This window comes from Pseudophryne corroboree, chromosome 2, assembly GCF_028390025.1.
Source record: "Pseudophryne corroboree isolate aPseCor3 chromosome 2, aPseCor3.hap2, whole genome shotgun sequence".
Taxonomy (NCBI): domain Eukaryota; kingdom Metazoa; phylum Chordata; class Amphibia; order Anura; family Myobatrachidae; genus Pseudophryne; species Pseudophryne corroboree.
In genome coordinates this window covers 76,589,201-76,691,811 of record NC_086445.1, presented here as the reverse complement: position 1 = coordinate 76,691,811, position 102,611 = coordinate 76,589,201, and the positions used below count along the sequence as shown (strand labels likewise).

The 102,611-nt window shown below is 46.9% G+C and overlaps 1 protein-coding gene and 3 non-coding genes across 4 annotated transcripts; all 4 read right to left on the bottom strand.

Annotated features, from left to right (window-relative positions):
• Positions 1-18,913: 18,913 nt before the first annotated feature.
• Positions 18,914-89,618, bottom strand: MED17 (mediator complex subunit 17). The gene is made up of 12 exons (XM_063951438.1): positions 89,248-89,618; positions 86,273-86,439; positions 84,083-84,302; positions 55,035-55,171; positions 51,353-51,437; positions 47,342-47,494; positions 35,555-35,685; positions 32,297-32,481; positions 32,027-32,164; positions 31,435-31,552; positions 26,265-26,424; positions 18,914-19,232 (listed from the first exon to the last, which is right to left on the bottom strand). Exons 1-12 carry the CDS (start codon positions 89,477-89,479, stop codon positions 19,027-19,029), a joined length of 1,932 nt encoding a protein of 643 aa, XP_063807508.1. The 5' UTR covers positions 89,480-89,618; the 3' UTR covers positions 18,914-19,026.
• On the bottom strand, positions 62,593-62,707 carry LOC135054088 (U5 spliceosomal RNA). The gene has a single exon (XR_010243342.1). It is a non-coding gene; the product is annotated as a U5 spliceosomal RNA (small nuclear RNA).
• Positions 76,943-77,058, bottom strand: LOC135054180 (U5 spliceosomal RNA). The gene has a single exon (XR_010243413.1). It is a non-coding gene; the product is annotated as a U5 spliceosomal RNA (small nuclear RNA).
• On the bottom strand, positions 77,520-77,631 carry LOC135054122 (U5 spliceosomal RNA). Its single transcript, XR_010243371.1, has one exon. It is a non-coding gene; the product is annotated as a U5 spliceosomal RNA (small nuclear RNA).
• Positions 89,619-102,611: the final 12,993 nt, after the last annotated feature.

The following is a 102,611-nucleotide window of genomic DNA, read 5'->3' as shown; positions in this document are numbered from 1 at the left end:
CTCCCCACATAAATCAATCACATTGGTCCCCACATAAATCCTATTGCTCCCCACATGAATTATTCACATTGTTCCCCCATAAATTCTTATTCTCCCCACAAAAATCCTATTGAAATCCTATTGCTCCCCACAGGAGAAATAACATAACAAATATTAACCCCTACCGGTTGGGCAGGTGTGGATGTGGGTTGGCAAGCAAAGCCGTGTATGCAGGCGGGAACTGGAAGATGTGTATGCAGGCGAGTGGGCTGGCTGGGTGGTTATACGCTCGGCCGTGACCTATGATATCACACGGCCGTGTCTTCAAGGCATAGGTCACGGCCAGAGCATGACTGATCCTCTAAGAAGAGCCCGGGCGTAGGCGTAGGCCCACATCCACTCCCGACTGCAGAAAAAGCAGGAGACGTCCCAGATGAAATTCCACCGCGGAATATTGTCTGCTCTCACACCAAGAGATATACTTCTTCCATATACGGTGGTAATGTTTAGATGTTACCCCTTTCCTGGCTTGGATCATAGTCGGGATGACCTTGTCAGGAATCCCTCTCCTGGCTAGAATCAGCCGGTCAACCTCCATTGTGTTAAACGTAGCCGCGGTAAGTCTTGACAGACGAACGGGCCCTGTTGCAGAAGATCCTCGCGAAGAGGCAGAGGCCACGAATCTTTGAGGAGCATCTCCAGATCGTCCGCGTACCAGGCCCTTCTTGGCCAGTCTGGAGCAATGAGGATTGCTTGAACCTTTTCCCTTCTTATTCTTTTTAGAATTCTTGGGATCAGGGGAAGTGGAGGAAACACGTACACCATCTGTTAGACCCATGGAGTCGTCAGAGTGTCTACCGCCACTGCCTGTGGGTCTCTCGACCTGGAACAATACTGCTTGAGCTTCTTGTGGAGACGAGAGGCCATCATGTCGATTTGTGGATATCCCTACCAACGTGTCAAGTACCTGAACACTTCCGGGTGAAGGCTCCACTCTCCCGATTGCAGGTTGTGTCTGCTGAGGAAGTCTGCTTCCCAGTTGTCTACCCCTGGAATGAAGACCGCCACAGCGTGTTTTTCCGCCCAGTCAGTTTATGTACGTCACCGCCGTTACATTGTCTGACTGGACCTAAATGGCCTGATTCTGAAGAAGAGATGAAGCTTGCAGAAGGGCGTTGTATATATCCCTGAGTTCCAGGATGTTGATAGGAAGGATGACCTCCTGACTTGATCATCTTCCATGAAGCTGCAACCCCTGGGTGACTGCTCCCCAACCTCTGAGGCTTGAGTCTGTGGTTAGCAGAATCCAATTCTGAATTCCGAACCGTCGACCCTCGACTAGGTGAGAAAACTGTAGCCACCACAGAAGGGAGATCCTGGCTTTTGGCGACAGACAGATCCTCTAGTGCATGTGAAGGTGTGATCCGGACCATTTGTCCTATAGATCTAGCTGGAAGGGCCTTGCATGAAATCTTCCATACTGAATTGCCTCATAAGAGGCCACCATTTTCCCCAGAAGACAAATGCACAGATACATCGATATCCGGATTGGCTTCAGGACAGCCCGAACCTTTGACTGGATTACCATTGCCTTCTCTAAGGGAAGGTACGCTCTCTGAGACTATGTGTCGAGTATCATTCCCAGGAACTGAAGCCTCTGCGTCGGTTCCCGGGGAGATTTTGGTAAGTTCAGAATCCACTCGTGATCCAGGAGTAGCCTGGTTGAGAGGCAAATACTGTCCATCAACCGCTCTCTGGACGGCACCTTTATCACAAGATCGTCCAGGTATGGAATTATGTTCACTCCCTGGTTGCGGAGTAGAAACATCATCTCTGCCATCACCTTGGTGAACACTCTCGTGCCATGGAGAGACCACCAAATGGCAGGGCCTGGAACTGGTAGTGGCAGTCCTGCAGTGCAAATTGCAGATAATCCTGATGAGGCGGCCAGATCGGAATGTGAAGGTACACATCCTTGATATCCAGAGACACTAGGAATTCCCCCTCCTCCAGACCTGAGATCACTGCTCCCAGAGACTCCATTTTGAATTTGAACACTCGAAAGTACGGGTTCAATGACTTGAGGTTCAAAATCGGTCTTACTGAACAGTCCGGTACTACAATCAAGTTGGAATAATATCCCTTGTTTTGCAGATGAGGTGGAACTAGAACAATGACCTGAGTCTGTACCAGTTTTTGAATGGTGTCCTGTAAGGTTATACTTGCTTCCTGTGAAACTGGTAAGCATGATTTGAAGAATCTGTGAGGTGGTAGCTCCTGAAACTCCAGTCTGTAGCCCTGGGAAATAAGATCTATGACCCAGGGATCCTGGCATGTTGTTGTCCAGATGTGACTGAAAATTTTAGTTGTGCTCCCACCTGCCAATCTTCCAGGCACCGCGGTCCACCGTCATGCTGAAGGCTTTGAGGAAGCGCTCTCTTCCTGTGAACCTGCAGTTGCTGGTTTTCGTGGTTTACCTCTAGTGCCTCTGGTGGCTGTAGAAGAACCTCTGGTTTTGCCCTTAAACTTGGCAGTCTGAAAGGACTGTAGATTAGGTCCTGAGTAGGCTTTCCTGGCCGGGGGAGCTGCAGAAGGAAGATATGTGGACTTACCCGCAGTAGCTTTGGAAATCCATTTGTCTAGTTCATCTCCAAACAAGGTCTCTTCTGTGAAGGGTAGGCTCTCCATGCCTTTCCTGGACTCCGCGTCTGCAGTCCACTGGTGTAGCCATAAGCCTCTGCGTGCTGACACTGCCATAGCAGTGGTGCATGCATTAAGCAAGCCTATTTCTTTTATGACTTACACCATAAAATTTGCAGAGTCCTGTATATATTGCAGGAGTAAAATAATATCCCCCTTGGGCAAGGTACCTAACCCCTCAATTAGGTTACCCAACCATTTTGCGATGGCTTTAGTAATCTACCCACATGCTGTAGTGGGTCTCTGTGTCACTGCAGCAGCTGTATACAAAGATTTGAGTGTATTCCCAATTCTACGATCAGCCGTGTCTTTTAGAGAGGCTGCATTAGGGACAGGCAATACAATTTTCCATGACAGCCTGGATACTGATGCATCCACTATCGGTGGATTTACCCATTTTTTCCTATCCTCAGTAGGAAAGGGAAAATAAGATTTTACTTACCGATAAATCTATTTCTCGTAGTCCGTAGTGGATGCTGGGGACTCCGTCAGGACCATGGGGATTAGCGGCTCCGCAGGAGACAGGGCACAAAAATTAAGCTTTAGGATCAGGTGGTGTGCACTGGCTCCTCCCCCTATGACCCTCCTCCAAGCCTCAGTTAGGATACTGTGCCCGGACGAGCGTACACAATAAGGAAGGATTTTGAATCCCGGGTAAGACTCATACCAGCCACACCAATTGCACCGTACGACTTGTGATCTGAACCCAGTTAACAGTATGACAACGTAGGAGCCTCTGAACAGACGGCTCACAACAAGAACAACCCGATTTTTTTTTTTTTTTTTAACAATAACTATGTACAAGTATTGCAGACAATCCGCACTTGGGATGGGCGCCCAGCATCCACTACGGACTACGAGAAATAGAATTATCGGTAAGTAAATTCTTATTTTCTCTGACGTCCTAGTGGATGCTGGGGACTCAGTCAGGACCATGGGGATTATACCAAAGCTCCCAAACGGGCGGGAGAGTGCGGATGACTCTGCAGCACCGAATGAGAGAACTCCAGGTCCTCTTTAGCCAGGGTATCAAATTTGTAGAATTTTACAAACGTGTTCTCCCCCGACCACGTAGCTGCTCGGCAGAGTTGTAATGCCGAGACCCCTCGGGCAGCCGCCCAGGATGAGCCCACCCACCTTCCTTGTGGAATGGGCCTTGACAGATTTAGGCTGTGGCAGGCCTGCCACAGAATGTGCAAGTTGAATTGTGCTACAAATCCAACGAGCAATCGTCTGCTTAGAAGCAGGAGCACCCAGCTTGTTGGGTGCATACAGTATAAACAGCGAGTCAGATTTTCTGACTCCAGCCGTCCTTGAAATATATATTTTCAATGCCCTGACAACGTCCAGCAACTTGGAATCCTCCAAATCGCTAGTAGCCGCAGGCACCACAATTGGCTGGTTCAGGTGAAACGCTGACACCACCTTAGGCAGAAAATGAGGACGCGTCCGCAGTTCTGCCCTGTCCGAATGGAAAATCAGATATGGGCTTTTATACGATAAAGCCGCCAATTCTGACACTCTCCTGGCTGAAGCCAGGGCCAGTAGCATGGTTACTTTCCATGTAAGATATTTCAAATCCGCCGATTTGAGTGGCTCAAACCAATGGGATTTGAGAAAATCCTAAACTACATTAAGGTCCCACGGAGCCACTGGGGGCACAACCGGGGGCTGTATATGTAGTACTCCTTTTACAAAAGTCTGGACTTCAGGAACTGAAGCCAATTCTTTCTGGAAGAAAATCGACAGGGCCGAAATTTGAACCTTAATGGACCCCAACTTGAGGACCATAGACAATCCTGTTTGCAGGAAATGTAGGAATCGACCCAATTGAAATTCCTCCGTGGGGGCCTTCCTGGCCTCGCACCACGCAACATATTTTCTCCAAATGCGGTGATAATGTTGTGCAGTCACCTCCTTCCTGGCTTTAACCAGTGTAGGGATGACCTCTTCCGGAATGCCTTTTTCCTTTAGAATTCGGCGTTCAACCGCCACGCCGTCAAACGCAGCCGCGGTAAGTCTTGGAATAGACACGGTCCCTGCTGAATCAGGTCCCGTCTTAGAGGTAGAGGCCACGGATTTTCCGTGAGCATCTCCTGAAGTTCCGGGTACCAAGTTCTTCTTGGCCAATCCGGAGCCACGAGTATCGTTCTTACTCCCCTTTGCCGTATAATTCTCAGTACTTTGGGTATGAGAGGCAGAGGAGGAAACACATACACTGACTGGAACACCCACGGTGTTACCAGAGCGTCCACAGCTATTGCCTGAGGGTCTCTTGACCTGGCGCAATACCTGTCCAGTTTTTTGTTGAGGCGAGACGCCATCATATCCACCTTTGGTTTTTCCCAACGGTTCACAATCATGTGGAAGACTTCTGGATGAAGTCCCCACTCTCCCGGGTGTAGATCGTGTCTGCTGAGGAAGTCTGCTTCCCAGTTGTCCACTCCCGGAATGAACACTGCTGACAGTGCTATCACATGATCTTCCGCCCAGCGAAGAATCCTTGCAGCTTCTGCCATTGCTCTCCTGCTTCTTGTGCCGCCCTGTCTGTTTACGTGGGCGACTGCCGTGATGTTGTCCGACTGGATCAACACCGGCTGACCCTGAAGCAGGGGTTTTGCCAGGCTTAGAGCATTGTAAATCGCTCTTAGCTCCAGTATATTTATGTGAAGAGACATCTCCAGGCTTGACCATACTCCCTGGAAGTTTCTTCCCTGTGTGACCGCTCCCCAGCCTCTCAGACTGGCATCCGTGGTCACCAGGACCCAGTCCTGTATGCCGAATCTGCGGCCTTCTAACAGATGAGCACTCTGTAACCACCACAGAAGAGACACCCTTGTCCGTGGCGATAAGGTTATCCGCTGATGCATCTGCAGATGCGATCCGGACCATTTGTCCAGCAGATCCCACTGAAAAGTTCGTGCGTGGAATCTGCCGAATGGGATTGCTTCGTAAGAAGCCACCATCTTTCCCAGGACTCTTGTGCATTGATGCACAGACACTTTTCCTGGTTTTAGGAGGTTCCTGACAAGTTCGGATAACTCCTTGGCTTTCTCCTCCGGAAGAAACACCTTTTTCTGGACCGTGTCCAGAATCATTCCCAGGAACAGCAGACGTGTTGTCGGGGTCAACTGAGATTTTGGGAAATTCAGAATCCACCCGTGTTGTTGCAGCACTACTTGGGTTAGTGCTACTCCGTCCTCCAGCTGTTCTCTGGACTTTGCCCTTATCAGGAGATCGTCCAAGTAAGGGATAATTAATACGCCTCTTCTTCGCAGAAGAATCATCATTTCGGCCATTACCTTGGTAAAGACCCGAGGTGCCGTGGACAATCCAAACGGCAGCGTCTGAAACTGATAATGACAGTTTTGCACCACGAACCTGAGGTACCCTTGATGTGAAGGGCAAATTGGGACATGCAGGTAAGCATCTTTTATGTCCAGGGACACCATAAAGTCCCCTTCTTCCAGATTCGCTATCACTGCTCTGAGTGATTCCATCTTGAACTTGAATTTTTTTATGTACAGGTTCAAAGATTTCAGATTTAGAATAGGTCTTACCGAGCCGTCCGGCTTCGGTACCACAAATAGCGTGGAGTAATACCCCTTTCCCTGTTGTAGGAGGGGTACCTTGACTATCACCTGCTGAGAAAACAGCTTGTGAATGGCTTCCAATACCGTCGCCCTGTCTGAGGGAGACGTTGGCAAAGCAGACTTTAGGAACCGGCGAGGGGGAGACTTCTCGAATTCCAACCTGTAACCCTGAGATACTACCTGCAGGATCCAGGGGTCCACCTGTGAGCAAGCCCACTGCGCGCTGAAATTCTTGAGTCGACCCCCCACCGCTCCTGAGTCCGCTTGTAAAGCCCCAGCGTCATGCTGAGGGCTTTGCAGAACCCGCGGAGGGCTTCTGTTCCTGGGAAGGAGCTGCTTGCTGCCCTCTCTTACCCTTTCCTCTGCCTCGGGGCAGATATGACTGTCCTTTTGCCCGCTTGTTCTTATAGGACCGAAAGGACTGCGGCTGAAAAGACGGTGTCTTTTTCTGTTGGGAGGGGGTCTGAGGTAAAAAGGTGGATTTCCCGGCAGTTGCCGTGGCCACCAAATCCGATAGACCGACGCCAAATAATTCCTCCCCTTTATACGGCAATACTTCCATATGCCGTTTGGAATCCGCATCACCTGACCACTGTCGTGTCCATAAACTTCTTCTGGCAGATATGGACATCGCACTTACTCTCGATGCCAGAGTGCAAATATCCCTCTGAGCATCTCGCATATAAAGAAAAGCATCCTTTAATTGCTCTAAAGTCTGTAAAATACTGTCCCTATCCAGGGTATCAATATTTTCAGTCAGGGAATCTGACCAGACCACTCCAGCACTGCACATCCAGGCTGAAGCGATGGCTGGTCGCAGTATAACACCAGTATGTGTGTATATACTTTTTAGAGTAGTTTCCAGCCTCCTATCAGCTGGATCCTTGAGGGCGGCCGTATCAGGAGACGGTAACGCCACTTGTTTTGATAAGCGTGTGAGCGCCTTATCCACCTTAGGGGGTGTTTCCCAGCGCGCCCTAACCTCTGGCGGGAAAGGGTATAATGCCAATAACTTTTTAGAAATTAGCCCTTTTCTATCTGGGTTAACCCACGCTTCATCACATACATCATTCAATTCCTCTGATTCAGGAAAAACTACAGGTAGTTTTTTCACCCCCCACATAATACCCCTTTTTGTGGTACTTGTAGTATCAGAGATATGCAAAGTCTCCTTCATTGCCGTGATCATATAACGTGTGGCCCTACTGGAAAATACGTTTGTTTCTTCACCGTCGACACTAGATTCAGTGTCCGTGTCTGGGTCTGTATCGACCGACTGAGGTAAAGGGCGTTTTACAGCCCCTGACGGTGTCTGAGACGCCTGGGCAGGTACCAACTGGTTTGACGGCCGTCTCATGTCGTCAACTGATTTTTGTAATGTGCTGACATTATCACATAATTCCATAAACAAAGCCATCCATTCCGGTGTCGACTCCCTAGGGGGTGACATCACCATTACCGGCAATTGCTCCGCCTCCACACCAACATCGTCCTCATACATGTCGACACACACGTACCGACACACAGCAGACACACCGGGAATGCTCTATTGAAGACAGGACCCCACTAGCCCTTTGGGGAGACAGAGGGAGAGTTTGCCAGCACACACCCAAGCGCTATAATATATATGGGAACAACCCTATATAAGTGTTGTATCCTTATAGCAGCTTAAATATATTAATATCGCCAAAAAAAGTGCCCCCCCTCTCTGTTTTACCCTGTTTCTGTAGTGCAGTGCAGGGGAGAGTCCTGGGAGCCTTCCTCACAGCGGAGCTGAGCAGGAAAATGGCGCTGTGTGCTGAGGAGAATAAGCCCCGCCCCCTATTTCGGCGGGCTCTTCTCCGGAATCTGTGAGATCTGGCAGGGGTTAAATACATCCATATAGCCTCAAAGGGCTATATGTGATGTATTTTTAGCCATAAAAAGGTATAATACATTGCTGCCCAGGGCGCCCCCCCAACGCCCTGCACCCTCCGTGACCGCTGTGTGAAGTGTGCTGACAACAATGGCGTACAGCTGCAGTGCTGTGCGCTACCTCAGGAAGACTGAAAAGTCTTCTGCCGCCTGCTTCTGGACCTCTTCCATCTTCGGCATCTGCAAGGGGGGTCGGCGGCGCGGCTCCGGGACGAACCCCAGGGTGAGACCTGTGTTCCGACTCCCTCTGGAGCTAATGGTGTCCAGTAGCCTAAGAAGCCAATCCATCCTGCACGCAGGTGAGTTCACTTCTCTCCCCTAAGTCCCTCGATGCAGTGAGCCTGTTGCCAGCAGGACTCACTGAAATTAAAAAACCTAAAAAACTTTTTCTAAGCAGCTCTTTAGGAGAGCCACCTAGATTGCACCCTGCTCGGACGGGCACAAAAACCTAACTGAGGCTTGGAGGAGGGTCATAGGGGGAGGAGCCAGTGCACACCACCTGATCCTAAAGCTTTATTTTTGTGCCCTGTCTCCTGCGGAGCCGCTAATCCCCATGGTCCTGACGGAGTCCCCAGCATCCACTAGGACGTTAGAGAAAAGATGATGTTAATCTTTTAGGGATTTTAAATTTCCTATCAGGATTAACCTACAGTTCTTCAAAAAGGGTATTTAGTTCCTTTGACACAGGAAAAGTGGCAGAGGATTTCTTTTTATATTAAAATAAGATTCCTCAGTCTCCTCTGTTACCTTATCAGGGATATGCAGAACCTCTCTGATAGCTTCTATGAGAGCCTCTATGCCCTGTGACAGAGTAGCCTCCCCCACCTCTGCGTCCACCTCCCATGTCTGACCCCTCATCATCAGTCAGACTGCACGATCCGGGCCAAAGGACGTTTTTGCAGACAAATGGTAGGGGACTGAGATGCTGGTTTGGGTACTGAGAGTCTGTTCATAAACTCAGTCATCGATTGTCTTAAGTATTGCGTCTCTTTCTCATTGCGGGACAATTTAGTAGAAATATTGGAGATCATTCCCCTAATGGAATCCAGCTAAGCTGGCTCTGCGCCGCTAACCTGGGAAGGTACACTGCACTGAGTACACTGTAGTGAACCCCCTGGAGAAGAGGAACACTGTGCCTTACATGAAACACACTCTTTGTCTGACATACTGTGACAGTGACAACACACACACACACACAGGAACAGGTTAAATGCACAATTAACCGACAAAGAGGCCTTCAAGAGAGACACAGAGATAGCCTGGAGCCAGCACACAGCGCCCTTACTGCTAATGCCAACCTTAGCCGGGTCGCAGACTAAGTAACCAGATTGGGGACTTAGTACACTAGTAAGCGCTCCCCCTCTGCTATGACCCCCTGGTACCACTGAGGCCGGCGACCCGCTAACCGGGACGCCGGCTTAGTACTCACCACTCTTCTCTCTTCTGGTGCTGCGGGAATGTACGCTCGTTGTGGTGGGGCTTGTGAATAGTTCCCTCAGGAGCTTAGTGTCCTGACAGCAGGTCCCCATTAGCCCTTCAATGTGTCCCGCCCCACCCATGTCCCACGAAGCAGGCAGTCTGGTGGCATCCAGTCCTGCTTGAAAATAACAAACAGAAAATAAATACAGAAAACTCTTCTGGAGCTTCCAGCGACGTGACTGGCTCCTCCGGGCATATTTTCTAAACTGAGTCTGGTAGGAGGGGCATAGAGGGAGGAGCCAGTGCACACTATCAAACTCTTAAAGTGCCCAAGGCTGCTAGTGGACCCGTCTATACCCCATGGTACTAAATAGATTCCCAGTATCCTCTAGGATGTAAGAGAAAATTGTAATCTATGCTCTCATTATATCCCACACTGATTATTGTAATAGTCTCCTGACTGGTCTTCCCAAAGAGCCTAATTCAGACCTTATCGCAGCAGCAAATTTGTTAGCAAATGGGCAAAACCATGTGCACTGCAGGGGGGGGGGGGGGGGGCAGATATAAGAGAGAGTTATATCTACCACACCTGCAGTGCACATGGTTTTGCCCAACTGCTAACAAATTTGCTGCTGCAATCAACTCTGAATTACCCCCTTTATGCAGGTTTCCCCCTCTCTGTGGAATGCTCTCCCACACACAATAAGACTCACCCCTAGTCTCCAAACCTTTAAACGTTCCCTGAAAACTCACTTCTTCAGACAAGCCTATCAAACTCCAGACCCACCCACATAACATTCAATGCTTCCCTATCTAATTACATCCTCTCTGTACAGTACACATAACCTCACAGATTTTGTCTCTCTTTGTTCTCACACCCTCTTGACCCTTGGCCAACATTGCTGGGTGATCATATCAAACTACCCATTAGGAGAACCTAGCAATGCGGTGGGCCATTATGCAATAGGTAGCATCTATCCTTGTGTATCAATACCTATTTTCCCTATAGATTGTAAGCAGGGCCCTTGTACTTCTACGTCAACGGAATATGCTGAGCTATATAAGAACCTGCTGATAAAAGGAGATTTATGGTAAGAACTTACCGTTGTTAAATCTCTTTCTGCGAGGTACACTGTCTTCCACAGGGAATTACATCGAGGTGTAGAGTTGGATCTTGATCCGAGGCACCAACAGTCTAAAAGCTTTGACTGTTTCCAGGATGCATAGCGCCGCCTCCTCTATATCCCCGCCTCCAGGCACTGGAGCTCAGTTTTTTAACCAGTCCAATGCAGTAGCAGGTAAGAGAGATGATAACAGTTAGTAGCCACAGCGAACCACATTCTCACGACAGGAGAAGCTACCAGCGGCTAATACCATACAAACCCAAAGAAGCTAAGTGTGTCAGGGTGGGCGCCCTGTGGAATCCAGTGTACCTCGCAGAAAGAGATTTAACAACGGTAAGTTCTTACCATAAATCTCCTTTTCTGCAGCAGGGTACACTAGTATTCCACAGGGAATTACATTGGGGATGTCCTAAAGCAGTTCCTCATGTGAAGGGGGGTGTAGTATGGTATGCCGGCGGCCGGGCTCCCGGCGACCAGCATACCGGCGCCGAGAGCCTGACCGCCGGCATACCGACCGCGCTTATCACGCTGCGGGCACCGTGACGCACGGGGGGCGTGGACCCCCACAAGGGAGAATATCTGTCGTATGCCGGGTGTCGGGGTTCAGGCGCCGGTATACTGTGCGCCGGGATCCCGACATTCGGCAACCTGAAGACCATCCTGGGAAGGGACGCACTGTAGCGGGCACAAGAACCCTGCATCCAAAGGAGGCATAAGTATCGAAGGCATAGAACCTTATGAACGTGTTCACCAAGGACCACGTAGCCACCTCGCACAATTGTTCAAGGGTCGCACCACGGCAGGCAGTCCAAGAAGGTCAACAGACTGAGTAGAATGGGCTTTGATGGTAGCAGGAGCTGGAAGGCCAGCCTGTACATAAGCTTGTGCAATCACCATTCTAATCCATCTGGCCAAGGTCTGCTTATTAGCAGGCCAGCCACGTTTATGAAAATCAAAAAGAACAAAGAGAGAATCAGATCTCCTAAGAGAAGCTGTTATCTTCACATAAACATGGAGATCCCGTACCACATCCAAAGACCGCTGTTTGAAGGATAAACCAGGGCGGTAAAGGCCGGAACTACAATCTCTTTGATAAGGTGGAAAGATAACACCACCTTAGGCAGTTAACCAGGGCGAGTTCTAAGAACCGCCCGGTCACGGTGAAAAATCAAAAAGAGTGACCGACAGGATAAGGCACCCAAGTCTGAAACCCGTCTAGCAGAAGCAATAGCCAGCAAAAACAAGACTTAAGAGTAAGCTACTTAAGGTCCACAGACTCAAGAGGTTCGAATGGAGACTATTGTAGGGCATCCAAGTCAACCGACAAATCCCAAGGAGCCACAGGAGGAACATAGGGGGTCATGCCGAGTTGATCGTAGCGCTGCAAAATTTTGCAGGGCTACGATCATGTCCATAGACATGCGGGGGATGCCCAGCACAGGGTTACCCCGTCCCGCATGTCAGTGCTGGCTCCCCCGTGGAAGTGCAAAAGTTTTTGCACTGTAGGAGTAGCTCCCAACCAGCGCACCTTTAGCGTGTTGGGCAGGAGCTACTCGTCGCAGCGGCCCGCACCCCCCCCCCCCCCCCCGCACAGTCCAACCACGCCTGCTTTGGCTGGTCCGCGCCCACGAAACGGCGGCCAATCGCCGACGTTCAACCCCCCCCCCCCCGACCAGCGACCACCCCTGCCTCAATCAGGCAGTTCTGACCCGATTGCGCCGCTGCGATAAACTGCAGCGTGCGATCGGATCAGAATGACCCCCATAGGGAGGTTGTATCCGTAAAACACCCTGAGTGAAAGTATGAACATCAAGCAGTCGCAATTTTTCTCTGAAACCACACCGACAAGGCCGAAATGTGAACCTTGAGGGAGGCCAGCCGAAGGCCTAAGTCCAGGCCCTGTTGCAGAAAAGCCAAAAGTTTGGCAGTACTGAACTTATTTATATGCATCATAATTCTTAGCCGTACACCAGGTGAAGTAAGAATTCCAGACCCTATAACAAATCCGAGCCGAAGCCGGTTTACGGGCTTTCAACATAGTTTGAATGACCGCCTCAGAGAATCCCTTGGCCCTCAGAACTGAAGCTTCAAGAATCACGCCGTCAAAGCCAGTCTGGCCAGATCCTGGTAGACACAAGGGCCCTGAACAAGGAGGTCTGGGCGTTGTAGAAGTAGAAGAGGACGCTCTGTCGAGAGACCCTGCAGGTCTGAGAACCAATGCAGTCTGGGCCACGCTGGAGCTATCAGAAGTAGAATTCCTCCTTCTTGCTTGAACTTCCTTATTACCCTGGGCAGGAGTGACACCGGAGGGAACACGTATGGCAGCCAAAAGTTCCATGGAATTGCCAGGGAATCCACGAACACTACTTGAGGATCCCTTGTCCTTGCTCTGAAGACTGCAACCTTGTGATTGTGTCAAGATGCCATCAGGTCTACATCTGGTAGGCCCCACTTGTCCACTAGGAGTTGAAATACTTCTGGATGAAGACTCCACTCTCCAGCGTGTACGTCCTGACGACTGAGGAAGTCTGCTTCCCAGTTGAGGACCCCCGGAATGAACACTGTCGATATGGCTGGCAGATGGCGTTCCGCCCATTGAAGAAACTTTGACACTTCCATCATTGCCATGCGGCTTCGAGTGCCGCTTTGATGATTTATGTACGCCACCGTGGTGGCATTGTCCGACTGTACTTGAATAGGCCTGTTCTGTACCAGAGGCAGGGCCAGTTTCAAAGCATTGAACACTGCTCGCAACTCCAGAATGTTTATCGGGAGGAGAGATTCCTCCCTGCTCCATCGACCCTGAAGAGAGTGTTGCGCCCCAACCCTGCAGACTGGCATCCATCGTTAGAAGGACCCAGTTGGAGATCCAGAAGGGACGACCCCTGCTCAATTGCTGGTCCTGTAGCCACCAGGTCAATGACATGCAAACCTCCGGAATCAAGGAGATCATGTAAGTCCTGATCAGGTGTGGCAGGCCGTCCCATTTGGAAAGGATTAACCTCTGCAGAGGGCGGGAATGAAATTGAGCGTACTCCACCATGTCGAAAGCCGACACCATGAGGCCTAGTACTTGCATCGCCGAGTGTATCGACACAAGTGGGCGAGATAGGAAGCATCTTATCTTTTCCTGAAGTTTTAGGACTTTCTATGGAGACAAGAACAACCGTTGTTTGTGGGTGTACAATAATGCCCCCAGGTGCACCATGCTCTGAGCAGGGACCAGTGAGGATTTCTGACAGATGATGAGCCACCCGTGGGCTTGCAGGAATTGGACTGTCAGTTCCAGATGACGGAGAAGTTCGCCAGGATCAACAAGTTGTCCAGATATGGCAAGATCCTGATACCCTGACGGCAGAGCATAGCCGTCATGACCTTGGTGAAGATTCTCGGAGCCGTGGTCAGACCAAAAGGTAAGGCCTGGAATTGAAGATGTAGGTTGCCAATAGCAAACCACAGGTGTTGTTGATGCGACATGGCAATAGGAATATGCAGGTAAGCATCCTGTATGTCCAGGGATACCATATAGTCCATGGGCTCCAAAGCCAGAACAATAGAGCAAAGAGTTTCCATCCGGAATTTGGAAACTTTCACAAAGTTGTTCAAAGACTTGAGGATTAAAAATGGGCCGGTAAGACCCATTCGGTTTCGGATCTAGGAACAACGTTGAATAGTACCCCCTGCCTCTCTGAGCCAGAGGCACCGGCACTATTACCTCTGCGTCTAGGAGGGATTGTTCCACCAAATAGAGAGTTTTTGCTTTTACCGGATCCGAAGGGATGTTTGTTGAGCAAAACTGGCGAGGGGGACGTTTCTTGAAAGAGATGGCGTATCCGTGATGACTTCCTGTACCCAGGCGTCCGAAGCGGTCTGTAACCATACCTGAGCAAACCGCAGAAGTTGGCCTCCCACCCCTGGGGTCCCCCAAGAGGAGACCCGCCCCGTCATGCGGCAGGCTTGTCTGTTTTGGAAGCAGGCTGACGGGCAGGCCGGGAACGTTTAGCTTTGGGCTTAGTGGATTTGGAAGTGCGAGCCTGTTTCGGGTACGCCTGACCCTTTGCTTTACTTGGAGGTCAAATGGAGTGAAAGGAAGTACTTTTAGCCTTTGGAGCCAAAGGATTAGTACTAGGCAGACAGGCAGTCTTAGGTGATGCTAAGTCAGCAACAATCTTGTGGAGATCCTCCCCAAAAAGGATGTTTCCCTTAAAGGGGATCACCTTCAAGGTCTTTTTAGAGTCCAGATCTACAGACCAGGACCGCCACAAGAGAATCCGGCGAGCCAGGACACCAGCATCAGATGCCGCCTCCTGAATCTAATGAGAGGCTTTAATAATATATGAAAGACACTGTCTAGCATTATCAGGAAAACCAGACGGTAGTTCCGCTTCAACTTCCTGAACCCAGGCTTCAATAGCTTTTGCAGCCCAAGAAGCCGCAATAGTGGGCCTATGCACAGCTCCTGCAAGAGTGTAAATAGACTTCAAGCAACCTCCACACTCTTATCCGTCGGTTCCTTCAGAAAGGTGACAGTAGTGACAGGCAGAGCAGATGACACCACCAGACGCGCGACCTTTGTGTCCACCGGCGGCGGTGTTTCCCAATTTTTACTTAACTCTGCAGCGAGGGGATAACGAGCTAACATCTTCTTAGACAGAGAGTATTTCTTTCCTGGATACTCCCAGGGTTTCTGACGTATGTCAACCAAATGGTCAGAATGGAGTAAAAATAATTTAGTAATCTTCTGACGCTTGAATTTATCAGGTTTCTTAGAGGTATCCGTAGGCTCTACTTCATCAATTTGAAGTATCAGCCTGATAGCCTCCAAGAGGTCAGGAACATCCACCTGTGTAATAGATTCCCCATCAAAAGCGTCTGCATCAGTGTCTAAGGGGTTCAGTATATGCGCCACCTTCTTCGGATGAAGTATCCGAAACGTGTAGATTGTGAGGAAGTAATGGCCCGCTTAGAGGAACCCTTGGTCTTAGGCGGGCGAGGGTTAGGTTTTTGTTTTGCCAAAGACTGATTTAATTGCTGTAACTGAGAGGACAGATTATCTGCCCATGGCGGAATAACTGCAGGGACAATATGTGGCTGTAATGGCACAGGAGGTCCCACAGGGGGCACAAGTCTCGTTACTAGCGTAGTCCGTAAATTAGAAAAGGCAGCCCAAGGTGGATCATGGTGTGCCCCCGGTGCTGCAGACTGACTGAGGGGTATAGAACTCCCAGTACCTGAACCCTCAGCTGCAATGTTTTCCTTTGAGCAATCCGTGGAGTCAGCACTGCACGGTGCAGGATCAGCCATGTATCTACCACCCTGTTTAGCAGACATTATTTGTAAGCGTAACGTTAGGGCGTAATAGTACAATAAAAGCATACAAAATACTGTATCTGACAAAAAAAACCCTGTATAGTGTGACTGCAAAGCAGAGCACATACAGAGAATCTAAGAGGTACTGTATATGGTGACTGAAAAACACAGAGAAAAATACCAAAGTAGTATATCCTGAGAGACACTATATAAATGAGAACCCTGATGCACTTAGTGGGTCATTCCGAGCCATTCGCATGCAGCGGTTCATGGCTGTGGTGCGAACGGGTCGTAAATATACATGCGCGGCGGACGCATTGCACGTGCACGTCATTGCCCCCGGCGCCGCCAGCGGAAAAAGTGATCGCAGCCGCGAACGCAAGAAGACTGACAGGCGGGAGGCGTTCCGGGGGCATCAACTTACCGTTTTCCAGGCGTGGTGAGGCGAACGCAGGCGCGTCCAGGCATTTGGGGGGGCGGATGTTTGACGTCAATACCAGGACCTTCGTCGCTGGATCCGTCGCACAGGGTATGCAAGTCTGACCCTGGTCTTGTTTTGCAGGAAACTTTTTTTAGCATAGCAGGGCTGCACAAGCGATCGCAGCCCTGCTATGCTAAAATACACTCCCCCATAGGCAGTGTCTAGTTGATCGCACGAGCAGCAAAAAGTTGCTACATGCGATCAACTCGGAATGACTCCCTTAGCCCCCTTCAGGGTACAGAATATAGGGATAGCAATATGTGTGAGATACACAGAAAATAGACCACACAGCAGCTATTGGCACACACAGTCACATGTACAATGCAGAACTTATTACAAACAATAAGACTGCACTGGACTAGCAATACTAAGTAACTGGACTACAAAGTAAAGCTATGTGTATATATACAGATATAACAATGCACAGTAAATATTGGATGTATATCACAGGGTACTTGTACTGAATATCCCTATAGTTATGCACTTGTTCTTAACTAACACTGTCTAAATGACATGTAGAATACTTAAGTGTCCTGTAAATGCACAGCGCTGACGAGACAGGCGGCTTTACAGAGGAGACAGTGCCCAGCAGTCCCAGAATCAGCGCAGCTCTGTGTAATGGCGCCCAAACGCTGACAGGGAGTGATGGAGAGAGAGATGCAGCTCTAGGGCGGGAACATTTGCAGTAAATGGCACCTGGGGCTGGGGGAGGGGCTACAGGTCAGAGCCTTATCCCCTTGCTGGACTTCACCACCGGGTACTGCGGGGCCTATTTGAAACGGATTTTAATAAATCCGACCTATGCCCCATGCCCTGGTGGTCTAGTGGGGTACCTGTACGGCCACAGTGTCCACGCCAGCGCACGTGGTCCGTCTCCTAAAGACCGCGCCGGATCGCTATTTTAGCGGGTCCCGCCTGGGGGACCCTCTTACCTTCTCCCTTGTCGATGCGCCACGCAATCCAGGAGAGCAGTGGTGAGTGTGTGACTGATGAGACTGGAGCCCTCCTGCTGTAAGTACCCGGCAACCAGGGCGCGGGAGTATACAGCGCAGCTGGGGGAGGTGAGGGAGCCGCAGCACGATATGTCAGACTGACATATAGCACTTCTAAGTGCCTGTGCTGCGGCCCTTGTAGTCTTCTTTCTTCTAAAAGCTCTTTTCAGGGCTGCTTAGCGCAGCCCTCCCTGTAAGCTGCCTGGCCCCAACTAACAAACTGAGCTCTAGTGCCTGGAGGCGGGGATATAGAGGAGGCGGCACTATGCATCCTGGGAACAGTTAAAGCTTTTAGCTCTACACCCCGATGTAATTCCCTGTGGAATCACAATGTACCCCACTGCAGAAAATAATGTGGAACTGGACATTGCTTCCTGTGTCTCATGTACAATGAACTATAGTGCAAGATTAATGGGACAATGGAACTGTACCAGAAATAGTCTATGTACAGAGTACATGAAATCACATACACTATAGCCTACAGATAAAATAAATAATAACTTTGTATACCCAAGCAAGACTCTTATCATGAAGATTAGGAAAGTAGAGAGAGACTGGGCTGAAGCACAGTTAAGTGCACATCAGACGTAATCGCTCCCGCTTTCCGTGCGCAGTACTAAATGCTCATTTTCACCCATATGCTGAGGTGTATGTATCTCTACCTCCGTGTACGCTTAGATCCGGAGCAGCCATTATCGGAGTGCCCCCGCACACCCCTTACCCCTGATGCAAGAGATCAGTCTGAAAACACGCACACCCTGAGAATATGTAGCATAGTATGTCTACCACTGTCAAAAGTGATTAATCAGATGCCTGCTAATCTATTATAAAGAATGATATCAGTCCTACGGGTTATGTTAAACCAATTCTCTGAAGAATCAGTACAAGTATAATGTTTGGGGTATTAATGAAAACCTGTATATGGTAACGGTGTAAAGTTACTGAACTGCGTAGCAACTAGATCATGTAGCTTTTAAAGCATATATATATTTTTTTTAAAGAGAACATCCCAATCTGTCCCTAACTAACTTTGATGTATAGACTTGGTTAGAGGAACGCGTGTACCTTGCTGCACCACTTGTCAGGAGCCTTACATCTATGCCATTACAGTTTCTGGTATTGGCTGCAAACTGGATTCTGACCTAACACATAAAATGCATTGGCTGGCTACAGGTAGTTCTAGACCTGCTGACTTCACTTCCTGTATGGCCATGTGGAATCCACTTTGAAGAATGAATGCCATCGGTGCTCCAACACTAGTCAGAAATACTTCAAGAGTTTAAGAGAAAAAAATATATATTTTACCACAGGAACTAAGTGCATTCAGAACTAAGGGCACTCTTAATTACCTCGTAGCCCCGGAATATAGTCTTTGGTAACAAAAGATTTTGTTAACATAACTAGAAAAAAACAACACATCTTTATTGTATGAGATGGTACAGCAAGTTAGATGGCTGTGGTTTGTCATTATTTACAGTGAAATTAGTCCGTGATTTGTTCCTTATATGCACTTTCTAGCACGGTGTCAAAGCTGCCATTAGTAACTCCATCTTGTACACAAAATTCCGACCCTCCATTTTGTTCCACTGAATTTCTTTGAAGGGACCTCGCAGGTAATGCCATTTGTTGTCCTGCAGCACGTCACTCTTAGGGAGCTCTTTACACTGAGATCGGGGGAACTGCACCATGACTTTGCTGCCATTTTCCGGTCCATTGCGTACTGTGAGGAAAAAGGAACACAATGGTCATTAAACCTTTTCTTGCCCAGCCATTTTGTTGGCTGAACCTTTGTTCATGAGCATATAGAACTCACAAGTGACCTCACTGAGAAGTCCAAAGGATTCGGAAAGCATAAAATGGAACACTTTATAAGTTTCTCTTAAATACTTACAAACACAAAAGGTTTTAAGCACAGGTATAACACGTCCTTTAGTCGGAAAAGTAATAAAACCCTGTCAGGGCTCTGTAAGAACTGCATTACTATTACCCCCACACGGTGGAAGCGCTCATTTAGAACAAACATCAAATGATAACATTCCAGGGGAAGCAGTTAGCTTCCCGACGGATGAGATCCCGGCGGTCAAAATACCGACGCTGGGATCCCAAAGTAGGACGCAATGCCACTATTCACAATACTGACAGCATCCCGTCCATTGGTAAATCATACTGATTCCCATTCCAGTTACATGGATTGTCAAGTAGCACTTTATATATACTAAGAGACCGGACTGCTTTCCGTTACATGCAGAGGCCTCATTTACAAAGCACAACAGAGTCACGCCAAATCCTCTTTGGTGGTGTGGTGTGCCTTGAATTCAACCAAAGGCATGGGTTCAAACGCACAAAAGTTTCACATGTAATAAAGACCGTCGTAAAGTTCCCTCACGCTTGATTGATGGACGGTAAGCCGTATTTGAATAGAGGAGAACAAAGTTTGAATTAGGGGAACAGGTGATTCTGAAGTGTTAGATAGCCGGACATTAAATTATTATAGTGAAATTTAGACTTCACATGGTGCGGCTATGCGCACTGTGAGATGTACTTATAGCGGTGGTAGGTGGAGGTGTATCCCCAGCATAGAGATCACACATGCATCTTGATGGGCACTTGGTGAACCATTTGGTACAATGCTGAAACGAGGTCATGAGATTCTGCTAGGTGTTTGTATATAGCAGAGCTGTGCTAGACAATACTGCTCTGTGCAGGAGAAACGGGTCATATACACCTGCAGTTTTTTAGTGACTATTTCACTACAGCAACAAAAGAAACCGGATAAGTGCTAGACTGATGCTGTTTTTAAGGAAGTTAAAGATGGGTGAATGTATGAATGAAGTGTTATGAAGATGCGCGTTTCGCCTTGTTTTGATGCTGAATTATGAATTTTCTACTACTGTGACTAGCTAGAGGGTGGTCTAACCCTGGGAATAATAAGAATTTACTTACCGATAATTCTATTTCTCGTAGTCCGTAGTGGATGCTGGGAACTCCGTAAGGACCATGGGGAATAGCGGCTCCGCAGGAGACTGGGCACAAAAGTAAAAGCTTTAGGACTACCTGGTGTGCACTGGCTCCTCCCCCTATGACCCTCCTCCAAGCCTCAGTTAGGATACTGTGCCCGGACGAGCGTACACAATAAGGAAGGATTTTGAATCCCGGGTAAGACTCATACCAGCCACACCAATCACACCGTACAACCTGTGATCTGAACCCAGTTAACAGCATGATAACAGAGGAGCCTCTGAAAGATGGCTCACTACAACAATAACCCGATTTTTGTAACAATAACTATGTACAAGTATTGCAGACAATCCGCACTTGGGATGGGCGCCCAGCATCCACTACGGACTACGAGAAATAGAATTATCGGTAAGTAAATTCTTATTTTCTCTGATGTCCTAGTGGATGCTGGGAACTCCGTAAGGACCATGGGGATTATACCAAAGCTCCCAAACGGGCGGGAGAGTGCGGATGACTCTGCAGCACCGAATGAGAGAACTCCAGGTCCTCCCCAGCCAGGGTATCAAATTTGTAGAATTTAGCAAACGTGTTTGCCCCTGACCAAGTAGCTGCTCGGCAAAGTTGTAAAGCCGAGACCCCTCGGGCAGCCGCCCAAGATGAGCCCACTTTCCTTGTGGAATGGGCTTTTACGGATTTTGGCTGTGGCAGGCCTGCCACAGAATGTGCAAGCTGAATTGTACTACAAATCCAACGAGCAATAGTCTGCTTAGAAGCAGGAGCACCCAGCTTGTTGGGTGCATACAGGATAAACAGCGAGTCAGAATTTCTGACTCCAGCCGTCCTGGAAACATATTTTCAGGGCCCTGACTACGTCCAGCAACTTTCCATGTGAGATATTTTAAGTCCACAGTGGAGAGTGGTTCAAACCAATGTGATTTTAGGAACCCCAAAACTACATTGAGATCCCAAGGTGCCACTGGAGGCACAAAAGGAGGCTGTATATGCAGTACCCCCTTGACAAACGTCTGAACTTCAGGAACTGAAGCCAGTTCTTTTTGGAAGAAAATCGACAGGGCCGAAATTTGAACCTTAATGGACCCTAATTTTAGGCCCATAGACAGTCCTGTTTGCAGGAAATGCAGGAAACGACCCAGTTGAAATTCCTCTGTAGGGGCCTTCCTGGCCTCGCACCACGCAACATATTTACGCCAAATACGGTGATAATGTTGTACGGTTACATCCTTCCTGGCTTTGATCAGGGTAGGGATGACTTCATCCGGAATGCCTTTTTCCTTCAGGATCCGGCGTTCAACCGCCATGCCGTCAAACGCAGCCGCGGTAAGTCTTGGAACAGACAGGGTCCCTGCTGGAGCAGGTCCTTTCTTAGAGGTAGAGGCCACGGGTCCTCTGTGAGCATCTCTTGAAGTTCCGGGTACCAAGTCCTTCTTGGCCAATCCGGAGCCACGAGTATAGTCCTTACTCCTGTCCTTCTTATGATTCTCAGTACTTTGGGTATGAGAGGCAGAGGAGGGAACACATACACTGACTGGTACACCCACGGTGTTACCAGAGCGTCCACAGCTATTGCCTGAGGGTCCCTTGACCTGGCGCAATACCTGTCTAGTTTTTTGTTGAGGCGGGACGCCATCATGTCCACCTTTGGTTTTTCCCAACGGTTCACAATCATGCGGAAGACTTCTGGGTGAAGTCCCCACTCCCCCGGGTGGAGGTCGTGTCTGCTGAGGAAGTCTGCTTCCCAGTTGTCCACTCCCGGAATGAACACTGCTGACAGTGCTATCACATGATTTTCCGCCCAGCGAAGAATCCTTGCGACTTCTGTCATTGCCCTCCTGCTTCTTGTGCCGCCCTGTCTGTTTACGTGGGCGACTGCCGTGATGTTGTCCGACTGGATCAGCACCGGCTGACCTTGAAGCAGAGGTCTTGCTAGGCTTAGAGCATTGTAGATGGCCCTTAGCTCCAGGATATTTATGTGAAGTGATGTCTCCAGGCTTGACCACAAGCCCTGGAAATTTCTTCCCTGTGTGACTGCTCCCCAGCCTCTCAGGCTGGCATCCGTGGTCACCAGGACCCAGTCCTGAATGCCGAATCTGCGGCCCTCTAGAAGATGAGCACTCTGCAACCACCACAGGAGAGACACCCTTGTCCTTGGTGACAAGATTATCCGCTGATGCATCTGAAGATGCGACCCGGACCATTTGTCTAGCAGATCCCACTGGAAGGTTCTTGCGTGGAATCTGCCGAATGGGATTGCTTCGTAAGAAGCCACCATCTTTCCCAGGACCCTTGTGCATTGATGCACTGAGACTTGGCCTGGTTTTAGGAGATTTCTGACTAGTTCGGATAACTCCCTGGCTTTCTCCTCCGGGAGAAACACCTTTTTCTGGACTGTGTCCAGGATCATCCCTAGGAATAGAAGTCGTGTCGTCGGGATCAGCTGCGATTTTGGAATATTGAGAATCCAACCGTGCTGGCGCAGCACTATCAGAGATAGTGCTACTCCGACTTCCAACTGTTCCCTGGATCTTGCCCTTATCAGGAGATCGTCCAAGTAAGGGATAACTAAAACTCCCTTCCTTTGAAGGAGTATCATCATTTCGGCCATTACCTTGGTAAAGACCCGGGGTGCCGTGGACAATCCAAACGGCAGCGTCTGAAACTGATAGTGACAGTTCTGTACCACAAACCTGAGGTACCCTTGGTGAGAAGGGTAAATTGGGACATGTAGGTAAGCATCTTTGATGTCCAGAGACACCATATAGTCCCCTTCTTCCAGGTTTGCAATCACTGCCCTGAGTGACTCCATCTTGAATTTGAACCTTTGTATGTAAGTGTTCAAGGATTTTAGGTTTAAAATTGGTCTCACCGAGCCGTCCGGCTTCGGTACCACAAATAGTGTGGAATAGTACCCCTTTCCCTGTTGTAGGAGGGGTACCTTGATTATCACCTGCTGGGAATACAGCTTGTGAATGGCTTCCAATACTGCCTCCCTGTCTGAGGGAGACGTCGGTAAAGCAGACTTTAGAAAACGGCGAGGGGGAGACGTCTCGAATTCCAATTTGTACCCCTGAGATACCACCTGAAGGATCCAGGGGTCCACTTGCGAGCGGGCCCACTGCGCACTGAACTTCTTGAGACGGGCCCCCACCGTGCCTGAGTCCGCTTGTAAAGCCCCAGCGTCATGCTGAGGACTTTGCGGAGGCGGGAGAGGGCTTTTGTTCCTGGGAACTGGCTGTTTGTTGCAGCCTTTTTCTTCTCCCTCTGCCACGGGGCAGAAATGAGGCGCCTTTTGCCCGCTTGCCCTTATGGGGCCGAAAGGACTGCGCCTGATAATATGGCGTCTTCTTAGGTTGAGAAGCTACCTGGGGTAAAAATGTGGATTTTCCAGCAGTTGCCGTGGCTACCAGGTCTGATAGACCTACCCCAAATAACTCCTCCCCCTTATAAGGCAATACTTCCATGTGCCTTTTAGAATCCGCATCACCTGACCACTGCCGCGTCCATAAACCTCTTCTTGCAGAAATGGACAGCGCGCTAACTCTTGATGCCAGTCGGCAAATATCCCTCTGTGCATCACGCATATATAGAAATGCATCCTTCAAATGTTCTATAGTCAATAATATACTGTCCCTATCTAGGGTATCAATATTTTCAGTCAGGGAATCCGACCACGCCAGGCCCGCACTGCACATCCAGGCTGAGGCGATTGCTGGTCGCAGTATAACACCCGTGTGAGTGTATATACATTTTAGGATATTCTCCAGCTGTCTATCGGCAGGTTCCTTTAGGGCGGCCGTATCAGGAGAGGGTAGTGCTACCTGTTTAGACAAGCGTGTGAGCGCTTTATCCACCCTAGGGGGTGTTTCCCAACGTGCCCTATCCTCTGGCGGGAAAGGGTACGATGCCAATAACCTTTTAGGAATTATCAGTTTTTTATCGGGGGAAACCCACGCCTCATCACACACTTCATTTAATTCCTCGGATACAGGAAAAACTACAGGCAGTTTTTTCTCACCAAACATAATACCCTTTTTAGTGGTACTTGTATTATCAGATATATGCAATACATTTTTCATTGCTTCAATCATGTAACGTGTGGCCCTAGTGGAAGTCACGTTTGTCTCCTCATCATCGACACTGGAGTCAGTATCCGTGTCTGTGTCTGCCATTTGAGATAACGGGCGTTTTAAAGCCCCTGATGGCGTTTGAGACCCCTGGACAGGCACAAGCTGAGTAGCCGGCTGTCTCATGTCGTCAACTGTCTGTCGTAAGGAGCTGACACTGTCACGCAATTCCTTCCACAAGCTCATCCACTCAGGTGTCGACTCCCTAGGGGGTGACAACTGTATAATAGGCAATTGCTCCGCCTCCATCTCATTTTTCTCCTCAAACATGTCGACACAATCGTACCGACACACCGCACACACACAGGGAATGCTCTGATAGAGGACAGGACCCCACTAGCCCTTTGGGGAGACAGAGGGAGAGTATGCCAGCACACACCAGAGCGCTATATATATATATATATAGGAATACCACTATAAATGTGCTTTTCCCTTTATAGCTGCTGTTAGTATAAAACTGCGCCAAATTAGTGCCCCCCTCTCTTTTTTACCCTTTTCTGTAGTGCAGGACTGCAGGGGAGAGTCAGGGAGACGTCCTTCTAGCGGAGCTGTGATGGAAAATGGCGCCCGTGTGCTGAGGAGATAGGCTCCGCCCCCTTCTCGGCGGCCTTTTCTCCCGCTTTTTAGGTGAGTTCTGGCAGGGGTTAAAATACACCCATATAGCCCTGGGGGTTATATGTGGTGTATTTATGCCAGCCAAGGTGTTTTACATTGCTGCTCAGGGCGCCCCCCCCTAGCGCCCTGCACCCTCAGTGACCGGAGTGTGAAGTGTGCCTGAGTAACAATGGCGCACAGCTGCAGTGCTGTGCGCTACCTTGTTGAAGACTGATGTCTTCTGCCGCCGATTTTTCCGGACCTTTTCTTGCTTCTGGCTCTGTAAGGGGGCCGGCGGCGCGGCTCCGGGACCGAGCTCCGAGGCTGGGCCTGTGTTCGGTCCCTCTGGAGCTAATGGTGTCCAGTAGCCTAAGAAGCCCAATCCACTCTGCACGCAGGTGAGTTCGCTTCTTCTCCCCTTAGTCCCTCGATGCAGTGAGCCTGTTGCCAGCAAGTCTCACTGAAAATAAAAAACCTAAAACTAAACTTTTCACTAAGAAGCTCAGGAGAGCCCCTAGTGTGCACCCTTCTCGGCCGGGCACAAAAATCTAACTGAGGCTTGGAGGAGGGTCATAGGGGGAGGAGCCAGTGCACACCAGGTAGTCCTAAAGCTTTTACTTTTGTGCCCAGTCTCCTGCGGAGCCGCTATTCCCCATGGTCCTTACGGAGTTCCCAGCATCCACTAGGACGTCAGAGAAATTCTAATGCTCTGATTGGCTACAGAGTGGTCTAGCATTGACTATTTCAATGCTACGATTGGCTAGAAGGTGGAATAGCCCTGTGAATATTCTAATGCTCTAACTGTCTACAGGTGACCAAGAATTTAAACCTGTGACATAACATCAATCTGGATGCAGCCTACAGGTTAGATAGCAGCAATCATTCTCTTGTTTTCACATAACCCCAAGAAAAACAGGTTTAGGGTTATTTTTCCCTTTGATAAAACATCTGCCTATAAATTTACCAAATTCCATCTCAATCTGTAGAAAATGCATTCAGAATAAGACAACTGTAAGCCTGAAAAGGAAATAAAATGAAATAAAATAACATCCACATACCTGAAACAGCATAATCTCCATTAGGAGAGGCCACGGTTATTGCAGAGGCATTGCCAATGCTCTCTACTGGCCCCAGGCCAACCTGGTTGCTGAAGCTGAGGACGTGCCAACCCATTACTTTAGCAAGTTGCTGAACAGCGAGAACCTGGTGCTGAGACATCTGTGAACAAGCAGGAGATGATAAGTATTACATTCATGCCCGCCAGACTCTGTTACTGGATAAGACTGTTATTCATCACATGTGTTTTATTAAATTGATGTGAAATTATCTGCGCAAATCCTGTAGTTAGGTTAGGTGATGGGTTCCTGTCCCAGCTAAATAGACTAAGGTGTATTAAGCTTTAGCAGATGCTTCAGCGGTATCTGCAGCGCAGGGTACAGGAAGGGGGCAGGAAAGATAAGGTGATGGTGAGAAAGAGACGTCCTCACAATAGCCACAACATACTCTGTTGTAAATGGTATTAAACAGGACGTTAAAATGACACAGGCTGCGTCAAGTCTCTTTTGCCCCGATATCAAGGAGCTTGAAATCCGCATTTCTGAAGAGGAGGTCTGACTTATCGACAAGTGTGTGTGTATGTCTGCTTGTGCTCCCAGGGCACAGGTTCATATTTAGTCCCCACAGGCAAGGACTACTCACCGCAATTGTAACTAATAGATGTGGAATTGATTTGGACCGAGCGCTTGTGTATGCTGTTGTGATGTACTGAATGAATAAATAAGAAATAAATTTAAATAACAAACAGAAGTAAATAAAAATAAAAATAAAAATAAAAACAAAAATAAAAACAAAATAAAAACAAGGGGAAGGGTGGGATGGAAGGTAGGGGGAAGTGCAATGTTTACAGCTCCTCTTGTGTATTTTTTGGAGCTTATGGACACTTTAGATGAAAAAAGGGGCTCAGTCTGTTCGTTTGTAGCAGAAAAAACTTTCCCTGACTTACCCTACTATCCACTATGGATGTGGTTCTGGTGTTGCTCTGGCAGGGCAGGGGATGGCTTCTCCTGCCTGTGCTGTTCAAACCGGCTCCACTCTTTCTGGCCACACTATAGCTGCTGCGTCGTTCGCAAACCGGAAGTTCGGGTTTTTACTTCCGGTGTTCGGGCGCTTGCGGCGGCGGGCTCCGTGTCCTGTGTTTAAGGCTTCTTCTTGTACTCCAACGCGTTTCGAATCCGCAGCAGGATTCTTTTTCAAGGAGATGATAAAACTGTATATGAAAAATGTCCGTTTTATATAGTATAACTTTATTAGTAAAACCGGATATGCCCGTGACCGGAAGTGGGTTATCCCGGCGGCATCCTCATGGTAAAAAGCTTCCATAGGGAAGTAAGTGAATATTTCGAATAAATGAATCTTTGCACTTCATAAAAGGGGAAAAAAAGGGGTAAGGTAGAGGGTAAAAATGACTAAAAATAAGAATAACAATAAAAATAAATAAAAATGAAAATAAAAATAAATATAAATATAAAAATAAAATTAAAAAATAAATATAAAAATAAATATGGTTAAGGTAGCATTTGTGTTACAGGAAGACATTTAGTTCTATGTCAATATTCAGACCGTATGGTTCTAGACTCTTCATTTTATATATCCATTCGGTCTCTTTTTTCTTCAGTGTTTTTACAATGTCCTCTCCTCTCCAGTGAGCTTCAATCTTTTGAATTCCAATAAATTTCAGCCCAGTGGGGTCCTGGTTGTGTTTTGTTAGAAAATGTGCTGAGACGCTGTGTGTTTTCAAGCCTCTCTTTATGTTGTACACATGTTCTGCTATCCTGACTTTGAGTTTGCGTTTTGTTTGTCCTACGTATTGTTTTCCACATGTACATTCCAGGATGTACACGACTCCTTCTGTGTGGCAAGTTACATGATTCGGAATTTCGAATTCTTCTTTTGTTATGTTTGACTTAAAGGCGGTTACAGGTTTAGTAGATGTCTTCTGGTTTCTACAACCAATGCAGGTCATGCACTGGTGAAAACCTTTTGTTTTTATTTGATTTTGTACTTGTTGCATTGGTAAAAAGCTATGAGTCAGTTGTTGTTTTAAGTTATTGGCTTTCCTGTAGATTATTTTTGGTTTTCTAGGGATAGATGCTTTTAGATCTTCATCAAGAGAAAGGATATGCCAATGTTTTTCAAGTATTTGTTCAACATCTTTATGATTACTGGTGAATTGTGTTATAAAGGTGACCGGTAGTTCTTTTTTGTCTTTTTGTTTGAAAGTCAATAAATCTTTTCTGTCCATGTTTTTCACTTTTTCTAATTGTTGTGTTAAATGGCTTTCTTTATATCCCTTTTGAAGGAATTTTGTTTTCATTTCATTTGCTTGATGTTCAAATACTGTCTGATCTGTGCAATTTCGTTTTAGTCGACGAAATTGTCCGCCTGGGATGTTGTTTATCCATTGTTTGTGATGGTTGCTGTTATGTGAAAGCATATTGTTACCGTTTACTTTTTTGAAATGAGTTCTTGTTAGGATGTGGTTTGTTTCTATGTAAATTTCCAAATCGAGGAAAATTACCATTTCTTCACTATGTATAGTGGTGAATTCGAGATTCATGCTGTTACTGTTGATGTGTTCCTTGAATTGTGATAGGTCTTCTTGAGTTCCTTTCCAGATGAAGAACACGTCATCTATGTATCGATGCCAGCTTATGATATTTGACAGAAAAGGGTTGTTATTCCAGATGTTGAGGTCCTCCCAGTATGCAACAAATAAATTAGCATAACTGGGTGCGAATGACGTTCCCATCGCTGTCCCGCACTGTTGTAGGAAGAAATCGCCTTCATACCAGAAATAGTTGTTGTAGAGAATGAATTCAATGCTGTCCATGATGAAATTGATTTGGGAATTGGTGATTGTCGTCTGAGAGCAAAGGAAGTGTCGAGTTGCCTCACATCCTGCATGATGATTAATTGCAGTATACAGGGATTTGATGTCGCTTGTACATAATATGTACCCTTCTTGCCTTTAAGTCAAACATAACAAAAGAAGAATTCGAAATTCCGAATCATGTAACTTGCCACACAGAAGGAGTCGTGTACATCCTGGAATGTACATGTGGAAAACAATACGTAGGACAAACAAAACGCAAACTCAAAGTCAGGATAGCAGAACATGTGTACAACATAAAGAGAGGCTTGAAAACACACAGCGTCTCAGCACATTTTCTAACAAAACACAACCAGGACCCCACTGGGCTGAAATTTATTGGAATTCAAAAGATTGAAGCTCACTGGAGAGGAGAGGACATTGTAAAAACACTGAAGAAAAAAGAGACCGAATGGATATATAAAATGAAGAGTCTAGAACCATACGGTCTGAATATTGACATAGAACTAAATGTCTTCCTGTAACACAAATGCTACCTTAACCATATTTATTTTTATATTTATTTTTTAATTTTATTTTTATTTTTATATTTATATTTATTTTTATTTTCATTTTTATTTATTTTTATTGTTATTCTTATTTTTAGTCATTTTTACCCTCTACCTTACCCCTTTTTTTCCCCTTTTATGAAGTGCAAAGATTCATTTATTCGAAATATTCACTTACTTCCCTATGGAAGCTTTTTACCATGAGGATGCCGCCGGGATAACCCACTTCCGGTCACGGGCATATCCGGTTTTACTAATAAAGTTATACTATATAAAACGGACATTTTTCATATACAGTTTTATCATCTCCTTGAAAAAGAATCCTGCTGCGGATTCGAAACGCGTTGGAGTACAAGAAGAAGCCTTAAACACAGGACACGGAGCCCGCCGCCGCAAGCGCCCGAACACCGGAAGTAAAAACCCGAACTTCCGGTTTGCGAACGACGCAGCAGCTATAGTGTGGCCAGAAAGAGTGGAGCCGGTTTGAACAGCACAGGCAGGAGAAGCCATCCCCTGCCCTGCCAGAGCAACACCAGAACCACATCCATAGTGGATAGTAGGGTAAGTCAGGGAAAGTTTTTTCTGCTACAAACGAACAGACTGAGCCCCTTTTTTCATCTAAAGTGTCCATAAGCTCCAAAAAATACACAAGAGGAGCTGTAAACATTGCACTTCCCCCTACCTTCCATCCCACCCTTCCCCTTGTTTTTATTTTGTTTTTATTTTTGTTTTTATTTTTATTTTTATTTTTATTTTTATTTACTTCTGTTTGTTATTTAAATTTATTTCTTATTTATTCATTCAGTACATCACAACAGCATACACAAGCGCTCGGTCCAAATCAATTCCACATACGTTAAACACTAACCTGAGCAGCTTTAATTCACAAGCGCAGCACACTATACTTATCCATGTAACTAATAGATGCCAAGAAACCTAGTGTTCCTTCTAGGAATCAAATAGGGTAGGGCGCCGGACTCCGGGGGCATATTTGCGCGCGCACGGCCCGAAACGGAGGCACGGCCATGTAAATTAGGGGGCGTGGCCATGGAAACGTCATTTTAGTGGGCGGTGCGGCCCAAAGACGTTGCTATAGGGGGCATCTGTGGCCGGCGACGTTACTGTTGGGGGCGTGCCCAGCACCGACGGAGGTGCTGGGCTTCCCCCAGCTCTCTCCCATAGCGTGAATGGATGCCGTGCGCATGCGCACGGCATCTTTACACGCTGGGAGGGCAGGAAGCGGGCGGTTGTTCTAGCAGGGCGCCGCAAAAGGGGCAGGGCGGATTTTGCCTTAAAAAAAAAAAAAAAAAAAAACGGGCAGGGCGCGGCGCCCTGCTAAAACAGCCTAGAGTGAACACTACAACCCATCAGTTGCTATATGCAGAGCAGTACTAAATACACTAGCACTAGGTGGCGTTGCCCCACTCCCTTCATAGCTGCACGTGTCCGGCTGCCACGCTTGGCACCATGCCAGAAAGCGCTCCTGTGGCCCTGCCCAGCAGTAGTAGTACTGGCCAGCTGTAGCACCTCTGGCAGTAGTATTGATGCCCGAAGTCGTGGCAATGCCTAATAATATGCCAGCATGCATAAGCGACTGCTCCAACCTTTCCTCATTCAGAGAAGCAGAGAGTTCTGACGATATAATCCATGGGAAGCTGCATTACAGACTGTACGCACGCCATGCTCACAAGAGACGCGCAGAGCATCAATGCTAACACATGTAATCGTGCCCTATACAGAATAACCAGCAGAACGGACCCCTATAGGAGCAGAATCAGCATAGGGGGTCACCTGTGACAGAAGGAAGTCCTGCAGCTCCTGTTCCTGATGAGACAGCGTGATCACTCTCCCGTCTCTGTGCACAACTCGTATCTGGTCCACCCCAATGTTCAGCTGTAACTGGATAGATCTAGAGGAAACGACACGAGAGTGAACCAGAGGGAAACCACATTATTTAATAGGAGCACTGCTAACTGCACCATAACCTAATCCTATGGAAAAGACGGATACAATACGGTCATAGCTGTGAAGCCTACACAATCACGTGCATTATAGAGTAACGTATGGAAATGTAACAGTCAGGTTCTATTTCCTTCCGTGCAGTAAGAGGCTGATTAATGTACACCGCCTGCACGTCACAGTAATGCTAAGCGCTTTTCTAAAGGACACGTACAATGATGGGGGTTAAAGAAGAAGTTCTCCCACAAAATTCCCCCACAGGATCTCCAACGCTAGTAGGGTTCTAGGTCAGGCGTCCCTCAAGGAGACAAACACACTGCTCAATTCCCCCACACAGGACGTATTCTGCACTTCACCTAATAAATGGTCTCCACTTGCTACAAGTGTAGGTTAATAATGACTGTAATTAAATGCAATCCCTTACTTGCAGATCTGCTCATAACCTTGAGACGTTATTAAGACTTTCACGCTGGACTCATAGACATCGTTGATGCTTGACCAGTGGGCTTGGATCTGGGGGTCCTCTATTCTGCTGGCCAGGTTGTCGATGGTGCGGGCCGCTCTGTTATAAACAGGACACCAGAGTCACAGGCAGGAACAGCGGACTTACCATGTTAGCGATGAGGCCGAACCGCTGGGTAAACCAGCGTTAACTTGGTAACTACTGTATCTATAGAAAGAGACGGTCACTCACCTGCGCCTGAGGAACACGTGCTTAGCTTGTTTGATGATCTTCTCCAGGAGGCCTTCGCTCTGCTGCATGGCGTTAATCTCATTCTTATCGAAGGCCTGGGGCCCAGCAAGACGCATCCTCTTGTGGCCGAAAGGTGCGCTGGCGGGATGGGGCATCACGATGTTACTTAGGGTCTGCTTATGGAACTGAAAAAGGCAAATCTTTAGCGTAGAAGTAACTTTTCTACTCATTTTAGCTACCTGCACAATGCAATATAAATGTGTTCCCCAGTATTAATATAAAAGTTTAGAATGATGATCTGCTAGTGAGGCAGACAAAGTGTTGCTCTCTAACATCTACGGAACTACAAATCCAAGTATGCCCTAGCAGTAGGGCATAGGAAGGTAAAGTGCTGTTCTCCTGCTGTTGTGGAATGACTGAAAAAGGTATTCTGGGATTTGTAGTTGTACAAGAACGCTAAGGCTGATCTGTGTTAAGGGGACTTCAAAAGCAAACAAAGACCTTTACCGAAACTATAGCTCAAAGATAGGCCTGAACAAATTTACCAATTTGCCTAAAATGCTACTTACAAGCAGGTATAGGCTACGTAGCTCAGCAGGGTTACAATACAAAAACAAAACATTATATTCTAGGGTTATTTAAATCTTTCCGAAGCCCTTAGTTTGGGTCCTTGAAGCACTTTTTAGAGCAATCCATAAGTTTTCAGTGCTGGTCTGTAACCAAATGGTAATGGGGTCCGCCTACCTTCTGGACTAGTGGTCCAGGACCAATTCAATTTTGTATGGTCAATGTAATAGGCAAAACCAGTGCTGTTGGCTTCCAATCATAAAATTTATGGACAAACAGAAGCAAATCTCGTCCCTCACCACATAACTGAGCCTAAGGATGACATATAAACTAGTGATGAGCGGATTCGGTTTTACTCGGTTCTCAATACGGCATCTTATTGGCTATCCAAAACACGTGACATCTGTGAGCCAATAAGATGCCGTTTTGAGAACCAAGTAAAACCGAATCCGCTCATCACTAATATAAACACAATTTACTTAATTTAATATTTATTTTCTAAATTTCCAAATAAGAATTTTGGCCTAGGGGGTGCCTTGAAACAAATTCCGATACTTTTGGGCACAGGGATTTATTTATTTAGTTTCTTATATAGCGCAGCATATTCCGTTGCGCTTTACAATTATTATTTATTAACAGTTTCTTATATAGCGCAGCATATTCCGTTGCGCTTTACAATTATTATTTATTAACAGTTTCTTATAGTCAAAAAAGTTTGGGAACCACTGGTCTAGATACGATGATAGATCAGAGAACAGAACAGAGGTGCGCTACCTGTAGGTGAGAACAAGAAACACGGTCACAGAATCTATTTTTGGGTTACTCTGATTGTCAGATATGCAATGCCCTCTAAAAGGTGGTAACTTTGAGCTCACAGAACAATAGCACACTGACTCTTGGGGTGGCAACTACAAAAGGAAATTGAACACAAAGTGGATGATAAATGATCTGGTTACAGAACTGTATGGGTTATGTAAATTGTTTTGTTATGTACAGTCCATATAAGCAATTTGCTGGTTGTTCAGTGATTGGTGAGTTTAAATGTATGGGGGAAATTGTGCTCATCCGGTCATTCAGCTGACAGAACAAACCAGAGTATTTCAATTACAGAATAATAGGTGTATTCAATTGATGTCGGATCCTTTCCGACAGAACGGTTCTGACATTTCAGTATTGAATTAGCGGCCAAATCAGACAGGATTTGACCGTTTCCGACAATGCCAATACAACTTTTTTTTTAAAAGTCGGATTGCCATTGTCGGAAACGGGGCTAAAACCTGTCGGATTTGGCCGCGAATCCGACAACACACGTGGATTTTCTTACTTGTCGGATACACGGGAGTTTGACTTAATAGGTCGAATCTGGATTCGACCTTAAACTCCCGTTTATCCGACAAGTCGGGAAATCCGACTTGAATTGAATACAGCCCTAAGTCTGAGTCAATGAATGAACCCATGTTGCACAATAGCACATTTCTCCTTCATTGAGCTTGAAGGCACTATTACCATGCAGTTACATTGAAAGCACAGGAGCCAGGCATTTAAAGAGATAACTTTACTTGAAGATTGCAGCTTTTCTTTTTCCCAGTCCCGTCTCTCCAGTATAACCCATATCGACCAATAACATTTTAAAAATGTATTCAACCATACAGTACCTTGGTAGGAAGGGTAAGATAACATATCTTGAGGAGGCACAATGAGTGAGGTGTTGCATCTTGATAAGCCATGACAGGTGAGGTGTTAAGTAATGATGAGGCACAATGGGTAAGGGATGATATATTGATATATGATGATTAAGGGGATATCTCTTGTTGAGGTAGGAAGGGTAAGGTGTTATATCTTGATGAAGCAGGATTGGTAAGACGTTATATCTTGAAGATGTGTGATGGGTAACGCATTATATCATGATGATGCATGATGAGTACTGGGTTATATCGTGATGATGCATGACAAGTACTGGGTTATATCGTGATGATGCATGACGAGTACTGGGTTATATCGTGATGATGCATGACGAGTACTGGGTTATATTGTGATGATGCATGACGAGTACTGGGTTATATCGTGATGATGCATGACGAGTACTGGGTTATATCGTGATGATGCATGATGAGTACTGGGTTATATCGTGATGATACATGACGAGTACTGGGTTATATCGTGATGATGCATGAGGAGTACTGGGTTATATCGTGATGATGCATGACGAGTACTGGGTTATATCGTGATGATGCATGACGAGTACTGGGTTATATCGTGATGATGCATGATGAGTACTGGGTTATATCGTGATGATACATGACGAGTACTGGGTTATATCGTGATGATGCATGACGACTACTAGGTTATATCGTGATGATGCATGATATGGCTATAAACTACCATTAAGCAGTCCACAATGATTTTTGCCAGATGGATCAAGTGAAAAGGAGACCCAGAGCATTGGCAGCAAAATTTTTGTGTTACCAGTTTCTAAAAACAATACCCAGAGTAAAATGATGTTACTGCAGTAGAGATACATACTTGCCATGAAAACACAGTAAAAGTAAGATGGAAGGTGCGTTAATATTCCACGATCACTACTCCAAAACTAGAAGCCATCAACCAGCATAAAAAAAATTAGCAAAATAGCTTTATCACCAGGTTTTAGAATGATTTGCGAAATGTGGAGAAATTCAACCCACTCCTCACCTCTCTAATGAGCTGGTGCAGGTTGTGTTCTAGGACGTACAAGTGATCTTCTGGGCTCATCTTATCAGACGAAAGCTTCTGAGACCTCTTGTCATTTGTAGAGTGGCAAAAGGAGATACACAACTGGAGTCCTGTGTACAGAGAGAGAGATATAAGCAACACAAAATGCACTTTTTAATAGTCACTCGAGACAGAAAAGGCATATAAACATGATTACCGCTATATAAAGCATACCTGCTAGCTTTTCACGTTGGAAACCTGGAACAAACGTGTTTGAGCATGATAAGGTGGTGTAGTCACGCATCAAGGGGGAATAACCAGCGCTTCTTATGAACTAGACCACCCCACCTCCTCCTTTTCCCCTAAAACCACCATTTGAATTCGGTGCACACCATGTCGGATACGTGCAAAGCAGTGCTGAATGGTATATAACCTTCCGGAACAATCACCACAAAGTTTTTCCAATCAGAATACAGCTCCAACAATGTGCAGGCATGAATTCTCCAAAAAGGTCTGATACCCAGTGCAGTCCAGTGATACTATACACCAGTGGTTCCCAAACTCTGTCCAAAAAGAACCCCAACAGTACATGTGTTCCAGGTCACCCAGCAGGTGCACAGGTGTACTCATTGCTCACTGACACATTTTAAAAGATTCACAGGTGGAGCAAATTATTTCACTTGTGATTCATTGTTGAGACCTGGAAAACGTGAACTGCTTGGGGGTCCTTGAGGACTTTTATACACAGTCGCAATCATCAGGTACTTACTCTTACAGACACTGGGGGTAATTGACTGGATCGCAGTCTGAAATACTTTGTGCAGTGCACACGTGCAGTGGCCGTACTGCACGTGTGCACCCCGGGAGCCCAGTGAGATGTTATCAGCATCTCACTGGCTGCAATGGCTTCTGCCTGATTGACAGGCAGAGGCGGTCGCAGGGCAGGAGGGGGCGTGCCAACGGCGTTGGCGGGACGCGGTCCGGACAATGGAGGTGTGTCCGGAACATTGGTTGGGCGGGCCGCGGCGGCTGCGTGACATCACATGCAGGCCCTGCGACCTGGGGTGCGGCCAGTAGCTCCCTGCCAGCGCACAGGAGCTGCTCGCCAGGTACAAAAGCATCGCCGCCGTGCGATGCTTTTGAACCTGAGTGTGGGGGGTGGGGCCTGACATGCCGGGTGGACTAGCTCTGTGCTGGGCGTCCCCCCCTCATGTCAGAGTAAATGATCGTAGATGTGCTCATCTCTGCATTACCCACACTGTGAGGAGAATTGCTAAACTATTTATTAAGTACGGCAATGACAAAGAGATAATATATGTATTTAATGAGAGGAAAGCAACTGGCAGCAGGTAAAGCCTGTGGCTATTTTTCCAATTTTAATATTTTAGAAACAGTGGGCCTAATTCTGATTTGGAAGTAAATAAACACACACAAAAAGCAAGTAACTGTGCACCTGGGCAAAACCATGTGCACTGCAGGCGAGGCAGATGTAACATGTGCAGAGAGAGTTAGATCTGGGTGAGGTATGTCCAAGCTGAAACCTAAATTGCAGTGTAAAAATAAAGCTGTGTAACATGTATGGGCTACATGCAAAAGCAGTCAGAATTTACCTTGCACAGAAAAAAGGAGAGTTATGGCAGACTTACCCTTGTTAAGTCTCGTTCTTCATAGGGTCCACAGGGAACATCGGGTTGTTGGTGGTGGATGAGAGTCCATGCACCAAACAGTTAAAGGTTTCAGCTTTCCCAGAATGCACAGCTCATCTCCCCTATAGCCCCGCATCTATGCTCAGGCAATCAGTTTTAAGTTGGTTCCTGCAGGAAGCAGGTACACCATGACAGTGGGCTGCAGAGGCACCCCCAAAAGCTTTTTAATTTTTACTTTTGTTACGTTATTTATTTTTATTGCCTTGAAGGAGAATGCGGGCTAAGGTCAACACACTGTACACTGCTCTCAACTCCAACACATTGATTGGCAAGTGAGATTCCTCCAAGCTCCAACGTCCCTGAAACAAATGACGTTCAGTTACTGATCAGCAGCCGCAAAGGCTTGCATCTGTCGTCAGCAGTACCCAGTTAGGGACCCAGAAGGGGCGTCCCCTTGGTCAGTTGCTGGTCTTGGAGCCACCAGGTCAATGACAGCTGAACCTCGAGTTATCATTTGTGATCTGATGCAATGAGGTTGGCGGTTTCATCTGGAGAGAATCAGACTTTGTAGAGGGCGTGGGTGAAACTGAGCTAACTCGACCATGTCGAATGTTGACACCATCAGTCGAGAATTTGCAAAGCTGAATGCACAGATACTCGAGGACGGTGAAGGGAGTGGTGTATTTTGCTCTGTAGTTTCAAAACCTTGTCCGGTGATAGGTACAATCGTTGATTGGAAGAGACCAGAAGTGCACCTAGATGTAACATCTGTTGTGATGGGACAAAGGAGGATTGCTGCCAATATATCAGCCAACCGTGACGTTGTAGGAAGGCTACTGTCACTTGGAGAAGGTTGAGGAGAACTTTGTGAGAGTTCGCCAGGATCAGCATATTGTCCAAGTACGGGAGAATCTGAATACCTTGGCGACGGAGGTGTGCTGACATGACAGTCACGACCTTGGTAAAAATCCTGGGTACCATAGCTAGGCCAAACGGTAATGCCTGGAACTGATGTTGGTTGACAGTAGCAAAACGCAGGAACTGCTGATGCAAAAGAGCAATAGGAATATGCAGATATGAATCCTATATATCCAGGGAAACCATTATGTCCCCAGGTTCCATGACTGGAACTATGGATCACAAGGTCTACATGCGAAACTTGGAAACTTTCACAAACTTGTTTAAAGATTTGAGATTGAGAATAGGCCACTGTTGGGTTTTGGAACTAGGAACAGGAGCCTCTGCCCCTTTGGGACAGAGGAACCGGCACTATCACTCCTGAGTGTAGAAGTGAACTGACCACAGTCTGTAGAATTTGAGCCTTGTTCGGGTGTGATGGTAGGCCCGTGGGGAAATATTGTTGAGAGGGACGTCCCTTGAAGGAGACGGCGTACCTGTGAGAGACTACCTCTTGCACTCAAGCGTCTGAAGTGGTCGTGGTCTAAACCTGCACAAAGTGCAGAAGTCGGCCTCCCACCCTGAGGTCCCCAAGGGGGAGGCCCGCCCCATCACGCTGCAGGCTTATCAGGCTTTGCAGTAGGGCAACAAGTTGTCCAGGATTGCTTAGCCTTGGGCTTAGAGGGTTTTGCAGGGAGTGTTCGCCTAGGGAATGTCTGAACTTTCGCTTTTCCTTGTGGACGACAGGTACGAAAATTAGCACTTTTGAGAAGCTGAGCAGGATTAGTCGGGGGTAAAAAAGGGAGTTTTGGCAGCCGCCAAAGAGGTCACAATTTTATTTAGTTTTTCACCAAAGAGAATGTCACCCGTAAAGGGAAGAACTTCCAAAGTGTTCTTGGAATCCAAATTTACCTTTCAAGAACGTAACCGAAGAATACGTTATACCAGCACAGATATAGCAGATGCCTTTGCTGCTAAAACGCCAGCCTCAGATAAAGCTTCTTAAATGTAAGTAGACGCAGACTGAATATGACCGAGATACAGTCTGCATCCATCTGATATATCTAAAGGTGGTTCCTCATCAATTGCCTGCACCCATGCTTCAATAGCCTTTGCGGCCCAGGAAGCTGCCACTGTAGGCCTATGTATTGACCCAGTGAGAGAATAAATAGATTTCAGACAGTTTTCTATGTCTATCTGTTGGTCCCTTCAGCAAAGAGACAGTGGTGCCATGTAGAGTGGAAGACACTGACATTAGGGTCCACTGGAGGTGGAGTTTCCCATTTTGTACAGATAGCTGCTGGCAGAGGATAGCAAGCAAAAGCACGCTTAGAAAATGGGAACTTTTTACCTGGAGTGTTCCAGGGTTCCTGTCTAATCTCCATTAAATGATCAGAATGGGGGAATTCTGTTTTAATTACCTTTTGATTTTTAAACAAATCGTTTTCTTGGAAACAGGTGTGAGTTCTTCCTCATCTGAGAGTTGAAGAATATGTTTAATAGGTTCAACAAGAGTAGAGACATCTACCAGAACGCTAGCTTCCTTCTCTGTTAAAGATGTATTTAAACACCTAATCCTGTGCCATTGCCTGCCCTGATGGTCTAGTGGAGTCCCTGTTCTGCGACAGTGTCCACGCCAGCACCGCGGTCCGTCTACCCAGACACATGGCGTACCACGATTTAAACACGGATCCCGGAGAGGAGACCCTCTTACCTGCCCCCGTTGCCGGCCACTCAGTCCGGGGGTCCCTACAGCAAGTGGTACTAGTCGCATTGTGCGTCCCCTGCGCAAGCTCCCATCTGAGGCTCTGGCCAAGCGGGAGTTTCGGCGCCAGCAGGGAGGTGGGGGGGGGGCGTTGATGGAGCAGCAGTGCTGAAGTCACAATGATTTACAGTGCTGACAGCCCAGAGTAAAAAACGAAATAAATCGTGTAACAAAAGTAGAACTTAGAGATTTTGGGTCTGCTTTTTAAGTTTTATTTCGGGCGGACCTGTCATGGTGCACCTGCTTCCTGCAGGCACCAACTTTAAACTGATTGCCTGAGCATGGAGGCGGAGTTATAGGGGATCGGAGCCATGCATTCTGGGACAGCTGAAAGCTTTAACTGTTTGGTGCCCGGACTCTCATCCACCACCTACAACCCTGATGTTCCCTGTGGAACCTATGAACCCTGATGAAGAAAAAATAAGATTTTACTTACCGATAAATCTATTTCTCGTAGTCCGTAGTGGATGCTGGGGACTCCGTCAGGACCATGGGGAATAGCGGCTCCGCAGGAGACAGGGCACAAAAGCAAGCTTTTAGGATCACATGGTGTGTACTGGCTCCTCCCCCTATGACCCTCCTCCAAGCCTCAGTTAGGTACTGTGCCCGGACGAGCGTACACAATAAGGAAGGATCTTGAATCCCGGGTAAGACTCATACCAGCCACACCAATCACACCGTACAACTTGTGATCTGAACCCAGTTAACAGTATGATAACAATAAAGTAGCCTCTAAAAAAGATGGCTCACCACAATAATAACCCGATTTTTGTAACAATAACTATGTACAAGTAATGCAGACAATCCGCACTTGGGATGGGCGCCCAGCATCCACTACGGACTACGAGAAATAGATTTATCGGTAAGTAAAATCTTATTTTCTCTAACGTCCTAGTGGATGCTGGGGACTCCGTCAGGACCATGGGGATTATACCAAAGCTCCCAAACGGGCGGGAGAGTGCGGATGACTCTGCAGCACCGAATGAGAGAACTCCAGGTCCTCCTCAGCCAGGGTATCAAATTTGTAGAATTTTACAAACGTGTTCCCCCCTGACCACGTAGCTGCTCGGCAAAGTTTTAAAGCCGAGACCCCCTCGGGCATCCGCCCAAGATGAGCCCACCTTCCTTGTGGAATGGGCATTTACAGATTTTGGCTGTGGCAGGCCTGCCACAGAATGTGCAAGCTGAATTGTACTACAAATCCAACGAGCAATAGTCTGCTTAGAAGCAGGAGCACCCAGCTTTTTGGGTGCATACAATATAAACAGCAAGTCAGACTTTCTGACTCCAGCCGTCCTGGAAATATATATATATATATATCTATATATTTTTAGGGCCCCGACAACGTCTAGCAACTTGGAGTCCTCCAAGTCCCTAGTAGCCGCAGGCACCACAATATGTTGTTTCAGGTGAAACGCTGACACCACCTTAGGAAGAAACTGGGGACGAGTCCGCAGTTCTGCCCTGTCCGAATGGAAAATCAAATATGGGCTTTTTTAAGACAAAGCCACCAATTCTGACAATCGCCTGGCCGAGGCCAGGGCCACATCATGGTCACTTTCCATGTGAGATATTTCAAATCCACAGATATGAGCGGTTCAAACCAATATGATTTGAGGAATCCCAACACTACGTTGAGATCCCACGGTGCCACTGGAGGCACACAAGGGGCTGTATATGCAATACTCCCTTGACAAACGTCTGGACTTCAGGAACTGAAGCCAATTTTTTCTTGAAGAAAATCTACAGGGCCGAAACTTGAACCTTAATGGACCCCAATTTGAGGCTCATAGACACTCCTGTTTGCAGGAAGTGCAGAAATCGACCTAGTTGAAATTTTTTTTCGTGGGGCCTTCCTGGCCTCACCCACGCAACATATTTTCACCACATGTGGTGATAACGTTGTGCGGTCACCTCCTTCCTGGCTTTGACCAGGGTAGGTATGACCTCTACCGGAATGCCTTTTCCCTTAGGATCCGGCGTTCAACCGCCATGCCGTCAAACGCAGTCGCGGTAAGTCTTGGAACAGACAAGGTCCCTGCTGGAGCAGGTCCTTTCTTAGAGGCAGATGCCACGGTTCCTCTTGGAACAGACATGGTTCTTGCTGAAAGCAAATCCCATCTTATCTCCCGAGGCCATTAGTCCTCTGTGAGCATCTCTTGAAGTTCCGGGTACCAAGTCCCTCTTGGCCAATCTGGAGCCACGAGTATAGTTCTTACTCCTCTACGTCTTATAATTCTCAATACCTTGGTTATGAGAAGCAGAGGAGGGAACACATACACCGACTGTTACACCCACGGTGTTACCAGGACGTCCACAGCTATCGCCTGAAGGTCTCGTGACCTGGCGCAATACCTGTCCCGTTTTTTGTTCGGGCGGGACGCCATCATGTCCACCTTTGGTCTTTCCCAACGGTTCACAATCATGCGGAAAACTTCCCGATGAAGTTCCCACTCTCCCGGGTGGAGGTCGTGCCTGCTGAGGAAGTCTGCTTCCCAGTCGTCCACTCCCGGAATGAACACTGCTGACAGTGCTATCACATGATTTTCCGCCTAGCGAAAAATCCTTGCAGTTTTGACCACTGCCCTCCTGCTTCTTGTGCCGCCCTTTCTGTTTACGTGGGCGACTGCCGTGATGTTATCCCACTGGATCAATACCGGCTGACCTTGAAGCAGAGGCCTTGCTAAGCTTAGAGCATTATAAATTTGCTCTTAGCTCCAGTATATTTATGTGGAGAGAATTCTCCAGACTTGATCACACTCCCTGGAAATTTTTCCCTGTGTGACTGCTCCCCAGCCTCTCAGGCTGGCCTCCGTGGTCACCAGCATCCAATCCTGAATGCCGAATCTGCGGCCCTCTAGAAGATGAGCACTCTGTAATCACCACAGGAGAGACACCCTTGTCCTTGGATATAGGGTTATCCGCTGATGCATCTGAAGATGCGATCCGGACCATTTGTCCAGCAGATCCCACTGAAGAGTTCTTGCGTGAAATCTGCCGAATGGAAGCGCTTCGTAATAAGCCACCATTTTTACCAGGACTCTTGTGCAATGATGCACTGACACTTTTCCTGGTTTTAGGAGGATCCCGATTAGCTCGGATAACTCCCTGGCTTTCTCCTCTGGGAGAAACACCTTTTCCTGGACTGTGTCCAGAATCATCCCTAGGACCAGCAGACGTGTCGTCGGAACAACTGCGGTTTTGGAATATTTAGAATCCACCCGTGCCGTCGTAGAACTACTTGAGATAGTGCTACTCCGACCTCCAACTGTTCTCTGGACCTTGTTCTTATCAGGAGGTCGTCCATTTTCTTTGAAGACGAATCCTCATTTCGGTCATTACCTTGGTAAGGACCCGGGGTGCCTTGGACAATCCAACGGCATCGTCTGAAACTGATAGTGACAGTTCTGTACCACGAACCTGAGGTACCCTTGGTGAGAAAAGCAAATTTTTGGGACATGGAGGTAAGCATCCCTGATGTCCCGGGACACCATATAGTCCCCTTGTTCGCTATCACTGCTCTGAGTGACTCCATCTGGATTTGAACCCTTGTAAGTGTTCAAATTTTTCAGATTTAGAATCGGTCTCACCTAGCCTTCTGGCTTCAGTACCACCATATAGTGTGGAACAATACCCCTTTCCTTGTTGTAGGAGGGGTAATTTTATTATCACCTGCTGGGAATACAGCTTGTGAATTGTTTTCAATACTGCCTCCCTGTCGGAGGGAGACCTTGGTACAGCAGACTACAGGAACCTGCGAGGGGGGAAACGCCTCGACATTCCAATCTGTACCCCTTGGATACTACTTGTAGGATCCAGGGGTCCTGTACGGTCCCAGCGTCATGCTGAGAACTTAATAGAAGCGGTGGAGGGCTTCTGTTCCTGGGAATGGGCTGCCTGCTGCAGTCTTCTTCCCTTTCCTCTATCCTTGGGCAGATATGACTCTTATAGGGACGAAAAGACTGAGGCTGAAAAGACGGTGTCTTTTTCTGCAGAGATGTGACTTAGGGTAAAAAACGGTGGATTTTCCAGCAGTTGCCGTGGCCACCAGGTCCCATGGACCGACCCCAAATAACTCCTCCCCTTTATACGGCAATACATCTTTGTGCCGTTTGGAATCTGCATCACCTGACCACTGTCGTGTCCATAAACATCTTCTTGCAGATATGGACATCGCATTTACTCTTGATGCCAGAGTGCAAATAACCCTCTGCGCATCTCACATATATAGAAATGCATCCTTTAAATGCTCTATAGTCAATAAAATACTGTCCCTGTCAAGGGTATCAATATTTTTAGTCAGGGAATCCGACCAAGCCACCTCAGCTCTGCACATCCAGGCTGAGGCGATCGCTGGTCGCAGTATAACACCAGCATGTGTGTGTATACTTTTTAGGATATTTTTCAGCCTCCTATCAGCTGGCTCCTTAAGTACGGCCCTATCTGTAGATGGTACCGCCACTTGTTCTGATAAGCGTGTGAGCGCCTTATCCACCCTGAGGGGTGTTTCCCAACGCGCCTTAACTTCTGGCGGGAAAGGGTATACCGCCAATAATTTTCTATCGGGGGAAACCCACGCATCATCACACACTTCATTTAATTTATCTGATTCAGGAAAAACTACAGGTAGTTTTTTCACCTCACACATAATACCCTTTTTTGTGGTACTTGGAGTATCAGAAATATGTAACACCTCCTTCATTGCCCTTAACGTGTGGCCCTAAAGGAAAATACGTTTGTTTCTTCACCGTCGACACTGAAATCAGTGTCCGTGTCTGGGTCTGTGTCGACCGACTGAGGTAAATGGGCATTTTACAGCCCCTGACGGTGTTTGAGACGCCTGGACAGATACTAATTTGTTCGCCGGCCCTCTCATGTCGTCAACCGGCTTGCAGCGTGTTGACATTATCACGTAATTCCATAAATAAGCCATCCATTCCGGTGTCGACTCCCTAGAGAGTGACATCACCATTACAGGCAATTTGCTCCGCCTCCTCACCAACATTTTCCTCATACATGTCGACACACACGTACCGACATACAGCACACACATAGGGAATGCTCTGATAGAGGACAGGACCCACTAGCCCTTTGGGGAGACAGAGGGAGAGTTTGCCAGCACACACCAAAACGCTATAATTATCCAGGGACAACCTTTATATAAGTGTTCCTCCCTTATAGCATTTTAATATATGTACATATCGCCAAATCAGTGCCCCCCCTCTCTGTTTTAACCCTGTTTCTGTAGTGCAGTGCAGGGGAGAGCATGGGAGCCTTCCCACCAGCATTTCTGTGAGGGAAAATGGCGCTGTGTGCTGAGGAGAATAGGCCCCGCCCCCTTTTCGGCGGGCTTCTTCTCCGGAGTTTGTGATATCTGGCAGGGGTTAAATACATCCATATAGCCTCAAGGGCTATATGTGATGTATTTTTCGCCATACAGGTATTATACATTGCTGCCCAGGGCGCCCCCCCCGCGCCCTGCACCCTCCGTGACCGCTGTGAGAAGTGTGCTGACAACAATGGCGCACAGCTGCAGTGCTGTGCGCTACCTGATGAAGACTGAAAGTCTTCTGCCGCCTGGTTCCGGACCTCTTCAATCTTCAGCATCTGCAAGGGGGGTCGGCGGCGCGGCTCCGGGACGAACCCCAGGGCGAGCCCTGTGTTCCGACTCCCTCTGGAGCTATGTCCAGTAGCCTAAGAATCCAATCCATCCTGCACGCAGGTGAGTTGAAAATCTCTCCCCTAAGTCCCTCGATGCAGTGAGCCTGTTGCCAGCAGGACTCACTGAAAATAAAGAACCTAAAAACTTTTTCTAAGTAACTCTTTAGGAGAGCCACCTAGATTGCACCCTGCTCGGACGGGCACAAAAACCTAACTGAGGCTTGGAGGAGGGTCATAGGGGGAGGAGCCAGTACACACCATGTGATCCTAAAAGCTTGCTTTTGTGCCCTGTCCACTGCGGAGCCGCTATTCCCCATGGTCCTGACGGAGTTCCCAGCATCCACTAGGACGTTAGAGAAATATAAATATATTTGCTCCCTTTGCCTGTGAGAAGGCGATACTCACTTTACCTAACATAATTCTGTGAACAACTGCAGGCATATACACTCTGGAACAGGAGGAAGCCAGCGTTCAGATCCCCAGATAATAAAACCTACACTTCAGCAACACTTGCTGCATACAAAACAAGCCTCCAGCGGGAAGCGTGGAGAGCCAAAGAACAGTCTGTGCACATTCAAAGATGGATGTTCGACAAACACAAAAGACACCAAGGAAACGGCATAATGTGTCGGCTCGCCAACTGTGCCGCTCTTTGTGCCGGGGAACTGCTAACGAGCCAACTCCATAAAATATTACGGTTTTAGCACGGCACACAAATCGTCCGCTACAGGAGGCGCAGCATTTCACCTTTCCAAGAGACTTGATTGTAACTACCTCCTGAGTCGCCTTGTTAGTAAGATTAACAGGATTAATATAACATATAACAGCAGTAGACTGGTAAAGAGATATTTGTGTGGTTTCGAGTGTTTGGTCTTTTTCATAGCGGCAATGTAGCTCTTACAAGAAGAGATTAAAAAAGCTTGGAGAGACGAGTGAAAAATAAAGTATATATATATATATATATATATATATATATCTCTCTCTATATCTCTATCTATCTATCTATATATATATCTATCTGTCTATATATACACATATATCTCTATCTACCTATCTATATCTTTATCCACTGGGGGCCAAAAAAGTGGCTTTATAGGGCCCCACAGACTGCTGGTGAAACCTTTAAGACTTCTGACAGATCTTATACTGTGAATAATCAAACAGCAACAGTACAGAGTATTACAGTGTATATTAAATCACAGTACAAAGCCTAATGCAACTAAACAAAAACTAAACAAAACCCCCAAATCCTACATAGGCCACTACAATTGGCAAGCTAATTAATTATGAACAGTTTATTATTATTATTATTATTATTATTATTATTATTATTATATAACGCAGCAATTTCCGTTGCACTTTACAATTGGAAACGGTGAAAAAACAAAACTGGGTAATATAAAGACACTGGACAAACCAGACTTTTTAATCCAAACAGGAGAACTGTAGACATCCTGGTAAGTACGTAAACTTGTAACATAGTCGTTAAAAAACAAAAAACATTAAAAAGGACATTTATGAAATCATCACACCACTGTGCAGGAAATGGTCTTGACTCACAGTAATCTGATAATTACTTATTTCTCTAGTGCGGATTAAATGCTGGAGGAAATTATATGTGTGGTTGCTAAGGGTCAGACCACAGTTACCGGAACAGTTTCCATAAGCGCCTGCAAAGTTTTTGTTTTTTATTGTTAGATGGGGATCTTACAGCAACAGTATATGAATAGTACAGTGCTTATTAACGAGTGGCTTTACCAGCTTAATGGCACAGAAAAATCACCAGTCACTCTAGATTCATAAACACGCATTTCTTACCGGGAAACGGCTGGGAGATAATTTGGTTCTTGACGACAATGTGAGGGATTTGGGATTTGATTTGAACGGCTTCGCGAGACAACTGTGCGAATATTTCTTTGCACAGTAGGACATTCTGTGCGGCTTCCAGCTTCGTCTGCCAATGCGGGGTCCCTGGAAGCAGAGAGGGTTACACATAAGCATGTCTGCCCAATGCAGATGGCAGCAGTGACTAGTCTGTGATTGTGTTAGTGTCAGGCTAGACAAGGAACACAAGGATGAGAGGCGGAAGGACTACGGTTACTAAGCAGCAATACATATTCTCACACGTTCAAACAGGGTCACAATAGATTAACGTTCCATCCAGGGTGGCCTGCCAATTTCACAAGAACACATCCTGGTTTTACTGATAATCGCATTCATTAAGGCAGCGGGACGGAGGCACTTAGGATGTAATCTGGATACTCTCTTCAGGACACGGTCATCCTTTTTATCATTATCTCTCTCTTTTTCTATAGCAGTGACTGAAAAGTTTCTGTAGAAATCCTGCCATTCCCCGTTATTGTGGGACTACAAGTTCCAGAACCACAGTTTGATAAACAAATGCAATGCAGCATGGTCCTGCTGAAGCAATGTGAGAATGCACTCCTTAGAATGTCTGGGATTTTCTTATACCGATGAGTCCTCATACATCTAGCCTCAATACGCCCCACAGTGAGATGGCCGGCGGGAGTGAGCAGCCAGGTCCCAAACCGCTCTGCTAGTTAGTGTCGGGTGTCTTTTTTGCCAAAATTGTCTCTTAGTCAAAACGCGATGCTCCTAGAACGTACGAGGAGACCATGCTGATTAATCGGATATGCACACTTGTACATCTGTGTGCGACTGAGTCTGTATAAGAAGCACAACAGAACTGGGCATGGGAAAAAAGCTGCAGCATCGTAGCACTCCGTATGCAGATTCAGAGACTCAGTTGCACAAGTATACAGGCGTCACATATCATATTAATCAGCTCAGCCTCCTGTTACATTTCCACCACGTCGCATTGCACCTAAGACGCATTTTACTGCAAACAAGATGCCCGACGCTAGCAGTCTCGCGGGACCTGGCGTGACGGAAGGGACTTGCTGCTGCGACTGCAGCAATGATGCATGAGGACACATCTGTAGTACAGCTTAGGATATAAGTGCCTGGTTACTAGGAGTTCTCTCTTACCCAAGTCCCCACTATTCATTTACAGGTAAAAGCTGCTGGAGATTTAAGTCGCACTGACCAAATTCAGAGAATTGGTCACGTATGTTTGCAAAGGCATGTTTCTATGACGGTTCAGGTTCAGATACGGTTACAGGTCATTTTTTAGTGTGCTGGTGGGATACCGGGAAGGGGGGGGAGCACCCCCCCCTTTCTGTCTGCTGTTTGTCTGTGACCCCTCCCCCTTTCTAGCACCTGATATATAATTATCTCCAGGAATGATTGGGCAGCTGCCACTGTTTTCCTGCATGTGTGAGAAGACAATGAATGGGAGCAGTATTTGGAAGGCATGCTGTTCCTTGTAGTGCTAATGGGAGATCCTGGAGGTGGCTCCTGGGTAAGTTAGCTCTCTGTCTGAATATGTTTTAGTATGAGCCCTTACTGTAGACAAATCACGTGGCCCTATGTGGGCACTGCCGTTATGTAGTGTTAGAACGGCTGATATCGGAGAAGCCTTGACGCGGCTCAGCAGCTAAACATACCTTTGCAAACGCACGTGACCAATTCTCTGAAATTCTATTACAAGATAGGTTCAGGTACCTTGTATATGAGCTCAGTCAATTATATTAACTTGTACAAATTGGTGGCGCAACAGATCGGTACTAGCACAGTACATATGTATATTTTATGAAATTGACTGGAGTGTTATAAACACATGGAGGTAACAGGACACTAAATATATTAGTTCATGTGCAGGGGCTGCAGAGGCAACGCAATGTAAAATGCACAACTCCAGATAACAAGAATGTAAAGAGGGGTACACACGGAGAGATCCGTGCTTAAAATCTAAGCAATCTTGCTAGATTGCTTAGATTTTAAGCATGGATCTGCCATGTGTATGCCCTCCAGCGATAGATTGAGCCTGCATGCAGGCTCAATCTAGCGGGTGGCTCACTTCATCGTTGTGTGAAGCGAGCGGCCCCCCCGTTGGCTTTCCCCCTTGCTCAGCACATCGCGCTGTGCTGAGCGGGGTGAGAGATGTGTGCTGAGCGGTCTGTGTTAAGATCGCTCAGCACACATCTCTCCCGTGAGTACCCCCCTTTAATCCACTGCCCGTAACAGCCCAGCTGCATGATGCATAAAGAAATACTGTAACCGAGTAGTAAGAAGCTGATTTTGCAGTCAGTAAAGGAAACTGATCACATTAACTTGTAGCTATGGGATTGTCACAAGAACAGGAAATCACTTAAGTAGACATTACTGTAATAAAGCTCTATATATGTATTCACTGTGATATCCTCCTCTGCCAATTCAGTAGATCATTGCTCACAGACAAGGCAGCAGTCTCAAACAGAAATGTCCTAATCCATAATCCTGTTTTCCCATTGGCTACGGCTGAAAGGTCAGTGACATCTGTAACCCCTCAAACACACTAGATCTATTTATGCTGTATGTATGGGGTGCTGAGATCCATTATGACAGGTGCCAGATATCACACTCCCTATACTAATAGAGAAGCTCACCTCATTAGTCATATAGTGAGATCATCAGAGAGAATATAGGTGGTCATTCCGAGTTGTTCGCTCGCTAGCTGGTTTTAGCAGCCATGCAAACGCTAAGCCGCCGCCCTCAGGGAGTGTATCTTAGCAGAAGTGCGAACGAAAGGATTGCAGAGCGGAAACAAAAAAAATATTGTACAGTTTGAGTAGCTCCAGACCTACTCCTAGCTTGCGATCACTTCAGACCTTTCAGTTCCTATTTTGACGTCACGAACACGCCCTGCCACGCCTGCGTTTTTCCTGGCACGCCTGTGTTTTTCCGAACACTCCCTGAAAACGGTCAGTTGCCACCGAGAAACGCCCACTTCATGTCAATCACGCTACGGGCAGCAGTGCGACTGAAATGCTTCACTAGACCTTGTGTAAAAATACATTGGCCGTTGTGAAAGTACGTCGCGCGTGCGCACTGCACACGCAGAAGTGACGGTTTTTCCCTTAAATCGCAGCGAACATTTTTAGCTAGCGATCAACTCAGAATGACCCCCATAGTCTCTAGACACATAAATGGGACCCCGGGCTGCCATTGTAAAACCGGTGACATACAATCATTTAACGCCAATTTATGCTACATATCTTAATGAAAGACAATTTACCATTTATCCGGACACTAAATGCCAAAATTGATTCCTTCCCACTTCTCCTTACACTTTATGATAGCGACCTAAAAGCATCTTATACATGGTAAAAAGGATTCAGACTGTGGGGTGTATTCAATACTTGTTGGATCCGACAATACAGTATTCAATTAGCTCAGACAAAACATGTGGATCCACGGCTAGTCCGCCGATCCACGTGCTTTCCGACAAGTCGGATTTACTGACTTGTCAGATAAACGGGAGTATGATTGAATAGGTCGAATCTGGATTCGACCTTCAACTCCTGTTAATCCGACAAGTCGGGAAATACGACTTAAATTGAATACACCCCTATGCAGGAACTAGAACTATTGTATCATCAATTGCCCTGATCCTAGGTGTGAAAATCCAGTGCACAAAGTGCAATTCTGCAAAGCAGGTTCGCCAAGCTGTTACTGCCACAAAGGTGGAAATTCAATTGTTATTTTATCCAGCAGGCAGCAGATGGCGCCCAACAGAGCCATTCAATTGTAGCCGAAGAATAAACTATTTCATGTACGTTGTTCAGCTCAGCAATACAGTCTCAGACACAGATTATATACTGTCTGCTAGCACTTAAGAGATTTCACTTTACAAACCCGGCCATGCAGAAAGCATTGAGATGAATCTCCCACGATGAGCCCCAGTGACGGACACCATTGCGTACCTACCTGGTTTAGCTTTAGGCACTGGGCGTTTGAACAGATTCATCGTACCGAGGTCACCGATGTCAGACGATTGCTTCTGAATGGAAACCTACAGTAGAGGAAAATCCGGACATTAAACTACAAGCACTGATCATCAAAACCAGCAACATGTATTACTATGGATACAAAAACAATCTATCAGTGTGTCTGCAGGAGATGAAGTTTATATGAGCCCTGTACTTTCACAGGCTTACTCTGTTTTCTGCCCGCAGCCTATGTGCATCTAAGGCAGCCTCGTTCCGTCAGCTTTAATGGGAGTCACTATTATTTTTTTGTCATAAATTATTTATTTTCAAGAGAATTTGTAGAACAGTTGTCGGAATAGTACAAATAGAAGAGTAAAACTATGTCGTACACAAATAGTGTAACATATAATCAGCTGCCTAACAACAAAAGCCGAGGTGCAGAAATAAAACACACAGCGGAGTTTTGGCATGAAACACTTACGGGTGGCATGACTGCACAGAGATAAGAAGAAAACGAGAAAGGAAGCGGAAGTCCCCGAGGGGGTACCAAGTCTGAGGAGGGTACACACCGAGCGATGTTCACTTAATTTCTAAGCAATCTGACTAGGAAGATTAGAAATGAACACATCGCTCTGTGTGTAGGGGTACCGGCGACACCGATGCGCGGCCCCGTGTGTCGCTATCGCCGGCTCTAGATTTGGCATGCATGCATGCCAAATCTAGTAGATAGCTCATTTCACCACTGGGTGAAACGAGCGGTCCCCGGTCACCCCCCCCCCCCCCCCTCGCTCAGCACACATCGCGCTGTGCTGAGCAGTCTGTGATCGATAGCTCAGCACACATCTCCGGGAGAAATCTCCCGTGTGTACCCCCCTTAAGAATTTGGGTCTGCGGCACAAGGGCTGCATAGGATACTGAAGACTTAAAATCAATCCCGCTAAACCAGACGATCATAGATAGTCGCTTGCCTCCCCTTCATGTCTGTCTAAAAAGTACAGTGTGCTTAAATCTGGGCTTTCTCCCTCCCCAAAGTTGTGGATAAGGGCATGAACCTCAGATAGAAAGCGAGGGGGGAGACCTATTGGGGTCGTCTGCAATACTGTAGGTACAAGAGCTGGGAAAAGTGGTATCCGGACTCCAGGTCGACAGCACAAAGGTCGACACAATTTAGGTCGACACCAATTGGTCGACACACATTAGGTCGACAGGGTCAAAAGGTCGACAGGAACAAGGTCGACATGGAAAAAGGTCGACATGAGTTTTTCATGATTTTTTTCTTTTTTTTAACTTTTTCATACTTAACGATCCACGTGGACTACGATTGGAACGGTAAAGTGTGCCGAGCGAAGCGGTAGCGGAGCGAAGGCACCATGCCCGAAGCATGGCGAGCGAAGCGAGCCATGCGAGGGGACACGGTGCACTAATTCGGGTTCCCGGTCACTCTACGAAGAAAACGACACCAAAAAAAACATAAAAAACTCATGTCGACCTTTTTCCATGTCGACCTTGTTCCTGTCGACCTTTTGACCCTGTCGACCTTTTGACCCTGTCGACCTAATGTGTGTCGACCAATTGGTGTCGACCTAAAGTGTGTCGACCTTTGTGCTGTCGACCCTGAGTCCCAGACCCGGGAAAAGTACATTCATTTTAGTAACATTCAAGTAACCCAGCCAAGAAAACGGTTGTGGAAGCCACTGATTTAACTCCTTACAAAGGGAGAGCAAGAAAAGGTGTGTGATTAGGGGCAAACAGATCGGTGAGGTGTCTAGGGGATAGAACCACCTCCGTAAGCGGAGAATCAATAGATGGTGTCACCTCTTCAGAGAGAGTGGGAAAAGCTACGTCTGCAAAATAGTTCCGGATCTCCAATTCGCGGTCTGCCAAACCCGCACTTAAGGGAGGGTTACATTGCAAAGCCCAGAATAGAAAGACCACAGTGATATTCCCATCAGTATAGCAGAGATTACCTACAGTGTCTTTAATACGTTGGAGATAAGTCAAGGACCGCTGCGCCCTTGCTGGCATGTTACCTGGATTAGTACCTCAGCAATTATTTTTTTGATGACACTGCCTGAAAGCACATATTTTAGATGGCTTTCCTGCAGAAAGAACATGTCAACCTTGTCTATACGGAGCATATGACGGAGACCAGATCTTTTCTCGGGTAAATTGAGTCCCTTCACATTATTAGAAAAAAAAAAAAAGGAGAGAGAGAACTTCGCCAAAATCAAAAAAAAGAAAAGAAAACATAAAACTTTTTTTCTTTTCCAATAGCTGCCCGTTATAGAGGGAAAACTAGCCAAACTAAAGCAGGATTTCTTGTTCCTAACCTTACCTGTTTGCATGAAATTAACTCCACCGATTAAATGTACCACTATAATTGAAAGAAATACTAAATAAATATATAGGGTGTATACAGTTGTGATCACAAGTTTACATACCGTAGCAGAATTTGTGATTTTCTGGCCATTTGTCAGAGAATATGAATGATAACTCACAAACTTTTCTTTCACTCCTGGTTAGTGGTTGGGTGAAGCCATTTATTGTCAAACAACTGTGTTTACTCTTTTTAAATCATAATGACAACAGAAACTACCCAAATGACCCTGATCAAAAGTTTACATAACTTGGAGATTTTGGCCTGATAACATGCACACAAGTTGACACAATAAATGGCATCACCCAGCCACTAAACAGGTCATATTCTCTGACAAATGGCCAGAAAATCACAAATTCTGCTAGGGTATGTAAACTTATGAGCACAACTGTATATGTGTTTTTGTGTCTGTGAGCCTTTTTAGTTTCTCTTACTGTAAACTAGTAATGTGATTGTAGAACACCAGTGGAACTGTGGGAAATAGAAGCCTGGTAGCAAATTTGGGTGATCTTTTGCTATGTCTGATAATATAGAGGGGGGATTTATTAAACCTTAGAGAAAAAGTGGAGAGAGAAAGTACCAATCAGTTCCTGTCACTTTTTTTAAACACAGCCTGTAACATGTCATATAAAAGCTGATTTGACCGGTACTCTCTAATATTAGAAACCGCTCCCCCAGTATGCCTAATATCTAAGAGTATCCCTGACTAACTGCGTACCAGCCGCCAAATATATGGAGAATTTACAGCAAAGACCTTTGCGGTGACTGCTAAGGAGATGGCGTTGGAAAACCTAGTTACCATATAGAACTAAAACCTATTCCAGTGCTTTCATTATTACCCATCATGGTTCACTTGTCAGAGATGGACGGTTTTGAATCAGTCACTAAACAAATGTTTATCCCACCTTGGAGAAAGTGTGTGGTAACCAGGTTACAGCTGTATGTTTCTTGCCTCTCTATGAATAAATTAACTATCAAATACTAATTTTATCTATAATTTCCCCTGTAAATTCGTCACTAAGGCATTTCAGCGATCCCGGCAGATTTGTAATTAAGGGGGACATTTACTAAGCAGTGATAAGAGCGGAGAAGTGAGCCAGTGGAGAAGTTGTCCATGGCAACCAATCAGCACTGAAGTAACATCTATAATTTGCATACTATAAAATTATACAGAGCTGCTGATTGGTTGAAGGGGCAACTTCTCTGCTCTTATCACTGCTTAGTAAATGTCCCCCTAAGGCTTTATGTCAACAGGAGCAGGTTTCAGGTTGTTTTTTTTTAGAAGACATCAGTTCCTGTTTACCTTTAAATAGGCTGATCCTTCTAAATCACTGGGGATGTGGACATCCAGGGGGCAGTAGTCTTCTGGGATTTTCTTATCTAAATCAAGATCAGTGTTCTTTATCACTTCAAACGTCCCATGATGAGGAAAGAGCGAGCCTACAGAATAAAAACAAAGGGGAATAAGATCTGCACAAAGAGCAACAAGCATCACAATGGTATTTTATTTAATTTTATTATTTTTTAAATCAAGGCATCTTTATTATACATTTTCTGAAGCCAAACAAAAACGGAGAACAGTAAGCATATTATAGAGCAGGCCTGGCCAACCCGTGGCATGCCCTGCCAATGTTTTAGCATTCCCTAATAGCAAAACTGTGACAAGGCATGATGGGACTTGCAGTTTTACAACAGCTGGAAAGCCACAGGTTGGCCAGGCCTGTTATAGAGTATTATAGCCTATAGGATGCCTATCCCCTATTTAGCAGAAGTACTGTATCTGCCAGGAAGATCCTCAAAGTAGTTCTGCTGATATTGTCACAGGGGCAGATTTATTAAGCTCGGTGAAGTGATAAAGTGGAAGGTGATAAAGGACCAGCCAATCAGATCCTAACTGCCATGTTACAGGCTGGGTTTGAAAAATGACAGTTAGGAGCTGACTGGCTGGTCATTTATCACCTTCCAATTTATCACTTCACCAAGCTTAATACATCTGCCCCTGTGATTCTACTGTGAGATAGCCAATGAATGTGGTTCCTGGAGACCTGAACTGCAGTATACAGCTGCACAGCAAGATCTATTGCCGTAGCCAGTGAGCAGCTCATTATGGCACTGCCCCAGGAGGAAATACATGTAGGAAATAAAGGGCAGAATTCAATTGTCAACGATGATTTAGTCTGGGAAACTTTGCAGGACACCCGACACAATTTATAGCGAAGTGAACCCACTCAGAAAGTGAGGTAAATGGCTGAGGAGGCATTGGCTAGTACCAGAGGCAGATATGCACACAATATATGAGCCAAAGGGTGCATGTGGGCATTAAACACAGGCACAGCAGTATATATACACACGTGTGTGCATTATACACAGGTGCCGCAGTATAGATACGTGTGTGCATTATACACAGGTGCCGGAGTATAGACACGTGTGGGCATTATACACAGGTGCCGGAGTATAGACACGTGTGGGCATTATACACAGGTGCCGGAGTATAGATACGTGTGGGCATTATACACAGGTGCCGGAGTATAGACACGTGTGGGCATTATACACAGGTGCCGGAGTATAGACACGTGTGGGCATTATACACAGGTGCCGGAGTATAGACACGTGTGGGCATTATACACAGGTGCCGGAGTATAGACACGTGTGGGCATTATACACAGGTGCAGCAGTCTAGACACGTGGGCATTATACACAGGTGCAGCAGTATAGACATGTGGGCATTATACACAGGTGCCGGAGTATAGACACGTGTGTGCATTATACGCAGGTGCAGCAGTATAGACACGTGTGGGCATTATACACAGGTGCCGGAGTATAGACACGTGTGGGCATTATACACAGGTGCCGGAGTATAGACACGTGTGGGCATTATACACAGGTGCCGGAGTATAGACACGTGTGGGCATTATACACAGGTGCCGGAGTATAGACACGTGTGGGCATTATACACAGGTGCCGCAGTATAGACACGTGTGGGCATTATACACAGGTGCCGGAGTATAGACACGTGTGGGCATTATACACAGGTGCCGGAGTATAGACACGTGTGGGCATTATACACAGGTGCCGGAGTATAGACACGTGTGGGCATTATACACAGGTGCAGCAGTCTAGACACGTGGGCATTATACACAGGTGCAGCAGTATAGACATGTGGGCATTATACACAGGTGCAGCAGTATAGACACGTGGGCATTATACACAGGTGCAGCAGTATAGACACGTGGGCATTATACACAGGTGCAGCAGTATAGACATGTGGGCATTATACAGTTTTAGTGTGTATATAATAAGAATTTACTTACCGATAATTCTATTTCTCGTAGTCCGTAGTGGATGCTGGGAACTCCGTAAGGACCATGGGGAATAGCGGCTCCGCAGGAGACTGGGCACAAAAGAAAAGCTTTAGGACTACCTGGTGTGCACTGGCTCCTCCCCCCTATGACCCTCCTCCAAGCCTCAGTTAGGATACTGTGCCCGGACGAGCGTACACAATAAGGAAGGATTCTGAATCCCGGGTAAGACTCATACCAGCCACACCAATCACACCGTACAACTTGTGATAAGAACCCAGTTAACAGCATGATAACAGAGGAGCCTCTGGATAGATGGCTCACAACAATAACCCGAATTGTTAACAATAACTATGTACAAGTATTGCAGATAATCCGCACTTGGGATGGGCGCCCAGCATCCACTACGGACTACGAGAAATAGAATTATCGGTAAGTAAATTCTTATTTTCTCTGACGTCCTAGTGGATGCTGGGAACTCTGTAAGGATCATGGGGATTATACCAAAGCTCCCAAACGGGCGGGAGAGTGTGGATGACTGCAGCACCGAATGAGAGAACTCAAGGTCCTCCTCAGCCAGAGTGTCAAATTTGTAAAATTTCACAAAGGTATTTGACCCTGACCAAGTAGCAGCTCGGCAAAGTTGTAACGCCGAGACCCCTCGGGCAGCCGCCCAGGATGAGCCCACCTTCCTTGTGGAGTGGGCATTTACAGATTTTGGCTGTGGCAGGCCTGCCACAGAATGCGCAAGCTGAATTGTATTACAGATCCAGCGAGCAATGGTCTGCTTAGAAGCAGGAGCACCCAGCTTGTTGGGTGCATACAGGATAAACAGCGAGTCAGATTTTCTGACTCCAGCTGTCCTGGAAACATATATTTTCAGGGCCCTGACAACGTCTAGCAACTTGGAGTCCTCCAAGTCCCTAGTAGCCGCAGGCACCACAATAGGCTGGTTCAGGTGAAACGCTGACACCACCTTAGGGAGAAACTGAGGACGAGTCCTCAATTCCGCCCTGTCCGCATGGAAAATCAGATAAGGGCTTTTACAGGATAAAGCCGCCAATTCTGACACGCGCCTGGCCGAAGCCAGGGCCAACAGCATGACCACTTTCCATGCAAGATATTTTAAATCCACAGATTTAAGCGGTTCAAACCAATGTGACTTTAGGAACCCCAAAACTACATTGAGATTGAAGTTCCGGGTACCAAGTCCTTCTTGGCCAATCCGGAGCCACGAGTATAGTTCTTACTCCTCTCCGTCTTATACTTCTCAGTACCTTGGGTATGAGAGGCAGAGGAGGGAACACATACACTGACTGGTACACCCACGGTGTTACCAGAGCGTCCACAGCTATTGCCTGAGGGTCCCTTGACCTGGCGCAATACCTGTCCAGTTTTTTGTTGAGGCGGGACGCCATCATGTCCACCTTTGGTTTTTCCCAACGGTTTACAATCATGTGGAAGACTTCTGTGTGAAGTCCCCACTCTCCCGGGTGGAGGTCGTGCCTGCTGATGAAGTCTGCTTCCCAGTTGTCCACTCCCGGAATAAACACTGCTGACAGTGCTATCACATGATTTTACGCCCCAGCGAAGAATCCTTGCAGCTTCTGCCATTGCCCTCCTGCTTCTTGTGCTGCCCTGTCTGTTTACGTGGGCGACTGCCGTGATGTTGTCTGACTGGATCAGCACCGGCTGCCCTTGAAGCAGAGGTCTTGCTTGGCTCAGAGCATTGTAAATGGCCCTTAGCTCCAAGATATTTATGTGAAGTGATGTCTCCAGGCTTGACCACAAGCCCTGGAAATTTCTTTCCTGTGTGACTGCTCCCCAGCCTCGCAGGCTGGCATCTGTGGTCACCAGGACCCAGTCCTGAATGCCAAATCTGCGGCCCTCTAGAAGATGAGCACTCTGCAACCACCACAGGAGAGACACCCTTGTCCTTGGGGACAGGGTTATCCGCTGATGCATCTGAAGATGCGATCCGGACCACTTGTCCAGCAGGTCCCACTGGAATGTTCTTGTGTGGAATCTGCCGAATGGGATTGCTTCGTAGGAAGCCACCATTTTTCCCAGGACCCTTGTGCATTGATGCACTGAGACTTGGCCTGGTTTTAGGAGGTTTCTGACTAGCTCGGATAACTCCCTGGCTTTCTCCTCCGGGAGAAACACCTTTTTCTGGACTGTGTCCAGGATCATCCTTAGGAATAGAAGACGAGTCGTGGGGATCAGCTGCGATTTTGGGATATTGAGAATCCAACCGTGCTGCCGCAGCACTACTTGAGATAGTGCTACTGCGACTACCAACTGTTCCCTGGATCTTGCCCTTATCAGGAGATCGTCCAAGTAAGGGATAATTAAAACTCCTTTCCTTCGAAGAAGTATCAACATTTCGGCCATTACTTTGGTAAAGACCCGGGGTGCCGTGGACAATCCAAACGGCAGCGTCTGAAACGGATAGTGGCAGTTCTGTACCACAAACCTGAGGTACCCTTGGTGAGAAGGGTAAATTGGGACATGGAGATAAGCATCCTTGATGTCCAGAGACACCATATAGTCCCCTTCTTCCAGGTTCGCAATCACCGCTCTGAGTGACTCCATCTTGAATTTGAACCTCTGTATTTAAGTGTTCAAGGATTTCAGATTTAAAATAGGTCTCACCGAGCCGTCCGGCTTCGGTACCACAAACAATAATATACCCCTTTCCCTGTTGCAGGAGGGGTACCTTGATTATCACCTGCTGAGAATACAGCTTGTGAATGGCTTCCAATACCGCCTCCCTGTCGGAGGGAGACGTCGGTAAAGCAGACTTTAGGAAACGGCGAGGGGGAGATGTCTCGAATTCCAATTTGTACCCCTGAGATACCACCTGAAGGATCCAGGGGTCCACTTGTGAGTGAGCCCACTGCGCGCTGAAATTCTTGAGACGGGCCCCCACCGTGCCTGAGTCCGCTTGTAAAGCCCCAGCGTCATGCTGAGGACTTGGCAGAAGTGGGAGAGGGCTTCTGTTCCTGGCAACTGGCTGTTTGCTGCAGCCTTTTTCCTCTCCCTCTGCCACGGGGCAGAAATGAGGAGCCTTTTGCCCGCTTGCCCTTATGGGGTCGAAAGGACTGCGCCTGATAATACGGCGTCTTCTTATGTTGAGAGGCTACCTGGGGTAAAAATGTGGATTTCCCAGCCGTTGCCGTGGCCACCAGGTCTGATAGACCTACCCCAAATAACTCCTCCCCTTTATAAGGCAATACTTCCATATGCCTTTTGGAATCCGCATCACCTGACCACTGCCGCGTCCATAACCCTCTTCTGGCAGAAATGGACAGCGCACTTACTCTTGATGCCAGTCGGCAAATATCCCTCTGTGCATCACGCATATATAAAAATGCATCTTTTAAATGCTCTATAGTCAGTAATAATAGGATTTTGGTACTTACCAGGTAAATCCTTTTCTTTGAATCCATAGGGGGCACTGGAGTACTCTTGGGATATGGACGGGCGTAGCCGAACAAAGGCACTGAATATTTAAATTTAGGACTCTCCCCCCTCCATATCCCCGAGTACCTCAGTGTACGACCTCAGTGTTTTTTACTGAGCGAACAGGAACTATATATATATATAGAGAGGTTGACAATGGAGAATACCTATAACATAACGGACAACAACAAAGTTGACCCATAACCTTACTGTCAACTAAACAGTTGACACCATAACCGATAGAACTTTATAATTTGAACCAATCGGTGAAAATGTGTTACCATAAGCTCCTCTGAGCTTAATATCAATCAAGTAAAACTTGTTACCCTAAGCTCCCTTGAGCTTAAAACAACCCAGGTAAAACTGCTCTGGGTGGGCGTCCAGTGCCCCCTATGGATTCAAAGAAAAGGATTTACCTGGTAAGTACCAAAATCCTATTTTCTTTATCATCCACTAGGGGTCACTGGAGTACTCTTGGGACGTACCAAAGCTTCCCTCGTGGGCGGGAGAGCTGTTTGATACTTGTAACAGTAGGCAGGCCAAAGCCAGATGCTGATGGCGCCACCATTCATAACGTGTAAACGTGCACAAACGTGGTGCACTAAAGGCTATGTAGCCGCGTCGTAGACGCTCCACGACCCGCTGGGTCTGACATTCCCACAGAACCTGTGGGATGAGCTATTACTGACGTAGGTGATTGTAACTTAGCCTTAAAGTAAGCCTGACTTGTAGTCATGATTATTATCCAACTGGATAATGTCTGCTGAGAAACTGGCTAACCCCAGTTGGCAGTATCATAGAGAACAAACAACGTATTCATATCACGTACTGTAGACGTTTGGGACATATATAAACGCGTAATGCGTGTACCACATTCAGAATTCTAGAATGTGCTGTCCACACAGGAACCACTATTGGTATATTGATGTGAAGGATACGAAAGCGGAAATCGTCCGAAAATCTGCTTTGTCATGAGAAAACTCAAATACGGTGGCTTGGAATACAAGGCACCCAAATATGAAAACAAACCCCTTGCCGAAGCCAAGGCTAGAAGAAAAATGTTTTCCAAAGAGAGAAACTTAATCCCCATTTGTTGTAAGGGTTCAAAATATGAAAACTAAGAAATCTGAACCCAACCTCAAGCCACCTGGCGCTGTAGGTGGGATAAATAGAGTCTGAACTTTGATGACACCTTGTAGAAAGAGGTGTACAGACGCAATAGAGGCAAACGTCTTTGAAAATAAGTTTACCATACAGATACCTGCACTCTCAGTGCAGATAAACGCAGTTTTCCATCCCACCCCGTTTAACAGAATACGGGTAACTTGAAGGATGATGTCGGATACTTCCGAGGTTTACCACCTATGTAAGCACACGAAATTTTGTAATAATGAGCTGCCTTAAGCGGCTTACTAGCTCGTAACATGGTTGGTGTAACCTATACTGTAATGCTCCATTTCTTAAGATGGCGGTCTGAACCCTCACTCCGTCAACCGCAGCTGCGGTACATACGTAATAGGTACATAGGTAACTATGGGTAAAAGACCGTTCCCTGATGTAACAGGTTGGACGTATTATGAGCGGCCCAAGATCGTGTGCAAGTATTCCTTGGAAAATCGAGAAGCAAACTTCTCCGAAACCCATGAGATACCACCAGTATGACTGTGACGAACTGTCTTATGATCCGTTTTGGCAACGGAGAGAGCAGCGGAAAATGGTGGAGCCAGATACACGATGCTGAATGACCACATGAATGTGAGAGACTCCACCGCCACTGCCCTTGTGATGTGTTTTGTACACATACTGAGCTTTTGTAATTGTGGCGAGATGCCATCATGTATACTTGAGGGTAACCCCCTTCTGTGGACTCACATATTAAACACCTCTGGATTTAATGTCCAGTTTTCAGGATCCAAATCCTGACGGGTGAGATCATCTGTCTAACAGATGTCCACTCACGGAATGATCTCTTGACATTTTCACATAATGGTGTTCTGAGCCATTGAGGATTTGAGTTACCTGCCGCATTGCCATGCGGCTTCTTGGTTCTGACTGGTTGTTGTGTATGCAACTGCCGTTGCCTTGTTTGACTGCTTAAGCCCAGCGTGAGCCAGGCATCAAAAAATTACATGAAACTCACGGTTGTTCCTCTCCACGGAAATCTTTAGTAAAAGGCGAAAGATTTATTCGTTCTGAAGAGAAACCAGAGTATATCCCTGGTCAGACTGAAAGTGAATCATGTATTGCATTGTAAAATGCACGGAGTTCTAGGACATTTATCGACAGCAATCTGTCGTGTTTTAGAACCTTTGTCACTGATTTTAACTACAAATCCTGACCCTCTGCGACTGCCGTCCAGAGTATATGCACCCTTGTCCCTCTGTGGGACACGCGAGTGAAGGGTGGCAAACTAAATTGAAAACACATCTTTATTCTTAATAGGTGAATACACCAATGTACCTGACAATGCTAAATTCCTTTGTCGTATAAACAACCCTTATGAAGCTAAGAACACTGTACGCTGTTTACTTAAGAAATACCGTAATGATACGCTATTTGCGTAACGATCGCTCAGCCGTAGGCGAGACGCTCAAGCGTCACGTTCGCTCACGGCCCAGTGATCACAGGACACGTTATTGGTTATGTCTAGGGGAAAGATTCGCTGTAACGTAGCATACGCTAGAGACCACGAGGAGGTCACCAGCGGTGCAGACGCTCACAACACTATACCTTTATGTTAAACCTTATACCGATGAAACACACAGAATACCTTAATGTGAATACAGGGTGTAAATGCAACCTTGTGTAACCTGACTATCTACAAAGCTGTTTGAGCGTCACCGACGCTCAAGTGAACACTTAACACTATAGTAAATACACAGATACTGGTTTAGGTTTCCAAGGCCTATTAACTGTATTATGTCTAATAAACTTGTAAAAGGGGATAACAGTACATATGATACACTACAATATAACAGAGACTTCCTAACCACAGAACTAAACAATAAATACAAAAAGACAATACTACACTGACCTAAATGCAATACGATACAATACTATAATACTATAAGGTATTTAAGAGAAAAAGAGGAGAGAGAGAGATAGATAGAGAGAGAGAGAGATTGGCTCGCAGAAAGACAATGATTATGGAGAGAACTTACGCACAAAGGGTATGATCGCCAGCGCCTCGATATCCAGCTCCCGATTATCAGCAGATAACCGTTGATGAGAGAGTGAGAGCTGGATGTGGTCGGCCTGCCTATTTATGCCCCACACACAATGCAATCTCCTGGTCCTACAATCCCATTGTCCATTGGCCGAAGGAATTCGGCCCTGTATCATAACAAAAGGTCATAGGGTGATTCATACAGGTGGGCTGTGACGATTTCCAACAGCTCAGGTGGGTGGGAAACTGGGTTTCCCGCCGCATACCTGAGTATGTGTAAATAATAGAAATGGACATAAACTTCTTATGTCCATAACTATTCGCACGAGCGATTAATACGCTCCAAACCAACACCGGAATATTGCTAATTAAATACTCTTCCGATGGGTACCAAACACTGCTGTATAATTCCTGTTAAACCCTTCGTACGATGCAAAGAGGGATTCCTCAGCTCTGGGACATTCTATCTAAACCAAACTTACAGAAACTATTGAGGGGAACATGATCTATAAACTACATTAATTGTGAACTTTTGTAACGAATGAGTCGCACGCTACGATCACATAAACTCTACCGTAAATGCGCATACTGCGCGTGCGAGTGCACGCTATTGCGGGTATGCGCTTCCACGGGAGAGCGTACGCATGCGCAGCACGGACCAGTGTGCGGTGCAAATATGGCAGTGTGCACTAAGACATTTTTCTGACTTTGACAGTCCACCCTTTGGCAGTCAATAATAACTGCCACAAAATATTTAAGGAGAAAAATGTAAGTCAGGGGTTAATTGATCTCCATGGTGGGGAAAGGAAGAAGAATGGAGTAGGTGTGAAGAGAGTATGACCTAGTGAGAAAGTAGAAGCATGTGTGTATGAGTCCATGTTTGGAGGGTCATGTATCATCGTGCCGTACGTGTGGTAGATCAAGCTTCGAGGTATTGCGAAGTATACATTTGAATTCCTTCTTATCCTGTGGTACAGGTCTGTGGATGGGCTGTCAAACTTTACCGAGCTCATTTCGGCTGTAGTTGTAACAAAATGGGGATGCACATTTTAGTTGATGATACATGAATGGGGGAGGTATGTGGTTGCTGATATCTGTGCCTGAATTCCCTATCGTCTATGTGTGTCATTACCTGAGGGTTGTAGAGATGAAGATAGAGAACACTTATGAAAAATGCAATGGTATTCTATGTCAGGGAAATGTACATTCGTCGATTGAGGTCTTGATTGGTGTCGGTTGATTGGAGTCTTCTTCTTTGTGCTTTTGCTCATAAATCGTGAGTAAAGCAAACAACGTCCATGGATTTACAAAAAATGTTGGGCTATCGTGATTTTAAAGTTCCTAGGGAAACTGGGGTACCCATGGCATTGTCCATCAAAATCTTGTATATCAGGTCGACTGCTCTTCTTCTTTCCATCTTTCCGTTGTCGGCCCCTTGGCTCATCAAATCCTTCGTCTACGTGGGTCTTTGTACCTCGGAGGAAAACATAGAAATGGGTGAAAGGCGGACCGTATACTCATTACATCATTACGTCATGGTTTCTAGCATTGGGTCATAAATCAAATCCAGGTTAATTACAGTTTCCTCACTCCTTAAGCTCATCACTTTCGTACTTTGCTTGCACTTCATCAAAGCCTGCCCGCATCTAAATATCAATCCAATAGATATAACGACACCCAAAATACATAGGAGAAACTTTCCAACATCCATTATGACTCCTTGAGCCCAGTCTCCTAAACCGGAGAACCAATTTCGCGGGTTCAACCATGACACCCAACCAGTCAGCTCATTACCTACAGCAGCAAGGGTGAGATTGTGTTTTCGACGAAATTCCCACTTTAATTGCAGAATATCGTCCATCTTTTGGTCTATGACCTCTACCGGATCCTCGGTGCTATTTGTGATATACGTGCAACACTTTATGCCGTACTGTGTTGCCAATGTAACACAATATCCGCCTGTTACTGCTGTAAGATAATTAAGAATCATCCTATGCTGAACTAGTTCTGTTTTGTAAGCTTGAAGTTCTCTTCCAGTGTATCTAAACGTGTCATCATACATTTCAGTGATATTATCTAACAAATTGGCGAGTGCGGAAATGTATCTATAATTCATCACACCTCGAGCGGTGCGAGTGAAATCTAACGCTACCAGAACCTGAATCCCGGTGGATTCATGGATAAGATCAGAGGCCGGATGCTCTAACCTTTCTGACAGTTGTCTTTTAACAAGGTGCTCGTAGTGAGTGTGAGTATAAGGAGTTTGGGCACCACGGTGTATGTCCTTCATTTTGTCATGTGTAACAGTCATTACTTCAGGCAATACTTTTCCAATATAACACAATCCTTCAGAGTTTGGGGCAAGCCACTTGTACGCCTTTCTCCCGCATATGAAATATGCATCATCGGGGAGAACATAAGGGACGGAGAAGGACATGACCATGTTACAAACCTTCCAGGTGAAATCTCCTGACCCTAATTCTTCCATCTGTCTAATGCACGTATCAGTTTGTACGATATGTGCACAGTATCCTGGTGATACCTCTCCAACTCTAGTAATCCTATTTCCTAAGGTATATCGATACCGGAAAGATTTTCCTCTACTGGCTATGTGGCGTACGAGCTCTGTATCTGTAGGCATTCTATCTGCTCTGTGTGAAAAGGTCATGGTAAGGTTGCTCCATGACACTTCCCAATTTCCCGGTTTTCTGGGATTGGAGATGTTAAAACATATGAGGGACCTATCCACATGGTATTGGTGGAGCTTCAAACTAGGAGGGCTGGAGATGTTAAACCTCCGGTCCACCGGTCTCCCACCACTTAGCTCAAGTACCTCCCCTAACGTTAAAGGAAATGGTACTAGCCCTGATTTACTGTGACCCTGAGGTACTTGAGAGCATACCCAACAATCTGTTTGGTTTAACACGTTACCCACTAAGGAGTGATAGTCACTCAATGGATGCCGGTCTATATGGATATTAAAACTAGATTGACATTTCTTTATGCATCCATCTTCAACCAGATTATCACAGAGCCTACAGATACAATTTTCCTCAGCTAACAATCCATCACAATTTCTTCTATCGGATCGTTTTCTGATACTCGCCTTTGCTTGTTGGCTTGGTTGATCTTGTAAAACTACGCCTCCATCATCATAATCGGAACCCATTCCAGAACCTCTTTCGACCTCTATGGTACTCTCGCCGGAACAGACTGCTCTGGTCAACATCATGGTTAACATCAAAATCCGGACCACAGTCTCTTGGGGCAAGTCCATCTTTGAGGAGGAAATAGAGAAGAATGAGAAGGGGGAAAAAGAAATTTTAATGGAGAGGGGATGGGAAGTGGAGAAAACAATAAAAGGGAGAGGGGAGTCGACAGCTGCTTTCGGTCTTCAAGGCTCAGGTGCCGCCTCAGTCCTCCTGGAACAGACACTCTAGCGATACAACCTCTACCGTCTGTTCCTTATCACGGGACTTCTCTGGATCAGCAACCTTCTTGCAGTGGGATGAATGGACCCAAGTCTCTCTCTCAGCAACCTTCAATGCTGTGGTGCTAGTCAATAAGACCTGGTATGGTCCTTCCCATCTATCAATAAGACAACCTGAGCGTAGAAAATTTCGTATCATTACATAATCCCCAGGTTCAATGTCATGACAATTACTATCTGGTAAATCAGGAATCACCAACTTCAGATTATCATTTTGATTCTTCAACTGCTTACTCATATTAATTAAGTACTTTACAGTTACTTCATTGTTACATTTCAAATCATCCTGAGGGTTAATCATGACATGCGGTTGTCGACCAAACAGAATTTCAAAAGGAGACAGATTAAGAGGGGACCTGGGAGTGGTTCTGATACTATACAAAACAATGGGTAAAGCTTCTGGCCACGTCAATCCTGTCTCTGCCATTACTTTACTCAATTTATTTTTAATAGTGCTGTTCACTCTTTCGACCTTCGCGCTCGCCTGTGGACGGTACGGAGTGTGCAGCTTACTATCAATTCCCATCAACTTACACATTCCTTGAAAGACATCACCTGTAAAATGGGTACCCCTATCACTTTCAATGATTCTAGGGATACCATATCTACATACAAATTCCTGCACAATTTTCTTAGCTGTAAACATAGCGGTATTTGTAGCTGCTGGAAAAGCCTCGACCCAATTCGAGAAAACATCTATACAAACAAGTACATATTTCAAATTTCTACATGGGGGTAGTTGAATGAAGTCAATTTGTATTACTTGGAAAGGGCCGCCGGCAGGTGGGATATGGGATGGTTCTGTTGGTATTGCTTTTCCAATATTCTTTCTCAGACAGGTAAGGCATGACATTGCTCTTTTACTAGCATGAGAGGAGAATCCTGGGGCGCACCAGTATGCTCTTACCAATTTGCACATCCCCTCCTTGCCTAGATGAGTCAGCCCGTGAGCTGCTTCAGCCAGACACGGAAGGTATGCCCTGGGGGCCACTGGTTTACCATGTCCATCCGTCCAGAGCCCTGAGGACTCCTGGCCATATCCCTTTGCCTTCCAGACTGCTCTCTCCTGAGTGGAACACAAATTCTGCATTTCACACAACTTTTGTGTGTTGATGGTATTAAATACCATCAGTTGTGTGGTGTCTGTCCGTATGGGGGTAGCAGCTGCAAGCTTTGCAGCTTCGTCTGCTCGGCTGTTACCAAGGGATACTGGGTCTTGACTATATGTATGTGCTTTACATTTGATAACAGCCACTCTGTCGGGTTCCTGTATCGCTGTTAGAAGCCTTTTTATGTGAGCTGCATGCGCTATCGGTGTACCAGCTGCCGTCATGAAATTTCTGAGACGCCATAGCGCTCCGAAATCATGGACTACCCCGAACGCGTATCTAGAATCGGTGTAGATATTGGCAGACTTACCCTTAGCCAATTCACATGCTCTGGTTAGGGCGACCAGTTCAGCAACCTGGGCTGAGTGAGGTGGGCCTAGCGGTTCCGCTTCTATGGTGTCTTGGTCATCTACGACTGCGTATCCAGTACACAAGTCTCCCGAGTCTGACTGTCTGTGACAACTACCGTCCGTGTAGAACGTGAGTTCTGCATCTTCTAGTGGATTGTCACTGATGTCAGGCCTTGCGGTAAAATTTTGGGTCAAATATTCCATACAATCATGTGTATCTTCCTTTGCATTAAATCCTCCTTCCCCATCACTCTCACCTCCCACCCTTTGTGCCTGTCCAGGCACACCTGGGAGAAATGTTGCAGGGTTTAATGCGCTGCATCTCCTTATGGTGATGTTTACTGGGGCCATTAGTGCCAATTCCCATCTCGTAAACCTTGCTGATGAGACATGTCTGGTTTGGGCAGAATTCAATAAGGCCGATACCGCATGTGGTGTATGGATTGTGAGGTTGTGGCCTAGCACGACATCTTCGCTTTTCGTCACTAGCAATGCTATCGCCGCAACGCTACGCAAGCATGTGGGGAGGGATCGCGCTACCGTGTCTAGCTGAGCGCTGTAGTATGCAATTGGCCTGCTGGCATCACCGTGTTTTTGTGTTAGTACACCTGCTGCGCACCCAGCACTTTCTGTTCCGTATAGTTCAAAGGGTTTCCCATAGTCTGGCATACCTAATGCTGGTGCCTGCGTTAGGCACTGTTTGAGTCTCTCAAATGCTGTTTCGGATTCGTCTGTATGCGAAATCCGATCAGGTTTGTTTGAAGAGACCATTTCCTGCAAAGGTAGCGCCAATATGGAAAACCCTGGGATCCAATTACGGCAATACCCACACATTCCTAAAAACGTCCTGATCTGTTGCTGGGTTTGTGGCAGTGTCATGTCTCTAATGGCTTGGATTCTATCAGCGGTCAGGTGTCTCAATCCTTGTGTTAGACAGTGTCCCAAGTATTTTACCTTAGCTTGGCATAATTGCAACTTGTCTTTGGAGACCTTGTGACCTGTGTCTGAAAGATGAAACAGGAGCTGTTTCGTATCCTTCAGGGATGCCTCCAATGAATCAGAACACAGTAGTAGATCATCCACGTACTGTATCAACACTGATCCACTTTCCGGTTGGAAAGACTGTAAACAATCATGCAAAGCCTGAGAAAATATACTTGGACTATCTATGAAACCTTGGGGTAACCGAGTCCACGTGTATTGGACTCCTCTGTATGTGAATGCAAACAAATATTGGCTGTCAGGGTGCAGAGGTACCGAAAAGAAAGCGGAGCAGAGGTCAATAACAGTGAAAAATTTGGCAGTGGGAGGAATTTGCATTAGGATGACAGCTGGATTAGGCACTACGGGGAACTGACTCTCGACTATTTTGTTAATCCCCCTTAGATCCTGCACTAGCCTGTAACCCCTCCCCCCACTCTTTTTAACAGGGAAGATGGGACTATTTGCTGTGCTGGACGTTCTTACTAGAATGCCCTGTTGTAGCAAGCGCTCTATTACGGGAAAAACTCCTAACTCCACCTCTGGCTTCAGAGGATACTGTGGGATTTTTGGAGCTATCCTACCTTCTTTTACTTGTACTACTACTGGAGCTACGTTTGCCATTAATCCAGTGTCCTGTCCATCTTTTGTCCAAAGTGACTCTGGTATCTGAGATGTCATCTCTTCTATTTGGGATGGATTCCTATTTGTCATAATGGAATGTGACATTAATTTTGATGGGGAGTCTAACATGTCTCGTACTTCCTGAGCGTGATTCTCAGGGATGTCCAAGAATACACCTTCAGGAGTACAATAAATGACGCAACCCATTTTACATAGTAAGTCTCTTCCCAGGAGATTGGTCGGTGCCGATGCAGCCAGCAAAAAGGAATGCTTGGTATGCAAAGGCCCTATTGTAATCTCGGCTGGTTTGCTAACAGGGTAGTGCTGGACTACTCCTGTTACTCCTATGGCTGGAACTGTCCTACCAGTGGTTCTCATGCCCACTGTCGAATTGATCACTGACTTGGCCGCCCCTGTGTCTACAAGAAAGTTTAAAGTTTTACCGGCTACATTGATTGCAATCTCTGGTTCGCTTCCAAGACTGGCAATCAATTTAACTGGTTGCAGATTACAGGTATGGCCACACCCCTATTGGGTATGCTGACCTCCCTGAATCCCGCTGGCAGCAACTACTTGTGAGGGAGTTAGCTGGGAACTACCAGAGGCATGCCAATCTCTGTTTGGGGGATATCTTTTTGTTTCCCCTGTATGTGGCTCGAAACTCCGCCTCTGTGGACCCTGCTCCCAATGTCGTGTGTGGTGTTGTTGTCTAGGGGGTTGAAAAGATCTTTGTACATTTCTTACTCTACAGTCTCGTGCAAAATGTCCTGGTTTGTTACAAGAAAAACATGTTATTACACTTGCCTTACCCACAGGATTCGGTGGTACATACGCAGGCTGCCTTGTGGTCAGCGCCTGTATACTTACGGACATCAACTTATCACTTTGCGACTCCCTGTGCCTAGTGATATTTCTGTCGTGATCAATAGCAGCCTCTCTCAAGGTGGACACTGACAGACCTCGCCAACATGGCTGCGTGGTCTGTACCCTAGCTTTTAATGTTTCTTTCAAACCATCCATCAGTACAGATACTGCTACTTCTCGATGGTTTGGGTTGGTCTTTATGTCTTCTATACCAGTGTACTTTGCCATTTCTAATAGTGCCCGGTGAAAATATTCTATTGCCGTTTCGGACTCCTTTTGCTTAATGGAAAATATTTTATTCCATTTAACAACGGCAGGGAAATACTCCTTTAGCTGTAAATTTATCCTTTTTACATTATCCTTGTTGTACACGTCTGTAAGCGGTACATCTTTATCCAATGCACAATCAGCTAAAAACTGAGTTGCATCGACATTGGAAGGTAAACAAGCTCTTAGCAGTATCTGCCAATCCTTGTTGTTGGGTTCTACCGTGTTACCTAAATCCCTGATATATTTTTGGCTAGCAACTAAATCCTTCCTGGGGTCAGGAAATTCGGACACTATTGTTCTTAATTCCATTCTGGAAAATGGAGTGTACATGGCAATGTTCCTTATGGGAGTGGCGCCAGACACATCTGTTTTTCCATTGGGAACTGCTATTACCCTTACAGGAGCAATTCTAACAGCCTCTTCCTGTGTAGATTCTACAGCTTGTTGTGGTACAATTGTTTCAGTGTAGTGCATGGTGCCGTACTTACCCGTTGACACGACCTCACCTATCCCTCCGCTAGGGGCTTTCACTAATCTCGTGGGTGTCGCTGTGCCTACTGTGGTCTCTGCTATGGTGGCTGCAAGAGAGAGAGCTGAAATTGTTGCTGAATCGTCTTCTTGATCACACTCCTGAGGAAGGTTCAAAACAGGGTACATCTTGCACGGGTTAATACTTGCATGAGTTATTTGGTTAACATCATTACCATTTACAGTGTTACTAAGAGTTTGTGTTTTACAACCCAGTGCGTTTCTCTCCGCAATCAACTTCTCTCCTGCAATGTATGGTGGAGGAGGAGCTGTGGCAATCAACTTCCTGACTGCCCCAGATCCCGCCGCCAGAGCCAAACCTCTCTGTATCTCACCTTCCTGGTGCCATAACTGTAAGTAATCATGATGCTGAATTCGTCTCTTTGCTGATTTTACGAGACATATCCTCCTCCTTAAATTTTGTAACACCTCTGGACTGAAGCTACCTATTCTTGGGAACTTGTCCCTGTCTTGTACAGTCATTCTCTCCCATTCATCACATAAAGATTCGGTGTGAATTCCATATTTTTCACACATTACATATCGTGCCGACCCAACTGGTCGGTTCACAGAATCAACCTGAACCAGGGTTGATCGCCCCCTACCTGAGCAACTGGCCCCCATAGTCTGTAGGTGTTGCTTAGTCCTCCTTGGATTTTCTGTATCAAGGTTTTCAGCAAGCCTTTACAGACAACCAAATTACTCCACAGTAGGCCGGCGGTGGCGGTTTACCGAGTACCCCACTCACTCGCCCACCTCGACCAATACGACCTGTAAACACCGTTATGATGCCAGCGTACTCGATACAGGGCCCCTATGGAACCTTCAGTTTACTGGAACATATGAGGGTTACCCGCAGGACACTTACTCTTTCCAGTAAAGTTGGGGTTGTTAGATAGTTCCTGAGTGACCAGCGAACTTCCCTTCCAAAAATAAAAAATTACACAAATCACGTCAGAGTGTACAAATAGCGTTTGTGACCACTTTACTCTAATGGTATTTAGGTCAGATTACTAACTACTGCACACAATTACGTGTGGTCCAATCGTTCAGTACACGAGCACTACTTGTCATGTACTGAAAGACCAATGGAATCGATGTTTCCGGCCGCGATTCCTTCAACCAGAGCTTGTATGGCCTATATGGGTTCTGCACCAACACCCCAGGCGTTGTGCCACTGGACTTTTATAGCGGACCTTTTACCTTACGACCTCCTGGTCTTGTTCCTTATGACCTCCTGGTCTTGTTCCTTATGACCTCCTGGTCTTGTTACCTTATGGTCCGCTATACTCTAATGCTCAAATATTATTTAACCAGAGATGCCTCCCTGGCCACCGTATATGTCACTTACACGTATGTTCCTTAACGAGTACCCGACTTTCCTTTTGGTTCCACCTTTAAAATTGTATAAACTTTTGTATACAAAACACACTCACTCAACACATGTACACTTTGTTTCTATATCTATTTCTGCGCAGAAATTGTCTTCAGGCCAAAAGTGTTACCAATTAGGAGCAGGATCTGTTAAACTAAATTTCAGATTTTCTAAAAACAGATTTGCGTTATTTACCGCTTCGCGTTATCTACCGCTGTGCGTTACTTATCGCTTTTGCGCTAATTATCGCTTTGCGCTAATTATCGCTTTTCGTGACTTGGGCTACGTGGGCGTAACCAGACGCTACGTTGCGTAATGAACGCTGCGTGCGTCTGCCTTTTGGATTGCGTACGCTAGTCTTTGTTAGCGACACGTGTACGCAATGCAAAGGATCCACCGTAACACAATATATTTATTTATCAATGTAGATGATCCCTGATCATCTACCGCAATCCACACTGACTGCCTTGTATCTCAGACAAACCGTGTGTTTGTTCTATACTTTAACTATTACCTCTACTTTTAAATAACAGCAAATCTCTTTTTAGCACTTTCTATCAACTATAAAAAAATTGGCAAACAGGAATAGTGATATACGAAATTTGAAAAAGAAATGCAGATAAATGTATGCGTACGCAAGACAAAAGAAAAATAAACAGTTTTAAAAGACACAAGCGTTTTGTTCTTACTTCCGGTTACCGGATTCCTTCAGCACTCTTTACCTAAGCGAAGCAGACGCTTATCCCGCCAGCACTATGAGACAACCTCCCACCCTTTGCTGGAGGGATAATGTCTGCTGATCTACCTAGTGCAGATGTGAAAAGGACCGGACGAGCCCGCAATTGACAATGCTAAATTCCTTTGTCGTATAAACAACCCTTATGAAGCTAAGAACACTGTACGCTGTTTACTTAAGAAATACCGTAATGATACGCTATTTGCGTAACGATCGCTCAGCCGTAGGCGAGACGCTCAAGCGTCACGTTCGCTCACGGCCCAGTGATCACAGGACACGTTATTGGTTATGTCTAGGGGAAAGATTCGCTGTAACGTAGCATACGCTAGAGACCACGAGGAGGTCACCAGCGGTGCAGACGCTCACAACACTATACCTTTATGTTAAACCTTATACCGATGAAACACACAGAATACCTTAATGTGAATACAGGGTGTAAATGCAACCTTGTGTAACCTGACTATCTACAAAGCTGTTTGAGCGTCACCGACGCTCAAGTGAACACTTAACACTATAGTAAATACACAGATACTGGTTTAGGTTTCCAAGGCCTATTAACTGTATTATGTCTAATAAACTTGTAAAAGGGGATAACAGTACATATGATACACTACAATATAACAGAGACTTCCTAACCACAGAACTAAACAATAAATACAAAAAGACAATACTACACTGACCTAAATGCAATACGATACAATACTATAATACTATAAGGTATTTAAGAGAAAAAGAGGAGAGAGAGAGATAGAGAGAGAGAGAGAGAGATTGGCTCGCAGAAAGACAATGATTATGGAGAGAACTTACGCACAAAGGGTATGATCGCCAGCGCCTCGATATCCAGCTCCCGATTATCAGCAGATAACCGTTGATGAGAGAGTGAGAGCTGGATGTGGTCGGCCTGCCTATTTATGCCCCACACACAATGCAATCTCCTGGTCCTACAATCCCATTGTCCATTGGCCGAAGGAATTCGGCCCTGTATCATAACAAAAGGTCATAGGGTGATTCATACAGGTGGGCTGTGACGATTTCCAACAGCTCAGGTGGGTGGGAAACTGGGTTTCCCGCCGCATACCTGAGTATGTGTAAATAATAGAAATGGACATAAACTTCTTATGTCCATAACTATTCGCACGAGCGATTAATACGCTCCAAACCAACACCGGAATATTGCTAATTAAATACTCTTCCGATGGGTACCAAACACTGCTGTATAATTCCTGTTAAACCCTTCGTACGATGCAAAGAGGGATTCCTCAGCTCTGGGACATTCTATCTAAACCAAACTTACAGAAACTATTGAGGGGAACATGATCTATAAACTACATTAATTGTGAACTTTTGTAACGAATGAGTCGCACGCTACGATCACATAAACTCTACCGTAAATGCGCATACTGCGCGTGCGAGTGCACGCTATTGCGGGTATGCGCTTCCACGGGAGAGCGTACGCATGCGCAGCACGGACCAGTGTGCGGTGCAAATATGGCAGTGTGCACTAAGACATTTTTCTGACTTTGACATACCGCTAGTGTGCGTGTTTTGCACTAATTACTAGATGTACATTTGTTCTTGCTGGTGTAGTAGGTAAAAGTCTTTGATTTACCGTATTTATAATCTTACCTAGGAATTGACATCGTTTAGACGGAATTAGATGCGATTGTTTTCGAACTTGATCTGCTACCGCAGTATACCTTAGTAGCGCAAGTTAGAGGAACTTTGTTGAGACAGAGTTCTTATGTGAGATGAGCTATCATCCCAACATCACTTTGGTAAATACCCGAAGCGATAAGCAACGGTAGACCTGAAATGGTTAATGGTTGTGGCGATTTGCAAACGCTAGAACCTGTGATGAACAAACCGGACTGGGTAAATACGCATTGTGAAGATCAAATGCAATTATGCAATTTTGTGGCTCCAATAAGCAAATACTAACCGCAGAAAATCCATTTTCCAAGTGTAGTAAATGACTTGCTGATTGATATTGCGACGGAGCAGTTTGGTTTTGCTCAAACAGAGGGGAATAAGTAACTCTGCCTCTGTTGGCGTACTACTGCCTGGTTTATAAACCAGCAAAACTAAATGGCCACCTGCCAAACCGTTCGACAGAGGCAGTTTTGTACTTTAAGCTGTAAATAGCTGAGACATGTATGAGTTGAAGTCATGAAACCTCGCAAATGTAACATGTAAAGACGCGCTTCCACAATTGTAAAAGAGGTCATCAAACCACTGGCTTGCTGACTGTAACGTCCTGTCGTTACAAGGCGTGACTGTTTCTTATAAAGGGGTAAAACGCCGTTACAAGTATACTGTATGCGGTAATGGCTGAATATCAAAAAGGGATAAAACGCCGTTACAAGTATATCAAATTTAGGAGCAAACAAGCTCTGGCCTTGTCGCGCTTAACTAGCGACAATGAAAATAACCGGCGTTAGCAGAAGCTTTACAGATATACTCTGCAGCTTCTTTTAACCGTGATCGTCATTGTTTCATACATAGATTCTAGTGACCCAAATGTATCCTGGGTTTTTAGAATGTTTGACAGAAACGCATCTACCAATGGCGGATCGCGTCCTTTTGGAAACGATTATGTATGGTTGTCCAAAACCCCGCACTATCTGAGTGCTGGACTAATGTACCCTTCTCACTCGTAGTTATCGGTGTGAGATTTGACATAGAATCGTGCATTAAATTATAAGACCAGTGAAATAAAAACTCTGGTACCCAAAGGGAAATTGGCCCTTTGGAAAGACTGTCTTTTGTTAGAGCTGGCGGAGTCATTCCGAGACTCCGATGTTACCGCTCTTTTAATTTGAATTGCCAATGTTAACATAGGCTTTTTAAAATTATTTTTAGTCTGTACTAGAGCCTTACTCGCTATGTAGACAGACACCACAATAGGCAACAGACAGACCCTTGCACGACTTAATGAAGTTATTATGTGTCATATATATATAAATGTTATTGCTGAACAGCATATTCATATGAAACTCATGCTTGTTTCTCTCTACGGAAATCTTTAGCCAAAAACAAAAGATTTATTCGATATGAAGAGAAACCAAAGTATTCTTTATGTGAAAAGCAGTTCACATGGGCATATGAAACCCGAACCAAATTCCTACTAACTCCCCTGCGCCTCTGGTGGCTTAGAGATGTAGGGTAGGAATGTTCTAGAATTATGTAGAAATACAGATTACATGGCTAACTTATGTGAAACCTGAACCAAAAATTCCTACTAACACCCCTGCGCCTCCTTGTGGAGTAGAGGTGTATGTCGGAATGTTCTGGAATTATAAGCTGGAACAACAGCAATGATTAAAATGGCCCTCATGCCATGCTTTCACTGAAAATCACAGTACAGTTTATCTGCTGCAGTGCTAATATAGTCTTAATAGCCTATTATACAGTGATATCCCAGGTTTAGTATACAGTAAAATACATGCATTCCCAATACATGCTTTTAGTTAGCCTTCCAGTAATATAAACACTGCCTGCTGAATTTTGTATTATATTGCAGCCTTAACAGAAAACCAGGAAACATGGTTAAAAATGGCTGCATAAAACTCATGGTTGTTCCTCTCCACGGAAATCTTTAGTAAAAGGCGAAAGATTTAGTCATTCTGAAGAGAAACCAGAGTATTGTTTAAAAAAAAAAAACAAACAAACTGAACAGCCTATTTCTTAACCCATGCAGCCTTTGGTGCTGCTGCTATGGGCATTACTCCCCCTCACCCCCCCCTGCAGCTGCGCTGCTTGTGCGCTAGCTTCTACCCCCTGTTACCTGCAGCGGACGGGAGCGGGTGCAGGGATAGCCGGGGAGCGCTGTGTATAGCGCCGGGGAGCCGTCCGGAAGAGCGCGCCTTACATCGTTCAGCAGTGTCCGTGTATCAGCGGCGGGCTGCGGTGGGCGGTCAGCGCTGGAAGAGCGGCCGGCGTCTCTGAATGACGTGCGGCCGCTCAGAGCTGTGCGCGTAGTGTGGCTGGCTCGGCTGGCCTCGCTCAGGGGTCTAATTAGCGGCGGCACGTGTAAGCATGGACGGGTGCATCAGTAAAGAATTTCCCCACACAACAGGGCGGCAGCGTGAGCTGACCGCCCTGACAAACATACCTTGCTCGCCACTTATGTAAGCTTTCATCCTGGCTGTGACGGGGCTTCTTTCTGTAAGCTCCGTCCAGCCCTCTCAGATCCTGGCTCCTGTCTCATCTCCAGGTGCAGCTGTTTGTCTTATCTTGGCTGTGACGGGGATTCTCCTGTAAGCTCCGTCCAGCTCCATTTTCCTTCCAGCTCTTTGTCTCATCCTGGCTGTGACGGGGTTTCTGTAAGCTCCGTTCAGCTTGCAGGAGACAGTGGCTGCCTGTGGCTGTGAGGGTGCTCTTTGTGAGGACCGACACGCCATGCGCTGCCTTGTAGCGCCTGTGGCTGTGAGGGTGCTCTTTGTGAGGACCGACACGCCATGCGCTGCCTTGCAGCGGCACCATCCCGGACCCATGTTTTTCCAGAAACTGGGAAGGGAAGTGTAAAAATTAAAAATAAAAAGTAAAATGAAAAATTTAATAAAATCTTCTGACATGTGGGCATTCCCACAAGCCGATGTTCGTGCTGTGAGCACCGAAAAAACACTGAGGTCGTACACTGAGGTACTCGGGGATATGGAGGGGGGAGAGTCCTAAATTTAAATATTCAGTGCCTTTGTTCGGCTACGCCCGTCCATATCCCAAGAGTACTCCAGTGACCCCTAGTGGATGATAAAGAAATACTGTCCCTATCTAGGGTATCAATATTTTCAGTAAGGGAATCCGACCAAGCCACCCCAGCACTGCACATCCAGGCTGAGGCGATTGCTGGTCGCAGTATAACACCCATGAGTGTATATACATTTTAGGATATTCTCCTGCTTTCTGTCAGCAGGTTCCTTAAGGGTGGCCGTATCAGGAGACGGTAGTGCCACCTGTTTAGACAAGCGTGTGAGCGCTTTATCCACCCTAGGGGGTGTTTCCCAACGTGCCCTATCCTCTGGCGGGAAGGGGTATAATGCCAATAACCTTTTAGGAATTATCAGTTTTTTATGGGGGGGAAACCCACGCTTCATCACACACTTCATTTAATTCCTCAGATGCAGGAAAAACTACAGGTAGTTTTTTCTCACCAAACATAATACCCTTTTTAGTGGTACTTGTACTATCAGAAATGTGTAAAACATTTTTCATTGCCTCAATCATGTAACGTGTGGCCCTACTGGAAGTCACATTCGTCTCCTCATCGTCGACACTGGAGTCAGTATCCGTGTCGGCGTCTGTATCTGCCATCTGAGGTAACGGGCGTTTTAGAGCCCCTGATGGTCTTTGAGACGCCTGGACAGGCACAAGCTGAGTAGCCGGCTGTCTCATGTCATCAACCGTCTTTTGTAAAGAGCTGACACTGTCACGTAATTCCTTCCATAATCCCATCCACTCAGGTGTCGACTCCCTAGGGGGTGACATCTCCATTACAGGCAATTGGTCCGCCTCCACATCATTTTCCTCCTCATACATGTCGACACAATCGTACCGACACACAGCACACACACAGGGAATGCTCTGATAGAAGACAGGACCCCACTAGCCCTTTGGGGAGACCGAGGGAGAGTATGCCAGCACACACCAGAGCGCTATATATATATTGGGATAACACTATACAGAGTGTTTTTCCCCTTATAGCTGCTGTTTCTATTATTACTGCGCCTAATTAGTGCCCCCCCCCCCCCTCTTGTTTTACCCTTTTCTGTAGTGCAGGACTGCAGGGGAGAGTCAGGGAGACGTCCTTCCAGCGGAGCTGTGAGGGAAAATGGCGCCAGTGTGCTGAGGAGATAGGCTCCGCCCCCTTCTCGGCGGACTTTTCACCCGCTTTTTTCTGGAATCTGGCAGGGGTTAATATACATCCATATAGCCCTGGGGGTTATATGTGATCTATTTTTGCCAGCCAAGGTGTTTTTATTGCTGCTCAGGGCACCCCCCCCCCCCAGCGCCCTGCACCCATCAGTGACCGCAGTGTGAGGTGTGCATGAGGAGCAATGGCGCACAGCTGCAGTGCTGTGCGCTACCTTGTTGAAGACTGATGTCTTCTGCCGCCGATTTTCCGGACCTCTTCTTGCTTCTGGCTCTGTAAGGGGGCCGGCGGCGCGGCTCTGGGACCGGACTCCGAGGCTGGGCCTGTGTTCGGTCCCTCTGGAGCTAATGGTGTCCAGTAGCCTAAGAAGCCCAAGCTGGCTGCAAGCAGGCAGGTTCGCTTCTTCTCCCCTTAGTCCCTCGATGCAGTGAGCCTGTTGCCAGCAGGTCTCACTGAAAATAAAAAACCTAAAACTAACTTTTCCTAAGAAGCTCAGGAGAGCCCCCTAGATTGCACCCAGCTCGGTCGGGCACAAAAATCTAACTGAGGCTTGGAGGAGGGTCATCGGGGGAGGAGCCAGTGCACACCAGCTTTTCTTTTGTGCCCAGTCTCCTGCGGAGCCGCTATTCCCCATGGTCCTTACGGAGTTCCCAGCATCCACCACTAGGACGTCAGAGAATATATATATATATATATATATATATACACACACACACACACACACACACACACACATATACACACACACACATAGGTTGTGTCCCATATCCAAATATTCCGAAATACGGAATATTCCGAAATACAGACTTTTTTGCGTGAGACTGAGATAGTGAAACCTTTGTTTTTTTGATGGCTCAATGTACACAAACTTTGTTTAATACTCAAAGTTAATAAAAATATTGTATTAAATGACCTTCAGGCTGTGTGCATAAGGTGTATATGAAACATAAATGAATTGTGTGAATGTACACACACTTTGTTTAATGCACAAAGTTATAAAAAATATTGGCTAAAATTACCTTCAGGCTGTGTGTATAAGGTGTATATGTAACATAAATGTATTCTGTGCTTAGATTTAGGTCCCATCACCATAATATCTCATTATGGTATGCAACTATTCCAAAATACGGAAAAATCTGATATCCCAAATTCCTCTGGTCCCAAACATTTTGGATAAAGGATACTCAACCTGTGTATATAATTTGAACCGGCTGCCTTATTCCACTAGGTCCCCTGTTAGGAGGGACCAAAACAAAACAATCGATATACAGCAATAGTGAAATTGGCTCTTTGGGGCTGTTATAACAGCGCTAATTACAGAATAGAGTGATACAATGTCCAAATATATTCTTATTTAAAAAAGCAGTCGGTTCCAATATACAAATTCATTAAAATTTATAAAAAAGCATCTGAAACTGTAATGGAATATATGTTGGTAAAAAGTTTCATCCACCACTAACGTCCAGTGGTGGTCCACATAAGAGCAAGTGTACAGATATTTCTCTTTCATCCACTAGGGGACACTGGAACAGTCTTATACAGTAGGGGTATAAAAATTAGCATTGTCTGCACAGCCAGCCTCTCCCCCTTTGCGCCCTTCATCCCTCAGTTTGAAAAATTGTACTGGAGGTACAGCACGTGGGAGCACTGAGCTCTTGACTAAGAAACTAAAAAGATATATAACAATAGCTGCGTCAACCTAATGAAAAGGGGGACAAGGCTGAATTACATTGGAGAGAATCTCAAAAAGGGAAGTATGATTCCGCACCAGTCCAAGGTTCAGGATACCAGAATTATAACAGTATACAGGAATAATTCCTATTGATTGTACCTGGTGGTGCACCCAGAGTCAGAGAAAAACTTTAGAGAAAATTGGTTTACAGAAGACTCTTGTGTGGGTGCACTCTTGTATTAATTTGTTAAGATGTAAATATTAAAACTTAACTTTTATTAGTTGATAATTTTAAGAAAAAAATCCACACTCTCATATTCCACCACGGTTGGTTGGTAAAGATATATTAGTATCTATATATGCATATGCAGATAATTCCCCATGTATCTCTTTGGGGTAAAGTATCAACAATAATAAGGTTGAGTGAATCCGTGCAACAAGAATACATCAAATATAAATAGTAAAAGATTTTAATGAATTGGTTGATTGAAAAAAAATAGGAAATGTTCTGGTTAGTCTAACCCGCTAGACTTGTAGGAGGATGTAGACACTGACTCTACATCCAAATCCTCTCCAACCAGCACAAGCAAAGCTTGTTTTAATGAGACCTCTATGGGTCATTGGACCGGACTAATATTTGGAGTATGAATCCTAATACAAATATGCGTGCATGGGGGGATGCCTACTGCAATGCCTCGTAATTATGTATAATAGATTTCACAGGTTTGTCCCTGATTGTCCAGGAGGACAGTAACAGAGGAAGAGAGGAAAAAAATTTAGAAAAAAAAGGAGGTTTGAGAATAAATGTGGTGATCCTGCTGTTGGTATATGGTCGAAATGGGTCACAATTACAACACCAGGTATTCTCTGAGGGTCCTCCTCACAGATACTGACCCAGCCCACCACCGTTTTGCTTCCAAGATCGGACAAGATCAGGCTCTATCGGTGGGGTATGGTTGTAATTGTTAGACACAATTAGTCGACTCATCAATGAGAGTGCACCTATCAAAGAATTTAAGAAGAGGAAAAGTTGCGGATCTGCTGTCTACGTTAGACACAGGATTAACCTGTGAATCTTAGATGAGAGTCCGCAGATATAAGAAAATGAGTAGAGATAAAGAAATACAAAATAATTGTTTGAAGAAGACTGTGTCAGATATTAGTCTGAGTCGTTATATGGGCACAGCGTAGGATTTAATGCTTACAAGCACACTCTAGCAAAATACAATACTGTAGTATACTGGGAAATCATTTCCAGGAGTGTATGAGACTAATGGAGCACAAGGATCATAAAAGGTGCTGGATTTGCACCAACCGTTCCCACACCCATGCACAATCAATTTAAGCACAAAGCAGGGCTGTTGTGTTATAATGGCCAGCCACTGAAAAGGGGTATGTCCAAGATACATCAATGTCCCTGAAACCTGTCATTTTCGTAGGGATTACAATTTTAGAATGCCATATATTGTTGAATAATACCCGTTACTTACAGGGCATTACACCAACCAATATTAATGCAATTGGTATGCCATGTCTGGTAAATAAAAAAAGATATAGGTCCCCGCTAAGCACTCTGGCATGTACAGAAGTATGACAGGATAGGCTCTGTCTCACCTCACCACATGTCACTGCATTACCCGTAGGGAAGTGAGCACTTTTGAGCAAAACGGTGCAAATCGGCCGGGTGCGAGAAAGGCTGCAGTTACCGGAATATTAAATTATGCAGAAACAGCAATTCACCCCGCTATGCCCATAACTGAATCCCCCCCAAGTGTAACAGCCTTTAAATGATTTTTAACAAAGCCAAGACATTAGATGCACATCATAAACGATAGTGGGGCAGACGTATTAACCTGGAGAAGGCATAAGGAAGTGATAAACCAGTGATATGTGCAAGGTGATAAACGAACCAACCAATCAGCTCCAATATGTAAATTAACAGTTAGGATCTGATTGGCTGGTGCCTTTATCACCTTGCACATATCACTGGCTTATCACTTCCTTATGCCTTCTCCAGGTTAATACATCTGCCCCAGTCTCCCTCTAATTTACATTATTGTTACAGCTTGCAATACACAGTGCACATGAAGAGACTGCAGACAGCATGTGAATGCAGAGTCACGTGTTACTGAAACGGGTTCACTACGGCTGGCCGGCGGTCGGGCTCCCGGCGCCCAGCATACCGGCGCCGGGAGCCCGACCGCCGGCTGACCGACAGTGTGGCGAGCGCAAATGAGCCCCTTGCGAGCTCGCTGCGCTCGCCACGCTACGGGCACGGTGGCGCGCTACACTATTTTATTCTCCCTCTATGGGGGTCGTGGACCCCCACGAGGGAAAATAAGTGTCGGTATGCCGGCGGTCGGGCTCCCGGCGCCGGTATACTGAGCGCCGGGAGCCCGACCGCCGGCATACAGAATGCCACCCACTGAAACATAGCAATATTAGGTGCCTCTAACCTAATCTGTTTAACCCATACATTTAATCCCAGGAACCACCCTGAAATGTACTACAACACCTGTGCTTGTTACCATCCCCAATCTGTAGAAGAGTTACCTGCACTCCTGTAACTCAGATCCCCCAGAATTTTGTCACCCAGTTTCCTCAGCTTCCAATGCTGGCGCAGCCTCAGCAGTTCTGAATTAAAGTCACGCTGCCGCTTGTTCTCCTGGTTCTCTGCCACAGACTTGGAAAGACGCTCGGCTCCTTTAAGGAGAATCTGCGCAGCTCCGAGAAGGTATTTCCGCTTAGAAACCAACAACAAACTTTGCTGACTCTGTAAGGAAAATTACGCTTCTTAATGCACACATCTTATTATATTCATTTGAGAAATCGGTAAACGAGCATTTCTTACTGAACATATAGATAACGAGGGCAACAACCTTTTCCATATACTAGCGGCATTGATGTAAAAGACAATATGAAACCACTAGAGGTTGATGCATCAAGCAGGGAATAAAGTGGAGCAGTTGCCAATAGCAACCAATCAGCTTTAAGGTAGCATTTGTCAAGTAAACTGTATAAAATAAAAGGTAGAAGCTGATTGGTCCCTGGTCAACTTCTCACTGCTTGATTCATCAATTAACTAGGGCTACATTTAATAAAAAGCGTTTTTTCAGAAGTGGAGATGTTGCCCATGGCAACCAATCAGATTGTATTTAAGATTTATGTAGCAACTTCTAGACGATAGTAGCTAGAATCTGATTGGTTGCAATGGGCAACATCTCCACGGACAACCCGCACTTTGGTAAATATACCCCCCTAGACAGCAGGACACTAATGTGGCCTCACAGTAGACAGGACGATAGGTGTAATTCATTTCTCAAACCAATCACCCCAACTACGTAATCCATTAGCTATAACTAAGAATACTGTTTTTATAAAATGAAACCCATTGTTGAATCTGTTATCACCACTGAAAAGGAGACATGTACGTGTTCAGATGTGAAACCACAAAAATAATAAAAAAAAAAAAATGGAGAGGGCCATGTTGGGAGGTATACATTGTAATATTCAATCTAGCACTTCAGCACTTAATAATTTTTCTACTAATGTAATGCCTTTAACTTTCTAAATATTACCTCTAACCTATGTAACAGAGTTGGGTATGTGTGACCGGCGGATTGGGAGTACGCCAGGCACCATACCGACGCCGGAATCCCAGCTGTTAGATGCCCGGGGGGAGCAAAACGAAGCCCCTTTCGGGCTCGCCACAGGTTCTATTCCCACTATGCGGGTGTCGTGGACACCCAGGAGTGGGAATAGTCTCTGACGGTCGGCATGCCGACTGTCAGGATTGTGAGGGGGCGGGATCCCGGCGTCGGTATTGTGACATAACTACATCCTATGTAACACTTAACACTTTTGCTTCTTACTTGTGTAACGCTTACCAACACTAACTTCTCACTAGTGTGAAGCCTTGGGGTGGTTGGACTGTGCTGGCTTCGGGGGTCCCGTACCCTGGAATTGAACCTTAGTGTTAGGGACCCTCCAGACGATGTCCCCTGGTCGTGGTTGGTCAGCCTGTAATTTTGGCCAAAAATAATGCTAAGCACCTAACTTTTGTTCTGTGTTAGATGCAGAGTTTATTATTTACTCTGATTAGCAGCGCTTAGTACTATGGAGTGTGCATCTGCATTTTCTGTTTTTTTTTCTGGTTGCCAATGTAGGTTACATATGTTAAAACCTGTTTTCCATAAGGTTGAAAAGATCTGTGATAAAGCAGATTATGCGACAGCTGAACGAGATATTAGCTATACCCCCCTTCAGACAGTTTTGGACCTGTTAATTTGCTGGGTCAGCCTCGGTCCGTTGGGAAAGGGCAGCCAGAGTCACAATTCCCAAGACTTCGGCCCTAGTTTTCACCGGGATCGAATTCCCAGAAAATCCAGGATGACCCTCTCCCAAAGATGAAGGACCCGGGTTGACCCGACAAATTACCGCGTCCAAATGCCTGGCAATTTCATCTTCTGTCTGAGAGAGGGTAGTGGCCTGGGACTAGAAACCAACCTGTGCTCCAAATCCGGGTTTCTGTGTGAAAACGGTATTAAAGAGATGTTTATGAAAGATATACAAAAACTAAGACGTTGCAACAAAACAACAAACACCAGCCTTACTTGACAAGTGTACAACCGGCCTTACATGACAAGTGTACAACCGGCCTTACATGACAAGTGCAACCTCGCTGAATTAAAGCAGAATGAATGGGACAATAGCTTTTCATTCCCCAACAATGTTCCAGGATACCTGTTTGGGAGTCAGGGATTCCTGTGAGACGGGATCCAGGTGCATGTACCTCTTATCCTTCACTATATTCAGCACATCATACAATACACACATTTCCGTAAGGCAGCCGCGTAGGTGGTTTCTCACAGAATCCCAAGGCCATAGTGATGGCTGGAACTTGACCAAACCTGCAAGCAAAAGAACTATTATTGCAAAGCACTTCTAATAGAAGAAAACAAATAGATAACAACGAGGGAGGGCAGTGTCGGGCACACGGGGGCAGCGAGGGGAGGGCAGTGCCGGGTACACGGGGGCAGCGAGGGGAGAAAAGTGCCGGGCACAAGGGCGCACTGCCGGGCAGTTGGGGAAAGCAAGGGAAGGCAGTGCTGGACACGTGCGGGCAGTTAGGGAGGGCAGTGACGGACACGTGGGGGCAGTGACAGAGGGCAGTGCCGGACACGTGAGGGCAGTGACAGAGGGCAGTGCCGGACACGTGGGGGCAAAGACAGAGGGCAGTTAGGGGGGGCAGTGCTGGAGACATGGGGGCAGTGACAGAGGGCAGTTAGGGGGGGCAGTGCTGGAGACATGGGGGCAGTGACAGAGGGCAGTTAGGGGGGGCAGTGCTGGAGACATGGGGGCAGTGACAGAGGGCAGTTAGGGGGGGCAGTGCTGGAGACATGGGGGCAGTGACAGTGCTGGACACATGGGGGCAGTGACAGGGGGCAGTGCTGGACACATGGGGGCAGTGACAGAGGGCAGTTAGGGGGGGCAGTGCTGGAGACATGGGGGCAGTGACAGAGGGAAGTTAGGGGGGGCAGTGCTGGAGACATGGGGGCAGTGACAGAGGGCAGTTAGGGGGGGCAGTGCTGGAGACATGGGGGCAGTGACAGAGGGCAGTTAGGGGGGGCAGTGCTGGAGACATGGGGGCAGCGACAGAGGGCAGTTAGGGGGGGCAGTGCTGGAGACATGGGGGCAGTGACAGTGCTGGACACATGGGGGCAGTGACAGGGGGCAGTGCTGGACACATGGGGGCAGTGACAGAGGGCAGTTAGGGGGGGCAGTGCTGGAGACATGGGGGCAGTGCTGGAGACATGGGGGCAGTTAGGGGGGGCAGTGCTGGAGACATGGGGGCAGTGACAGAGGGAAGTTAGGGGGGGCAGTGCTGGAGACATGGGGGCAGTGACAGAGGGCAGTTAGGGGGGGCAGTGCTGGAGACATAGGGGCAGTGACAGAGGGCAGTTAGGGGGGGCAGTGCTGGAGACATGGGGGCAGTTAGGGGGGGCAGTGCTGGACACATGGGGGCAGTGACAGAGGGCAGTTAGGGGGGGCAGTGCTGGAGACATGGGGGCAGTGACAGAGGGCAGTTAGGGGGGGCAGTGCTGGAGACATGGGGGCAGTGACAGAGGGCAGTTAGGGGGGGCAGTGCTGGAGACATGGGGGCAGTGACAGAGGGCAGTTGGGGGGGGCAGTGCTGGAGACATGGGGGCAGTGACAGAGGGCAGTTAGGGGGGGCAGTGCTGGAGACATGGGGGCAGTTAGGGGGGGCAGTGCTGGACACATGGGGGCAGTGACAGAGGGCAGTTAGGGGGGGCAGTGCTGGAGACATGGGGGCAGTGACAGAGGGAAGTTAGGGGGGGCAGTGCTGGAGACATGGGGGCAGTGACAGAGGGAAGTTAGGGGGGGCAGTGCTGGAGACATGGGGGCAGTGACAGAGGGCAGTTAGGGGGGGCAGTGCTGGAGACATGGGGGCAGTTAGGGGGGGCAGTGCTGGACACATGGGGGCAGTGACAGAGGGCAGTTAGGGGGGGCAGTGCTGGAGACATGGGGGCAGTGACAGAGGGCAGTTGGGGGGGCAGTGCTGGAGACATGGGGGCAGTGACAGAGGGCAGTTGGGGGGGCAGTGCTGGAGACATGGGGGCAGTGACAGAGGGCAGTTAGGGGGGGCAGTGCTGGAGACATGGGGGCAGTGACAGAGGGCAGTTGGGGGGGCAGTGCTGGAGACATGGGGGCAGTGACAGAGGGCAGTTAGGGGGGCAGTGCTGGAGACATGGGGGCAGTGACAGAGGGCAGTTAGGGGGGGGCAGTGCTGGAGACATGGGGGCAGTGACAGGGGGCAGTGCTGGACACATGGGGGCAGTGACAGAGGGCAGTTAGGGGGGGCAGTGTTGGACACATGGGGGCAGTGACAGAGGGCAGTTAGGGGGGGGGCAGTGCTGGAGACATGGGGGCAGTGACAGAGGGCAGTGCTGGACACATGGGGGCAGTGACAGAGGGCAGTTAGGGGGGGGCAGTGTTGGACACATGGGGGCAGTGACAGAGGGCAGTTAGGGGGGGCAGTGTTGGACACATGGGGGCAGTGACAGAGGGCAGTTAGGGGGGGGGGGCAGTGCTGGACACGTGGGGGCAGTGACAGAGGGCAGTGCTGGACACGTGGGGGCAGTGACAGAGGGCAGTGCTGGACACGTGGGGGCAGTGACAGAGGGCAGTGCTGGACACGTGGGGGCAGTGACAGAGGGCAGTGCTGGACACGTGGGGGCAGTGACAGAGGGCAGTGCTGGACACGTGGGGGCAGTGACAGAGGGCAGTGCTGGACACATGGGGGCAGTGACAGGGGGCAGTGTTGGACACATGGGGGCAGTGACAGAGGGCAGTTAGGGGGGGCAGTGCTGGAGACGTGGGGGCAGTGACAGAGGGCAGTTAGGGGGGGCAGTGCTGGAGACGTGGGGGCAGTGACAGAGGGCAGTTAGGGGGGGCAGTGCTGGAGACATGGGGGCAGTGACAGAGGGCAGTTGGGGGGGCAGTGCTGGAGACATGGGGGCAGTGACAGAGGGCAGTTAGGGGGGGCAGTGCTGGAGACATGGGGGCAGTGACAGAGGGCAGTTAGGGGGGGCAGTGCTGGACACATGAGGGCAGTGACAGAGGGCAGTGTACAATCGGGGCAGTGAGAGACATCAGGATGAGCACAGGAAGCGCTAGGCCCGGGATATACAAATCACCTTCCTCCTCCTCCTGCTGTGGCTGCTCCCATTCGCTGTCCCGCGGAACTGCTCCATTCTCCGGCTCTTCCTCGGAGTCCTGGCCGAAGTCTATGCGTTGTGCCAGGCGGGCCAGGTTCTGGGACATGGAGAGCGGCTGCACATAGGTCTCTGAGCCGTCCAACCCCACCTCCTGCACCTGCTTCTCCGCACAGGACTCGATGCTAATCTGCACTGCCGGACCCCCCGACATCCTCTCGCCGTCTCCGAGTCCCGACACTACACAGACTACCGGTACCGGCGACCCGTACAGCTGGCGGATAGCCTCTCAGCTATACAGCGCATGCGCAGATTCACACTGCCAGTAATGGTTACCCGGGCAGCGGGCTTCATGGCAGCACTGCACATGCGCGGACTTCTGGCGACATAACGCATGCGCAGATTACTTGTACATCGTATTACTGCCCGGACCTCAGACATCCGAAGGTAGAGCGCATGCGCAGATAGGCTGCCAGTGCTGGATATCCGGGCAGCGGGCCTCTCGGCGACAAAGCGCATGCGCGCACAGGCTGCCAGTACTGGATATCAGGGCAATGGCCTCTCGGCTGTACTGCGCATGCGCAGAAGACACGGTCTTTGGCAGTCTTGCGTCTCAGCGCATGCGCATAAACCGGGGCTTGGCTGAAGCAACCAAGGCACTGGCTATGCATGAATGCACTTGTAGTTCCACAAGGGCTGGAGAGATGACAGCCCATTTATCAGGAATGGGTTGGCAAACGATACATTTGCACCCTTCCATATTTTACAAAGTGACAGCGTGCGTCAAAAAGGGGTGTGGTCTCACAATAGTACCCCCATTTCACATTACGCCGCAGGTTCTCAAACTCGGTCCTCAGGACCCCACACAGTGCATGTTTTGCAGGTCTCTTCAGAATGACAAGTGAAATAATTAGCTCCACCTGTGGACCTTTTAAAATGTGTCTGTGAGTAATTAATACACCTGTGCACCTGCTGGGGGACCTGGAAAACATGCACTGTGTGGGGTCCTGAGGACAGAGTTTGAGAACCCCTGCATTACGCCACACAGTAACACAATCTTATTCACATTACCCTGCGCATATTAGTGCTGTTCATACACATAATGTCCCCAGTAGTGGCGCCAGTTATACACATAATAGCCCCCTGTAGTAGCACCGGCTATATATAATGCCCTCAAAAGTGCCATTTATACAAATTATGTCCCCCGTCCTTGCACCACTGGTGCAAGTAGAAAAATGTCTCAGCGGTACTGTGTGCACGCGTGCCAAAAAATGGGTGTGGTCAAATGCCACATGAGGGCTGGCCAATGAAAATGGGTGCATGATACACATATGGGGGTGCCAGATACACATATGCCCCCAGCAGTGCCAGATACAGTATGCTCCTACAGTGCCTGATATGCCCCAGTGCCAGATCCACGAATACCCCACAGTGCCAGATCCACAAATGCCCCCAGCAGTGCCATATATGCCCCCACTGTGCCAGATACACAAATTCCCCCAGTGCCAAATACACTGCCTTCCACACACACATAATGTAGATACACATATACACACACTTTCTCACTCATGCTCCTTCAACATACCATCTGGCTGGCTGGATTTGTAGCAGTTTCTGTCCTCTTCAGCCTGGTCCCGTTTAACTCCGCCCCCTTTTCGGCCAGAGCTCAGGACACTGACTGACACCGCAGGGGGGTAGTGGGAAGCTTCAAGTCAGGCGCCTACCTGCTTCGCATCCCTTTGCTGAGTGTGTAGTGCCTTGGACTGAATGAGGGCATAGACACAAGATGGTCTCTGTTTCACTGAATAACATATAGTCCATCTGACTGGAAACCGTGTCTCCTCATTATTAACCGCTGGTTATCAACCCGTCAAAATGATGGAACAACATAACAGTAATGTGTGCGCCCAAACGGAGAACCATTTGAATAGCACCGGCGGGTGCCATCTAGTGGCCCATGAGCAGCTGCTGTAACTGTAAATTGGATGTGAATGGCCTTGGCCTCTATAGAAGGCTGTTTGTTGATCAGTATATTTTTTTACTTCTGCCATGTGTGAATGGCCCATGTAACCAGAACCAAGAGAAGGTCGATTCCCATCACCACCTCTGCGCTGGTGGTCAGAGTGTGTGGCCAGGAAGTGCCGACTCCATGAACACCTGGGAACATATTGCACAACATTAATACTATTCATTCACTGTTATCCTTCCATTCATCAGATTCTACACCTTTTCTTTATGCTGCAGCTGTCCCCTAACAGTGACATTACAAGGCCAAGATTCCCTAGGACACAATGGTTAGGCTATGACGGTAGTAATTACTAATTGCCTGCTGTGATTGCTGAGGCATTGACCAATACCTGATGCTGGCCGGGAGTATTAATATTCGCTCACCAGGTCGCTGTTCAAGTGTTCTACAAACTACTCCCCCTCCCCATTTCAGATCTACAGTACCGTGTTTCTCCGATAATAAGACACTTTTTTATTTTTTTCAACAAAAAACACCATAGGGCTTATTTTCGGGGTAGGGCTTATTTTACAGCCACCATGCCCCCAGTCCTGCTCCTCACCTACAGCACTTACCAGTTCCAGTTTCCAGTTCTTCTTGCTTTCCGCCGGTGCCGCTGCTACTCCACTCCGGCCGTGTACAGAAGCCGCGTGATGTGCACGGTGACATCATCCGCAGGGCGCAATGCATCCCTGGGACTGGGAGCTGGAGTCTTCAACGGCTGATACAGTACTGTACAGCATCCCTCAAGCAGGGTGGCGGTGAAGGGGGTTAGCGGGGGTGGAGCTGGGGGCATTGAATTTAGTGCACGGACTCGGGTAATGGGAATTTTGATAGGGCTTATTTTTGGGGTAGGGCTCATTTTGGACCAATTTCCAAAAGCAAGTGTAGGGCTTATTATCGGGGAAACACGGTATGTAGGTCGGTATACAATTAGCAGCGGTAATTATCATGGCTAATTGACTCGGCCTGAGCTATCATACTAGCGCCAATTGCCGGCACTTATCTAGGGTTCTGTTCCACCTGCCTTAGACAGATGAAACCAAATCCCCAATAAGTGTACTACAAAACTGCAATAAGCGCCACGAAAATTCATAGGTCCGCAGCTATTCGCAGATCCTAAGTATTTTTGTTTTCATTTTTTATTTTTTTCGCATGGGACTTTGAAAAAATGTGAAAAGTTTTTCACGAGCTGAACATTTTTGGAGCCAATAGGATACTGCCCATAGTTTCTTAATACTCACTATCAAATGTCAAAGTTATTTTAAATAAAGGATTTTTTAATTCACTTCCTTATTGTTATCCGAAGAAAGTACATTATGACATCAGGGTGTACATGGATTACTATCATGTTGATCGTATCCTTAAAATTACTAATCCTCTGTACAGCCCCTTCAATCCAAGTGAACTGCTCTCCAAGATTCGTTACAGCAGAGTCACCAACGCTTTAAGGGGATCTAGTTTAGCGTCAAGCTCATCATGTGACATTACCTTGGCCAACCAAAAGTATGTGTAGACAGCGCCAGCCAGGCTGGGATTTGCATGAAGGTCACGTAGGCCGAAGCTCCATGTGGCAGAGTGCAGCAAGATATTTTTATCTTGTAAAGTGTGAGCGTATTTCTTTAAACCTTTTAAAAAGTACACCAAACAGTAATACACTCTAGTTCTTATTTCAATGACATATCATCAAAGGGAATGGAAGGTCTGCGATCTGTATTCATCTAGAAGGAGTAAAGAAGCATTATGTACTATGAGAGGATCATACTGCACTTCCTGTTTCTGAAACGAATCTGCCTGCCTACGTATGCCACCATTCCCCTCCAAAACAGATTCAAAACTGGATAAAATCACCTATGATCAGTGAAAAGCATGTCTTCAATGTGAGTCTATCCAGATTATTATTATACTTTATATGGCACCACATAGGATCCGCAGCGCCCAATTACAGAGTACATAAACAAGCAAAACAAGAAAACAGTGACTTACAGTTCAAGACCGTATAGGAGCATTGAAAAGAAGATCGGTTAAGCAAGAGATGGATAAGCACATGAGGGAAGAGGGCCCTGCTCATGAAAGCTTACATTCTAAAGCGGAGGGGCGCACAGGCAGGGGTGATACAGATGAGGATTCATTAAGCCATATACTGTGGGGGAACAGCCCTTACATGCGTCACTGTTCTTTTATCACCATCTCTAGGTAGGGATTGCCATCGACCAACGACAGTTGCAAAAACTTCAATGGATAACTACGAATGGCCGATGGTTTTGCCATCGATGGCAGAGAGCCAGTGGTTCTCTGCCATTGTTGGTTAAGTGGAACCAAATAGTTTTGTTTTTTCTTCCCGGTAACAGAGATCAGCCCCGCTCTTGTTTTTGATTGGTCCGCAATTCCGACCAGCACCTACCAGCAGTGACCATGGAGTCGTGTAAAACATCAATGGTTATTGATGAGTCAGTCAATAGCCCATTATAATGTCATAAAAATAGACGTTATGGTAAGAACTTACCGTTGATAACGTAGTTTCTCCTATGTCTACAGGTATCCACAGGATAACATTGGGAAATGCCGGAGTGACAGCGGAAATGGCACCAAATGGTCACAAGCTTTCTGGCTTCCCAGGATGCATCGCGGCTTCTCCATATAATCCCGCCCACTGACCCAGTCGAATCAGTTCTTTCTACAGCAATTAGGCATGCGCATCAGGTAGAAACCTATTCAGGCGATAAGAACACACATGCACACCCTTCCATGCAAGAGGGAAGAGGTTTAATGATTGTAAAGATCCTCAAATCAGGTGCGTCAGGGTGGGACCCCTGTGGATACCTGTGGACATAGGAGAAACTACTTTATCAACAGTAAGTTTTTACCATAACGTCCATTTCTCCGGCTGGGTCCACAGGTTATCCACAGGATAACATTGGGATTCCCAAAGCCAGTTTTAGTGGTGGGGACGCTCCTGATTAGACAGGAGAACCTTTCGCCCGAATTCAGCATCATGAGAGGCAAAAGTATCCATGGCATAATGTCTAATGAAAGTGTTAATTGAAGACCATGTGGCTGCCTTACAAATCTGTTCTGCTGAAGCACCCGGTTGTGCTGCCCATGAAGGACCTACCTTACGTGTAGAGTGAGCAGAGACATTAGCCGGAGTAGGGAGATCAGCACGAGAATAAGCTTCTGAAATTACCATTCGGAGCCATCTTGCCAGCATCTGTTTACTAGCAGGCAATCCGCTTCTATGAAATCCGTAGAGGATGAAGAGAGAATCTGTTTTTCTGATGGCACTAGTACGATCTACGTAGATTCTCAACGCCCGGACCACGTCCAGCGACGCTTCTCCCACAGAAAGTCCCGATACCTGAAAAGCTGGGACTACAATCTCCTCGTTAAGGTGAAACTTTGAAACCACCTTCGGAAGGTAACCAGATCTAGTTCTGAGAACTGCCTTATCTGGAAAAAATATTAGAAAAGGAGACTTACACGATAGTGCTCCTAAATCTGACACTCTTTTAGCTGACGCCATTGCCAGTAGAAAGAGCATTTTATCCGTTAACCATTTAAGATCTGCTCTCTTAAGTGGTTCAAACGGAGGTCCCTGAAGGATTTTAAGAACCAGATTCAAATCCCAGGGAGCTGCAGGAGGAACAAATGGAGGTTGAATGTGTACAAATCCCTGAAAGAAAGTACGCATATCCTGTAAGTCAGCAATCTTTCTCTGAAACCATACAGTTAATGCTGATACTTGAACTCTCAAGGAAGCTACTTTCAACCCCTTATCCAATCCTGCTTGAAGGAAATCCAAAATCCTGGATACTTTAAAAGATCTTAGATTCAAACTTTTTTCACTACACCAATGAATATAGGTTTGCCATATTCGATGATAAATACGAGCTGAAGAAGGCTTTCTTGCTCTAAGCATAGTTTGAATTACTTGTTTTGAAAATCCTCTAGCTTCTAGGATAGAGGTTTCAACAGCCACGCCGTCAAAGACAGACGATCCAGATGGCTGTGATAACAAGGACCCTGCATTAGCAGATCTGGACGTTGAGGGAGCAGTATTGGAGCTTCCACTGACATCCTTAGTAGATCTGTATACCAATGCCTTCTGGGCCAAGCTGGAGCTATTAGAATTATGGCTCCCTTTGCTTGCTTTATTTTTCCCACTACCCAGGATAACAGGGAGATTGGAGGAAACATATGCCAGATGAAATTTCCAATTCACTGACAGTGTGTCTACATGGATCGCTCCGGGATCCTTTGTTCTTGATCCGTATATTGGAACCTTGTTGTTCAGACGAGACGTCATGAGATCTATCTCTGGCAGACCCCATCTATTTACTATAGTCTGAAACACTTCTGGGTGTAAAGCCCATTTGGTTTCCTGAATGGAGTGTCGACTGAGAAAATCCGCTTCCCAGTTCAGTACTCCTGGAACAAACACTGCTGACAATGCTGGAAGATGGAGCTCTGCCCACCTTAGTATGTGAGTTACTTCCTCCATCAATCTTTCGCTGTGAGTTCCTCCCTAATGATTGAGGTACGCTACCACTGTTGCATTGTCTGAGCGAATCTGTACTGGTCTTCCTTGCAGACTGTCCTTTGCCTGAACTAGAGCCATATATATATATTATTTCTAACAGATTTATTGGCAGGCAACTTTCCCTTATGGTCCATTTTCCCTAGAACCAAAGGCTATCGAGCACCGCTCCCCAGCCTTGAAGACTGGCATCTGTTGTCAGGACTTGCCATTCCTTTATCCAAAAGGGTCTCCCCTTGTTTAAATGGTCTGTCTGTAGCCACCAAGATAGAGACCTTTTTTTTACGTTTACTGGAAACTTTATCATCTGTTTTTTTTATTGTCTGATGATTTCCGTTCCATTTGGTCAGAATAAGGTGCTGTAGAGGTCTGGAGTGGCATTGTGCATATTCCACCATGTCGAAGGTTGACACCATCAGACCCAACAGCCGCATTACTGCATGGACTGACATTGTCTGAGTATGCAACAACTCCTGAGTCATGACCTGCACCTTGGATATCTTTTTCTCTGGCAAGAAAATTCTCTGTAGACCCGAGTCCAATATGGCCCCCAAATGAACCATCCGTTGTGACGGATTCAGAGATGACTTTACCCAGTTTATGAGCCACCCGTATCTTTGTAGACAAACTACTGTCTGTTGAAGATAGCTCAAAAGTAATTCCTGCGAATGTGCTAGGATTAAAAGGTCATTGAGGTTTGGAAATATTCTTATCCCCTGCTTGCGGAGATAAGCTGCCATAACCACCATAATTTTGGTAAATACCCTGGGTGCTGTTGCTAGCCCGAAGGGCAAAGCTTGGAACTGAAAATGTTGCTGGAGGATGGCAAACCTGAGGTAACATTGATGAGACCGTGTTATAGGCACATGTAGGTAAGCATCCTGTAGATCTAGAGATACCATGTAATGTCCCAGTTCCATGGCCAAAACTATGGAGCGTAATGTTTCCATGTGGAACCTTGGAATCCAAATGTATTTGTTTAACATTTTGAGATTGAGAATTGGTCGGAATGACCCATTTGGCTTCTGAATCAAAAATAGATTGGAGTAAAAACCCTGTCCCCGTTGCAACGAGGGTACTGGGATAATTACCCCAGACTGAAGCAATTTCTGAACTGCTTCTTGCAGGGTGTTGGCCTTCGACTCTATACGAGACGGGCTGGTGCAAAAAAACCTTTAAGGAGGCTGCCTCCTGAAGGGGAAACCATAACTGAGAGATAGCAGCTTCTGCATCCAAGCTTCTGTCGTCGAATGTTGCCATATGTGTGCAAACTGAAGGAGTCGGCCCCAAACCCTGGAATTCTCCAGGCGGAGGCCCGTATCCTCAGGCTGATGGCTTCTGTTCAGGCTTGGAAGCTGGCCTTCTACTAGCCCATTGCTTCCTATCCCTAGCTGATCTATTGAACTGGGGTTGCTTAGGCTCCTCTTTAGTTTTTGCTTTGCCTTGCCATCGAAATGGCCGAAATTTTGAACCCCTAGTCTTAGGGTTATAACTAACCGGAAATCTGACCTTTTTGGATTCAGCTTCCGATTCTAGAATATCTGACAATCGTTTTCCAAACAATATATTACCAGTGAAAGGCAATGCTTCCAGAGCTTTCTTGGACTCTGCATCCGCTTTCCAAGTGCGTAGCCAAACTGCTCTATGAGTGGCTACTGTCAAGGCTGATGCTTTAGAAGCAATCGTACCCATAATCAATTGCTGCTTCTTCCAAATATTGCGCAGCTTGCCTTATATGGCCTAGATGAGACTCCTGCTCCCTATTAGGAGGAGAGAGGTCATTCTCTAGTTCCTCCACCCATTCTACCATTGCCCTTGCCATCCAGGCTGAAGCCATAGCAGGCATTGCCACCGCTCCTGAGAGAAAAAATATTTTTCAAGAAGCTATCTACCCTTCTGTCTGTGACTTCATTTAGTGAGGTAGATGACAATGGTAAAGCAGATTTATGCACAAGTCGCAGTACATGTGCATCTACTTTAGGAGGAACTTCTCTTTTTGAACAATCCGCAGCTGGAAATGGATAATAAGAATCCCACTTTTTCGGAATCTTATATTTTTTACTGGGCATAGCCCAGGGTTCTTCCATAATTTCCGTCAGATCCTCTGACCCTGGGAATTCAGTCTTAACTGATTTTGTTAGTTTAAACACAGGTGCTTTAGATTTTGACACTGTTTTGGCTGCTTCCTCCAAAGAGAGAATAGCCTTCATTGCATCAATAAGCTCAGCTATATCCTCTGAGCTGAAACCCTGCGACTGATCATCATACAGAGTATTTGAATATACTGTATCATCATCATCTGTTGTATCATCTTGTGTAGTCTGCAACATAGACATATCAATATTAGTCTTACCTGCACCTTGGTTAACCTGGTTACTTGTAGAGGCTACTGGAACCAAACCATAAGGAGGGAGCTGCATGTATGGGTTAATAGTGTAACCTATTCCCTGGGGTGGAACTGCCAGGGTTAACCTGTCCGCTATTGAAGACAAAGTCTGCACGAACATACTCCATGGTGATTCTACTGGTTGCTGAACCAGATCCTGCTTTTTACTTTGCCGATAAGCAAAACAGTTTGCACATAACCCCTCATAAGTGACCAACTACCCTATTCCAATTAACCCTGTTTTACAAGATAAACATGTTAAGGATGTAGGAGTGCCTGATAAATTCTCATCGTCACTTTTGCCGCTCACAGACATAGTAAAATATTCTGTACTTACAACTACACAATTTGTGACTGAAAATCACACATATACATACATACATATATATATATATATATATACTAGGTGATTCATCGCGCCCTACGGGCACTCTTCACACTGTCGTAAGGGGCTACGCCCCCTTAACCCTTGCACACCCTTGTGGTATGCAATATTTTTATTATATAGAGTATTACATCCAATCATAATTGTGTGAGTGGTTAAATATTGCATGGACAAAGGGCGTGCAATGGTTAAGGGGTGGAAGGCCCTTGCAACGGCGTGAACACTGCCCTGCGCCTGGTGAATCACCTAGTAGGTGCTTTGGTTGGGGGAGTAAGGGGTGCGGGGAAGAGGCGGATGGGATCCTGGGGTGCCACCGGAGTGGTGCCGCAGGTGGGGGAGGGTGCGTGGGTGCTGCGGGTGGTGGTCCGGAGCCGCTGCGGGTGGGGGAGGAGCAGTTGCAGGGGTTGCCCCGGGTGAGGGGGGGGGGGCGGATGCAGTGGTGCGGCGGGAGGTACTGGTGCGGGGTCGCTGTGGGTGGGGGTCCGGATCTATCGCGGGTGCTGGAGGGGGTGTGTGGGGGTGCCGAGGATGGGGCCTGGAGGTACTTTGAGTGGGGGAGGGGTGGGTAATGCTTATCCTGCTTCTCCTCCTGTCAGCAACTAAGCTGCTGTCCTCCCTTTGGCAGTGGCTCTCCCGGAGACTCGCACAGCAGACAGTCCTATTGTTCGCGCCGGTGTCCCAACGCGGCGCACTACAGGGAAGATGATGTACGCAATAAACTACAGCTCCCAGCAGCCCTAAGGGGCAGAATGCTTCGGTGCTAAGGGCTGCTGGGAGCTGTAGTTTATGTAGTGCGTCTACTTCCCTGTAATGCAGCGTGTTTGGACAATGTAAAAGGTGAGAGTGCTGTGCAGTGTCAGTGACACTGCACACATTGCCGGCGCTAGCCGCTCAGCAAAGGGATGCAGTGCAGGGAGCCACCAGGAAGGAGAGACGTTGTCCCTATTCTGCATCCCTGTGCTGAGCTTCTGCTGCTATCCCTGCTGCTGGCGGCTGCTGTCACACATGCAGCGGCGCCGGAAGCACAAAACCTTTTCTCCCCCTCGGCGCTGTCAGCACAAAACCTCCTCTCTCTCCTCCCCTCCCCTGTGTGCCATTCAGTGGCTGGGAGGAGCTAGATGGGAGTAAGGGGCGGAGCTGCTGCAGCAGGAGGATGAGCCGCTACAGCTTCGGCCAGCCAGACTTCATTAGATAAGTGTCTGGAAAGAGAGTGAGTGTGTGTGTGTATATACAGTGTCTGTGTATACTGTATATATGTGTGACTGTGTATGTGTGTAATGTATGTACAGTATGTGTGTGTGTTTGTATATATATGTGTCAGTTCTGTGTGTGTCTGCTGCATAATGTGTGTAAGCGTCACTGGTACAGGGGGCGTTACGTGTCTAAGCGGAACTGGTATAGATGGCGTTGTGTGTGTTAGCGTCACTGCTACAGGGGGCATTACGTGTGTAAGCATCACTGCTACAGGGGGTGTTATTTGTGTAAACGTCACTGGTACAGGGGGGGCGTGACATGTGTAAGCGTCACTGGTTTAGGGGCATTACAGGTGTAAGTACTACAGGGGTCATTATGTGCGCTGTGCGTTTGTAAAGTATGCGAGGGTGCAAATTTATAGTTTGCAGGGGGGCGCCGAACACTCTAGCAATGGCCCTGACAGCACACCCACTGCACTGCACAGCACTGTCACCTTTTACATCGTTTCAGCGTTCATACATTACCCTCTGTGATATCACCCTCTCTATCCGTTACATTAGCCATCTTGGGGCTTCCAGGCCGGCAGCCCAGGTGCTGTGTTGCGGAGTCAGGGCCTCTGGGGATCTGGGTGCGGCTGTGGCGGGGAGGCACTTCTTCTACATCACACGCCAAGCAGGCTCCGGGGCTCAGACAGTATGCGACGCAGGGAGGCCTATGAAAGTCTTCCGCTGCGCCACTTTCATACACATCTATGCCGGTGGCCACAGCAGCTTTTGTTCCACCTGCGCCGCGGCTAGGGAGTGGGGATTGTTGATGCCGGAGGGGGCAGGTGGACTGGCAGCAAGACATTGGTGGTCATTCCGAGTCGATTGCTTGCTAGCAGTTTTTAGCAGCTGTGCAAACGCTATGCCGCCGCCCACTGGGAGTGTATTTTAGCTAAGCAGAATTGCGAACGAAGGGATTGGAGGGCGGGTACAAAACATTTTTGTGCAGTTTCAAAGTAGCTTCAGACCTACTCGGCACTTCCGATTACTTCAGATCATTCAGTTCCTGATTTGACGTCATGAACACGCTCTGCGTTTGGTCAGCCATGCCTGAGTCTTTCCGAACACTCCCTGAAAACGGCCATTTGACACCCAGAAACGCCCTCTTCCTGTCAATCACTCTGCGGCTGCCTGTGCGACTGAAAAGCATCGCTAGACCCTGTGTAAAACTACATCGTTCATTGTAATAGTATGCTGCACGTGCGCATTGCGCTGTATACGCAGAAGTGGCGAGTTTTTGACTGATCGCTGCACAGGGAACGAATGCACCTAGCGATCAACTTGGAATGACCCCCATAGGACGCTGCAGTAAAAAGAGGATTTTGGTACTTACCGATAAATCCATTTCTCTGAATCCTCTAGGGGACACTGGAGTCCTATACAGTAGGGTTGTGAAGCCTTGAACCGGAGGTGTGGCACATAATAAAATTAGCATTGTCTGCACAGCCGGCTCCTCCCCCTTCACATCCCTGCTCCCTCAGTTTGAAAAATTTGACTGAGAGAATAGGATATGACACTATAGCCCATGGCGAGGAACCGAACCGTACAACATATCAAACAGCGGCCAAGAACTCTTAACCGAATAACTAACGCTGTTTGCACGAACTGTTTAAAACAAGAACTTTGAACACAGCAGGTTGACAGCACCGAGGCGGGCGTCCAGTGTCCCCTAGAGGATTCAGAGAAATGGATTTATCGGTAAAGTACCAAAATCCTCTTTTCTCTTTCATCCACTAGGGGACACTGGAGTCCTATACAGTAGGGGACGTCCCAAAGTTTTCCCCCAGGGAGGGAGTGCTGCCGGTGGCCTGCAAAACTAAACGTCCGAACTAAGATCTAAGATTCTCCGGACGCAAAAGTATCAAACTTGTAAAATTTCGCGAACGTGTGGGCTGAAGACCACGTTGCCGCTCTGCAAAGCTGAGTAGTGGAAACACCCCTGGCAGTCGCCCACGAGGCACCCACTGATCGGGTAGTATGAGCACCCGTCTGAACCGGCACCTGTTTTTCACAGGAAATATAAGCCTGCCGAATGGCAAGTCTAATCCATCTGGACAAAGTCTGCTTAGAGGCCGGCCAACCTTTCTTTGGCCCATCATAAAGAACAAACAAATGGTCCGACTTTCTGAAAGATGACGTAACCTGTACGTATACCCGTAAAGCTCGAACCACATCCAACGACACGTCCTCATCTGTGAGACCCTGGAAAGATGGGACCACTATTGGCTGGTTTACATGAAACCCCGACACCACCTTCGGAAAGAAGTCTGCTCTTGTACGGAGTTCCGCCTTATCCTCATGAAAAGCTAAGAAAGGACTCTTACAGGATAAGGCTCCCAACTCGGAAACCCGCCTAGCCGAAGCCAAGGCAAGTAATACCGTGACCTTCCAAGAAAGATATTTCAGGTCTGTATTTGTCAATGGCTCAAAAATCGGTGACTTCAAATATTCTAACACCAAACCTAAGTCCCATGGTGCCGTGGGAGGACGAAAAGGGGGTTGAATTCTCAGAACCCCTTGCAAAAAGGTTTGAATCTCTGGCAAGGATGCTAGCCGCTGTTGAAAAAGAATTGAGAGAGCCGAAATCTGAACCTTCAAAGAGCCCAATCTGGGTCCTCCCTCTAGACCGGCCTGAAGGAACAGTAGAAGTCGCGATAAATGGAAGTCTGATGAATTCCATCCTCTTTCCTGACACCAAGCCATGTACCGTCTCCAGATCCTGTAGTAGTGCATGGCTGTGACCGGCTTCCTAGCGGCAATCATTGTAGGAATGGCCGTTCGTGGGATCCCTTTGT

Coding starts and splice junctions, on each gene's coding strand:
- MED17 (XM_063951438.1), bottom strand. CDS start 89,479: ATGTCGGGGGGTCCGGCAGTGCAGATTAGCATCGAGTCCTGTGCGGAG. Junction 31,553..32,026: donor GGTTATGAGCAGATCTGCAA/GTAAGGGATTGC, acceptor CGTTTCCTCTAG/ATCTATCCAGTTACAGCTGA. Junction 26,425..31,434: donor AGGACTTCCTTCTGTCACAG/GTGACCCCCTAT, acceptor GCTTGTTCACAG/ATGTCTCAGCACCAGGTTCT.